Source organism: Acinonyx jubatus, chromosome X (assembly GCF_027475565.1).
Source record: "Acinonyx jubatus isolate Ajub_Pintada_27869175 chromosome X, VMU_Ajub_asm_v1.0, whole genome shotgun sequence".
Lineage (NCBI taxonomy): Eukaryota > Metazoa > Chordata > Mammalia > Carnivora > Felidae > Acinonyx > Acinonyx jubatus.
In genome coordinates this window covers 122810352-122945746 of record NC_069389.1, presented here as the reverse complement: position 1 = coordinate 122945746, position 135395 = coordinate 122810352, and the positions used below count along the sequence as shown (strand labels likewise).

The window sequence follows — 135395 nt, the reverse complement described above, 5'->3', positions numbered from 1 at the left end:
TAAGCCATATTCTGGCCCAGGGAGCTGGGGAGGGCGGGGAGCCCAGCCCGGTGGGGTCTGAGCCAGGCCTGCTCTGCTCACACTAGGCTAGACAAGGAAGGGAAGACCGTGCTACAGGATGAACGCTTCTTCCCCTACACCAACGGGACCCTGGGCATCCGGGAGCTCCAGACCAACGACACTGGCCACTACTTCTGCCAGGCTGCCAACGACCAAAACAATGTGACCATTGTGGCTAACCTGCAGGTCAAAGGTCAGATGATACCCCTTCCCCCCCCTTGCCCCCGACTGATGTGATCAACAGCTCCTCCAGGAGGGAGGGTTATGGTCTCTGGAGGACACCAGACTGACCCTCCCTTTCCATCATTGCCCCCAGATGCCACTCAGATCACACAGGGGCCGCAGAGTGCCATTGAGAAGAAAGGCTCAAAAGTGACATTCACGTGCCAGGCCTCCTTTGACCCCTCCCTGCAGCACAGCATCACCTGGCGAGGGGACGGTCGAAACCTGCAGGAGTCTGGGGACGATGACAAGTGCGGGCCCAGCCCCAACCCGGGCCTGGTGGAAGGGGGCAGAGTGGGGAGGGCAGGATGTCCAGACCTCTTGGCCTCATCCGTTGGGAAGCACCCCTGCTTTGAGCAGGAAGGTTCTGGCAAGAGGGGGAGGGGGGCAGCAGAACAAAAGGACAAGCGTGCGCCCTCTCCCCACCAGGTACTTCATAGAGGACGGGCTCCTGGTCATCCACAGCCTGGACTACAGTGACCAGGGCAACTATAGCTGCGTGGCTGGCACCGAGCTGGACATAGTGGAGAGCAGGGCCGAGCTCCTGGTGGTGGGTGAGTCCTAGGATAGTGTCGGGCTCCCGACCTACAGGCGTGGGGGGCACGGGCCTCTGGGCACAAGAGCCCGGGGTCACGTTGCAGGGCCTTCTCAAGCTGGGGAGGGGGGTGGCCAGCTGGCGTATGGGCCAGAGAACCCACCCTCCATGGCCCTCAGGGAGCCCCGGGCCGGTGCCTCAGCTGGAGCTGTCTGACCGCCACCTGCTGAAGCAGAGCCAGGTCCGCCTGTCTTGGAGACCCGCCGAGGACCACAACGCCCCCATCGAGAGTAAGAGGCCTGAGCGTGGCGCCACCCACCTCCCCACGGCCACCCCGGGTAGCCTGCCCTCCTTGCGGGACCTCCGTCCCCCCAGGCCCAAGGCTCCAGGACCGCCCACCCCACGGGGCAAGCACCTGGGTTTGGGGCTCACAGTTCCTCCTGGAACTCTGAGAATGCCTGTTGCCTTGGGTGCTCCCTCCCCTCCTCAGGGAGACCCGGACTTACAGCCCCATGTAGCCCTCCCCTCTATGCCACACGCCTAATTGCTGGCTCGCTTCTTGGCAGAGTATGACATTGAATTTGAGGACAAGGAGATGGCGCCTGAGAAATGGTATAGTCTGGGCAAGGTGCCCGGGAACCAGACCTCCACCACCCTCAAGCTGTCGCCCTATGTCCACTACACCTTTAGAGTTACTGCCATCAACAAGTATGGCTCTGGAGAGCCCAGCCCGGCCTCTGAGACTGTGGTCACGCCTGAGGCAGGTGAGCCACCTGGGAGGGGCGCCTCCAACTCCAGGGCCCCTGGGCTCCTGCAAGGAGGCCTAGAGAGGTGACTGTGCCCAAGCCCCTGTGCTTCTAGGTTTCCAGTGCGAGGTGGGAGGCAGGGTTCCCCCAGAACTGCTGGCTCCCGGCTCCCAGGGCTGGAAAGGGCCGTTCCTTCCTTGGTCCTTGGCCTTCGCAGCCTCGGCAGGAGCCCATGGCTTTGATGTGTTAACACATTACTTTCCAGCCCCAGAGAAGAACCCTGTGGACGTGAAGGGGGAAGGGAATGAGACCAGCAACATGGTCATCACTTGGAAGGTGAGGGCGCCCCTCCTCCCCGTCGGGCTGAGCGTGGCCCGGGGCATCAGGCCAGGACCAGGTGTTGGCCGTGACCCCTGGCTGTGCTGAGGACCAGAAGATGACGGGACATGAGGCTGGGCTCATGGCTGGGCTCGGGAGGGGGTCAAAGGAGGCGAGTGCTCTTGGCCCACCAGCTCCTCTGGTGCTCCTCCTCCTCCAGCCGCTTAGGTGGATGGACTGGAACGCCCCCCAGGTTCAGTACCGCGTCCAGTGGCGCCCCCAGGGGACGCGGGGTGCCTGGCAGGAGCAGATCGTGAGCGACCCCTTCCTGGTTGTGTCCAACACGTCCACCTTTGTGCCTTATGAGATCAAGGTCCAGGCTGTCAACAGCCAGGGCAAAGGCCCTGAGCCCCAGATTACCATTGGCTACTCTGGGGAAGACTGTGAGTATTGGGCTGGCCCCGCCCATGGCGGGGTGGGTATTGGGCTGGCCCCGCCCATGGGGGGGGTGGAGCCCCGAATGCACACAGATGGCCCACACTCCTCCCTCCACGCCGGGGCTCTCCATAGAGCATATCCTAGGAGTAAGGACGTTTTTTTCCATAACCAAAGTGCCATCCTGACAGCACATTTACTGTTGATTTACCACTGTATTTACCTAGTTGGCAGCCGATATTCCAATTGTATCAATTAGTGCTGTCTTTTCCCCCCGGTCCGGGGTCCAGTCCCAGATCCCCCATCAAGTCTGGTTGTCCTGCTTCTTTCTTTTCCCTGCATCTGGAACATTACGAGATGTTAGTTTTGATCACCTGGTCAAGATCCTTCCTGGTTACGCCTTTGTGTACTATTTTTGCCCTTGGAACCGACAAACAGTATGCAAGGAGAGACCCCGGCACTGTACACACACCGTGCTCATCAAACGGCCCGCCCCCCACGTAGCATCCAAATCTATCTCCCTTCTGTGGGAGGGTTCTGGGCTGGCCTCCGGAGGCCACAGGCCCTCATCCATGCCACCGGCTGTTTCCAGACCCCGAGGCAAGCCCCGAGCTGGAAGGCATCAAGATCCTTAACTCGAGTGCCGTGCTGGTCAGATGGTGGCCCGTGGACCCAGCCCAGGTCAAGGGCCACCTTCGGGGATACAATGTAAGGGTTCAAGGCGTGGGGGCAAGGGGATTCCCAGGGTGAGGTGCGAGGCCACCGGGAGTGGCAGGCTTTGGGGCGGGCCTCTGCCACCTGCTGTCCTAGCGTCATCAGGGTAGGAGGAAAGGTTCTCCATTCAGGGCAGTGGGAAGCCTGCGCCGGAGCGGGGAGGGGGTCTGCCCTGCTGGACACCTTCCGTCCCTACGGGGCCTCCTGTCCACCTGCAGGTGACGTACTGGTGGGAGGGCAGTCAGAGGAAGCACAGCAAGAGGCATGTCCACAAAGGGCACGTGGTGGTGCCCGCCAACACCACCAGCGCCGTCCTGGGAGGCCTGCGGCCCTACAGCTCCTATCATCTGGAGGTGCAGGCCTTTAACGGCCGAGGACTGGGGCCTGCCAGCGAGATGACCTTCAGCACCCCAGAAGGAGGTGAGCTTTGCAGCCCACGGCCCTGTCCCTGCCGCCCCCCCAGGGCTGGCCGGGCAAGGACCTGCCACCGTGTCTGTGCTCCGCAGTGCCCGGCCACCCTGAGGCATTGCACGTGGAGTGCCAGTCGGACACCAGCCTGCTGCTGCACTGGCAGCCCCCGCTCAGCCACAACGGCGTGCTCACTGGCTACGTGCTCTCTTACCACCCGTGTACGTGCGTCGTCCCGGCCGGGCTCGGCCGACAAGTAGAGGGCGGCTGGGGGGCGGGCGGAGCTGGAGGTCACGGCCAACTCCCCGTCTGTCCTCGCAGTGGATGATGGGGACAAGGAGCAGCTGTCCTTCGACCTTCCGGACCCTGAGCTGCGGATGCACAACCTGACCAACCTTAGCCCGCACCTGCGGTACCGTTTCCAGCTGCAAGCCACCACGAAAGAGGGCCCTGGAGAGGCCATTGTGCGGGAAGGAGGCACCATGGCCTTATCTGGTGAGCTGGAGGGGGCTGAGAAGGCCCCGCCGGACAGCCAGGCCCAGGATGGCCAACCTTGGGCTGCCTCGAGGTCCCACAACGCCCTCTTGCTCCCCAGGGACCCCGGATTTTGGCAACATCTCGGCCATGGCTGGCGAGAATTACAGCGTGGTCTCTTGGGTCCCCAAGGAGGGCCAGTGCAACTTTGGGTTCCAGATCTGGTTCAAAGCCCTGGGAGGTGAGCACAAAAGGCCCCCCGGGGGTGGTGTGGAACCAGGGCGCCGCACGGCACTCCTGCTCACCTCTGCTGCCCTGTCGCCCCAGCAGACGAGAAGACAGGCCCTCATCTGCCACCACAGTACGTCAGCTACAACCAGAGCTCCTACACGCAGTGGGACCTGCAGCCCGACACAGACTATGAGATCCACCTGCTCAAGGAGAGGGTGCTCCTAAAGATGGCCGTGAAGACCAATGGCACCGGTGACGCGTCCCTCCGCCCCGGCCCCGTGCCGCGCCCCCACTCCTCCTCCCGGAATCTCCGTGCCCCCTGTCCCCCCTCCCCCCCGAGGGCCTCCCCAACCAGCCAGCTTCAAGCATGCTTCGGTCCCCTCCCGCCCCTGTGGTGTTTGCCGGCCTGGTCCTCCCCCAGCCCTGGCCAGTTCCCAACGCAGAGGGGCTGGGAGTGGGTGTCTCACCTGGGGCCGGGTTCCGTGTCTTCCCGATCTGCCCGCAGGCCGCGTGAGACTCCCTCCCGCTGGCTTCGCTACCGAGGGCTGGTTCATCGGCTTCATCAGCGCCATCATCCTCTTGGTCCTCGTCTTGCTCATCCTCTGCTTCATCAAGCGCAGCAAGGGTGGCAAATACTCAGGTAAGCCCCGGCCTGGGGCTCAGGTGAGGGCGGTAGAGCGGGTACATGACCCCCACCCCCGGTCCCCAAGCCTCCGGCAGGACGGCATGGGCATGTCGGGGGCAGGCGGGGGGCCCAGAGGGAGCTTCTGCGCAGACCAGCAGCAAACGGCAGCCAGGCCCACGTGGGGTGAGTGGTCCACGTCGAAGACTTCCTGGCTTCTGAGCGCTGCCGAGAGAGTCCCCGGGGCCCTCGGAGCACAGGGGGCAAGCCTCGCCCGTGTCCCCAAGCCGGGGATGGGGCCTGATGTCCGGGGTCCGGCGGGGGTGGGAGGGATAGCCGGGCCTTCTCTGTGTCTCCAGTGAAGGATAAGGAGGACACCCAGGTGGACTCCGAGGCCCGGCCGATGAAGGACGAGACCTTCGGCGAGTACAGGTGAGCTGGGGGTAAGAGCAGGTGCTGGCCAGCCGCCCAGCACTGCTCTCGCCCTTATATCTGACCCTGTCTCTCTCTCTTCTCTGTGCCGCTGGGTGATGTCAGGTCCCTGGAGAGGTAAGACAGGGGCGGTGGGAAGACACTGTCAGAGCCTGATAGCCGGGGCCCTCCTGAGGACCGTGTGCCTGGGAGTGCCATCGGCCCCCGCTTGCCGGGGCTCCGCACGCCCCCAGCCCTCTGGCCCCGCAGCTCCCTGTTTTTGGGAGAAGCCAACACGCCCCAGTTCGTCCCCATGCCGACGCTCAGTTTCTGGGCCTACCTGTCACCTCCCCGGCTTCCCCCCTCTGGGCTGTGGAAGGGCTGCCAGCTGGACTGGCGCCCCCGTCCGGCTCACCTACAGGCCGAGCGCCCGCTTGTTTCCTCGCGTCCCCCAGCATCCTGAGCAGGCCTGGGCCTTGCCCCTCTGGCGCTGTGCGTGTCACCTGCCCCCCCACCCCCACCCCCACCCCCGGTATGTGTCAGGGATGAGGACCCTTGCCCCAGTGCATTCAGAGCGCATGGAAGGCAGGTGGACCCTGGGCCAGGCCTCCTCCCTCGGGCTAGCACCTGCCGGCTCCTGCCGGGCTCTGGCGGGCAGCCTCCCACTCCTGCCTGCCCTCTGCCCCCACAGTGACAATGAGGAGAAGGCCTTTGGCAGCAGCCAGCCATCCCTCAATGGAGACATCAAGCCCCTGGGCAGTGATGACAGCTTGGCCGACTACGGGGGCAGCGTGGACGTCCAGTTCAATGAGGACGGCTCCTTCATCGGCCAGTACAGCGGCAAGAAGGAGAAGGAAGCCGCGGGAGGCAATGACAGCTCGGGCGCCGCCTCCCCCATCAACCCTGCCGGGACCCTAGAGTAGCAGGTTCCAGCCAGGCAAGGCCAGGCAGGGCGGAGCCTGGGGCTGGGCCACACGGGAGTCAGAGGCCAAGGCTCCCAAGCCCGACACCTGTGCTGACCTTGGGACAGAGGCTCCTTCCACTCTCTACCAGGCCTCGGCCCCCCGCTCTGACCTCGGGCCTGTGGGAGGCTTGAAGTTGGGGGCAGAGGAGAGGAACTCACTGCCTCTGATCCCCCTCTGACTACCCGGTCCCCACTTTATTGCCAAAACCCAGCCACACCCCTTCTTGGGCACACACCGCTTTGTTCCAGCCCAGGAGCCAGTCACCCACACATCGGGAGCCTTCAGGTGCTGCCTCATCAGCCTTTGGGCAGAGAGAGGCCGTGGCTGGACAGAGAGGAAGTAGGGCTGGCCGCTCTTCACACAGCCTGGCTGGGACCGGGGACAGAACTCGGCGTCCCCACCATCTGCTCCAACCAGGATGGGAGCTGGGCAAGCTGGCCACGGGTGCAGAGGAGGCCATCTGGAGAGCCCAGAGTCCCCACTTGCCAGTGTCCTTCTCATCGGCACCTTCCTCCCACCGCCCACCCCGCCCCGCGGCCGGCTTCCAGGAGTTCTATACACACGCTGCCTTCGGTGCCCACCAGACAGCATCCAAGTGGCCTCTGTCACTGCCAGGGTGTGGGGCAGGCACACCCCCCCCACTGCCCCTGCCAGCGCCTGCAGCCCAGAACCCTTTAGCCACCCCGCCCAGCCCCTGTCTGAGTAGTTCCTGTGCTCAGCTTCCCCCGCCCCTCAACCTTGGGAATGTAAATACACCGTGACTTTGAAAGTTTGTGCCCTTGCCTTCCCCCATATGCCACTAGTGTGTAGGCAGATGTCTGAGTCTCTAGGTGGTTTCTAGGTTTTATAGCAATTAGCTTTGATGATCCCATCCTAGGAAAAATAAAAACAGACAAAAAAAAAAAAAAAAAAAGGAAAAAGGAAAGATTGGTTCTCCCAGCTCTGCTGTGCTCCTGCCTGGCAGGCAAGGTGTCCCTCTATGCCTTTGCTTGGTCTGTTGATGAGCCCTTTACAAAAAACAAAAGAAATATATATATGTACATAAATATCAGAATTATGACAGGCAAATAAAAACCTGCACATGAAGATAAACTGTTGTCCTTTTACTGAGCATGACGCCCCCCGGCCGTGTCCCACACCGACCAGTAGGTGCCAGAGCCAAGCAGGGCAGCCGGGACCACCTGCCGGCCCATTCCCGGCCTCTACCCCGCCGGGCCCTGCCCCGCACCCCTGTGAGCACCCACCCGGCTCCCTGCCGCAGCGCCAGTGCCCAGTAAAACACGCTTTATTTATGTTTTTAATGTTTATTAATTTTTGAGAGACAGAGCATGCGTGGGGAAGGGGCAGCGAGAGAGGGAGACCGAACCCGAAGCAGGTTCCGGGCTGTGAGCTGTCGGCACAGAGCGCCGATGCAGGGCTCGAACTTGCGAACGGTGAGATCATGACCTGAGCCAAAGTCGAGGCTTAACCGACTGAACCCCCCCACCCCTCCCCAGGCGCCCCTAGTAAAACACACTTTAAATGAAGGCGAGCCTTCAGTGGGACCGCGGGCGTGGCCAGCCTGCTTTGGGAATTTCTGAGTCCGTCTGCCCTTCACCGCCACCCCCCACCCCCACCCCGGGCTCTCCACGGTGAACTCTTGCCTGCCTCACATCTCAGTAGCAGCCTTTGTTTCATGTGTAACCGAGCACAGAAAGCATCAGAATTTCTCCCCCAAATTCCCGGCTTTCCACGGCCCAGTCCCCCAAGGCCTGGACCCAAACCCTTTGCTCTCCCGGCCCCATGGGCGAGGTGCAGTTCGCTGAGGTCAGTCCCTGCGCCTGGGCACCGGGTCCCACCCTCCGTGACCCGCTCGGGGATTGCTCTCTTTTCTGCATCTCTGATTTTTCTGTCTCTGTTGACCAGTCCCGGGAGCAGACCAATGGTGCCGTAATAGCTTCCGTCAGTAACAACACCCCGCGGTTCTTGCCCCGTTTCTCTGCTTCTCTTGACTCTACACTCATCGTCCCGCCTAATCTCCAAGGGTAGCAATCGGGTTCTGTTTCTCGTCCCCAGTGTCTGTGCTTATTTTTACATAACAATAGAATTGTGCTCAGCTGGGGGCGCCTGGGTGGCTCAGTCGGTTAAGCGTCCGGCTTCGGCTCAGGTCATGATCTCGCGGTCTGTGGGTTCGAGCCCCGCGTCAGGCTGTGTGCTGACAGCTCAGAGCCTGGAGCCTGTTTCGGATTCCGTGTCTCCCTCTTCCTCTGACCCTCCCCTGTTCATGCTCTCTCTCTCTCTCTCTGTCTCAAAAATAAATAAATATTTAAAAAAAATAGATAAAAAAAAAAAGAATTGTGCTCAGCTCAAGGTACATCCCCCCCCTTTTGTGAGTAGGTGGGGCAGTGGAATGTGGGTGCGTGGGTAACCTCAAGGCTGGGCCCCCTGCCCCACTCCAGCTCCTCGCTGGGACACGAACGCCACAGTGGCCTGTTGTGGGGGGGGGGCATGCTACATCGATGAAGGGAAGCTATCGGGCTCTGGGGGATAAAAGGAGCCTCAGGTCCTGACGATGCGGACCTACTGCCTCTGCCCGGGGCTGCCTTCCTGGGTGTTAAAAAAAGTTAATGGACTTGGCAGACGGCCCCTCCTCTGCTGTCCTCTCACCACCCCCCTTGCGGTGTATTCAATAACCGAATATCTCCTTTAAAAAATCAATACACTTTCGGGTTTTTTTTTAAGTTTATTTTTATTTTGAGAGACAGAGGCAGTGCAAGCAGGGGAGAGACAGAGAGAGAGGGAGAATTCCAAGCAGGCTGTGCAGTGTCCGCGTGCGGGGCTCAAACCCATAAACCTTGAGATCACAGCCTGAGCTGAAATCGAGAGTCGGACACTTAACCAACTGAGCCACCCAGGCGCCCCGGTGGACTTTGGGTTTCAAAGCAAGTTTAGGTTTGCAGAGAAACGGAGCCGAGGGCAGGGTTCCTAGAGAGAGAGTTCCTCACTCTGCTCCTCAGCTGTATCCGCTTCTACTAACATCCCGCAGGGATGTGGGCCACTTGTTACCCCTGATGGGCCAATACCGGTGTGTTATCATTAACCAGGGCCCACGGCTGGCATCAGGGTTCACTCTCCGTGGTGGGTGTCGTGTGGATTTGGACAAATGTATAAGCACAGGGATCCACCTTCACAGGATCGCACAGAATAGTTTCTCGGCCCTGAAAATTCCTGCAAAATGGTTCTATTGAGAGCTTGCACGAAATGAAGTGGACACCCGCCTTCTTTGCCACTCAGATCGAATCTGCCACTCAGATGGAACTGCAGAACATTTACATCACTGTGACAATCCCCCTCGTGCCTCCACCCATCCAATATCCCGCTCCAGAGACAATGGGGCCGGTGACATCACCCACGTGGCCGTCTGTGTCAGCTGTTCCCTCCTCGTCACTGCTGACAAATATCCATTGTATGCACACACCACAATTTATCCATGTCCCTGTTGGTATTCAGGTGGTTTCCAGTTCTGGCTATCGTGAATCAAGTGGGTACTCGCGGTCCTTCCTCAGAGATACGTGCCCGGGAGGAGAGGCGCTGAGCCAGACAGTGGGTGTGCCACTTCTTAAGCTACTGTCTTTGGGGTCCCAGCCCCACAAGGGCCCTCTTCTGAGCTCAGGGACCCCGGCACTAGGTGAGCCCTGCCCCCGTCTCTTGCTAAGTTTGAGGAGTTGCACCTCCACCCCCACCCCTGTGGTTCCAGCCATAAGGGCTTCGTGAGTCTGCAGGGGCTGCTGTGAGGAAGGACCACAAACCAGAAGCCTCACACAACCAAAATGTATCGTCTCCCACTTCGGGAGGCCAGGAGGCCAGGATCAAGGTGTCATCGGCAGAGTTGTGCTCTCTCTGAAAGGAACCAGGGAAGGATCTGCCATTGTTTTGACTTCCTCACAGGATCCAGACTGATGGAGAAAGTGGTAACAGGTGTGGTGTCAGGAATCCTATCCCCAAAAAGGGGCTTTGTGTATTGGTTTGTTTGCATCTTCAGGCTTGAAAGCACCACCACTTTGAGCCCCCCTTCCCCCACTCCTTCCCATCACCCTGCCTTTCACCTGAGAAACGCGGAGAGGCTGGGAACTCAACTGACTTGGGGATTCTGAATCTGCATAACTCAATTGAGCTGGATTTTCAGTACTGGAGCCCTATGGCTACAAAAAGTAAGAAATATTTAGGGCTTTCATACAAACGAGTACCCACTCTCCTCAAGAACCCCCACAACCATCCCCTGGTGACATTGAACCCATAACTAGGGTCTCTCAGCAAGTTCCAGGGGAACAGGCACACACCAAGACCCAAGAGATAATAGTCTATACACCAAAAGTATAACAGGATTTTCGTTAGTAAATACTGGCAGACAGCTGGGAGAATATGTGTGGGAGTGAATTCTAGAGATGTTACACCAAGGAGGATGGATAGTAACATTGAGTTGGACACAATTTATTGAGCTGGGTGCATTTACAGGAGATTCTATTTAATGTTCACCCATGCAGCTGGAAGAGACTTAAACTTGAACTCAATCCTGGCCTAAATTAGGTGATATCAAGATGTCAGAACAATAGAAAATTTGGACAGACCGATTATCAGCAAGGAGATTGAATCAATAGTCAAAAGATTCCCAACAAATGGGCCACCTGCCTGGCTCAGTCATTGGAGATTGTAACTCTTGATCTCAGGGTTGTGAGTTCGAGGCCCACAGTGGGTGTAGAGATCACTTAAAAATAAAATCTTTTAAAAAACAAATTCCCAACAAACCAAAGTCCAGGACCAGTCGTCTTCAGAGGCAAATTCTACCAAACATTTAAAGAAGAGTTAATACCGGGGCGCCTGGGTGGCTCAGTCGGGTAAGCGTCTGACTTTGGCTGTCATGATCTTGCGGTCTGTGAGTTCGAGCCCTGCGTCGGGCTCTGTGCTGACAGCTCAGAGCCTGGAGCCTGTTTCGGATTCTGTGTCTCCCTCTCTCTCTGCCCCTCCCCCATTCATGCTGTCTCTGTCTCAAAAATAAATAAATGTTAAAAAAAACATTTAAAGAAAAGTTAATACCTATTCCTCTCAAACTATTCCAAAAAATAGAAGAAGGAAAACTTCCAAATTCATTCTATGAGGCCAGCATGACTCTGATACCAAAGCCAGATAAAGAAACCACAAAAAAAGAGAACTACAGGCCAATATTTCTGATTAACATAGATGCAAGAATCCTCAACAAAATACTGGCAAACTGAATCCAACAACACATTAAATCCAACCCATTCACTAGGGGCACCTGGGTGGCTCAGTCGGTCAAGCATCCCACTCTTGATTTCGGCTCAGGTCATGATCTCACAGTTTGTGGGTTGGAGCCCTGCATCAGGCTCTATGCTGACAGCCAGAGTCTGCTTGGGATTCTCTCTCTCCCCTTCTCTCTCTGCTCCTTCCCTGCTCTCACTCTCTCTAAAAATAAACATTAAAAAAAATATCATTCACCATGATCAGGTGGAATTTATTCCTGGGATGCAAGAGTGGTTCAATATTCACAAATCAATCAACATGATGCATCACATCAATAAGAGAAAGGACAAAAACCATATGATCTTTTTGATACATGCAGAAAAAGCATCTGACAAAGTACATCCATTCATGATAAAAACCTCAAGAAAGTCGGTTTAGAGGGAACATACCTCAACATAATAAAGACCTTCTATATGAAAATCTCACAGCAAACATCCTCCTCAATGGGGAAAAACTGAGACCTTTTCCCTGAAGGCCAGGAACAAGACAAGAATGTCACTCTCACCACTTTTGTTCAACACAGCCCTGGAAGTCCTAGCCACAGAAATCAGACAAGAAAAAGAAATAAAAGGCATCCAAGTGGGTAAGGAGGAAGGAAAACTTTCACTGTTTGCATATGACATACTATATATAGAAAACCCAAAAGACTCCACCAAAAAAAAACCCTGCTAGAACTGATAAGGGAATTCAGTAAAGTTGAAGGATACAAAATTAATGTGCAGAAATTGGTTGTATTTCTAGACACCAAAAATGAAGCAGCAGAAATAAGTTAAGAAAACAATCTTGGGCTCCCAGGTGGCTCAGTCGGTTAAGTGTCTGACTTCGACTCAGGTCATGATCTCACGGCTCCTGAGTTCGAGACCTGAGTTGGGCTCTGTGCTGACAGCTCAGAGCCTGGAGACTGCTTCGAATTCTGTGTCTCCCTCTTTTTCTGCCCCTCCCCTGCTCGTGCTCTCTCAAAAATAAATAAGCATTAAAAAATTTTTTTAAAAAAGAAAACAATCTCATTTACAATTGCACTAAGAATAATAAGATACCTAGGAATAAACTTAATGAAAGAGGTGAAAGACCTGTACCCTGAAAACTATAAAACACTGATGAAAGAAAATGAAGATGACACAAAAAAATGGAAAGACAGTCCATGCTCATGGATAGGAAGTACAAATATTGTTAAAATGTCTATACTACCCAAAGCAATCTACAGATTTCATGTAATCCCTATCGAAATACCAATAGATTTTTTTCACAAGACAATAACAAACAATCCTAAAATATGGAGCCACAAAAGACCCTGATAGCCAAAGCAATTTTGAAAAAGAAAAACAAAGCTGGAGGCATCGCAATCAATTCCTGACTTCAAGTTATATTACAAAGCCATAGTGATCAAAACAGTATGGTACTGCACAAAAATAGACACATAGATCAATAGAACAGAATAGAAAACCCGGAAATAAACCTACAACTATATGGTCAATTAATCTTCGACAAAGCGGGAAAGAATGGGAATCCAATGGGAAAAAAGCAGTCTCTTCAACAAATGGTGTTGGAAAAACTGATCAGCCACATGCAAAAGAATGAAAGTGGACTGCTTTCTTACACCATACACAAAGATAAACCCCAAATGCATTTAAAGACCTAAATGTGAAACCTGAAACCATAAAAATTGTAGAAGAGACCACAGGCAATTATTTCTCTGACATCAACTGTAGCAACATTTTTCTAGATATGTCTCCTGAAGCAAGGGAAATAAAAGCAAAAATTAAAATTATTGGGACTACATCAAACTTAAAAGCTTTTGCACAGTGAAGGAAACAACCAACAAAACTAAAAGACAGCCTATTGAATAGGAGAAAATATTTGCAAATGACATATCTGATAAAGGATTAGTATCCCAAATATATAAAGAACTTATAAAACTCAACACCCAGAACACAAATAATCCGATTAAAAAATGGACAGAAGACATGAACAGACATGTCTCCAAAGAAGACATCCAGATGGCCAACAAACACATGAAAAGATGCTCAACATCACTCGTCATCAGGGAAATGCAAATCAAAACCACAATGAGATATCACCTCACACCTGTCAGAATGGCTAAAATCAACAACACAAGAAACAACAAGTGTTGGCAAAGATTGGAGAAAAAGGAACCCTCTTGCTTTGTTGGTGGGAATGCAAGTTGGTGTAGCCACAGTGGAAAACAGTATGGAGGTTCCTCAACAAGTTAAAAATGGGGGGGGGGCATGCACACCTGAGTGGCTCAGTTAGTTAAGCATCCAACTCTTGGTTTCAGCTCAGGTCATGATCTCATGTTTTCGAGAGTTCGAGCCCCACATTGGGCTCTGCGCTGACAGTGCAGAGCCTGCTTGGGATTCTCTATCTCCCTCTTTCGCTGCCCCTCCCCTGCCTGCTCTCTCTCTCTCTTGAAATAAATAAATAAACTTAAAAAAATTAAAAATAGGGGCACTTGGCAGACTCAGTCAGTAGGACATGTGACTCTTGATCTTGGTATCATGAGTTCAAGCCCCACCTTGGGTATAGAGATTACTTAAAAACAAAAAAAAATATTTTTAAAAAAGTTAAAAATAGAACTGTCCTATGATCCGGTAATCGCACCACTGGATATTTACACCCCAAATACAAAAACACTAATTCAAAGAGGTACATGAACCCCTATGTTTATAACAATATTATTTACATAGCCAAATTATGGAAGCAACCTAGTGTCTGTCAATGGATGAATGGATAAAGAAGATGTGGTGTATATACACAATGGAACATTATTCAGCCACAGAAAGAATGAAACCTCGCCATTTGCAAAGACATGGATAGAGCTAGAGAGCAAAAGTGAGAGAAAGACAAATACCATATGATTTCATCATATGTGGAATTTAAGAAACAAAACAAATAAGCAAAGGGAAAAAAAGAGCGAGAGAGAAACCAAGAAACAGATTCTTAATTATAGAGAACAAACTGATGGTTGCCAGAGGGAAGGTTGGTGGGGAGATGGGGAAACAGGTGATGGGGGTCAAGGAAAGCACCTGTGATGAGCACTGGGTGATGTATGGAAGTGTTGAATCACTATATTGCACACAGAACTAATATAATACTGTATGTTAACTATACTGGAATTAAAAAACAAACAAAAACCAAGGAGTTGATGCAAAAAACCAAACCAAACCAAAACAAAACAAATGAAGATGTCAGAACATCCCTGGCTTGATATTGAGGAAGGACCCCAAAGGTGTAACTCCTAGAAGGATTTGCAGAGATTAGTGCCTTGAACTTGAAAGTTGCAGTTGTGGGGCTCCTAGGTGACTCAGTTAATTAAGCATCTGACTTTTCATCTCAGTTCAGGTCTTGATTTCAGGGTTATGAGGTCAAGCCCCAGATTGGGCTCCATGGTGGGCATAAAGCCCACTTAAAAAAAAAAAAAAGAGGGGCACCTGGATGCCTCAGTCAATTAAGCATCCAACTCTTGATTTCAGCTCAGGTCATGGTCTCATGGTTTGTGAGTTCCACATCTGGCTCTGTCCTGACAGTGTAGAGCCTGCCTGGTATCTTCTCTCTCTCCCTGTCTCTGCCGCCGCTTGCGCACGTGTGCTCTCTCTCTCTCTCTTATTCTCAAAAATAAATAAACTAAAAAAAAAGAGAGATAAAGTTGCATTTGTGATCGCACCCCCATTTGTCTATTTGACCCTGTGCAGAAGGTGGAGGCATCTTGGAGGATGACTGTAGATGAGGGCGAACTTAATCAGGCAGTGACTCCCATCGAAAATGCTGCCCCAGAGGCAGTCTCTCTACCAAAGCAGAGCGTCACAGCCCCTGGCCCCTGCTCCGCAGCTGTCATCCTATCAGATAAGTTGCCCCATGCCAACTCACTAAGTCCACCAGAAGCACTTCGATGTCCAACAGTTCACCTTCACAGTCTTGCCTAAGGGCCACGTCAGGTCTCCTCCTCTCTGACATAGTACTTAGAGACTTGGTCTTACCATCCCTCACAGCATCCACTGGTCCAATGCGTGGATGACAACATCCTGATTGAATCTGATGAGCAAGAAGCGGAAAGTACCATGGATGCTCCAGTAGGATATAAGCAAACCAGAAGGTGGGAGTTACACCCCATGAAAATACGGGGAAGTAAAACCTCAGTGGAGCTTCCAGAAGTTCAGTGCTCCAAAGCATGTACAAATCCCCTCTTCAAGGTGAAAGACAGGAGGCTGCACCTTGCACCAGCTACCTCTAAAAGTAATGTCTAGTGGACCCTTTTAAATTGGGGAATATATGTCACATATGACGGTGACACGTTGACCTGTTTCTGTGTCACTCGAGGCGACCACTTCTGTGTGGGGAGACAAGAGATAACTCTGCAGTAAGTCCAGGCTTCAGTGCAAGCTACTCTTCTGATTGGAACTTGTGACCCAGCAGATCTAACCCTATTCGAAATGCCTGTGGAAAGTAGTGATATTGTGAGGAGCCTCTGGCCTTCTTCTGAAAACCACTGTCCTTTGGAAAAACAGATCCGGCTTGCTATTGGGCCCCGGTAGACAATGAACTCTTAGGACTATGGGTGACCATGCGACCCGAGTTTGCCATCAGGAGCTAGGTGTTGGCCTTCCCCATCAAACCTTCGCATATCATGATGATGGCAAGTGGAATTTTAGAGACAGAAACTCACGTGGCTTCAGCCCACTCCTGCAGCATGGCCTCCCCTCCCTCAGCCTTGTCTGCACTTCCGGAAGTGCTTCATGTGACCAGCTGACTAAGGAGCAGTGGGTGCGGGAGGGTGAGGACGGCCCTGCTTAATCTCCCGGAAGTAGATGGCTGCAGCGTGACAGCACCACTTCCGGGCTACCCTAAGGACCGTGGCAAAGTACAATTTTCCAAGTGGACAGGCCCTTGAGCGGTACAGCAGATTGTCCATTCGTTTTTATTTTATTTATTTATTTTAATATGAAATTTATTGTCACACTGGTTTCCATACAACACCCAGTGCTCCTCCCAACAGGTGCCCTCCTCAATGCCCGTCACCCACCCTCCCCTCCCTCCCACCCCCCATCAACCCTCAGTTTATTCTCAGTTTTTAAGAGTCTCTTATGGTTTGCTTCCCTTCCTGTCTGTAACTTTTTTCCCCTTCCCCTCCCCCATGGTCTTCTGTTAAGTTTCTTTTTTTTTAAATTGTTTTTAATGTTTATTTATTTTTGAGACAGGGAGACAGAGCACGAGTGGGGGAGGGGCAGAGAGAGAGAGAGAGAGGCACACAGAATCTGAAGCAGAATCCCGGCTTCGAGCTGTAAGCACAGAGCCCGATGTGGGGCTTGAACTCACGAGTTGTGAGATCATGACCTGAGCCGAAGTTGGACGCTTAACCGACTGAGCCACCCAGGCACCCCTATGTTAAGTTTCTCAGGATCCACATAAGAGTGAAAACATATGGCATCTGTCTTTCTCTGCCTGACTTATTTCACTTACCATAACAATCTCCAGTTCCATCCACGTTGCTCCAAAAGGCCAGATTTCATTCTTTCTCATTGCCACGTAGTATTCCATTGTGTATATAAACCACAATTTCCTTATCCATTCATCAGTTGATGGACATTTAGACTCTTTCCATAATTTGGCTATTGTTGAAAGTGCTGCTATAAACATTGGGGTACAGGTGCCCCTATGCATCAGCACTCCTGTATCCCTTGGGTAAATTCCTAGCAATGCTATTGCTGGGTCATAGGGTGGATCTATTTTTAATTTTTTGAGGAACCTCCACACTGTCTTCCAGAGCGGCTGCACCAGTTTGCATTCCCACCAACAGTGCAACAGGGTTCCCGCTTCTCCCCATCCTCGCCAGCATCTGTAGTCTCCTGATTTGTTCATTTTGTCCGTTCGTTTTTAAAAGTTGTTTTTCAGGGGGCGGAAGTGGCAAAAACAAGCAAAAACAAACAAACAAATACATAAATAAAATTCTTTTTCCGGCTTTACTGAGGTAAAATTGATATACACCATTGGTTTGGTACGTGTATACGTTGCGAAATGTTTACCGCAATAAGGTTAGTTAACGTATCCTTTACCTCATAGAATTACCATTTTGTTGTTGTGATGAAAACATTTAAATTCTACTCTCATAGCAACTTTGAGGGATACAACACCGTGTTATGTATCTTATAACTGAAGTTTGTACCCTGTGACCAACATCTCGTCATTACCCGCCCCCCAGCCCCTGACAACCACCCTTCTACTCTCTGCCTCTAGTTCAGCTTTTTGCTTTTTTCTTATTTTTTTCTTATTTTTTTTAAGTTTATTTATTTATTTTGAGAGAAAGAGAGCATGAGTGTGAGCGGGAGAGGTGCAGAGAGAGAGAGAGAGAGAGAGAGAGAATCCCAAGCAGACTCCCCACCATCAGCATGGAACCTGATGCAGGGCTTGATCTCACGAACTGTGAGATCATAACCTGAGCCGAAATCAAGAGTCAGACACTTAACTGATAGAGCCACCCAGGTGCCCCATGAATTCAACTTTCTTAGCTTCCACATGTAAATGAGGTCATATGGTATTTGTCTTTCTCTGACTTATTTCACTGAACATCATGCCCTCAAGGTCCATCCACGTTGTCCCAAATGACAGGACTCCCTTCTTTTTTACAGCTGGAAAATATATTCATATATGTATGCCACATCATCTTTTCTTTATCCACCCATTAATAAACAGGTGGTTTCCATGTCTTGGCTATTGTGAATGGTGCTGCTGAACATGAGAGGGCAGATGTCTCTTTGACATAGTGATTTCATTTCCTTTGGATATATACCCAGAGTTGGGAGAGCTGGATCATCTGGCATTTCTAGTTTTGATTTTTTTGAGGACCCTCCATCTTATTTTCCACAGTGGCTGCACCAATTTACATTCCTATCAAGTGTGCACAAGGGCTCCCTTTTCTCCACATCCTTTCCAACATTCGTTATCTCTTGTCTTTTTGATGATACCTATTCTTTTTTTTTTTTTGAGTTTATTTATTTATTCTTTCAGTAACCTCTACACCCAATATGGTATTGGAATTCACAACCCCGAGATCAAGACTCACATGCTCTTCCGATGGAGAGTACCTTCCACATGGTACCTCATTGTGATTTTGATTTGCATTTCCCTGATGATTGGTGATGTTGAGCACATTTTCATGAACCTGTTGGTCATTTGTATGTCTTCTTTTTTCTTTAAAAATTTTTTTAAAAGTTTATTTATTTTGAGAGAGAGAGAGACAGAGAGCATGAACAGGGAAGGGGCAGAGAGAGAAGGAGAGAGAGAGAGAATCCCAAGCAGACTCTGCACTGCAGAGCCTGATGTGGGGATCAGACTCACAAACTAGGAGATCACAACCTGAGCCGAAACCAAGAGTCGGCTGAGCCACCCAGGCACCCCTTCTTGTATGTCTTCTTTACAAATGTGTATTCAGGTCTTCTGCCGGTTTTTAAATTGAGCTATTTGGGGTTTTTTGCTATTGAGTTGTAGGAGTTTTTTTTTTTTTAAACACACATTTTGGATATTAGCCGTTTATCTTATTTATGATTTGCAAATATTCTCTTCCGTTTTGCAGGCTGCTTTTTCAGTTGTGTTGATTGTTTCCTTTGCTGTGCTGTAGCCACGTGGGGCTTGAACTCACAACCCTGAGACCAAGAGTTGCATTCGTTACCAACGGAGCCAGCCAGGCACCCCATGTAGTGGCTATTTAACTTGATGTAGTTGATCGGTCATTCTGACTGGCCTGGGAGATGGCTAGAAGTATGGATCAACATTGATTCATAGGAAACCGCTAATGATTTGGCTGAAAGGTCGTGACCTGGCAAGAACAGGGTTGGAAGTTGGGGGACAGGTTTGGGGAAGAGGAATGTAGATGGGCCTCTCAGAAGGGCATTCACTGTAGGGGAGACTCTCAATAGCCAGATGGATGCCACTCCAGTGTTGTCTCAACGGGCCCTTGAACTAAATGGCTATGGTGACAGGAGGGCTTATGTATGACTTCAACATTATAGACTGTCCCTTGCCAAGGCCAACCTGGCCCTCGCTGCAGCTGTGGGCCTAATCCACTCACAGCAGAGACTGCCCCATGAATTGCAGCCAATTTATGGCTCCAGAGTGGAGACAGCACTCTGAAAAGTGCTCAGGGGCACCTGGGTGGCTCGGTCGGCTGAGCGTCCGACTTCGGCTCAGGTCATGATCTCACAGTCTGTGAGTTCGAGCCCCATGTTGGGCTCTGTGCTGACGGCTCAGAACCTGGAGCTTGTTTCCAATTCTGTGTCTCCCTCTCTCTCTGCCCCTTCCCTGCTCAGGCTCTCTCTCTTTCTGTCTCTCAAAAATGAATACACATTATAGAAAAAGTTTGAAAGGTGTTCAGACCCTTCAGGAATGAAAGTTTGAGAAACTCCACCAGCTATAGATCCTCAAGCGGCCAAAGTGCTAGCTGCTGGTAAGAGAAATATGGAAAAGACAGAAGAAGAAGGAAGGTATAAAAATCAATTTGGGACAAAGATCTACTCATCTTGCAGCTGCCTAAGTTTATTTATTCTGTGTGTGCTAATTCCTCCGCATAAATCATTTCTCATCAAACTGGTCTTACAGTCCCTTTGGCCTTTGGAGATCATTTTGTGTATACCTCCCTTTCACAGAATATATATATATATATGTGTGTGTGTGAATTTTGTCTTTGTTCAAAAATTATGTTGTTTATTTTGGTAGGCAGGTAAATCACTTGCCAATCAACTTGATCCTTTTACGTTAGTTTTTTTTTTAATGTGTATTGTATTTTTGAGAGAGAGAGAGAGAGAGAGAATGTGAGTGGGGGAGGAGCAGAGAGAGAGGGAGACACAGAATCCGAAGCGGGCTCCAGGCTCCGAGCTGTGAGCCCAGAGCCTGACGTGGGGATTGAACTCATGAGCCATGAGATCATGACGTGAGCCGAAGTCGGACGCTTAACCGACTGAGCCACCCAGGCACCCCTTAAGTTAGTTTTAGTCTTTGTTAGAAAAGTTTTATTGTGGAAGGGGGGATGGGCTAAATGGGTAAGGGGCATTAAGGAATCTACTTCTGAAATCATTGCTTCACTATATGCTAATTTGGATGTAAATTTTTAAAAATAAAAGAGAAAGTTAAAAAAAAAAAGAAAAGTTTTGAATATCTTTTTATCTGGGACTAGTGTAGCATTACTATTAAGGTCTGACTCTCTGGGGTCTCTGATAAAATACCCTGAATTTTTATTGAGAATTCTACTGTCTGGCTAGTTAGAAGATGAATATCTTCTACCCCTGTGTGAGCTCAGGAATTGTGTAGTTAACCATTTTGTTTGGTTTTTGCTTGATATCATGGAACTTCACTTCATGCATATACAACTTGGTCGTCAGCAACACGCCCAAGTAGACGTCTACCTAGATTTTTGAGGTACTTCCTCCGTGTAACTCATTCCAGGTCCCTGGCCTGAAAATTCTTCCTGCCTCGACTTTCTCACAGTTAAATCTCTATCTCCTCAACACAACAAGACTACCTTGATCTGGTTCAGTCCCTCTTCCCAGAACTGTGTTCTTAGAAGAGTCTGCTGAAGTGAAGCCAGGGAAATTATAGGGCTTACCTCATTTGTGCCCCCTTTGTGAGAGTCCCTTGGCTCCTATTTTCCAATGCTTGATCACAGTTTCATGTGTTTTTGTTATTTTCCTCTTTTTCTTGTGAAAAACAATGTAATTCTTTTTGAAATTTCAAGTTAAGAAAATTATATATGGTGCCAATAGAAAAAGATACTGAAAATTGGCATATTTGGTTCATGATTAAAATTTTTATTTGGCTTTATTTATTTTTTAAATGTTTCTTTATTTTTGAGAGAGACTGAGTGTGAGCAGGGGAGGGGCAGAGAGAGAGGGAGACACGGAATCCGAAGCAGGCTCCAGGCTCCGAGCTGTCAGCACAGAGCCCGATGCGGGGCTCGAACCCACGAACTGCGAGATCATGACCTGAGCTGAAGTCGGGTGCTTAACCGACTGAGCCACCCAGGCGCCCCTTTATTTGGCTTTATGAATTTAGTAGTACAACATTTTAATATAGTAAAACAATCAGTGAAATGGTAGAAATTACAGACACAAATGAATTACAAAGTTTGTGCAATATTACTTTTAAAATCCTTTTAACTTTTAAATCTAGTGTTAGAACTGAGTCCCTAAATCATTGATGCTCAAGTTTTATAGTGTACAGGAATCAGCTGGAATCTTTGCCAAGGAGCAGATTCCTGAGTCCCAACTCTAGTATTTTAATTGACTCAATTTTGAGTGGGGCCGAGATATCACCATTTTTCAGTAATACTCCTATTGATTCTGATGTAGGAGGTCCAAGAGAAAATGCAAATGAAATGTCCTTGTGCTGTTGATATTTTCCTTAGGAGTAACTGTTTAATGACAAAGGACCATATTGGTTCTGCTGGATGAAAACATAATTTAAGCGTTACAATATCTGGAGGCTATGCGGGTCTTATGCACAATCATTCCAAATAAGAGAACGCAGAAACTAAAAATTTTCTTTTCTGATTTGAACTTTTTGCCTCTCAACTCAGGAGAGAAAAGACGAAAAGATGATATTTAATGATATTTAAATTGGGCATGGGTTAAAACATCTTCCAAGCCACCTTTGCGAGAATATTTAAGTGCCTTATGATCACAACGAAGACGTATCGTATTTGAAATGTTTGACAGAGCTCAGGTGGAAGCTGAAACCGCCTAACATCTAGAAGAATGGGGAAAAAAGAAAATGCCATTTGTGACAAGATTTCATAGCACCCGAGCCCTGGTTTTAATCGGCTCCAAAAGGCAGTTGGCATCAGGTGCTATGCCATGTGCTAGTATTACTTGACTCTGAAGTGAGTCTCTGAAGCTCATGTCTGGGGAGGTCTGGGAGACTGAGGACATTCTCCTTATACTGAGTTTTCCTCTACACTGTGTCCAAATTAGGGCTTTTGCAGGGTTTGGGAGGAGAGGTCATTGTGTCCCAGAAAACCCTAAAGAATAAAAGCTCCTGTACGATGTTCCCTTGACCCCTCCAAAGGTTCAGATTAAAATCATAACAGGCTTGGGAGATTCATTCTCTGAACTTCAACCGGAATCCACAGGCTGGGTTCTGATTTGCTGGAGGCTCTCCATCTATCCTGGAAATTGCTTTTAGCAAAATTTGCAAAGTCCACGAGTGCTGGCTCTTGGCAAAATAGAAAAGAAAATGTAAAAATGGGCTTTGTGCTCCTGGATCTGTGCTTTGAGAAATCTAAATATATTTTAACAAACACCGATGTAGGAAGTGCTAAACCCATATCCCTACCAGTTTCTTTTCCTACTTGAAGTCTTTCCTGTATTGAAAAGTTACTGGATAGCCAGACATAAAGCACTCTGCATATTTCCTTCATTAAGTTTCTTATGAGGCAATCTTATGAGGTAGGTGCTATTTTTATGCCCATTTTGTAGGAAAGCTAATTGAAGATAAACACTATATATTAAATAACTTGCTTACGAGTAAAAGCTAAATGGGGTAGAACAATGGGGGAAGAGTCAACATTTAAATCCAGGCTATCTGACTCTGAGGTTCATGATTTTAGTGATTACACTGTATTGTAATAACTCAGCCTCTCAACCTATCCTTCCTGGCTATATCCATAAAACACCTATGCCTATAAGGTCCACTCTTTCCCGACCATCTTCCCTGACTTGGGATAATATATATCAACCTCCTTGAGTTTTGAAGCTCAGACTTTCTTGTAGGCTTAGAAGTCAGTATTCCAATCATATCTGACAGGTCCCTTGTTGGACTGCCTTTGGAGCTCCAAGTCTCTTTTTCAGCAGCCAGATTGGGAATCCAGTACTGTAGACATAAAATGCTCATACTTTCTCATGATACATGAATTCCAATGACTCTTCCTCTTCCAGTGCTGACCTGCTCTGGAGTAGTGCCTGGATTTTTCCTTCTGTCTTCTTTCCCGTTTCACAAAGTTCTGCTTGGCTTTTGTGTTTCTACTTTCTAGGACTAGACTCTGTTCTCAGGTTGTCATCTTTTGAGCCAGACATCTTCCACATACAGACACAGTGTTCAATGGTGACGCCACCTGGACTCCCTATTGGTACGGTTAGATTGGGTTCCCTATTACCACCTGAGTGGATACACTTGAACAAACATTTAGGGAGCATTTTCTGAGTGCAGGCTCTGTGTTAGGGCCCCAAACACACGACAAGGCATGTTCTCTGTCATTGTCATGTTCACAGTCCAATGACTGCCCTATATTAAGGAGCCATTTCCTTTCATCAGTTAGCCTTATTCACGGAGTTTTTCCTATGCAACTGCCTTCCTCCAGTTTCACCTTAGTAGGAATATCTCTGCTTGATCTGTTACAGTTCAATCTTCGAACCCAGATTCGTTAGAGGCCCACCGTGGCATGTGCTTGATAATCTGAGCAAGGGCACCTCCTGTCTCTTCCACGCCACTACTGAGATGTGACCCGAGGCTGACCAACTGCTTGCCTTCCTCCTCTTCAGACACACGCTCTAGTGGCGTGGACTTTCTTGCTCTATAAACCATTCGAGATTCAGCAACGTTGAAGTTCTTAGCGAGTCTCAAGCACTCACTGGGAGTGAAAGTTGTAGGAGAAGAGTGGTTGAACTCTTCTGAGACAAGCACTGGCAGACAATATCCCACAAGCCCCAATCTGGCCCATCCCCTGTTGCTGCAAATAAAGCTTTATTGAAACACAGCCAAGCTTTTTCATTTCAGTGTCGCCTATGGCTACTTAAAGTATGTACAGTCTGATCGTTTACAGAACAGTCTACACATCCTTGTTCTAAGACATTATTAAACTCTTTAGGGAGCATATTAAATAATAATACATGGTTATCTTAAGCCCTCTAATGGTTAAGAGAGTAAATTTAAGATGGATATATAACAAAAAGGATACACTCTAATAGTCTTTGTATTTTTTGGCCAAGTCTCTGGCCGTATCAGTGACCCTCGGTCCCACGTTGTTCTCGCACTTCTTCCAAAGGGGACGCCACTAGTCCTTTCGTACTTTTTATGAGATGGTACAAAGTATTTGGAGTCTTAGGGTCTTGGTTGATGTCTTCTTGCCATGTTGCCAAACAGCATTTAAGTTCCATTTGTCCAACCTTCTTCAAATTCACGTTCTACCACCATTTCAGTCCCAAGCAGAAGAAACCTTCCTTCTAAGCTCAGTGCTTTTATTTTATTTTATTTTATTTTTAAATTTTTTTTAACGTTTATTTTTGAGACAGGGAGAGACAGCATGAACGGGGGGGGGGGGGGAGTCAGAGAGAGAGGGAGACACAGAATCTGAAACAGGCTCCAGGCTCTGAGCTGTCAGAACAGAGCCTGACGCGGGGCTTGAACCCACGGACCGCGAGATCATGACCTGAGCCGAAGTCGGATGCTTAACCGACTGAGCCACCCAGGCACCCCTAAGCTCAGTGCTTTTATATTTGACTTTGGTTGATTTGTTTTCTGAATATAAACAGTTTTATGGTCCTTGAAAAGGTGAATTTGCTCCTCTAACAAGTTCTCCGGAGACTAAACCAACTTTTTAATAATAATATTACTAATAATGATAAAAACAATAACTGTGAATAATTATTACATATTATAATTATAGTGATAGTGAGCATTATAATAATAACTTATACTAGCTTTGAATGCTTATTATATATGTGGGAAATGGTTCCAAGTTCTGCACATAAATTAAGTCATACAATCCCCATATTTCAGTCAGTCTCGCACCAGAGCCCATGTTTTCAATCACCATGCAAAAGACATATTACTAGGGAGTTTTTGTTGGTTCTTCAACCTGGGCAGAACATAAGTGGTATTACTAGTTGAATGTCTCTGAGGGTGTTCCCTAAAAAAATAGAATACACACATATATACACATATAGATAAACATATTTCATATACATATATGTATACATACTATGCGTTAAGTACACCATAAATGTTTGTTGAAAGATGCATAGAAAATTTGCTTATCAAAAATATTGTCAGAAAGGATATGGAAGGCATCGTTGTGGTTTAGAAGGAATGCTTTGATTACTTACCAGACGTAAGCATACTCTCCTAGCAATCGTTTTGCTGAGAGTAACACAGTTGTGTAAATTGGATTAAAACACAGAAGCAAACAAAAATCACTTTTGGACTCCTGACCAGTGATAGAAATAAGTATTACAGCTATGTACAATTTCTTCCTATATTATATTACATTATTACAATTTATTTTCTGCTTCCTCTCCTTTCCCCTTAGTACTTTATATAGCAATTGTTTTGATAGGTAATTTTACAATTTAGTCACTGTGTCACTTAATGTTCAAATGGGACTACGACTTATTTAGAGGAGAAATTAACATCATCAATACTGTGGCTGTGATTTGGAGATGATTACAAAGGCTGTTGGGGCTTTGTGTCTCTCTTCCTTGGGGACAGGGTGGGAGCATATTGTTGTTGTTGTTGTTGTTGATTTTATTATTTTTTTAGAGAGATGGGGCCAGAACGAGTGATGCGGAGGGGCAGAGAAAGAGAGAGAATCTTAAGCAGGCTCCATGCCTGACATGGGGCTCGGTCCCACAACTGTGGGATCATGACCTGAGCTGATATCAAGTGTCAGATGTTCAACCGACTGAGACACCCAGGCGCCCCCGGTAGGGTCATATTTTTATCAATAATGCTGCCATTTTGTCAGGCAGAGACAAAAAGTTGTCACCATTGCCGATTGAAGTTCAAATACATGTAGAAGTGTTTGTACTGATGCTGAGAAGCCAAGGGGGGCACGGCGGGTGGGGGGAGGGGGGTAAATACAGCTTTGTGATGCTCACGCTGGGACTCCACAACCACATTTCTTCCTTGTCTCCTGGCTCTCTGTTAGGCTCCGGCAGCAGGGACACTAGAGGAAGACTGCAAGCCTGGAGAAGGGGACAAAGATCCTGTTCCTTCCTGTTTGCTTTCTGTTCCTACTGCTGTCACCCAGCCTTGGCCCACAGCCTGGGAGCATCAGTTGATTTCCAGCTAATTTCAGCTTTCTTAGAACTCATCAGGGGTCACCCTTCCTCAGAGGTCGAAGTCCCAGACCTGTGTGGCTCTTCCTCTAGGCCTTGGTAGTACGGGCAGCAGGCACTCAGCACCCTCTCCTCAGAGTCTGATTTCCAGCTCTGCAGAGCCCCTCCTCTGAGCTTCGAGGTCCATAACCCAGCACCTTCCTTTTCTTCTCCCAGTCTTGAAGGTGGGAGTGGCTTCCCGCCCTCATTGCCTCTGTGCTCAGTTCCTCTAGTACCCAGGCCTCTGCTGCTTGGTTAATCAAGTCTCTATATTAAATCTGCTCTGTGGAAATACTTTGTGTACCTTTTGTTTTCTCAATATACCTAGCAAAAGAAGAAAAATGGGCAAAGTAGAGGAAGAAGGGGTTTACAGAAGAAAACCCCCAAAATGTTAAGAGGCATGTAGAGAAGAGGCTCAAAAAGATATTAAGATGCTCAAACCCATTGGTTATCACAAAAATCCAAATGAAAGCAACAATGAACTATCACTTTCTATTCATTAGCTGGCAAATACACATACACATCTAGAAACAAACATAATACCAAATGCTGGCAGAGGTGTAGGGATATAGGGGCACCTGTGTACTGCCACTGGGAATATAGACAGACACAGCCATTCTGGACAACAACATATGAGTATTAAGTAGATGCCTAGCCTCCACATCTAGTAATTCTGTTTTTTGGTATATGCCACAAAGTAGTTCTTACACAAGGTGTAAGGTGGCATGTGTAAAAGAAGCTCATTGCAGCTTTGTTTGTGGTGCCCGGGAAGCACAAGCAATGTGGACATCCATCACTGAGGAAGGAGTAAGTAATTTGAAGTACAGTTCTCACCGAGAACAAGCAGACAAGCTCAACCAACTATGGAAAACATTTGCTTGAAAATATCCGAGTGACAAGGATACCTTGCTGGCTTAGTTGGTGGAGCATGTGACTTTTGATCTCGGGGTTGTCAGTTCAAGCCCCATGTTGGGAGTAGAGATGACTTTAAAAATCTTTAAGGGGGCACCCGGGTGACTCAGTCGGTTAAACATCCAACACTTGGATTCAGCTCAGGTCATGATCTCACAGTTTGTGAGTTCGAGCCCCACGCTGGGCTCCGTGCTGTCAGCCAGCTTGGAGCCGGCTTGGAATCTGCTCCTCCTTCTCCTCTGCTCACTCTCTCTGTCTCTCTCTCAACAATAAACAAACAAACTTAAAACATTTTTTTTAATAAAAATCTTTAAAAAGAAAAAAAGGAAGAAAATATCCAAGAAGAGATAACAGGTAGTGAAGCATTATGGGGCCAAGATATGGGAGAAAGGGGAAACAGAAAGAAGTGATCTCAGTTGCTGATTCCAGAAGAGTCAGCTGGGAGTATGAGAAGCTGGGCACAGCTGTGGACAGACTTATGAGGCAAGGGATCCACTCTTCGGGTTCAGGGCCCACCAAAGAGGTGGCATCTTTGCGTTGAAAACCCAAAGGTCTAGGAGTAAACATAAACTGTATATAGAATAGCCCTATAAATGGACTGTAGCCCTGTCCCATAAGGGACTGTAGTCAAGACCTGAGCTGTTTCAATACCTAGAAACTGGATTAAGGAAAGCCAAGATTTCTAGTGTCTTAGCTGCCTGCCAGAAGCAGATATAAATCTTTTCTGGAGGAAGATAGCATCATCCTTTGCCTCATTTTAGTTATGCACTTTTCTATATACAATGTCCAACATTCAATTAAAAACAACCAGGTGATAGGGAGGGAAGAAAGTGTAATAAAAAATAAAGTTACAAAAGCAGCAGATAACAATAACAGAAGGGCCCTTCACTGGCTGAGTCAGTAGAGCAGGCAACTCTTGAGCTCAGGGTTGTGAATTCAAGCCCCACATTGAGTGTAGAGCTCATTAAAAAACAAGCAAACAAACAAACAAAACACAGTAACAGAGCTCCAGGGACTCCAGCAAGGGAATTAATGCCAGACTTTATTTTGTTTATTTATATATATGTATTTATTTTGAGAGAGATGGAGAGAGCGTGACTGGGGGAGGGGCTGAGAGAGAGGGAGAGATTGAGAATCCCAAGCAGGTCAGCGTGCAGAAACTGTGAGATCACGATGTGAGCCAAAATCAAGAGTTGGATGCTTAACCGACTGAGCCACCCAGCACCACCATAGACTTTAAAATAATTCTAGTTAATACATTTAAGGACATAAAAGACAAAACCGAGAAATTGTGAGACATTTTGAAACTACAAAAAGAATAAAATAAAAAGTCTAGAAATGTGAAATACAGCAACCAAAATTAAGAGTTCAGTGGGTTGGTTAAACAGGGGCTGAAGAGAAAATCAGTGAGCTGGAAGTTAGGTCAGAAGAAAATAGCCAGGGGCGCACGGGTGGCTCAATGGGTCAAGTGACTGACTCTTGATTTCAGCTGAGGTCATGATCTCACAGTTGGTGGGATCAAGCTTCTGTCTGGCTCTGTGCTGACAGCATGGAGCCTCCTTGGGATTCTCTTGCTCTGCCCCTTCCTCGCTCATGTGCACACACACACACACACACACTCTCTCTCAAAATAAATAAATAAGCTTAAAAAAAAAAGAAGAAAATAGCCAGAATAGTCTGGAGAGGTAAAAGGATAGTACAAGTGTAGAATACTTGCATCCAATGAAAGTATCTATGATAGACCACAAAAGTGGCAATAAATTCTTCCTATTGCTGTATTCACGTCCTTTTACAACTTGACTTTGCAGCTCCTCCCTTCAGGAGACGGGATCCATTTCTGCATGGTCAAATATGGCCTTGGCCATGTGATTTGCTTTGGTCAATGGGACATTACTGAGTGTGAAGCTTAAAAAGCGTTTGTACATCAGGACTTCCTCCCTTGCTGCTCTCTGGAATACTACGACCACTACCATGTGAATCCACCTGGGCTTGTCCGCTGAAGACACAGGCCCCAGTGACCCCAGCAATCCTGTCAGGTGACAGTAAACACATGAGTGAGCCCAGGCAAGACCAAAATAAGAACCATGCAGCTGAGTGTGGCCTAAATCGCTGACACACGTAATTGTGAGTGAATGAATTGTTTGGTTGAGGTTCACTGCATACCAAAGCTAACTGATAAACTTTGAGGAGGAAGTAAAATAAAAACATGTTCAGAAAGAAAAAAACCAGAGTGAATTCCTTATTAGTAGAGCTTCACCAAAGAAAGTCGCAAGCTTTTGAAACATGGACCATAATTGAACAATGCTGAGACATCTAAAGAGCATAATTAGTGGCCTTGCCTTGTTGAGTATGATATAGGTCACTTGTGCTGTCCAACTTGGTGGTGAATCATATGTGGAACAAGGTGTATGTTAGGTATGCACAGTAGGACCAAGTTACAAGGTGTGTCTTAACACCCTTTGTCAGCTGTAAACCCTAAAGTGTCTAAAATATGAGGTCCATTTCTCTCATCAAAAGATCATTTAGGGGCTCAGTTGGTTAAGCATCCAACTCTTGATTTTGGCTCAGGTCGTGATCTCGCGGTTTGTGAGATTGAGCCCCGTGTCGGGCCCTGTGCTGTCAGCACAGAGCCTGCTTGGGATTCTCTCTCTTCCTCTCTCTCTGCCCCTCCCCCACTCATGCTCACTCTCTCAAAAATAAATACATGAACATTAAAAAATAGTAGAAAAAGGTTATTCAAATTTGACTATAATTTCACAGTATACTTTGTTGGAACTGGCTCTTGGTGAAGGATTGAAGTAGAATTTTGAAAATATACTATCACTTGCTTCATTTTAGGTAAAAGTTTAAAATGAACATCCTGAGTTTATGAAAATTACTTAAAAAATTCTTTTTCCGGGGCACCGGGTGGCTCAGTCAGTTAAGCATCCGACTTTGACTCAGGTCATGATCTCACGTTTCTTGAGTGCGAGCTTCACCTTGGGCTCTGTGCTGACAGTGTGGGGCCTGCTTGGGCTTCTCTCTCTCCCTCTCTCTCTGCCCCTCCCCCCCCTCAAAAAATGAATAAACTGAAAAAAATTTTTTAAACCTCTTTTTCCATTCCTGACAATATATTATTATTCCTCTACCATGAGATTTATCAAAATAAAATATTAAATAGTTGAGATATATATTATCTTTTGCAACTAAATTCTCATCAGTCTGGCCTTAATTCAATAAGATAAGAAGCAAGAAGCTAAATAATATACCAAATTTAAAAACTTTAAATATTAGTATACATGGTATGCATTCCATCATTGATGGGGCAGTGTTTTTCTTTACTGGAACACACATTTACTCAAATCCATGGATTTGCCTTCCCTGCACACGTTTCTGTCAAAACCACCGTGTGTGGACATACAGAGTGCCTTATCCACCCTCATGGCATTCCACACACCATTGCTTCTGATAAAGGAACTCACTTCACAGCAAAAGAAGTGTGTCCAAAAAAAAAAAAAAAAAGAAGTGTGTTGATGGGCCCATGCTTATAGAATTCACTGGTCTCACCATGTTCCCCACCATCCTGAAGCAACTGGCTTGATAGAACAGTGGAATGGCCTTTGGAAGACTCAGTTACAGTGCTGGCTAGGTGGCAATACCTTGCAGGGCTAGAGCAAAGTTTTCCAGAAAGCTATATATACTCTGAATCAACATCTAGTAAATGGTGCTCTTTCTCCCATAGCCAGGATTCATAGGTCCAGGAATCAAGGGGTGGAAATGACACTAACTCCCTATAACTCCTAGTGACCTGCCAGCAAAATTTTTGCTTCCTGTTCCTGTGACGTTATGCTCTGTTGTCCTAGAGGTCTTAATTCCAAAGGGAGGTCTGAGAAGGGAAATGATTCATTTTCAGAAATACCAAATAAAAGCTGTGCTGTCTAGTTAACAGTAGGTTTACAACCTATTGGAAATATGTACACCCCCCCCCCCCTTAATGGAGTCCCAAACCCTTGGACATTTCACTTCCTGGTTTTTCTTCCCTTCTCCGATTCATTGGCTTATTTTCTCAGGCTTTGCAATGAGCATGCTCCAAAGAACAAAGGGAGGAGGGACTAAAAGTCTCTCCATCACCTCAGGGAATGTACATTTGTTCCAATCAGACTGCTTTTAGTCTTCCATGGGCATAGGGAACGTCCAGGTAAGGCTGTGACCTCTGCAGTACTCAGCCAATGAGGAACCGGGGAGGGAGGGACTTGCATGCTAGGAGATAAACTGTCTGCTGTAATTGCCCCTAGGGAAGAGACCAAAGAGGCCGGGCAGCAGTCTTAACTTCCAGTTCAATGGAATCAGTGTTGTGCTTCCGTTGGAGATAAGACTTTCCTCCCGTTAGAAATAAGCCCATCGACACAATCAAAGGAGGGACGCAGGGACTTGGAGCACAGTGAAGCGAGGCTTTAATCCACGTTCTTGCACGAGTGGGCGTGTGATGGACAGGCACACTGGGGCAGCTACAGAAGACAATTTATCATGTTCTTTATATGTTCAAGATACCTGTCCTTTCTCAGGTATGTGGCTTGTTACTATTTTCTACCAGACTGTAGCTTGCGTTTTTATCCCCTTACTTAACACAGTCTTTCAAAAAGCAAAAGCTTTTAATTCTAATGAAGTCTGATTTATCAATGTTTCCTTGTATGGATCATGTTTTTGTGTCATATGTATGAGATTTTTTGCCTGGCCCTAGGTCCTGAGAGATTTCTCTTCTATTTTTTTTTTCCTAAGAGTTTTACATTTATGCCTATGATCCATTGTGAGTTAATTTTTGTATAAGGTGTCAGACTTTGGTCAAGGTTCATTTTTTGGCCTATGGATGTCCAGTTGCTCCAGTGGTTCCTTGGAAGTCCATCCTTACTCCATGGAATTACTTCTGCGTCTTGGTCAAAAATCAACTTGGGTATATTTGTGAGGGTCTATTTCTGGGTTCTCTATTCTGTTTCATTGATTTGTGTGCCTTTCCTCTACCAATAACCACACCATCTCAGTTACTATAACCATATAATAAGTCTTAAAGTTGGGAAAAGTGATTCTTCCCACTTTACTCTTTCTTTTTTTTCAATTTAATTAATTACTTTATAAATTTACATCCAAGTTAGTTAGCATATAGTGCAACAATGATTTCAGGAGTAGATTCCTTAATGCCCTTTACCCATTTAGCCCATCCCCCCTCCCACAACCCCTCCAGCAACCCTCTGCTTGTTCTCCATATTTAAGAGTCTCTTCTGCTTTGTCCCCCTCCTTGTTTTCATATTATTTTTGCTTCCCTTCCCTTATGTTCATGTTTTATATGAGTGCAGTCCTCATATGAGTGAAGTCATATGATACTTGTCTTTCTCTGACTAATTTCACTTAGCACAATACCCTCCAGTTCCATCCACGTAGTTGCAAATGACAAGATTTCATTCTTTTTGATTGCCGAGAAATACTCCATTATATATCTATCTATCTAAATATCTATACACACACACACACACACACACACACACACACACACACACCCCATCTTCTTTCTCCATTCATCCATCGATGGACATTTGGGCTCTTTCCATACTTTGGCTATTGTCGATAGTGCTGCTATAAACATTGGGGTGCATGTCTCCTTTTGAAACAGCACACCTGTATCCCTTGAATAAATACCTAGTAGTGCAATTGCTGGGTTGTAGGGTAGTTCTACTTTTAACTTTTTGAGGAACCTCCATACTGTTTTCCAGGGTGGCTGCACCAGCTTGCATTCCCACCAACAATGCAAAAGAGATCCTCTTTCTCTGCATCCTCGCCAACATCTTTTGTTGCCTGAGTTGTTAATGTTAGCCATTCTGACAGGTGTCAGGTGGTATCTCATTGTGGTTTTGATTTGTATTTCCCTGAAGAGGAGTGATGTTGAGCATTTTTTCATGTGTTGGTTGGCCACCTGGATGTCTTCTTTGGAGAAGTGTCTATTCATGTCTTTGCCCATTTCTTCACTGGATTCTTTGTTTTTTGGGGTGTTGAGTTTGACGAGTTCTTTGTACATTTTGGATACTAACCCTTTATCTGATATGTCATTTACAAATATCATCTCCCATTCCATCGGTTGCCTTTTAAAAGTTTTGCTGATTATTTCCTTTGCTGTGCTGAAATTTCTTATTTTGATGAGGTCCCAGTAGTTCATTTTTGCTTTGGTTTCCCTTGCCTCTGGAGATGTGTTGAGTAAGAAGTTGCTGAGGCCCAGGTCAAAGAGGTTCTTGCCTGCTTTCTCCTCGAGGATTTTGATGGCTTCTTGTCTTACATTGAGGCCTTTCATTCATTTTTAGTTTATTTTTGTGTCTGGTGTAAGAAAGTGGTCCAGGTTCATTCTTCTGCATGTCGCTGTCCAGTTTTCCCAGCACCACTTGCTGAAGAGACTGTCTTTTTAATTTTTTTTTAATTTTTTTTCAACGTTTTTTATTTATTTTTGGGACAGAGAGAGACAGAGCATGAACGGGGGAGGGGCAGAGAGAGAGGGAGACACAGAATCGGAAACAGGATCCAGGCTCTGAGCCATCAGCCCAGAGCCTGACGCGGGGCTCAAACTCACGGACCGCGAGATCGTGACCTGGCTGAAGTCGGACGCTTAACCGACTGCGCCACCCAGGCGCCCCTGAAGAGACTGTCTTTATTCCATTGGATATTCGTTCCTGCTTTGTCAAAGATTAGTTGGCCATACGTTTGTGGGTCCATTTCTGGGTTTTCTATTCTGTTCCATTGATCTGTCTGTTTTTGTGCCAATACCATACTGTCTTGATTATCACAGCTTTGTAATACAGCTTGAGGTCTGGCCCACTTTATTCTTTCTTAAAGATCGCTTGTTATTCTAATTTCTTTGCCTTTCAACATAGATTTTAGGATAATATTGTCTATATCTACAAGAAATTTTTCTGGGATTTTTATAGGAATTGCATTAAATCTGCATGTTAATTTGGGGACAATTGACATCTCTTCTATGTTGAGTCTTGTTTAGATCTTTCATGAGGTTTTATAATTTTCAGCATACAAGTCTTATACATATTTTGTTAGATTTATACCTAAGTATTCTTAGGTATTTTGAGCTCTTGTAACTGATATTGTATTTTAATTTTGGTGTTCATATGTTCATTTGTAGTATACTGATTTTTGCACACTGATCTTGTAGACTGTAGCCTTGCTGAATTCCCGTATTAGTCCCAGGAGTTTTTTTGTACACTCCTTGGGATTCTCCACATAAACAATAATGTCATCTACAGATAAAGACAGTTTTATTTCTTCCTTTACTTTAAAAAATTTTGTAAAATGTTTATTCATTTTTGAGAGACAGAGAGAGACAGAGAGTGAACAGGGGAGGGGCAGAGATAGAGGGAGACAAAGAATCCGAAGCAGGCTCCAGGCTCTGAGCTGTTTGCACAGGGTCCAACACAGGGCTCGAACCCACGAGCTGTGAGATCATGACCTGAGCCAAAGTTGGGACGCTTAATCGACTGAGCCACCCAGGCATCCCTATTTATTGCTTTCTGACCTGTATGCCTTTTATTTTCTTTTCTTGCCCTAACTCTTGCAAGCCTTGCATTGCAAGCCAATGCATTGGCTAGAACTTCTAGCACTATTTGAATAAGAGTAGTGAGAGCAGACATCCTTGCCTGGTCCCCTCTAGATCTTAAGGGGAAAACAGTCTTTCACTTTTAAGTATAATATAAACTGTAGAGCGTTTGTAGCTGCTTGTAATCAAGTTAGGGAGCTTCCCCCTCTCTTCCTATTTTTCTTAGAGTTTTTAATCGTGAACAGGTGTTGCATTTTGTCAAATTTTTTTTGGTATCAATTAATACCAGGATGTATTTTTTCTTCTTTTTTTAAGCTGTTAATATGGTGGATAGCACTGATTAATTTTCAAATATTGAACCAGCCTGTATCCCTGGAATAGACCCTCCTTGGTCTTGGTGTATGATTCTCTAGCCTGCTGAATTCCATTCACTAATATTTTATTGAGAATTTCTAGGGGCACCTGTGTGGTTCAGTCAGTTAAGCATCAGGCTTTGGCTCAAGTCACGATCTCACGGTTTATGACTTCATGCTCCACATTGGTCTTTCCATTCTAAGCACTGAGCCCACTTCAGACCCTCTGTCTCCCTCTCTCTCTGCCCCTCTATGCTCATCTCTCTCTCTCTCAAAAATAAATAAACGTTAGGAAATTAAAGAAAAAGGAATTTCTATGTTTAGGGGCATCTGGGGGACTCAGTCAGTTGAGTGTCTGCCTCTTGATTTGTGCTCAGGTCATGACCTCATGGTTCAAAGGATCAAGCCCCAAGTCAGGCTCTGCACTGAGAGCTTGGAGCCTACTTGGGATTCTCTCTCTCTCTCTCTCTCTCTCTCTGCTCCTCCCTCACTCATGCTCTCTTTTTCTCCCCCAAACAAATAAAAACTTTAAAAAACTGTGTAAAAAAAGAATTCCTGTTTATATTCATTGTATTCAGGGATACTGGTTTGTAGTTTGCCTTAATTTTTATCTGTCTTTGTCTGGTTTTTGTACCAGAATAATACCAGCTTCATAAAATGAATTGATGAGTGCTCCCTCCTCTTCTACTTTCTGGAAAAGATTGTATAGAATGGACAGTTATCTTCTGTTAACGTTTGGCAGAATTCTCCAGTGAAACCATCTGGGACTGGAAGTGTTTTTTTTTTTTTTTTTTTTTGGTGGGGGAAGATTTTAAATCAATTCTATTTCCTTAATAGTTATGGGGTGATTCAAACAATCTATTTTATATTGGATGAGTTGTGGTGGTTTGTGTTTTCGAGGAATTGATCCGTTTCCATTTCTGTTTTTGTCACACGTATGTGTGTAAGTTATTGGTCGAATTCCTTATTATCCCTTTGATGCCTGGAGGGTCTGTGTTGACATCCCTTATTTCATTCTTGATATCAGGCATTTGTGTTTTCTCTCTTTTTTCTTTGTCAGTTTTCCAGAGGTTGGTCAATTTTATTGATCTTTTCAAGCAACCAGCTCTTTGTTTCATTGATTCTCTCTTGTTTTTCTGCTTTTGATGTCCTCTTTTTCATTTTTTATTTTATTTTTTAAGCTCTACACCCAGTGTGGGGCTGGAACTTGCAACCCTGAGATCAACAGTCACATGCTCTACTAACTGAGCCAGCTGGGTGACCCCGATGTCCTTTTATCTTTATTGTTTCCTTCTGCTCTAGGTTCATTCTACTCTTCTTTTTCTAATTCCTCGAGGTAGGAGCTCAGGTTGCTGATTTGAGACTTATCCTTTTTTTTCTAATGTATGCATTTAGTGTATAAATTTCCCTCTCAGTGCTGCTTTAGCTGTGTCCCACACACTTGGCGAAGCTGTATTTTCATTTTCTTTATTTTAATGTTTACTCATTTTTGAGAGAGAGAGAGCATGCAAGAGTGGGGAGTTGGGCAGAGAGAGAAGGTGACAGAGAATCCCAAGTAAGCTCTGCACTGACAGCAGCAAGCCCGATGTGGGGCTTGAACTCACAAATGGTGAGATCATGACTTGAGCTGAAGTCAGATGCTTAACCGACTGAGCCACCCAGGGGCCAATATACTTTCATTGTCATTCGGTTCAGTGTATTTTTTAAAATTTCCTTGGACACTTCTTTGACCCATGGATTGTTAGGAAGTATATCATTTCATTTCTAAGTGTTTGGAGATTTTCCTGTTGTCTTTCTGTTATTATTAAGGTGTTTGGCCGATGGGTGTCAGTATCAGAAAGGAGACCAAAAATGCCATGTAATTTTAACTTTTTTCTTGTCTCAATGCAAGGAAAGGCAGTCTTTCCTATTTGGGTGGCCAGAAAGCTGCTGCCATTGAGAAGCTACTTGGGCCTCTGAGGTCATCCACTCACCTTTTCTGTCATCTGATATTACCCGTTTAAAGCCTTCTTTGCCCTGTGCCCCAGACGTTTGCAAAAGCATTTGTCAGTGTGTTTTCCATTTCGAGCCCCGCTCGTGGAATTCTACAACCAGATTTTGCTCGTTTGGTGGAGCAAGCATGCTGGGGTCCGGACACCACCACCCTCCATGAGTCTGGAAAAACTGAAGGCATGGGAGACCCACTGGGAGGGGTTACTGACGGCCGTACACAAAGCCTTTGGGGACAGGTGACCTGAGAGAAGCTGCAGCGGCGTGCTCAGGAGAGAGTGAGTCCCTCACATGTCTCACCCTCGGTTTTACTGGGGATTTTTGTCTCTGAAAATATATGGCCATGGATCCAAGGGTATATCAAAATCACTCCCTGTCCCTGACCACCTTTGTCTTGACTCTTGAAACTCAAATGAAGAGAAGGTGGGAAACTGGCGGGGACTGACGATTACCCAAGCTCAGCAGCAGATACCCTGTTTGGGGGACTCCAGAGGAAGACGGACAAAAGAAACCAAAAAACTGCTGTGTTAGTTGCTCAGTTGGAACTTTTTTTCTAAAGAGAGTGAGCTCTACTCTGGCCAACCTGTAAGGGGGATAAAGGAAGAAAGAGACTGTATGTCCTTGTCTGAAGAAACTAGGATAGTGGAAGAGGGATTGTAGAAAAAGACTGGAGGAGGAAGAAACTCCAGGAACAGGAGAATCAGGAGCCTAGAGGGACAAGAACCTCAGCTAGGAAACACTCAACGAAAGGCTCAAAACTCCAGGTACTTGGCTAGCTCAGTTGATGGAGCGTGCGACTCTCGATCTCAGTGTTGTAAATTTGAGCGCCATGTTGGGTGTAGAGGTTACTTAAAAATAAAGTCTAAAAAAAAAAGGCTCAAAACTCAAAGGCTGAGGGAATCTCAGAGGTGGGGACTGGGGACTCTGTATGTCAACAATGTTTCCTAAGGCTAACCCATCCTTACCTTTTTGGGAAGGTACAGGTAGCTGGTATCTTGGATTACCTTTCTACTGTTCCTTCCTTCGTGGTCTCCACACAAATAGGTTCTCTGGGGATGTGTGTTCTTACTTGCTTCCAAATTGCCCAGAAAACTGCTGGGGAGAGGTTGCCCTGTTCTTCTGGAGGGGATGTCTGTAGAGCTCCTGGGGGAAGACACTTGATTTGGTTACTCTGTGCCTTCTTCTTCTTCTTTTTTTTAAAGGATTCTTTAAAAATATTTTTTTAAATGTTTATTTTTGAGAGAGAGAGACAGAGACAGAGACAGAGCACAAGCAGGGGAGGGGCAGAGAGAGGGGGAGACACGGAATCTGAAGCAGGCTCCAGGCTCCGAGCTGTCAGCACAGAGCCCAATGCGGGGCTTGAACCACGAGCTGTGAGATCATGACCTGAGCCAAAATCAAGAGTTAGATGCTTAACTGACTGAGCCACCCTGGCACCCTGGTGGTTCAATTTGAGATATAGAACCAAAAAAAAAAAATTTACTGAAAGGATAAGCCATAATCATGTGTAAAACAATATCCTTTGTGAAAAGCTGCAGTAGAAAAAATAAAACCCATTATAAAAGAATTAGAAAAACAAGAGAAAATTTTGAAAAGGCACTCACCCCCTAATACTTCCACATTTCCAATAAAAAAGAACGATGCTGGGGGTGCCTTGGTTGCTCGGTCCGTGAAGCGTCTGACTTCAGCTCAGGTCATGATCTCATGGTTTGTGAGTTCGAACCCTGCATTGGGCTCTGTGCCGATGGCTCGGAGCCTGGAGCCTGCTTCGGATTCTGTGTCTCCCTCTCTCTCTGCCCTTCCCCTGCTCATGCTCTGTCTCTCTCTTTCAAAAATTAATAAACATTAAAAAAAGTTTAAAAAAGAACGGTGCTGGGTGTCTGGGTGGCTCACTCAGTTGAGCGTCTGACTTTGGCTCAGGTCATAGTCTCACGGTCCGTGAGTTCGAGCCCCGCATCGGGCTCTGCGCTGGTAGTGTGGAGACTGCTTGGGATTCTCTCTTTCCCTCTCTCTCTGCCCCCATTCCCCTTGTGCTCTCTCTTTTTCAAAATAAATTTTAAAAAATCAAAAAATAAACTTAATTACCTCCCAACATCCCCCCACCTCCAAATATCATTCCAGTGGGGATCAGGGCTTCAACAAGTTGTTAAAGAAGAAAATTCAACTGTGTAAATTCAAAGTGATTCATGATTCAGGCAGCATCCTGTCTAGCAAGTGGAAGATTACTCTAAGGAATTGTACAAAGTGGAAGGTTTTTAAGGGAAGGAAGGTAGGCCCCGAAAGTTATTAGCAAAATACGAAAAAAAGCATTATTCCAGGCAAGGTCACATTCCTTTAGGGGGAAGGACAAGGAGTCCTTTTTTATTTTTTGAGTTTATTTATTTCGAGAGAGAGAGAGAGCACAAGCAGGGGAGGGCAGAGAGAAGGAGAGACAGAATCTCAAGCAGGTTCCACACCATCAGCACAGAGCCTCGAAGCAGGTCTCAAACTCAAACCTTGAGATCATGACCTGAGCTGAGATCAAGAGTTGGATGCTCAACCAACAGAGCCACCCAGGTGCCCCAGGACACAAGGAGTCTTATTAGGTGGATGACCTCATCTTCCTTTGGGGGATGGAGAAGGCCCATGGGACAGATTCCTTCATTGGCACTGATGAGAAAATTTCTGACTGACCATTACCACTTACATTTCTAGGGTAACTTGACAGTGCGATTAGCTTGGGTACTAAGCCCTGGTTGGGTGACTTGGCCTATGTCATGCTATTTGGGGCCTGTGGTTTTCTTTTGAACAATTCCCCCCTTTTGATTAGCCTCTCAGCGTAACAGAGAGATGTGATTGAAACCTAAGGCGTTAGCACGTCTTTGCACCACGGCTCTGCTCTGTGGTGCTCGTGGCTCTTAGCGAGCCTCAGTGTGATACTCACGGGTCACGTTGTTGCAGAATCCCTGTGATCTTCACAGGCTACAATTCCAGGTCCACAACCCTCAAGTCAGCCATTCTTTTCACTTTTCCTCTGAAGTTCCAGTCGCAGGGACATCACTTGCTTGGTAGTCAGTAGCTGTGAACAGGCATTTACAGCTTTTGAGAGGACACTATCCACCAGGGGGATTTTGGTAACTATAACCAAGACAGTTCATGACGTTTGGAGTGCGCTTCAGAGCCATGGCCCACAAGATGCAAACCAATCCAAGAAAGACCTCAGTGAAGGAGTCACCCTTTGAAGCCAAGTGGCTTGCTCCGTGATCTTATGGGAGGGAATTTCAGCATCCCCGGAAGTGTGAATCCAGATATGACAGGTGATGTCAGCCACAGTACAGACACTTCCTTGCTCAGCTAAAAAATAATCCAAGGCTATCCTATTTTCAACAACTATCTGGGCTAGAGAACCTAAGGATCTTTAGCAGAAGATTCTGTAATAATTTCAACTGAGGAAAAATTTCGGATCACAGACTTATTTACATTTATCCCTAACCAAGTCAGGACAGGCCAGAGTAATGAGTCTTGTTCATGAACACTTGCTGGTAAGGCCTTTCTAACTCAACAATTTCAATGCAGGGAGTCAACCGATGAAATCTCTTGCTTTGCTTGTGAGAAACTAGGGCATAATTACATTTCTTCCTGGGCTGAAATAAAAGGTTGGTCTAATTTCCAGAAGTGACTTCCCCACTTTGCAATGGCCTGGGAGATACAGGAAAGGAAAAGGAGAAAGGGTTTCATGTTTAACGCTCTTTTTTTAGTTTTTTTAAAAAATTTATTTATATTTGAGAGAGAGAGACAGTGGGAGCAGGAGAGGGGCAGAGAGAGAGGGAGAGGGAGAATCCCAAGGAGGCTCCATGCTGTTGCCACAGAGCACAGAGCCTGATGCGGGGCACGAACCCACAAAACCGTGAGATCACAACCTGACCCAAAACCAAGAGTTGGACAGTCAATAGCACTAGAGGCAATACCCGAGGCCAGGGAAGTCCAGCAGTTCTGACAAGTCTATAAGTTTGAAGTTTGAGGATCATCAGTTCTCTCGACCTTACCTGATGATTGAGGATGACAGGGGCAGTGATAATTCCAAGAAGTCTGCGGGTTTTTGTCAAAGCTTACATGATTTGCCCAGTGAAGGGGGTTCCTTGATCACTGGAGACTGGAGAAGGTAGAGCAAGTGAGAAACACGTTCTGACAGCTTCCTCGCCACCATGAGGACCTTGGCCTTGCAGCAGGAGAAAGCTTCAACCTATCTGGAAGACACATACACAATAACAAGAACACATTAACAACCCATGCTGAGTGGCAGTTGAATAAAGTCCAGCCACAGGCGTTTAAAGGGTCCAGAAGGAGGGGCGCCTGGGTGGTTCAGTCGGTGATCCTTTCAGCTCGGGTCCGGATCTCACAGCTCAAGAGTTCGAGCCCCACGTCGGGCTCTGCGCTGACAGTGCAGAGCCTGCTGGGACTCTCTCTCTCCCCCTCTCTCTGCCCATCCCCTGCTCAGGCTCACTCTCTCTCAAAATGAATAAATAAACATTAAAAAAATAATAAAATAAAGGGTCCAGAAGGAGATCCAAAGCCTCGGAGAACAAAACCAGTTTTTCCAGGATGATGAACCTAACAGGTCAGACATTGCCAGAAGATTGTTTTCATAACTTTATAGAAGTCTTTTCGCCAACATCTATTCATAATTTAAGTTACCTTAAATGTTTACGGTGGGTGAAAAAATGCAAAACCCAAAACACAGGGCTTACCAGCAGGCCAGGAAGAACCAAGTGGCCATCTTAATTTCTGATTCAGGAGCAGACCCTTGCCACGTTACAAGGATGGCAAAAGTCTGGCAATGAAGAACCAATTTTTCAAAAAACAAGTATATCTTTATGTAACCAAACCAACAAGGGTCCGCTCCCGGGGGAGTCACAGATACACCAGGTGGAGTGGTAGCGCAAAGTAAACTTTACTTGCAGAAAATAAGGAGATCTTGTGGGTCACTGGGGTTGGGGGTGGGGTCCGTCTGCACAGGTGTGAATAGGGGTTGAGATCAAACTGACCTGGGTGGTCGGGGCCACTGGGGCTCTTCCTTACACCAGTTTATCTACTCTTGCCTTTTTATTGCAGAGAAACTAAAAGATATCTGCCTGTGTGACTGCCTCAACTGCTCTTTAAATTACAGCCATTCCAAAGGCATATGCTTCCCGAATTTATAAAATGTCCTCATAAATCGGCAAATCGAAAGAATCTTGGTATATTTCACAATACTGTCTAGTTTTCACTAGAGATTAAGGTTTCTAAGGGTTAGGAATTCTAAGTAATAGCTACTAGACTAAGAGAAACAGCTTTGTATGCCAGGAAAGTAAGATGTGTTTTTGGTTACAGAAGGCATGAGAAATGGAGGTGGGGTTTTTTTTTAATTTTTTTAAATGTTTATTTATTCTTGAGAGAGAGAGAGAGAGAGAGAGAGAGAGCATGAGCAGGGGAGGGGCAGAGAGAGAGGGGGACACAGAATCTGAAGCAGGTTCCAGGCTCTGAGCTGTCAGCACAGAGCCCGATGCGGGGCTCGAACCCATGGACCATGAGGTCATGATCTGAGCCGAAGTCGGATGCTTAACTGACTGAGCCACCCGGGGGGCCCCTGGAGATGGTTTTTTTTTATTGAGGGAAAATAAAGTAATTTTGTCCTAAAGTGAGGTTGATTGTTTAAAGAAGAAAAACAGGGGTGTCTGGCTGGCTCATAGTAGAGCATGTGACTCTTCATCTCGGGGTTGTAAGTTTGAGTCCTACATTGGGTGTAGAGATTACTTAAAAAAAAAAAAATCTAGGGCACCCGGGTGGTTCAGTCATTAAGCATCTGACTTTGACTCAGGTCAAGATCTCACGGTTTGTGAGTTCAAGCCCTACTTGGGGTGAGCCCCGCTTCTCTCTGCCTCTGTCTCTCTTTCTCTCTCCCTCTGCCCCTTTTGGGATTCTCTCTCTCTCTGCCCCTTGCTCACTTGTGCCCTGTCTTTCTCTCTCAAAAACAATAATAAAATAAAATAAAAATAAAAAATCTTTAAAAATAAAATAAAGAAGAAAAACATAGGGTAAAATCAGAATGTGGAAAGGAATCTTTGAAAGGTACTTTTAATGTGTGGCCAAGCTGGCTAAGAGTAAAATAAGTTTATTTAAAAATGATGGGGCGCCTGGGTGGCGCAGTCGGTTAAGCGTCCGACTTCAGCCAGGTCACGATCTTGCGGTCCATGAATTCGAGCCCCGCATCGGGCTCTGGGCTGATGGCTCAGAGCCTGGATCCTGTTTCCGATTCTGTGTCTCCCTCTCTCTCTGCCCCTCCCCCGTTCATGCTCTGTCTCTCTCTGTCCCAAAAATAAATAAACGTTGAAAAAAAAATAAAAAAAAAAAATAAAAATGAGTGTTAATACCAAAAGTATGTGGGGCACGGGGGACCGAGAAATCTGTACAAACAGACCTCGTTAAACTCACCTTTATCCTCTGTCTTGCCAATTCTTCAGATTCATCACTTCTTTGTATAAAAGGTAGAAAGGTTGCCTGCTTTGGTCACTTCTTCAGGTTTTCAGGCTTTGAGAAGGTTCCCGTGTACCTGCAAAAATTCAACAAAATCTGTGCTTTTTTCTTGTTTAGCTGTGTTGTGTCAGTTTTATTCTTAGATGCAGCTAGAGACCCAAAGATAGTAGAAGACACCCCCCTTCCCCCCCACACCCGGTTTGGGTCACCACCCCTTCCCAAGGACACAGATGCATTTGCAAAAGCCCTCTCCAGGAGCCACAGAAAGATGGGTGATGGGTAGAAACCAAACAGGGAGAGTGGTTCGGAGGCCACAGGCAAGTCTGTGCAGAGATCCTGGGGTCTGAGGCAGAGAGAGGAAGGGTCCTTCTGAGAATTGACAGTGTGATCCATTCACAGTATCCCCCCCTCAGGAATTCACAGGACGGTTATGTTTCAGGAAGCAACTGTGATCTGGCCTTGAGAATTTCCAATGGCCTCCTTACAATTTAAAAGTAGCCCAGACCTGATATGGATAAGCAAATGCCTCTGCCCTCAAAGGGACTTGCATTTCAATGAACTTCAGTTTTTAAGGAGTGGAGAGTTGCAAAAAAAAAAAGAAAGAAAGAATGGACAATATCCACTCCCCAGGAACCCCTAGTTTGCATTTACTCCAGGAGGCAATTGTGATCTGACCCTAAGAATTTTCCAAGGGCTTCCCTTAAAATTTAAAAATGCCTAAGACTCCTCTGTATAAGCAAAGGCCCCCAGGCCCCCAAAGAGACTCAAATCTCAATGCAAGGTCCTTTTAAAGGAAAGGAGTACTTTGGCTGGTTTCCTGGCATTGTTAAAACAATCAAAACAACCACCCTGGACCTGCTGATAAGACCCTATAGAGCCCTCCAGAGCATCTTCAGCCTAGAAAAGTCTTTTTCTCTCCTCTCTTCTCCTCTCCTCTCTTCTCCTCTCTCCTCCCTTCCCCTCCCCTCCTCTCCTTTCCTTTCTTAGAAAAAACCTTGGCTACTACCTGACACTATACATAAAATCAATTCCAATTGTACTGAAAATCTAAAAATAAAAGAACAGCAAAGCTTGGAGAAGACAACGAGAGAACATCTTCATGATCATGGGGTTGGGGAAGATTTCTTACGACACAGAAAGCACTAACCATAGGGAAAGTGTTGGTACATTAACATTTTCTGAGCTCTGCCAGCACTAGGCCAGTGTGGTATTCACATGCTGCCAATGTACCTCCCACGCATGCCACAGTGTGGATTCTACTGGATGGATTCTATGATCTCCATTCTCTTCGCCCCAGTTCTCCAAGCTCCTGTACTATGCACATACGTATACAGAAACGAAGTACCACTCAGCCTTGCGTAATACAGGGCCTATCTCCTCCCCCTGTTCCTGAGGTCCTATAGCTCTGGCCGTTTGCAACGGATATAGGTTTACCTCTTCACAGTAAGCCCCGGACTTAGACAAAGTACACTGGTCTTATCTGGGATATGCTATCACCGGACAGGCCCGCTATTTACTCTGGCTGCCCGTCCCCTGTGGCTTCCATGCAAATTCTTAATATTTTAAAATATTCTTTTAAGTTTATTCATTTATTTTGAGAGAGAGAGAAGACAGAGGCAGAGACAGAGCGCTCTCAGAGCCCAGTGCAGGGCTTGAACTCAGGGACCATGAGATCATGACCTGAGGGGAAATCAAGAGTCCTACGGTTAAGTGACCGAGCAACCCAAGTGCCCCCATGCGAATTCTAACTACTTTGGGAAACCCTTAAACTTTGCTTAAGGCTGAGGATACGTGTCTCCCAGTTTTGCTGAAAATGGAGTTGGTAGGGGGTCTCCATGCACCTCCCTGCTTTTGTGAGATCACCGGCAGAGTTGAAGCACTGTCTCTCACCACCATGTTCGTGTTTGTACTCGGTTTTAAGAGAGTGAATGTTGGATTTTATCAAATGCCTTATTAACACCTACTGATGTGATCAGGTAGTTTCCTCTGATTTGCCGAGTAATGACTTCTGTGAAAGGACTTCCTGATGTTGAACTATCCTTGTAGTTATGGACTAGACCTTATTTGGTCATATATAATATCTTACTCTTTTGCTGTATTGCCCAAATCCAATTGCTTGTTTTTTCTTTAGAATGTTTGCACTTGTATTCAAAAGTGAGAGTTGTCCATAGGTTTTGTTCTAGACTCTTTTTAGTAGGTTTAGATATTAAGTTTGTTGTTAGCTTTGTGGGAGTGAATGTCAAGACTAAGTAATACAAGGGCACCTGGGTGGCTCAGATGGCTAAGTGTCTGACTCTTGCTTTCACTTCAGGTCATGATCTCGTGGTTTCGTGGGATCAAGCCCCGAGTCAGGCTCTGTGCTGACCACTCGGAGCCTAGAGTCTGCTTTGGATTCTGTGTCTCCGGCTCTCTCTCTGCCCCTCCCCTTCTTGTGCTCTGTCTCTGCCTCTCTCAAAAATAAACATTAAAAAAGAGAGAGAGATAGTCTGTTTCTTGGTTTGCCCCTCTCTCTCTTAAAAAAAAAAGCATCTGACTTCAGCTCAGGTCATGATCTCACCGTTTGTGAGTTTGAGTCTCCCACTGAGTGAGTTCAAGCTCACCTCGGTGAGACCCGCTTCTCTGCCCCTAGTGAGATTCTCTTTCTCTCTCTTTCTGTCTCTCGCTCACTTGTGCCCTCTCTCTCTTTAAAAAAATACAAAAAAGGAAAGAATACAGTTGAGTATCTTGCTGACTTTGAGGTGAGGAAGATTCCTGAAACCAGACATAAAAAGTATTAATTCCCCCGAACAGAAATTGGTAGATTTAACTATATTAGAAGTGAGAACTTCTGTTTACCAAAGATTTAAAGAAAGTGAAAAGGCAAGCCACAGACTGCGAGAAACATTTGTAATACATGTAACTGGCAAGGGATTAGTATTCAGAATATGTAAATGATTCCTACAAATAAATAAGCAAAAGGAAAAAAATACAACTAGCAAAAGCCAAAGCCAGGCATAACACAGAACAGAAAACGCATATGGCCAAGAAACCACTGAAGAAAAGACTGACCTCAGCAGTAACCAGGGAAATGGAAGAGTAGTGAGAGACCATTTCCACCCACCCGCCTGGAGGAAAGTTTGAAAATGCCAGGAGTTGATGAAGATATCGATTCCAAGGGATCTTTTATACCCCACTAGGAGGATAAATTGGTAGGGCCACTTTGGGAAACGATGAGCCCCCCCACCAGTCAAATTGAACACATGCATACACACTCGTGCACACGTGTGTGCTATTCCACTCGTGGGCACAGACAGGAGAAAACCTGGCTTATGTTGTCCTATGAGACATGCACACAAATGTTCACACAACCCTTCAGGAAACGGGGAAATGAATTATGGGATATTACATGCCAGTAAAAACCTGAATGGACTACAGCTACAAACAACATCTTTTTAAAAAATTTTTGTTTAATGTTTATTTATTTTTGAGACACACACACACACACACACACACACACACAGTGCGAGCGGGGAAGGAGCAGAGAGAGAGAGAGGGAGACACAGAATCCGAAGCAGGCTCCAGGCTCTGAGCTGACAGCACAGAGCCCAACATGGGGCTCAAATTCACAAGCCGTGAGATCATGACCTGAGTCAAAGTCGGACATTTAACCGACTGAGCCACCCAGACGCCCCTAAAAATTTTCTTAAGGGGATACCTGGCCGACGTAGTCAGTGGAGCAGGTGACTCTTGATCTCGGGGTTGTGAGTTCGAACCCCACGTTGGGCATGGTGCTTAGTTTAAAAGAATAAATAAATAAATAAATAAATAAATAATTGAAAAAAATTTCTTTAAAAAAATAAAAACTAAGGATGGACAAAATGGGTGAAAGGAAGTAGGTGATACAGGCTTCCCATTATGAAATAAAGAAGGTCACAGGAATAAAAGGCACAGCATAGGGAATCAGTGGTATTGTAACAGCATTGTACGGTGACAGAAGGTAGTCACAATGGTGGTGGGCACAGCGTGACACCTAGACCTGTTGTACACCTGAAACTAACGTAACATTGTGTGTCAACTATGGTCAAAAAAATTTAAAAAATACGAAAACAAGGGGGAAGCAACTCAAATGCCCATTGACAGATAAATGGAAAGGCACATGTGGTCCATTCAGCCTTAAAATGACATAAAATTCTCAGGACACCTGGGTGGCTCTGTTGGTTAAGCGTCCAACTCTTGATCTCAGGGTTGTGAGTTCAAGTGACTGATGGGACATTTGCTTCTCGAGAAATAGTCTTTACCTGAGAGTGCGGCCTGCGGACCTCCCACTGCAGAGAAGGGCATGGATTTGCAGAAATGAGAGGGAATTTTTCATTTTTTGATATGGGAGGAAATTAAAAAAAAAAGATATGAAGTTCTGATACATGTTACAACATGGGTGAGTCTTGAAAACATTATACTAATTGAAAGAAATCAGTTATAAACTGACAAGTATTATACAATTCCACCGAAATGAAATATCTAGAATGGGCAAATTCACAGAAACAGAAAATAGGTAAAAAATTACCAGGGGCTGGAGGAAGGGAATGGGGAGCCAGTGCCTAATGGAGATACAGTTTCTTTTTGGGGTGATTAAAATGTTTTGGAAATAATGGTTAGAGTTGCACATTGGGAATGTAGTTAATGTGTCTGAATTATACTTAAAAATGGTAAAAATGGCAAATTTTGTGTTATATATATTCTATTGTAATTTTCCAAAGCAAGAGAATGATGAAATCTTTTTTTCAGTAGGTTCCACACCTAGCATGGAGCCCAATGTGGGGCCTGAGACCCTGAGGTGAAGACCTGGACTGAGATCAAGAGTTGGATGCTTAACCCACTGAGCCACCAAGACGCCCTGAGAATGATAAGTCTTAACGCAGGCTATTGGCCACTATAGGGTCATGATGGTACATGTAAGTTACTGGTAGTGGTCCTGTGCCAGGGTCAGGTGGTAGCTTCGTGGGTGTTAATGAGTTTATTTTTAAAATAAAATGTGGGGTGTTTGCTGGCTCTGTCGGTGGAGTGTGTGACTCTTGATCTCAGGGTTGTAAGTTTGAGACCCACGTTGGATACAGAGATTTTTTTTTAATGTTTTATTTTATTTTTGAGAGACAGAGACAGCATGAGTGGGGGAGGAGCAGAGAGAGAGGGAGACAAAGAATCCAAAGCAGGTTCCAGGCCCCGAGCTGTCAGCACAGAGCCCGATGCGGGGCTCGAACCTACAAACTGTGAGATCATGACCTGAGCCGAAGTTGGATGCGTAACCGACTGAGCCACCCAGGTGCCCCAAGATTAGTTTTAAATGATCTCTAAAAAGGGGGGCTCCTGGGTGGCTCAGTCAATTAAGTGCCTGATTCTTGATTTTGGCTCAGGTCATGATCTCATGGTTTGTGAGATCAAGCCCTGTGTGGGGCTCTGTGCTGACTGTGCAGAGTCTGCTTGGGATTCTCTCTCTCCTTCTTTCTCTACCCTGTCCCTGCTCACACTCTCTCTCAAAATAAATAAAATACACTTTAAAAAAAGTTAAAAATCTTAGGCAAACCATAAGAGACTCTTAAATACAGAGAACAAACTGAGGGTTGATGGGGGGCAGGGGGGAGAGGGGAGAGTGGGTGATGGGCATTAAGGAGGGCACTTGTTGGGATGAGCAGTGGGTGTTGTATGGAAGCCAATTTGACAATAAATTATATACAGAATTTTGAAACCTTAAATCTTTTTTTAAGTTTATTTATTTATTTTGAGAGCGTGAGCACAAGCACGTGAGGAGCAGAGAAGAGAAACAGAATCCCAATCAAGCTCTGCACCATCAGTGTAGAGCCCGATGCAGGGCTTGAACACACGAATCATGCGATCATGATCTGTGCCAAGGTTAAGAGTCAGACGCTTAACTGACTGAGCCACCCAGGCACCCCTTAAAAAAATCTTAAAAAAAAAATAAAGAAAATGAAAGTGGGTCTTAAGTGGACAAATTTTATGGATAGTGAGTAATCAGATTCTGTGCATCTGGATAAAAAAAAAAACTAGAAAGGGGCAGTGACTGGATGGCTCAGTCGGTTGAGTCTGACTCTTGATTTCAGCTCAGGTCATGATCCCAGGATCGTGGGATCTGCATTGGGCTCCACACTGAGCCAGGAGCCTGCTTAGGATTCTCAGTCGGTTGAGCGTCTGACTTTGGCTGAGGTCGTGATCTCTCAGTTCCTGAGTTCGAGCCCTGTGTCGGGCTCTGTGCTGACAGCTCAGAGCCTGAATCCTGCTTCAGATTGTGTGTCTCCCTCTCTCTGTCCCTTCCCCACTCATGCTCTGTCTCTCTCTGTCTCTCAAGGATGAATAAATGTTAAAAAAAAAAACAAAACTGAAGAGAAGCCGGACAGAGTTTCTGGGCTGGGGTCTGGCCTCAGCTTCCCTGGGAGTTCCTTTCTGGGGAAGCCAGTGGGCAAGGTCATGAGTGACTACTGGGAAACAGGGTTCCCCAGATGGGCATCTGGCAGGGCTGGGCTGGGGACCAGGAACCATATCCAGTGAAAAAATAAAAGAGTAAGCTCCTGACCTCTTTGCAGCTACCAAGGGTGGGTTGAAGTGGAACCCTTCTACAAGGTGATATGGTGTCTTCAGGAGATCCAAGCTTCAGGGCATGGAGGGATAGCATCAGAGTCATGACAGGACCAGTCCAGATAAAAGCTTGGGTGAAGCTCGCCCTGGCATTTGGTCTTCAGGCTAAAGAATGTTACAACAGCCATGACAATCATGGTGGAGACAGCCCTCCTGCTATGCGGGGGTGTCCTTCTACTCTCCTCCTCGTTGTTGAGCTCAGATCAAAGTAGCTATCCCTGAATCAATTGACTGTGTCTGATTTTTCTTCCCCCACACTCTCAGAGGGCTTCATATTTGTTAGGATCTTTCTTTCTTTCTTTCTTTCTTTCTTTCTTTCTTTCTTTCTTTCAGGGAGAGGGTGCAAGTGAACAAGGGGCAGAAAGAGAGAGAGAGAGATTTGGGGCTTATCTGAAGCGGGGCTTGTGTTCATCCGATGCAGGGCTCAAGCTCACCCCATGCGGGACTCAAACTCACAAACCATGAGATCATGACCTGAGCCAAAGTCAGATGCTTAACTGACTGAGTCACCCAGGAGTCCTCATTGAAGTGGTTTTATTTTATTTTATGTACAACGAGTTAGCAGTAAGGTAGGCATCTTGGATCTGTGCAGTTAAGGTAGGTCTCTTGGATGACCCATTCAAGGAAGTTCACTAAATCCAACTTAATGAAGTCTGGGTCTTTCAAGCACTGATGGAAACACCAGCGGCACACATTAAGGCTGGGTTTCCGGATCAGACTGTGGTGGTTTAAGCAGATTCAGCAAGAACTGAGAACCCTGGCCAAATTTCCTCCAGTGGCTCCAGTAGAGCTGCTGGTGACCCATTTTGTTCTCTCGGACGCAACGAGGCAAAAGGCTGTTAGGATTTTCTGATGGCAAAAGGAAACCGCCACTAACTCCAACAAGGAAAGGGATGTATTTGGCATGATGCTGAGTAGATCACTGAATTGGTGGAATGTCTGCTCAAGCAGGTCTTGGGACACACAGGCATGACCTGTTTTGAGTGGGGCGCAGAGCAAACTGCTGTGCCATTACAGCCATAAGACACAGCCAACCTAAAGGCTCGAGAGGATCTGTCCATGGTAGATAATAATGATGCTGTGAAGAGTCTGGGAAACCTCAGTGGAAGGATCCGAGCATAGACCCATAAAGGTCTGGAGCAAGGCCCTGTCTTCTGTGGCAGAGGTACTTACTCTTCAAAAAGCAGCTATTGGGCGCCTGGGTGGCTCAGTCCGTTAAGCGTCAGACTTCTGCTCGGGTCATGATCTCGAGGTTCGTGAGCTCAAGCCCCCCACTGGGCTCTGCGCTGTCAGCCCAATCTGGTTTGGATCTTCTGTCTCCCTCTCTCTCTGCCCCTCTCCTACTTGTTCTGTCTCTCTCAAAAGTAAATCAACCTTAACAATAAAGCAGCTGCCATCATGTTACTGGGCCACGATACAGACTTAGAAGCTGACTGTGGGGGAGGGGGGTTGGTGCCTGGGTGGCTCAGTGGGTTAAGCGTCTGAGTCTTGATTTCAAGTCAGGTCATGATCTCACAATTGGTGAGATGGAGGCTCACGTCGGGCTCTGTGCTGACTTGGGATTCTCTCTCTCTCTCTCTCTCTCTCTCTCTCTCTGTGCGTGCTCTGTCTCAAAACAAATCAATAAGCGCTAAAAAAAAAAAAAGAAGCTGGCCATGGGCCATCAAGTACCTATGTGACTGAGGCCGTCCATCATGAGCTAAGTAAGTACTGGCAGACCCACTGCCACTGCAGAGGTTTCCAAGACCCCCTCCATGGGCCGGATTAATTTGGTGGAGCAGCTCACAGGACTCAGAGAAACTTACTAGATCACCAGTTTATTATAAACGTATATATTTCAGGGGTAGCCTGATTGAAGAGATATGTAAGGCAAGGTATGAGGGCAAGGCACAGAGCTTCTGTGTCCTCTCGAAGCATGTCACTCTCCCATACCTCCAACCCAGGTCTCCAAGCCTTGTTCCTTTTTTCTTCCTTTTGGGTTTCAAAGGAGGCTTCATTACAAAGGTGTGATTGATTAAATCATTGGCCAGTGGCCACTGATTCAATCTCCAGCCCCTCTTCCCTCTGTGGAGGTTGGGAAAGAGGAAGGAAAATTCCAACCCTCTAATTATTCAGTTGGGTCTCCTGGCAACCAGCCCCATCCTTAGGTGGCGTACAAAAGTCACCGCATTCGCAAAACAAAAGACACGTTTATGACTCTCATCACAGGAAATTCCAAGAGTTTTAAGAGCTCTGAGCCAAAAACAGGGACAAAGACCAAACATATATAATTTTCATCATAAATAACAATGTTACAGTAAGAGGCCAGAAGCTTTGGAGAAGAGGTGGAGATACCTAATGTACCTAGGGGAGTGCACGGGAAGGGTACGTGGATTCCTGTGTCTCTGCCAATGACTCCTGGCAGAGCAGGAAACTCAAACTGAGCCACCAGGCAGATAGAAGGAACCCTGTGGTGGTCAGCCAGCTTCTCTCCATGATGCAATGGATCCATGAAGGCAATGGCTGTAGTGGAAGGGCTGGAGGTTCTGCGTGGGCCTAGAAGGAAGGGTTCTCTCTCAGCAAGGTTGATCTCAATACTGCCATCATTGAGTGCCCAATCCACCAGCAAGCAGAGATCAATGTGGAGCTCTTGGTGTGATGCCATTTCTTAAGGGGACCAGCCAGCCGTTTGGTAGCAGAAAGGTTGTATCGGATTCCTCTCACCCTGGTGGGGGGGGGGGAGTAATTAGTCCAACTTTGGATTTGGATTTGCCTTCCCTATGCACAGCGTCTCTGCTAGCAATCCCTCTGAGGGCTTACACACACCTGATCTATTGACATGGTATGCCACAGAACAATACTTCAGAGCAAGGGTGTCTTTTTCCAAGAAACGAGGTGTGGCAAGAAGCACACATGCATGGGAGCCACTGCCCTGCCTCACACTGCATCACCCAGAAACACCCAGAGCCCACTGAAGGTGCAGCAAAGATGCTGGGTCAGGGCAAACATCTTGTGGTGCTGGGGAACCTTACTCCATAATGTGACAAATGCAATGAGTCAATAGTCAATACAAGGTGCTGCGAACCAAGGAATGGGAATAGGATTGCTGCTCTCCCCATCATCATTCCCAGTGACCCAGTCTATGCAGGCACTTGGGTGGCTCAGTCGTTTAAGCATCGGACTTTGGCTCAGGTCGTGATCTCATGGTTTGTTAGTTTGAGCCCTACATGGGGCTCTCTGCTGTCAGCGGAGAGCCTACTTGGGCTCTGTTTCCCTCTCTCTGCCCTTCCCCTTCCCCTGGTCGTGTCCTCAGGTGCGCGCGCTCTTTCTCTCAAAAAGAAAGAAACACATTAAAAAGAAGGAGCAGTCTATGCTGTCCTTGAATCTGGACTTCGCTATATGTGGTGGGTAGAATTCTGCCCTCCAAAAAGTTAAAGTCCCCCTCCCTGGTGCCTGTGAATATGACCTTATTTGGAATTCAGGCCCTTGTAAATGTAATCAAGCTAATAAGAGGTCATGCTGGAGTAGGGTGAGCCCTAAATCCAATGACCAGTGTCCTTATAAGAAAAGAGAAGGTTGGACACAGATACAGAGGAGACACAAGGAGAAGAAGGCCAGGAGAAGACAGATGCAAAACTCTGGAGCAGACCCACCGTTCAATTCCTATCCTCTTGCCCAGGAGTCAGGGAGGAAGAAGGGGCCTTCCCCAACCGCCGCCGTCTAATTAAACCGCCCAGTGTGGTTAATGATTCCGTCACTTGCCAACGCCTGGAAATGAAGCGTGCAGCAATTTAATCAAGTGATCTTCTGCAACGGGGGGGGGGGGGGGGGGGGGCTTGGGCTCAGCAACTCTCCCGGGCACCCCATGGGAACCCAGCCCTCAATCCGACGCTGCTTTCCAGGCAAAGGCCTTCTCTCTCCAGGCTTGTCCAAGAAGAGAGATGGCAGGTTGTGGGAGAGAGAGAAACAGATGGAGGGAACGTCGAAGCGGTGTGCCCGAGCTCGGGCTGGGGCTGAGAGACACAGGTAGGCAGGGGACTCAGGTGGGCCAGTTCCGTGCGCGCGCGCGAGGGACCCAGGGCATCCGGAGCCCTGGTGGGCTCTCCCCCCACCTCTTTTTATTTCCTTGTTTTTAGCTTATTTTAACAAAGGTGTCCATTTAAACGACAGCGGGGGAACGCCTCACTTGAAGGCTAGAAGCAGTCATTAAAGGGAAGTCGGAGGGAGAGGTGGAGACCCCGGGAACTGGGCTGAAATCGCGCCCCCCCTCCCGAGGCCCCGAGCTCTCTGGGGGATCCCGGGAGGCGCTCTTCCGAACAGGACGCCTGTCCCCCGGGCCCGCACCGCGTCGGCCGCACGTCCAGGGCGGAGAGCCCGGGGACCCGACGCCGGCGGTAGCGGGGAGCCGGGACCCCCTGACCACCCAAGCCAAGGCCCCGCCCCCGCCTTTCCGCGCCCGCTCCCGCGGCCCCCGCCGCTCGCGCTTCCACCCCGCCCAGCTCCCCTCCCCCGCGCGCGTGCGCCCCGTCCCCGCGCCCCTCCCCCCCCACCTCCGCCGCCGCCGCCGCGGGCGCGCGCGCGTGCCCGTCGTCCCGGGCGGGAGCTGGAGACTGCGGGGCCGACTGCGGGCCAGAGAGCGGGCGCCGGGAGCGCCGTGAGCGCGGCCGGGCGAGGCGGGAGCGTGGGCGCGGGCCTGGCCGCGGGCGGGGACCGCCGCCGCGCCGCCGTCCCCCAGTCGGCGGGCCGGGCCGCGGCGCCGAGCGCGAGGGCCGGGCTCCCGGGGCCGGTGGCCATGGGTGGGAGCCGGAGGCGGCAGCGGCAGCGGCAGCGGCAGCGGCAGCGGCGGGCCCCGCGGGCGGGGAGGCGCGCGGCCCACGGCCCCTGACGGCCCCCGGCGGCCCGGCGCGCCCCCGCGCCTCCTGGGGGGCCGTCGCCCAGCAACGCCCGGCGCGCCCGCCCATCCCCCGCTGCCCTTTTTCTCCTGGCCGGGTGCGAGGGAGCATGCCCGCGCCCGGCCTCAGCCAGCCCAGTTAACCCGAGGGGCGTGGAGCCGCCCCTCCCTCGGGCCGTCCTCCCCTCCCCCGCTAGGCGGCCCGCCCCCTGCGCTAGGGTATGGCCCCCGGCCCCGGCCCGGGACCCGAGGTCCCGCACTCCGGCCAGTGAAAGGCGTTTTCCCGTTCCCGCCCTCCTCCCCCCGCCGGCCAGCACCATGGGATGTAATATGTGCGTGGTTCAGAAACCGGAGGAGCAGTACAAAGTGATGCTTCAGGTAGGGCGGCGGGGCCGCTGGGGCGGGGGGGCGTGGGCGCCACCTGGGGAAGAAGCCGGCCACAGACCTGGCTGGGGCTGGAGGGCTCGGAGAGGAAGAGGTAGGGAGCCATTCCCGCCCTCAGTTTCGGGGGCTGCTGGGTGTTGGCGCTCCGTGGGAACCGGCCACAGATGGGGGGGGTGAAGCTGCGTGGGGATGGGGTGCAGGGCGCATCCTTCGGGCGCCCAGAGGGGACGTGAGCCCTGGATCCGGCTCGGCCCGGCTCGGGAAGTGGGGCTCGGCCCCGGGTCCGGCGCGCCTGCACCCCCGGGCCCGGGAGCCCGGAGGCGCGGTGCCGCCGGCGCCGGCGCGGGATGGAGGTTGCATAGCAACGGGCTCCGTTCCCGGCACACGCTGGCCCCGCTGGCCCCAGGGCGGAGGAGGGAGCCGGGCACCCGCGGCGCTGGGGGCGGCCGAATTCAGGTACCCGCGGCCCAGCGGAGCAGGAGCGCGTGGGCGGTCTGGGTGCTTAGCCCGGCGCTCACTCTCCGACCCGGCCCGGCCCAAATGGTGGGTTCCCAGGCCCGGGGTGCCGCGGGCTCAGCGCGGGGTGCGCCCTGTGCGGGCGGCGGTGCCCGGCTGGCTCTTTGCCCTGCGGGGCCTCGGGCCCCGAGTCGCGGGTGGGGGCGGGGGGCGTGGACCGGCAGGTGCTCGACGAGGAGGGAGGGGATACGCCCGGCCGCGGGCTCGGAACCCGAGCCCAGCCCGGTGGCCCGGAGCGGGGTTTCCTTGCCTGTGCGTGGCGTGACTTCGTGAGTGCGTGCCTGTGCCCCGTCTGTGTGTGCGCGGAGGCTCCTGCGGCCCCGCGCGTGTGTACTTTCTGTGTGCGCTCAGAGGGGTGTCTAGGAAAATGTCCCGGATGGAGGGGCCTGAGACGCACGCCCCCCGGGCTGAGTGGAGGGAGTTCAAGGTCGGAGGGAGTCGGGACCCAGGGGCAGACCGGGCGCAGACAGGTATGCACTTCAACTCCGGGTTTACCGGTCAGGACTCGGGAGCGGGTGCTAGTCCGCGCGGTGTTGAACGCGGGAATGGGGTCTCTTGAGAGGAATAGGGGGAGCTCCTGTAAGCATCGGTGGGGAGCGGTCGGGTGGGGGGATGGGGGCTGCCGCGGGAGCCCAGCTTTAGCGCTGTGAGCCTAGTTCTGGCCACTGCGAGCGGGAGGGGGCGGGACGGGGAACCTTGCTCGGTCCTGGCCGCGCCACTCCTCCAGTGTCTCAGGCCCTGTCTCCCGGGGCGCGCGCCGCCCTCCGCTTTTCCCGCTCGCCGCCCTTCGCCTTCTTTCTTCCTTTCTCGCCATCCGCCCCGGGCTGTTTCCTCTCGTCGTGTTCCCGCTGTTTGGAAATCTTGCTCAGCCATTGTCATTACCCGCTCGTGGAATCGGCTTCGGTAATAACTCGGGCCCGGACCGAAAGGCAGTCCCTTGGAATCCCAGTGGTGGGGCACCGGGGCTGCCGGCGAAAGGTTGGGCTGCACTGGTTGGTCGGTGACACCGTGGGATCCCACCCTCACTGCTTCCTTTCTTGCAATCATTCCACCGAAAGGCAAGCGACCCCAAGGCTGTGGGCTCTTCACTTCCTCAGAGAGGGATTGATGTAGTACTTCATTTAAGGCCGACCTCATGGGGGTGTGTGGAAAGCCGAGGGCCACCTGCGCAGCGCGACAGGCTTGAAATGAGCCGTGGTTGAGAGGCGACACGGAGGTGACCCTTCGGGCTCCCCCTGGCACTTGGGGGGAGGCTGCCACAGTTGAGGCTGGGACTGCCTTCAGGGAGGCTCCATGTGGGAGGAGCGCTTGGGGTGAACCTGTGCAGCAAAGCTGAGAGCCAAGCTTTCCTTGAGAGAGAGGCCAAACCCCGGGCAAGTAGACCCCCAGGAGGAGAGCCCATCATGCCAGGTGTCCTCTGCAATTTCCTAGTCTGAGCTGCAGCCATCACAGACCAGTCTCTGGGGACACTGATCCCTTTTAAAACTCTTGAAGAAATTTGGACCGAGTCAGAGGCTGGATGTAGTTTTGGGGCACCTGGGCGGCTCACTCAGGTTAAACGCCCAACTCTTGGTTTGGGCTCAGGTCATGATGTCACCGTTCTTGGGTTCCAGCCCCACGTCAGGCTCTGTGCTGACAGTGCAGAGCCTGCTTGGGATTCTCTCTCTGTCTCTGTCTCTCTGCTGCTCCCCTGCGCTCGCTCTTTTTCTCTCTCTGTCTCAGAATGAATAAATAAATAAATAAATAAATAAACAAACAAACAAACTTAAAATTTTTTTTTTTTAAAACTCGGGACACCTGGGTGGCTCAGTCAGGTTTAGGCTCAGGTCATGATCTCGCAGTTCGTGAGTTCAGGCCTCACATAGGGCTCTTTGGGGACAGCTCAGAGCCTAGAGCCTGCTTCACATTCTGTGTCTCCCTCTCTCTCTGCCCCTTGCCTGCTCAGTCTGTCTCTCAAAACTAAACATTAAAAGAATTTTTTTTGATTCAAAAACATAAAGAGGGGACAAAAGATTGAATACAAAGGATCTGGAAAACAGGAAAAACCATCCGTTGTCCCACAAGACCCCATTTCTCGGGGCTGGAGCCCCAGGCACAGCAGGGAGAGTGTTCCCTGGCCCAGTCTGACCTTTTTCTCAGAGCAGAAAGGAACTTTTGTCCCAAAGACCAGCCGGACCCCTTGCCTGTAGACATGGGTCCTTTAGTGTCAGTGGCACTTCTCTCTGCCACCCCATCAAGAACCCCAAGTCTCTGTCCTAGCCTTGCGTTCCAGGTCCTTTGCTCCTGATGGCTCACATGCACAGGACAGACGACAGCTTTATTGAGGTATAATTCACATACCCTGGTGATAGGTGCAGTCGGCGGTTTTTACTATGTTCAGAGAGCTGTGCAACTGTCCCCACTACCTCATTCTGGAACATTGTCCTCGCCTTAAAAAGAAACCCTGTCTTCTTCTTCTTCCTTTTTTTTTTTTTTTAAAGTTTATTGATTTTGAAAGAGGGGGGTGGGGAGAATCCTAAGGGCTAATGGCGTGGAGCCCAACACAGGGCTCGATCCCACGAGATCTGACCCGATCCCACGAGATCCTGACCTGAGCCGAAATGAAGAGTCCGACGCTCAACCACCTGAGCCAGCCAGGTGCCCCAGAAACCCCGTCTTCTTAAGCAGTCATATATGCATTTAACCCAACGCCTCCCAGCCCCTGGCAACCACGAATCTACTTTGAACCATACGAGCCATACAAATACAGTCTTTGATTGTTTATGTGTGTGGCTTCTTAGATTTATCATGTTTTCTTTTAAAAAAATATTTTTTAAGTGCTCTCTACCCCCAATATAGGGCTCAAACTCACAACCCTGAGATCAAGAGTGCCCCTACCATGTTTTCAAGGTTCATTTATATTGTAGCCCAAATAAGTACTACATTTCTGTTTTTAAGTTTATTATTATTATTATTATTATTATTTTTAGTAATATCTACACCCAATGTGGGCTTGAACGCATGACCTGAGATCGAGAGTCACACATGCTTCTGACCAAACCAGCCAGGCGCTCTCCCTAAATCTCTTTTTACTGCTGAATAACATGACAGTGTGACTGTAGCAAATAATATTTATCCGTTCATCCCTTGATGGACATTGCGGTTGCTTCCACCTTTTCACTATTGTGAGTAATGCTGCTGTGAACATGGGTGTGCAAATATCTGTTTGAGTCCCTGCTTTTATTTTAAATTTAGTTATTTTGAGAGAGAGGGGAGGGCAGGGGAAGAGAAAGAGGGAGAGAGAGAATCACAAGCAGGTTCTGCACTGTCAGCACAGAGCCCGATGCCGGACTTGAACTCAAAAACCACGAGATCATGACCTGAGCCACAATCCGGAGTCGGATGCTTAACAGACGGAGCCACTCGGTTGCCCGTTATTTCATTTTTTTAAAAATTTAATTTTTGGTCCGATTTCAGCTCGGGTTTCGGAGTTGAAGACCCACGTCGGGCTCTGCGCTAACAGCTTGGAGCCTGCTTGGGATTCTGTGTCTCCCTGTCTCTCTGCTCCTTCCCCATTCTCCCTCTCTCTCTCTCTCTCTCTCTCTCTCTCTCTTTCTCTAAAAAATCAATCAATAAACAAATGTTAAAAAAAGAGAGCACAGAGGTACTGGACCACTGCCTTCTAGCTAGCGGTGCTGCTGGCTGGAGTGGTGGTCATTAGGATGCACTCTGTGGGCGGCCTCCCTGGGGTCTACTCTTTAAAAAAAAAAAAAAAGATTTTAAGTAATCTCTATATCCAATGTAGGCCTCAAACCCACAACCCCAAGATCAAGAGTTGCACGCTCCTACCGACTGAGCCAGCCGGGCGCCCCGAGTCCCTGCTTTTAATTCTTTCAGGTATATACCCTGAAATGGAGTTGCTGGATCAGATGGTAATTCTGTTTAATTTTTTGAGGAGCTGCGGAACTCTTTGGCAGGGACAAGCCATTTTACATTCTCGCAGGAGTGGGAGAGGGTTCCAGTTTCTCCACATTCCCCCAACACGTGCGTCTGATTATCACCATCCTACTGTCTGTGCGGTGGTATCATGGTGGGTTTGATTTGCATTTCCTGATGTCTAAGTGATGTGAAGTATCTTTTCGTGCGCTCTTGGCCACTTAGAGATCTTTTCGGGAGAAATGTCTGTCTTCATGCCAGTGCCACGCTGCTTTTACTCTGGCCTTGTCAGTAAATTTTAAATTCAGCAAGTGTGAGTCCTCCATTTTTGTACCCTTCAAGACTGTTCTGATTGTTCTGGGTCCCTTCAGTTTGTATATGAATTTTAGGATCAGCTTGCCGGGTTCTGAAAAGAGGCCAGCGGAATTGAATTTGTAGATCAATTGTGGGTAGAGTATGACCCATGAACATGGGATGTCTTTCCACGTGGGTCTTCAATTTCTTTCTTTTTTTTTATTAATGTTTGTTTATTTTGAGAGAGAGGGGGGAAAACATGAGCAAGGGAGGGGTAGAGAGAGAAGGAGAGAGAGAATCCCTAGCAGGCTCTGCGCTGTCAGCACAGAGCCCGACGTGTTCCCAAACTGGGCTCAGTCTCACGAATTTCGAGATCACGACCTGAGCCGAAATCAAGAGCCCTTTGCTCAACCCCTGCAACCAACTGAGCTACCCAGCTGCCCTGGTTCTTCAGTTTCTTTAAACAGTGTCTTGCACTTTTGTTACATTTATTCCTGAGTATTTTATTCTTTGTGATGCTTTTATAAGTAGAATTGTTTTCTTTTTCTTTCTTTTTTTTTTTAAGTTTGTTTTTCTTTTTTAGTAGTCTCTCCACCCAACATGGGACTCAGACTCACAATCTCGAGACCAAGGCACGCTCTTCTGACTGAGTCAAGCCAGGCACCCCTGGAATTGTTTTATTTATTTATTTATTTATTTATTTTTATTAAAAAATTTTTTTAATGTTTATTTATTTTTGAGACAGAGTGCGAGTGGGGGAGGGGCAGAGAGAGAGAGGGAGACACAGAATCCGAAACAGTCTCCAGGCTCCTAGCTGTCAGCACAGAGCCCGATGTGGGGCTCAAACCCACCAACCGTGAGATCATGACCTGAGCTGAAGTCGGACGCTTAACCGATTGAGCCACCCGGGCGCCCCTGGAATTGTTTTCTTAACTTCTTTTTCATTGTTCTCACTGGCACTGTATCGAAATGCAGTTGATTTTTAGATATTGATCCTGTATTCTGCAACCTTACTGAATTCATTTATTAGCTCTAATTGTTTTTTAGTGGATTCTTCAGGATTTTCTATATGTAGGATTATGTCATGGGCAAATAGAGATAGTTTTACATCTGCCTTTCCAATCCAGATGCCTTTTATTTCTTTCTTGCCTCTTCGCTCTGGCTAGGATCTCGAGTACAATATTGAATAAACTGGTGAGAGCAGACATCCTTGCCTTGCTCCTGATCTAACAGGAGAAGCTTCCAGTCTTTCACCAGTGAGTATAAAATTAGCTGTAGGTCTTTCACAGATGCTCTTTATCAAGTCAAGGAGGTTCCCTTTTATTCCTAGTTTGAGTGTTTTTATCATGAAGAGTTGTTAGCTTTATCAAATGCTTTTGCAGTGGCTATTGAGATGCTCACTGCTCGGGCCCCTTATTCTACCGCTGTGGCCTGCCACGAGCACGTGCCATGAGCACCGGCCACGAGCACCAGCCACAAGCACCTGCCACAAACGCACTAAATGTGGCATGTCGGAGCCCTACTTCTATTTCTGTCATCTTCTTCTTGTCTTCCACTTAACCGAGCAGGGGTGTTGGGGTGCGGGCGGGGGTGGGGGCGGGGATGCGACATACTGACAAGCTTGAAAATGTAGAAAGATCCTGCGATCTTGCCCCTTGAGTTAGGAAGAGGAAGGATCCAGGTTGCAGACGGTGGAAGGTGGGGAGGGAGAGCATCAGCACCAAGGCACACAGTGCCTTCTGAGAGCCCTTCCTGGAGCCTTTCTTGCTGGGGGCCTGCGTCCTGCCCTCTGGCACCTGGACCCCTTTGTCAGGGATCTAATCAAGCCCCTCTTTGTCGCCCCCCCCCCCGTCACCCCAGTCTTCCATACCTTGGTTCCCCCGCCCCCTGCCACCATCACGGTCTTGCTGGCAGGTGTATAGGAGACCCTCTGTGACAGAGGAAACTGGCCTCCCGGCCTACTCCGCCCACTCCCTGCCAGGCCTGGCCACACCTCCACTCTTCTCTCAGTCTGGGGGCCCAGTGCCTCACCACCACCACCTTCCGCCCTCTGTCCACATTCGGAGACGTCAAACACCAGCCTGCCTTGTGGCAGCAAGGTCTTTCCTCCAGCACCTGCTTGCTGAGCCAGCCACCGTTCTGTGTGCTGACGGTCCACAGACCCCTCTCTCCCTCCCCCTGGGCCTTTTCACAAGGGGAGAGGCTGGCCACGAGCAAAGAGGCGACGGTTGGGGGAGAGAAGGGCCCACGGGGCTGCGGGGGGCCATGGGAAGGGCAGTGGGCTCACGCCTGTCCCCTCTTTCCATCTTCCTCCACCCTGCACGGCGGCTCTCCTCGCCCTGACGTGCTCCTTCCCCCTTGAGTGGGGGCGTCCTGTGAGCCGGACTGGGCTGTGTCCTTGCACACCGCCTGTCCTGGAGTGGGCCCTCTGGGAATAATTGTGCGGTCTGTGAACGGGGCATTGAAGTCCAACAGCCATGATCAGCATAGCGTCACCATGTTTTACCATTGTCTCAAATGTTTTATTATATATTTACACATATATTTAAATGTTTATGTATTTGTATATATATTTTAAAGCTTATTTATTTATTTAGAGAGGGACAGAGACAGTGTGAGTGGGGGAGGGGCAGAGAGAGAGGAAAAGAGAGGCTCCCAGGCAGGCTCTGTGCCGACAGCACAGAACCTGATGTGGGGTTCATACTCATGAACTGTGAGATCATGACCCGAGCCAAAGCCGATGCTTAACCAACAGCCACCCGGGCACCCCTGTCTCAAAATCTTTAAATGCCTTTCCTGCCTTCCTTCCTTCCCTCAGTTCCAAGGACTGTCTGAGCCGTTGATGGAAAATCCTAGAAAATGCAAACTAATCTGCAGTTACAGAAAGCACATCAGCATTTGCAGGGATGGGCAGGAGGGAGAGATGACAAAGGGACATGAGGACACTTCAGCATGATGGAAATGGTCGGTCTTGATTGTGATGATGGTTTCGTGAGTGTATGTTTACAAAATTTTAAACTGTATGCTCCAAATATGTGCATTTCATCATATGGCAAGGACACCTTAGTAAAGCTTTAAAAACAAGAAATGCGTGTAACATACACTCACCGAAGGAAAAAGCACTTGGCCCAGCAGGGGCACCTGGTGGGGGTGGGCGGGTCTTTCCTTCCTTCTACTTTAGGGTCCCCACCAGGGGAGAACGGGCCATGTGGGAATAAAGAGTGCCCACCTCCCAAGGTCATCGCCATGGGGACATCACCCACCTTTGCTGAGCTGCACCAGTTCCCCTGGGATCTCATTTGGCCCGGGTTGGAATTGTTGCCATCAGGCCATTCGGTTGGTGGTGAAGGCAGCTGGATGGAGACAGCCTCACTCATGGACATGACACTGTTAATGTCCAGTGACAGAAGAATGTTCACTATTATTTTCTAATTGGGGCTTCTCTAATGGGAAAGAAGGAGGGGGGGGCACACAGGAAGAGGAGCCCTGAGTTGTGAAGAAGTGTAAGGCATGAGACGAGTTAGGAGCCAAAGGAGGAAACTGAGAAGCTGGGGCTCAGGGGCTGGTTTTGGGCTGTGGCAGGCATGTCCCCTCTTTGTAGTGCAATCTGCCTCTTGCTTTCTGTGAGCAGTGGAAATGAAGGGCACCTCATAAAGAATATCCTTTCGATTACTGCTAGACTTGGATCATGCCCTTGGACCAGTCAGGTGAGCCCAGAGGTGGGTGGGTGGATATTTTCAGTTGTGGTGAGCTTACACCCAAAGCTTGATCTTGACGATGACCTCAGGAATTGCTTCGCGTTTTCACACAGGCTGCATGGGGTATCCTCCCTTCCCAGCACCCGAGGGGCCTGCTCGCAGCTAGAAGGGCACGGGAGCCAGGGCCGATGGTCAGATTACAGCAGACCCTGGGTGGCCACCACCCATCCACTCAGCAGCTTTGGGGTGGGAAGGGGTGAGAGGGAAGGAGAGACCCTTTGAACCATCTACCTGGTGTTTGAACCCCATTCAGGTGTGCGCGCGCATCCTTCCCGGTTCCTCGAGAGGGCGTCCTGGGCCAGTGCAACGCCACTGCGAGGCCCTTGTTGAAATGCAGACTCTGATTAAATGGGTCTGGGGCCTGAGATTCCGCGTTTCTCACAGGTGCTCAGGCGATGTCCATGCTGCTGGTGCTTGGACCGACCACAGCAAGTAGCAAGGACTTCCGGAAGAAATGGGGTAAATCAGTGAGGCCTTGAATCACATCAGCGCCACCTTACAATGCGATTGTTATAAACAAGAGGCAGGGCATCACCTTAGACCTACCAAACCAATTCCCAGGGGTCATTGCCCAACTGAGGTCCCCAGGGACATCGTCTACTTTTCTGTGCTGGGTGCAACTAACCAATCCTCCTCTCCCATCCACCCTTACCAACGTGCAGACAGCTGACATGGACACCCACACGTACACCGAACTACCAAACTATGAAGGCTTCTGGGAGGAAGCCCCCACCCATGCTTCCTTTTCTTTCTTTCTCCTGCCCCTGGGCAAGAAGGGGTGGGCACGATTATGGGGTTGGCTGTCCTGGTTTGTCCAGGCAGCCACGACCGGGGGGCCTGCCAGTTGCCGGGCCAGTGACATCATGATGGAGCGTAATGCCGTGTCCCCGCTGGAATACAAACTAAGGACTTTTTTTTAGCCACTGATGCAATTCGTTTAGGCAAGGATCATCCTTGGATGGTAAAACCATTACATAAAGGTGGTCAGGGAACAAGATAGTCGTAGGGTCTCAAGGTATTACCCCAGGTTTCTTGTAAATTTGGAAGGGAAAAGGAGAGACCTGGCAGCCACGACTTTGACCACGTGATTAAACTAAATCAAGCCTCCCTAACAATAGGACAGCCTGATCCAGTACCTCCTGATGCTGTTGGTGGCGAGGGGGTAGAACCCAGCACTTTGTCAAAGCAGTTAAGCTGAATGTAACGAGGGCAGATCCAGACTCTGGGGCTTTGTGCAAGGCAGCTGCCCTGCACTCTTCCAAGAGGTCAATGTCATGCAATTAAAACAACAACAACTACACAGAGTGGATAGATTGTTCTGGATTAAAAGATACTAGACACACAACAACCAAATGTAACGTGTGTGGCCTTGATTGGATCCCGGGTCCAGAAAGAAAAACAAACAAGCTTTAAAGGCATTAGTGGTACAATTGGAGAGATGTGGGAGCAGCTGATGATTGGGTCGTGCTAAATCCATGAGCATATTAAGGGTGTTGTGGTTTCTCCTGGAATGGGAGCATTGGTGTTGGCACCTCCTTTGCAAAACGTGTGTGTAGAAAGGAGAGAGCAGGTGTCGCAGTGTGCACTCTGGGGGCCAGTTGCCTGAAGGGAATGCAGGTTGTCAGATGTTGCGAGGGTCCTGTGGATTGACAAATTTCAAACTCCAGAGTTGGGAAAATAGGAACGAGGACTTGTGCCGGGCCATTGAAAAGAGAAGTGTGCAGAGAGCCTGCCCTTGGCTCAGGCCTCCTTTCTCTGGCTTCTCTTCCCGCCCCCCCCCCCTCCCCGACGCTTTGTGTGGAGCTCGGTGTGGAGGTCCCCGTGACACTTCTCTGGGCCCGGGAAGCCAGAGACACAGGTACACCCAGGGTATACCCTTGGGCATTCGGGTCAGCCAGCCTAGAACCATTGATCAGGACTCAGGGCCCCAGGGCAGGGGGCAACTTCCGGCTTCTGCTCCCCCCTGGCCCATTTCTTAATCCGCAGGTGGGGTTGGCGGAATCCTCACGTAGCAGCCTACGGCCCCACTAGAAATTTATGTAGTTAACCCCCTACTCCCCGCGTTACCAAGAGTGGGAGGGGCCTTTAGCAGGCCTCGCGGGGGTCGCAGGCCCCGCCGGACACACAGGCCAGCGCTCCTTTCTCAGCCCCCTCCGCCCTCCTGCCTCCTCCTCGCCTTGCCCAGAGATGTCGGATCCCAGCACTTGGGACATGGCGAGGAACCCCCCACCGCGAGCCCCCGCACCGCTGCGCCCGGCTCCCTAGGTCAGGGCCTGGGGACTGGCTCCGGCCGGGGGTGGGGGGGTCGGGGTGTCAGAGGACCCGCGGCCCGCGCGGGAGGCGAGCGTGCCACCCCACCCGCGCGGCCGCCACCGCCGCCCTCTTTGTCTGCGGCTCCGCGCCCGGGGGGCGGGGCGAGCGCGCCTGGGCCCCGCCCTCCGCCGCCCGGGGCGTCGCAGCCGGGGGCGGGGCGGGGCCGAGCCCTCCCCGCCGCGCGCGCGCGCGCACGCGCGCGCGCCCCCCATGCCCTGCGGCGGCGGCCGGTCGGTCGGCCCGCTTCCCGCGCAGCCTTCGCCCGCCCCCGTGGCCCCCTCGCCCACTCCCGGCGGCCCCCACCCCTTCTCGAGGTCCGGTCCCCGCAGTCCTTCCCCCCACCCCCACCCCGCCCTCCTGGGCAGGAAGTTTCCCCCGTGCGAACCTCCCGTCGGCGTTCAGACCGCTCCGGTGTCTCGCCTGGTAAAATGCAAAGGCAGCGCTCTCCCGCAGCCCCCGGCCACTCCCACCCCATTCTTTCAAAAGTTCCCAAAGGCTGAGTCTCTATGGGCCGAGCTTCACCCCCCCCCCCCCCCAGCCAGCTGGGTGTCCCCCTCTGCGGCGGTCCACCTCTTAACAAATGCAAATACCAACGGTCAGTCCTTTCCTCCTCGTCGCTCTGTCCTGCTCTGATTCCCCCCTCCTCTCTGGCTGACCCGTAAACTCTGGGTCTCTCTCTCCACCCGCTCATGGTCCTCCATGGGCCTCTTCCCTTGTCTACGTTCAATCCCTCGTGGTCTCCTCCATCTCATGGTTTTATTTTATTAAATTCTTTTTTATTTTTAAGTAATGTCTGGGCCCAATGTAGGGCTCGAACCCACAACTCTGAGATCAGGAGTCACATCCTCTACCGACTGCGCCAGCCAGGCGCCCCATCTCATTTTAAATCAAGAACATTCCCTAGTTGAATTCGTTAACAGTGGTCACATGACAACCGGTTTGGTGGCTTGGGTTTGGGACACATGTAGGTGGAATGGGGCAATGGGGATGTCTGCATGTTTCAGGGGCTTCACATCAGAGACAAAAATTTTCCATTAATAAAACATGCCCAGCTCCTGTGTTTACACCAACCCCTGCATCCTCCCCAGGGGTCCTCACTTCTGTGGCCTCTGTGGATCTAGGCGGCAGTCTTATATTTTTATTGTGGAAAAAAATATGACATAAAATTTACCGTGAGTGCCATGTATACATTCACAGTGTTGTGCAACCATCCCCACTGTTTATTTCCAGAACACGTCCACCATCCGAAAAGGGAACTTCATACCCATGAAACAGGCACTCCCATTCTCCCCTCCCCGAGCCCCCTGCAACCACTCATCTGCTTTGTGCAGATGAGTGTGCTTTCCACTCATCTGGAATCATACAGTATGTGCCCTTTTGTGCCTCTGCCTTCGTTCCCCTGACTAGACTGTTCCCATCCATGTCGTAGCAGGTATCAGGACTTCATCCCTTTATGTGGTTGAATGACCCCGCTGTGTGGGTGTTACTGCACTGTGTTTATCCATCTGTTGGTAGACATTTACAGTGCTTCCAAATTTTGGCGATTATGAATAGTGCTGCTCTGAACATTTGTGTACGAGTTTTTGTTTGGATGCCTGTTTTCCATTCTTGTGGGATTGCTGGGTCATGTGGTAACTCTAGACTTTTCCACATGCACTGCCCCATTTTACATTCCCACAAGCAATGTGTGAGAGTTTCATTTCTCCACATCCTCATCAACATTTCTTTTCCATTGTTTTTTAGATCTTATTTTTTAATTTTTTAAAAGTAATCTCCACATCCAATGTGGCGCTCGAACTCATGACCCCGAGATCGAGAGTCGCATGCTCTTCCGACTGGGCCAGCCAGGCGTCCCTCTTTTCCATTTTTTAATTCCACCTAACCCTAGTGGGGCGGGTGAGGCTGTATGCTCTAGATATGCCCTTTCCTGATGATGGGTGATGTCAGGCACTCTCTTGCGCTTGCTGGGTGTCCTTCCTCCCACCCTGTCCCTTGTCCCGAGCCCAGCAGCAGGTCCTGGCAGTCCCCATCTCCACTGCCACCTCCACGTCAGGCCAAGCTATCGTTATCTCTGGTCTGGGCCACTGTGGTTGCCTGCTGGTCTTTCCCCTGCCACCACTTGGTCCCCTGCTCCGTGCTCCTCACGGAGGCCATGACGATGGCCGGCCTCTCCTGTGTGTGCGCGTTATTCTCTGGGAGCACCAAGGGCTTAGTGATGCCTGGAATGTTCTTCAAAATCCCTCCCGTGGCCGCCTCCTTGTCATCATTCAGGTCTTGTGCCAGTATCCCCAGGGAGACCGTCCCCACTTCAGCATTTTCTCCCACATAACTCAGTGGGATGAGTTATGCAGCCAGATTGCTGGTTTCTTGCCTGGGTTCTGCCCTGGGGCACCAGCCTCCCCTGCCCCAAGGGATCACGTCTGCCTCATTCATGGCTGTTCTTCCAGTCCTCCCAGTGTTCTGATGAGTGTTAGTCTGGGGAAGGCTGTGGGCCTGCTGCGCTCGGGAACACATGCCCTCTTCCTTCCAGTGGTTCCCAGCTGACTGAGGACACAGAGGGTCATTTGTGCACCCATAACCCTGTGCTGAGCTCATCTCCTGGGCTGTCTGCCGCGGAGCTCCTGACATGCGCTTTGCCCCCTTCCCCTCCCAACGTCTTCCCACAGCCTGAAGCAGTCAGCTTCTGGACGGATGCCCTGGGGCAGAGGAGAGCCCTCCCTGCTGCCTGGGCCCCTTCTCCACTGTCCCTCTGCTTCCTGGAGAAGCCACTTGGAGACAGCGCAGGTTTGGGCCTGGAGTCCCTTGTCTTCAGCCCCCTGGGAACGAGAGAATGCAGTGGGCAGTGGCCTAGTCGCCCAGACCCACTTCCATACAGCCTCTGACGCCCCACTCCCCTTCCTTGCTCACTCCCAACACCCCTGATTGCCAGAAAGTTCTTCCCACCCCCACCAAAACTCCCTCCTGACTCTCCTTTATTTTTATTTTATTTATTTACTTTTTAATTTACAACCAAGGTAGCATATAGTGCAATAATGATTTCAGGAGTAGCATCCAGTGATGCATGCCCTACGTATAACACCCAGTGCTCATCCCAACAAGTGTCCTCCTTAATGCCCTTGCCCAATAAGCCCATCCCCACACCCATGATCCCTCCAGCAAACCCTCAGTTTGTTCTCTATTTTTAATAGTCTCTTGTGTTTTCTCTCCTCCCTGTTTTTATATTATTTTTGTTTCCCTTCCCTTATGTTCGTCTGCTTTGTCTCTTAAAGTCCTCATATGAGTAAAGTCATATGATATTTGTCTTTCTCTGACTGACTAATTTCACTTAGCATAATACCCTCCAGTTCCATCCACGTAGCTGCAAATGGCAAGATTTCATTCTTTTTGATTGCCGAGTAATACTCCCTTATCTATATAGACCACATCTTCTTTATCCATTCATCCATCGATGGACATTTAGGCTCTTTCCGTACTTTGGCTATTGTTGATAGTGTTGCTATAAACATGGGGGTGCATGTGTCCCTTCGAAACAGCACACCTGTATCCATTGGATAAATGCCTAGTAGTGCCATTGCTGGGTCATAGGGTAGTTCTATTTTTAAGTTTTTGAGGAACCTCCATACTGTTTTCCAGAGTGGCTGTACCAGCTTGCATTGCCACCAGCAATGCAAAAGAGATCCTCTTTCTCTGCATCCTCGCCAACACCTGTTGTTGCCTGATGTGTTAATGTTAGCCATTCTGACAGGTGTCAGGTGGTATCTCATTATGGTTTTGATTTGTATTTCCCTGATGATGAGTGATGTTGAGCATTTTTTCATGTGTCGGTTGGCCATCTGGATGTCTTCTTTGGAGAAGTGTCTATTCATGTCTTTTGCCCATTTCTTCATTGGATTCTTTGTTTTTTGGGTGTTGAGTTTGATAAGTTCTTTATAGATTTTGGATACTAACCCTTTATCTGATATGTCGTTTGCAAATATCATCTCCCATTATGTCAGTTGCCTTTTAGTTTTGCTGATTGTTTCCTTTGTTGTGCAGAAGCTTTTCATTTTGATGAGGTCCCAGTAGTTCATTTTTGCTTTGGTTTCCCTTGCCTCCGGAGACGTGTTGAGTAAGAAGGTGCTGCGGCCCAGGTCAAAGAGGTTCTTGCCTGCTTTCTCCTCGAGGATTTTGATGGCTTCTTGTCTTACATTGAGGCCTTTCATCCATTTTTAGTTTATTTTTGTGTCTGGTGTAAGAAAGTGGTCCAGGTTCATTCTTCTGCATGTCGCTGTCCAGTTTTCCCAGCACCACTTGCTGAAGAGACTGTCTTTATTCCATTGGATAGCCTTTCCTGCTTCGTCAAAGATGAGTTGGCCATACGTTTGTGGGTCCATTTCTGGGTTCTCTATTCTGTTCCATTGATATGAGTGTCTGTTCTTGTGCCAGTACCATACTGTCTTGATGATTACAGCTTTGTAATACAGCTTGAAGTCCAGGATTGTGATGCTCCCAGCTTTGGTTTTCTTTTTCAAGATTGCTTTGGCTATTTGGGGTCTTTTATGGTTCCATACAAAGTTTAGGAGTGTGTGTTCTAGCTCTGAAGAATGCTGGTGTTATTTTGATAGGGATTGCATTGAATATGTAGATTGCTGTGGGTAGTATTGACATTTTAAACAATATTTGTTCTTCCTATCCAGGAGCATGGAATCTTTTTCCATTTTTTTGTGTCTTCTTCAATTTCTTTCATGAGCTTTCTATAGTTTTCAGGATATAGATTTTTCACCTTTGGTTAGGTTTATTTTTAGGTATTTTATGTTTTTGGTGCAGTTGTAAATGGGATCAATTCCTTGATTTCTCTTTCTGTTGCTTCATTATTGGTGTATAGGAATGCAATTGATTTCTGTGCATTGATTTTATATCCTGCGACTTTGCTGAATTCATGGATCAGTTCTAGCAGTTTTTTGGTGGAATCTTTTGGGTTTTCCATACAGAGTATCATGTCCCCTGTGAAGAGTGAAAGTTTGAATTCCTCCTGACCGATTTGGATGCTTTTTATTCCTTTGTGTTTTCTGATTGCTGAGGCTAGGCCTTCCAGTACTATGTTGAATAACAGTGACGAGAGTGGACATCCCTGTGGTGTTCCTGACCTTAGGGGGAAAGCTCTCACTTTTTCCCTATTGAGGAGATATTAGCCATAGGTCTTTCATATATGGCTTTTATGATCTCGAGGTATGATCATTCTCTCCCTACTTTCTTGAGGGTTTTTATCAAGAAAGGATGCTGTATTTTGTCAAATGCTTTCTCTGCATCTATTGAGAGGATCAAGATCACATGATCTTGTCCTTTCTTTTATTGATGTGATGAATCACATTGATTGATTTGCAGATATTGAACCAGCCCTGCATCCCGTGTATAAATCCCACTTGGTTGTGGTGAATAATTCTTTTAATGTGTTGTTGGATCTGGTTGGCTAGTATCTTGTTGAGGATTTTTGCATACGTGTTCATCAGGGAAATTGGTCTATAGTTCTCCTTTTTAGTGGGGTCTTTGTGTGGTTTTGGAATCAAGATAATGCTGGCTTCATAGAATGAGTTTGGAAGTTTTCCCTCCATTTCTATTTTGTGTAACAGCTTCAAATTTTTTTTTCAACGTTTATTTATTTTTGGGACAGAGAGAGACAGCATGAACGGGGGAGGGGCAGAGAGAGAGGGAGACACAGAATCGGAAACAGGCTCCAGGCTCTGAGCCATCAGCCCAGAGCCTGACGCGGGGCTCTAACTCACGGACCGCGAGATCGTGACCTGGCTGAAGTCGGACGCTTAACCGACTGCGCCACCCAGGCGCCCCTTGTGTAACAGCTTCAAAAGAATAGGTGTTTACTCTTCTTTAAATGTTTGGTAGAATTCCCCTGGACAGCCATCTGGCCCTGGTCTCTGGTTTCTTGGGAGATTTTTGGTTACTGACTCAATTTCTTTACTGGTTATGCCAACCCTCCTTTAAAGCCTGGGTTGTGGTAGGTCCCTGCCCTAGTCACGTCTTGTCTCCTCACCCCACTACCTGACTGGCTACCCCAAGCCTGTCCACCCCCTGGTGGGGAGGGGTCCCACCCCTGCCACCTGGCTTGCATTGAGGGGCTGGGGTGGGCATTGTGGGTGGGATGGGCACGGGCTCCTTCTGAAGGCAGACCTGGGGGCCTGTCTGCTCTGCCTCCCTGCCTCTTGGCTGGTGCTTACGGAATCAGTGCTCTCTCCCAACCCCAGGGCCCTCCTGTCATCTTCTGCTGAGACACTGGGACCCACACCTTGGTCACCCACAGAACACCTTCCATAAATCCCACCTTAGAGGGAGCCAGTAGGGAGCAGGCAGAGGGGGCTGGGCCGGGGGAATGGGGGGGGGTGTCTGCTCAGTCCTGTCCTGTCCCCCTAGTTAGCCTCTTTTTTTTTAATTTTTAAAAATGTTTTATTTATTCTTGAGAGAAAGAGAGACAGAGCATGAATGAGGGAGGGGCACAGCGAGAGAAGGACACAGAATCTGAAGCAGGCTCCAGGCTCTGAGCTGTCAGCACAGAGCCCGACGCGGGGCTCGAACTCACAAACCATCAGATTGTGACCTAAGCCGAAGTCGGATGCTCAACCGACTGAGCCACCCAGGCACCCCCCACCCCTAGTTAGCCTCTTGAGGCTAACTGGCCAGCCCCGTGGTCAGGCCCTTCCGTCTTCCGGAGCCCATTTCCCAGTGGCCCCTGCAGTGGGCGTGGGGCCCTCTCGGCCACTTCGTCTAGGGGGTGGGTGGCTGTGATCCATCCCCCCCACCTGGGCCCACAGCCCGAGGGCCCCCCGGGGCCTCCTTCACTCCCTCTGGGACTCCAGGCACCTGGAAGCCGCCTCTTCCTTTTGTGGGACACCCAGGCAGGGCAATGAAGGCAGTAGAGGGACAAAGGAGTGTCTCCTGAGTCTCATCGGATCGGATCGGGTGTGGATGTGGAGTGTGGTGTAACTTCATTACCACCACTCTCCTTTAATCGGCACCCAAGGGGCTGGAGCCTGGAGGCTGCAGTCCCCGCTTGGGCTGCCCAGGAGCCAGGAGCACAAACCAGAGCCTGCCACCGAGTCTGGAGCCGTGGGGAAACTGAGGAAAGCTTGGAGCATATCACAGGCCACGTTGTTTCTGTGTGTTTTCTCTCTGATTATAAAGGTGATGTTCATCGGAGAAAGTACTATAAAAAACAAAAGAGAGAAGAAGAATCCCCTGTAAATCCATCTCCAAGATACAACCACTGCTAATGCTTTTCTATTTTTGTGAATTTCCTGATAGTCTTTAAAGAAAGTATTGTGTAGCGTTGAACCCATTCGCACATATGCACGTACGAGTGAAAACTCAGCCAGCCACCCGTCCCTCCCTGCCTCTGTCCGAGCTGGGCTGCCTCCTACTCACTGAGACCCTTGCTCCCAGAATTGGGGTCACACTGCCTTAAGCAGATCTTTTTGCTTAATATTTTATCGTGAGATTTTTCCAGCCACGTTCTTTTTTTTTTTTTTGAACTTTATAAGCATTTTTTTCCCCAAAAACAGTATAGGCATGTTCTATACAGTTTGGGAAAAGGGGGAAAAAACCTCAGATTTCCCTCGCACAGTGTTTTTATATATTCTTTCTCAGCCTTTGTCCATAAACAGATATTTTATAAGGTAGGCCTCAGAGTTCCCATGTCATTTTATATCTTTTTTTGAGAAACAGGCTTGCTGTTGGCAGACTGTGGTAGGGCAGCCGTATGCTTCAGTGAGGTCGACACTTCATACCGAAGATCGTTGTAAAGGTTTTGCCACTAAAACGAATTTTGGTACCTCAATAAGTTCAGTATAGAATGACCTCAGGGCCCGGCAGTTGCACTCCTAGGCATACACCCCAAAGATCTGAAAACAGGGACTCAGACGAAAAGTCGCACACAGGGGTACACGGCAGCACTGTTTGCAGTGACCCCAAAGTGGAAACAACCCAGTGTCTACTGACGGATGAACGGGCCAGCGAAATGTGGTCCCTGCATTTGGGGGACCAGTAGGGAATATTCAGCCGTAGACAGAATGGAGTGCCGATGCCTCCTGCAGCCTCGCGGGAACCTATAAACCATGCTAAGGACATTGTTCAGTTGCATTTATGTGTGGACAGAAAAGAGAGCGGTAGGGGCTGGGGTGAATGTGGAGACAAGGGGCAGGGGGTCACCTTCCGGGGGGATGAAAATGTGCCAGAACGAGATACAGGCTGTGGGTACAGAAAAATGTGAATGAGCTAAGTGCCACTGAAGTGTATACCTAAAAACTTGTTTTAGTTTATTTAGTTTTGAGTGACAGAGAGAGAGAGAGAGAGAGCGAGAGAGCAGGAGAGGGGCACAGAGAGAGAGGGAGAGAGAGAATCCCAAGCAGGCTCCACACTGTCAGCACAGAGCCTGATGTGGGGCTCACACTCAGGAACTGTGAGATCATGACTTCAGCCAAAGTCAAGAGTTGGACGCTTAACCGACTGACTGCCCCACCCCCCCCCCCCAGGCACCTCTGAAGTGCACCCTTTAAAATGGTAAAAATGGTAAATGTTGTGTTAGGTATATTTTACAGCAACACAAAAAACTATGCTGCTCTGCACAGCCTTGTAATTCACGTGCTGTTATTATCATTTAGGATCTACTACTTAGAGATGATTTATTGGATCAAAGGGGAAATGATGAACATTTTCAAGATTCTTTAGAGTTATTAACAAATTTCTCCAGAAAGTTTCCCCTTTTAACAGCAGGTGAGATTCAGACAGAGTGTGTGACTGGGCGACAGGGTCAGCCAGGATGAGGGAACCCTTAGCGCCGTGGGGTCTGCGAGGGGGCCACTGTCCTTGGGACCTGTGGAGCCGGGGCTTGCCAGGTGCTTTGGTGTCTGGGGACCCAGGGCAGCGAGTGCTCTCCCAGTGTGTAAATGGGAACCGGGCCACATGCTAGGAGAGTGTGAGGGCCGCCTGGGCCACATTAGAGCAACGGGGCGCACCTCCAAGGCTTCGATCCCCTCTCCCCACCGTGGAAGTGGAGTGACTTCCAGCTCAGCCTTGAGTTGGAGCGGCAGGTCTCTGGCCAACCCGCCTGGGCCCATGTCGGCAGCGGGGACCGGCTCCGTGTGTGCGGAGTCCTCGAGCAGAGAGCACCGAGTCGCTCTCTGGAGGGGCAGTGCTTGAAGATCCGCTGTCTTTGCGAGCGCACCGTGACACCAGCGGGATTGGCAGTTGGGTGGGGGGGCGTTGAGGTGGGCTTCGGGCTTGTGTGGGTGTCGCAAGACGAAGTGGATTTCTTCTGGATTGTTCCAAAGGCGGGAGGTTTGTACTTGATGAAGGCAGCATCTTCTAATAGAGTTTCTGACAACGAGCGTGGCCAGCAAGCACCGCTCTCCCCGGATCGGAAGTGGCATCGCCAGTGTGATCCTAATTGTGGATTCCCTCTGGATAGAAGGCTCCCTGGCCTGGTGGGAGAGAGAGACAGATGTAGAAGCAGAGCTGAGGGCCACCTCGGAGGCTCGGGTGGGGCCCCTAGGGGCCTGGCTTCCCCTCCGAGCTGTGGATGAGGACGTCTCGCCTGCCCGTGGGGAGTCGAATCGCAGGCCTGTCAGGCCATGTCCACATGCTGGGTCGCCTCTTTGTCCCGGGGTGTTCGTTGGGCCTTTCGTGGCGCCCTCAGCATGTGTCTGCTTGCCAGCGAGTGTGACTCTTCAGCCAGGGATGGATGCACCTGGCACCTGTCCTTGCGTGGGTGTGGGTGACAGGAGGGAGCCAGGCAGTGATGAGCGGCTACGGGGGGGGGGGGGGGAGGAAAGAAGGATGTGTGAGGCAGGGGACGGAGGAGACCGAATGATAGAGGCTCACCCAGCTTAAGCAGGGACATGGCGGGGGAGGGAGGGGAGGAGGAGACCCTCTGGAAGGAGAAGGGGATTCAACACAGGGTCAAAACCCGCCCCCCTACCACCGAGCCCTAGCGCCCACCCACACGCGCCACCCACTCCCACTCCCCACCCACAAAGGCCACCCTCACGCACGCTCTACCCACACCCCTATGCCCGTTCCCACCCACCCACGCTCACGTGCCCCCAGCCCTCAGCCCTGCCACTCTCGTGGGCACCTACCTCCCACGTCCCCCCCAACCGCTGCTTGTATAGAAAGGACGGGCTTTCTTCCACGGTGGCCTGAGATGCCCCGGCGCTGGGCCCCCGCTTCCTCTGCTTCCCACTCGACGCGCTTGTGCGAGCACTCTGAACACAGCCTGGCACAGTCGGCAAACCGGAGCGGCTCTCTGTTCCTGCTTTGTGGCTATTCTCAGTAACAGCCGTCAGGCCACCCAGCCAGAAAGCTCCACCCCCCCCCAGTGTCGCCCTCCAAGTAGGTGATGGCATCGTGAGCTGCCCAGCGGGCCTCCCTGCCCCCGGCTGCCCCTCCACACGCAACCGTTTTGAAATCTTTCTCAACTACAGAAAAGCATACAGCCGTCCGACCTCGCTTTTGGCCTGTTGGCCTCAGCGTCTCTCCCCTAAAAAGGCAGGTCCGAAGCCGCCTGCGCACACCCATCCCTGACCCCATTCTATTCCTTCCCTTGTGGGCGGATTTGGGTTTGTCATCCTGATGCCCGTTTTCTCCTACTGATACCCTTAATGAGCACAAGTGTTTCCATACGCCACACGCACGAGCGAGCCCAATTCTTTGATCGATTCTACCCATGGCACATCCTTGGGCTATTTCCCCGCATTGGCCATTGTGACACGATGCTGCTGACACCCCAGCGGCCAGAAGGGGCATCTTCCCAAATGCTTATGGCTTGCTTCGGGCTCCCTCTTCCGTGAGTGTTGGTTTTCCTGTTGAGTTGTTTGTATTTTCTTATTGTTTTGTTGGAAATCTTCTGTGTAACGCTCTGGATAGTCCTTTATCGGTTCTATGCTTGTAAGGATCTTCTCACAGCCGATCTTCTCTTGTCACCGTGCTTATGTCCTTTGTTCAAATTTATGTCTTTTCCATTCTTGCTTGTCTGTTTTGTAATCTTAAGAATTGCTTCTCTGTTGCAACATTATTGACATTGTTCTCTCGCCTCCAAGGTAGGCGATTTTGCTTTGTCCATTTAGGACTTTGATCCATTTTGGATTGCCTGTCGGGGGCTTGGAGTGTGGGCAGCAGGGGAGGAGCGGGAGTGGGTCCCGGGTGTCTCCGTGGGGACAGTCTCTGGCGTGTGTGCACGTTTGCGTGTGACCCGAGGAGGGGAATCTGAGGGCAAGCCGGCCTCGTTTCGGACAATGTTGAGGCTGGTGTGCACGACTTTCTCTAACTCGAGATGGCAGGATGAGGGCAGGGCTCGAGGCAGGACGAGAAGAGGTCTTAACACAACACTGGGTCCTCACTGTGTGCCTGCCCCCGAGATACTCTGCCCATCCCCCATACTTCCGTAGCCCGCCGGTGGCTCTCACCCCCTGTGGGAGGGGCTCATTTCTTACTTGTCACCGGCTGTCTCTGCCCCGCTTACCTTCATTGGCTTGGGGGGCCCACCCTGCGTGAGGAAGGGGAAAGAGAGGAGGCTGAAGGAACACGCGGGTCAAAGGGAAGGCTGCTGGGCTGCCCAGGCGTCACTCTGATGACTCATGACCCATCTCTGCGGGCGCCCATCCTCCTCGTGACATCCCAGCCCACCCCGCATTCCCCTCCCCACTGTCTGGGCCCAGTTTCCATAGCAACGCTGCGGCCGGAAAACCAACAGATTCCAGGGAGAAAGACATTCCTGCATTTCTCAGTGTCACCTGAGCATCCTGTTGCACACTTGTGGCTCTGCTCCAGGAGTTCCGGGGAGACACCTACCCCTTGGAGATCCCGAGGACAGCCCAGCCCTGTTGCATTTTAGGGAAGCACTTGACTTAAGGGCGCTGGGGCACTGGGAAGCGTCCGAAACAAAAAGCCCCACTTTGGAGCGGTTGCTAATTTCTGTGGTGCAAGTACTCCCATCACGGCCACCAGCGTGATGTCGCTGAACACGGAAAGAGATGCAGGTCCCGCGCCATTTTATAGGATGTCCTCTTTCCAGACACGCGACACATTAGGAACCCTGAGAGTGCGAACAGGAAAGGGTAGGAAGATCATTAGACAGTCGTGAGCTTGGAGTACTGGCTGCCTTTGCTTGTAATATAATTCATTCCGTTGTAAGATTAATTCATCAAAATGGCGATAACGGCTGTGTTTAACAAGGGGCTTGCAAATTTCCTGGCAGCTTCACAGTCAACTCTGCTAAGGGCTCCAGGGCCGTTCCTGCCATCCCTGTGTCTACAGGCTTTCCCAGACGGCCCTTTCCTCGCCTTTCCAATGCATACCTGCAGCGGGCCTCTCCCCTGCGCGCTCAGCCTTGACCCTGCAGCCTCTCGGGCTGTACCCGCCACTTTCGCACACTTACCATTAGTTGCAAACCAGTACCTTCTTGGCTGGTTTTTGTTTTCTTCTTTATGATTTTCTGTGTTTTTCGAATGCTCTGCAATGAACCTGTTTTTTTGATGATTAGACCCGACTGATTAAAAAAATATTTTCTGACTATGGAGAGTTTGGGGAGAGGGAGACCTACATACTGAGATTATTATTTACAAGGACATAATCAAGTAGCAGATAGGTAATTATTTGGGCTCCATGGCTCAGAGGAGCCACTGGTTGGCCAGGGGGCCCTAGGACTCCCTGTGCTTCCTAAGATGGCCTTCTCCTTGGAATGACAGCCAGGGCTCGATCTGTTACGCGGCAGCCAGAAGACACGATTTTGCAGTTGGGTTGGGCATCTGTGTGAAGAACCCCATCCCCCTGAGACACCCAGGGACAGAGGTGGCACTGTGGGAATTCGGAGACTGGGACCTGTGCCCAAGTGCGGCCCCTCCCTCCTCTTCTTGCTGAACCTCTGTCCTTGCACGGGTGCTGGGTCTGTGGGCCCTGCATTCCGTGCTGCCTTCACTTCCCCTTGCAAACCAGCCTCCCCTCTCCTTTCTCCTGATGCGGGCCAGGTGCCCCTGCTCGGGGAGCCTTCCCTACCCCCTTCCTAGATGAGGTGTGGCGGGCCCTGTGCTTCCTTGGTAGCAAAGGTCTGCTTCAGTGGCGACCCGCTGGGTGTGGCCGTTTGCAGTACCCCCACTAGTGCGTGTGCTCCCTTCCGTGAGCTGCCGCCGCCATTTCCCCTCCTTCTGGAACTGCTTCCCGATCCGCACCCTCCGCCCCTCACTGGCCTCGTGGCACGTGTCCTGAACTCTGTCCGTGTCTGTTGGGGCCTCAGCCAGGGCCCAGCGCACCCAGGCTGCTGCAGAAACGAGCAGAAACAAGTGGCCAGGCTGGGGCCGGCCCTTTGCCCCCGGTTGCCTTGAGGGCACACCTTCCTCCGCCCAGCGGGGCCCAGAGAGCACTCCGCCCTCCGCCCACCACCTACCACCCACCACTGGGGGTCTCTTCCTGGAAGGCTGCAGCAGCCCAGCCTCCTTGAACACCGCCCCCAACTCTGATCACTACAGCCCCGTCTGGCTCATGACCTTGACTCACTCCCTCCCTTCTGCTCCCTCAGTTTCCTCATCTGCAAAATGGTGGTTGGGGTCAGGATTCCGGGGGAGACGCACATCAAGGCACCGGAGAAATGGTGATGGTCTTGTAAGGATCGCTTCCTTGGCACCTCCCTTAGGTTGCCTTGCAGTGTCAGGAGGGAGGCTCTGTGTGTCACCTTCTCTCTTCAGCAAGTCTGTCATTGCCTTGACGACACAGATCCTGTCCTTCGTGTCTGCATGCTCTTTCCAGCCCTCCGGCCCGAGGCCATTTATTGACTGACTCCCGTTGGGAGAGGAATCAAGGTCTTCCTCCAGCCTTGCTGTCAGATGAGCTTCTAGACACCAGCTCTGGCCTCAGTACTGCCCGAAGGAGTGAGGAGGACGGAGGAGTGGGTGGCTTCTGCTGGAGGAGGGCCGGGGCGTGTTCCAGGGCGAGGGCAGAGCCCCCAGACCCAGTGCACGGTCGCTGGGGCTCCCCGAGCCCCGGACGGCACCGTGTAGGGCAGGGCGAAGGGGGCTCACTTGGGAATGAGGGTGGAGAGCCCACCCGCCACCGGTGGCAGGTGGCGGAGAGCGGGGCGGGGCTCGCCGCGTGCTCACAGGGGCGTGTCTCTGCCGCAGGTGAACGGGAAGGAGCTCTCCAAGCTGTCTCAGGAGCAAACCCTGGAGGCCCTGCGCTCCTCCAAGGAGCCCCTAGTGATCCAGGTGCTGAGACGCAGCCCCCGCCTCCGGGGGGACAGCTCGTGCCATGACCTGCAGCTGGTGGACAGTGGCACTCAGACCGACATCACCTTTGAGCATATCATGGCGCTGGGCAAGCTGCGCCCGCCCACCCCGCCCATGGTCATCCTGGAGCCGTACGTCCTGTCTGAGCTGTGAGTCGCCCTCAGGAGGGCCCCGGGCCCTGCCTCCAGAGAGGGCACGCCACCCAGACGCTGCCTTGCCGCAGCTCTGGGCACGGCAGGGAGACCCCGACTGGCCTGTCCTCTCAGGCGGGAAGCAGGCTCCTTGGCCTCCAGAGCTGACTGTGGCATCCACGGGCTCAGAAATTTCTAGGCTTCTAGCCTCAGGCTGGACAGCAGCCGGTGAAGGGACCAGGGGAGGCTGACATACAGGTTCCCTGTGGTAGCTACCCCAGGGCCAGGGGACTTTGCTGCCTCGGCCCTTCCTTCTTCCTCCTCTGTCCCCCTCTGCCGTCCATTGTCTTCTGCCTCTCAAGCCTCCCTCTCTGAATCTTCCACCATCCTGGTCTGTCCCATCCATCTCTTCAGCTTCTTTCTGGCCCGCTCAGAAGAAGGGCCTCTTGTCCAGGCCCGTGGCTTACTCCGCTAATCGAAACCCGGGCTGCAGGGAGGTAGTCCCGGGATCCCCTCCTCTGCCGAGAGCGAGGCCCCTGGCCGCCAGCAGCCACGCTTAGCCTTGGGGCCAGGAGGGCTGCCCCTGGAGGTAGAGCGGGCCCTCCTGCCCTCCCCAGCAGTCCTCTGGGGCCTGGATAACTCCTGGGGGCGTTGCATGAGCGGGGCCAGTGCCAGGTGGGAGGGACACCTGTAGTTTGGAGAAGTTGGTACCCTGTCGGCCGGTGGGGGCTGGGCGACGGGGTGGGGCGGGGTGGGGAGAGGTAGGCATGCCTGTGTCCTCAGTGCAGTCCCCTGCACACTTCTGTCCAAGAAGCATTCCCGGCCTTTGCATGGATGCATGTATGTAGCTCAGAAGCAGGGGCTCCGTGCTGAGCGCGCTGGGACCGGCCAGCCTGGGGGCTGAGGCTAGGGCATGAGAAGACCAGATGGTTGGCCTGACCCCCCTTCTCCTGGGCAGCCCCCCCATCAGCCATGAGTATTATGACCCAGCGGAGTTCATGGAGGGCGGCCCACAGGAGGCAGACCGTATGGACGAGCTGGAGTATGAGGTGAGCCAGGCGGCCAGGCCGGGACAGGGCCCACAGCCAGCTCCAGGGGCCAGCCCCGGGATGGCTGTCTGTAGCCCGGCTCAGGCCTGGCTCCTGTTGTCTGCAGGCGGCCGAGCCTTGTGGCCCTTGCCCACGCGCGACTGGTGACTCAGGCTCACGGGCCAGGTTGGGTCAGGTTGGACTGAGTCAGGGAGGGCACGGGAGAGGTCCCTCAGCCAGTCCGTGTCAGCAAGTGTGTGTCCCACGCATGTCCGTGTCCCGTGCGTCCCGTGTGTCTTGTGTGTGTCTGGGCATTTCCCGGTAGGGTAGGCCGTGGCACACTCGCGCCCCTGGGGATGGCAAGAGAGACCCTCTGAGTCGGAGGCTGGAAGCTTGGCTCAGGTGATGTGCTGCTGCTGGGGGTGGGGCTGGGCTGTGGGGCTGGGCTGCGGCTGCCGGCCGTGCAGCACGCCTCCGCGCTCACGCGTTCTGGGGGCTTCCTTCCTCCGCGCCCCCCATTCCCCGCGTGGCAGGAGGTGGAGCTGTATAAGACCAGCCACCGGGACAAGCTAGGCCTGATGGTTTGCTACCGCACGGACGATGAGGAGGACCTGGGCATCTATGTTGGAGAGGTACGAAGGTGGGGCGCAGGAGTAGAGTGTTCTAGGAGGCGGTGGAGCCCCACGCCTCCTCCCTGTGTGCCAGGACATCAGGGCCAGACTCTGATGGTGTCCACCTGCACGGCACCAGCAGCGGGGGGAAGGCACCGTGGTGGCGGGTGCTGACGCAGGGTCTGGCACGTGGAGAGTCCCCGCACCTACCCCTGTGGCCTGTCCTTGCCGCCCAGGGCACTGAGGCTGCGCATAAAGAGCCAACCGCTGGGGATGGGGCCTGCTTAGCATCACATAGGGCAGCTGATGGCTTCCGGTGTGTGTTCATCCCGGCAGCCCTCCCCAGGAGGGGGATGGGGACAGTGATGGGGACAGTGAGCGAGGCCGAAGTCCCAGCCAGGCTTTGTTCCCCTCCCACGCCCTACAGCCAGCCTCTCCCGGTACTCACGGGATCCTTCTTCCCCACCGGCCCGTGGCAGATGTCTGTGTGTCCGCAGGAGGGTGGATGGCTCCCCAGCTGCCCCCCACGTGCTGGTAGCGCTCTGATCAAGTCAGCCTCCGTATGACTGTCTGACTGTCCACCAAGCCCCAGGGCTGATATTTTGGTGTGGATGTATGCAAGGGAAAGTGTCCGGCTGCCGCCATTTACCCAGCCAGTGATAGGTTTCCATGCAAAAAGAGTATACGAGTGCCAGCTGGGGGCATGGGCCTGGGCCTGGGGGTGGTGGCCAGGGGCTGGGAAGCTCTCGGCTGGCAAGTTCGCGGCTCGTGCTGGGGAGCGGTGATTAGCCCAAGACCCAGTTTTGTTCCTGCCTCCTGGAGCTTGGAAGTTTCTGGTCTGAGCTGCAGACGGAGCAAGCAAGGAGGAGGCTTCAATTTGCTTTGGGGGTTTGGGGGTCCCCAAGGTGAGGCTGCCCCTTGGTACCCAAAGGGAACCTTAGCGAAGCGTGCCGGGCCACTGTGATGTATCTGCCTTGCAGGTGAATCCCAACAGCATTGCAGCCAAAGACGGCCGGATCCGCGAGGGTGACCGGATCATCCAGGTGAGCAGGGCCGGCAGGCCTGACCGAGGCCTCGCTGCCCTGGCCGCCCAGCTACTGGTCCATAGCCAGCCCCAGCTCTCTCCGGCTGTGCCTGAAACCAGGGAGAGAGCTGGGTCTCCTCCCTCTCCTGTACTGCTGCCCCTGGTGGCTCCCGTGTGCTCATGGGATCTGCTGGCATCGAGGAGGGCCTGTGCCGCTCTGGCACCTAGTCAGCCTCTCCATCCATCCTGCAGGCATGAGCACCCCCCTCCCCCCCCTGCCCCACGCCACATTGTCCTCGGGGCACAAGTGCTCTTGCACGGGCCGGGCTGTCCTGGTCCTGAGCACCTTCCAGCCAGTTTCCATCCTGTCAGAGCTCCAGAGCCTTTCCTGGCTCACGGTGCTCTGCCTGGAGCTCCCTGTGAGGGCATCCATGCAGTTCGGCCAGGGCCCGTGCCACAGCCAGCCCTGGTGTTCTTGTTGATGGTCCCTTGGCTTGTCACAGATAAATGGCATGGACGTCCAGAACCGGGAAGAGGCGGTGGCCATTCTGAGCCAGGAGGAGAACACCAACATCTCGCTGCTGGTGGCCCGGCCTGAGAGCCAGGTGTGTGTGCCCGGTGGGATACTGTGGGACCCCTGGCATCGGGCTTCTGCCTTGGAAGCTGCTGATCTGTGACAAGGGCGAAGATATGCCAGCGGCCCGGCCCTGCTGGAGGGTGGGTAGTGTCTTTGGGGCGCATCTGCCCTTCCGGCCTCAGATGGCTGAGTGTTCACCTTCACTGAGACCAGGAGGCCGGGTGTGAGGCCTAGAGGCCGCTGTGGGGGGGCGGTGTCTGGGGAGGTCCTTAAAGCAGAGGGGACAGCACGGGCCTGTCTCTGCAGCTGGCAAAGCGGTGGAAGGACAGTGACCGGGATGACTTTCTGGATGACTTTGGCTCTGAGCATGAGGGGGAGCTGCGTGCACGGAAGCTGAAACCCCCTGCTGCCCAGCAGGTGAGGGAGGAGGCCGGAGGCGGGTCGCGGGGAGGGCAGATGGGAGGCCGGGGGGGGGGGGGGGGGGGGGAGGGGGGGCTGGACCCAAAGGCCCTTCCGACCCTCCGGCCTCCACGGGCCGCACGCTGAGTGGGGCTCGTCTTTCTGCCCCAGCTTGGCAACGAAGAGGAGAAAGGGGTCCCCGATGTGGGCACGGGCCTGAGCAACAGCCAGGAGCTGGACAGTGGGGTGGGCCGCACTGACGAGAGCACCCGCACCGAGGAGAGCTCCGAGCACGACCTGCTGGGCGACGAGCCTGCCAGCGCCGCCGACACCCCCGGGGCCCTGCGCAAGAGCCGGGACCTGCACTTCAGCATGGACTCCCTGCTGGCCGAGGGGGCGGTGCCGGGCGGGGGCGACCTCCCGGGCCTCACGGAGGAGGAGTACGAGCGCTACCGCGAGCTGCTGGAGCTCAAGGGCCACCTGGAGAACGGCAACCAGCCGGGCCCCCTCTTCCCCAGGGCGTCTGGCGGCGGCAACAGCGCCCTGGATGTGAACCGCAACGAGAGCTTGGGCCACGAGCTGGCCGTGCTGGAGGAGGAGCTGCGACACCTGGAGTTCAAGTGCCGCAACATCCTGCGGGCGCAGAAGATGCAGCAGCTGCGCGAGCGCTGCATGAAGGCCTGGCTGCTGGAGGAGGAGGGTCTCTACGACCCGGGGGCTGGCGAGCCCAAGAAGCACGAGCTGTCGGACATCTCCGAGCTGCCAGAGAAGTCGGACAAGGACAGCACCAGCGCCTACAACACCGGGGAGAGCTGCCGCAGCACCCCGCTGCTCGCAGAGCCCCTGCCGGAGAGCCCCCTGCGGCGGGCCGCCGCCGGCAACTCCAACTTGAACCGGACCCCTCCCGGCCCCGCCGGCCCCACCCACCCCAAGGCAGCCCCTCCGCAGGGGAGCCCCGCCAAGTTCCGATCTCTCTCCCGGGATCCCGAGCTGGGCCGGAGACCGCACTCGGAGGAGCGAGTCCGCCGGAGCCCCAAGCCGGGCGTGACCCTGGAGCGCGTGGGCCCTGAAGGCAGCCCTTACCTCTCGCGGCGCCACCGCGGCCAGGGCCAAGAGAGCGAGCACTACCACAGCTGTGTGCAGCTGGCCCCGCCGCGCGGCCTGGAAGAGCTGGGCCACGGGCCCCTCACTCTGGCCGGCGGCCCCCGGGTGGGCGGGGCAGCGGCGGCCACCGAAGCCCCCCGCATGGAGTGGAAGGTCAAGGTGCGCAGCGATGGGACCCGCTACGTGGCCAAGCGGCCGGTGCGCGATCGCCTCCTCAAAGCCCGGGCCCTGAAGATCCGGGAGGAGCGCAGCGGCATGACCACCGACGACGATGCGGTGAGCGAGATGAAGATGGGCCGCTACTGGAGCAAGGAGGAGCGGAAGCAGCACCTGATCCGGGCCCGGGAGCAGCGGAAGCGGCGCGAGTTCATGATGCAGAGCCGGCTGGAGTGCCTGCGGGAGCAGCAGAACGGCGACAGCAAGGCCGAGCTCAACATCATTGCCTTGAGCCACCGCAAAACCATGAAGAAGCGGAACAAGAAGATCCTGGACAACTGGATCACCATCCAGGAGATGCTGGCCCACGGCACTCGCTCCGCCGACGGCAAGCGGGTCTACAACCCTCTGCTCTCCGTCACCACTGTCTGACCCCGCTGTGCTCCGGGGCAGGCCTTCTGCCCCCCTGCCCCCCCAGGTCCAGGGAGCCTCCCAAGACCCTGTCCCCTGCTCTCCCTTAGAATCTAGTGTGTGTCTGTGTGTACGCACGGCGTGTGTGCACCTGTCTTTGTGTGTGTGCACAGGACCTTGTTGCCAGAGAGAAGCCCCCGAGGAGAAGGGATGCCTCTCTCCACCGGCTACTTCCTGCTCTCCAAGCACAGCGGCCACGTCGCCAGCTGGCACGGGGGACACCCTTTCCACTGTGTGCCAGCCACGTGTGCCTAACGCGAGCGCAGGCACACGCACGCGCACACGCAGTCCCCTCTCCGGAGCTCTCGGTGTGGGTACTTGGGGACGGGAAAGGACTGAAAAGGAGAGACGAAGAGGACTGTCCTAAGCACAAGAGAATGCCTGGCTGTGAAGCTGAGCACGGCCTCGCCCCCTGCCGGGAGACTTGGTTATTTGTAGACAGAGGCACCCCTGAGTTTTGTGGTTTTTCTCCCTTTCTGTGCTTGCCGGTTGTTGTTTTTGTTTTGTGGACTTGCCCTGGGGGCTGGCGGCCTGACAAAGCGGAACCCCCAGTGATGGCTGGGAAGGAGGTGGGTGGGGGGGGAAGGAAAAGAGGGAGGGCTGGGGCAGGGGGAGGGAAGGGTCGGGGAAGAAGGGGAGAAAGGGAAGCAGCTTTCTTGGTGGTCTCCGCCGTGAGGTGTGGGGATGGGCAGCCTTCGATGCGGCCTGCGAGGCCCACTCTGGAGCCCACGTCCTTCCCCGATGACCGAGGGAGAGCCAAGATGGAAGTAGCAGTGGAAGAACTCAGTGACAAGACCCGTGCTGACCTTAGGGAGCAGCCGCACCCAAGAGGGACGGGCCGGCCAGCTGGCTTGCCTGGGGAGAAGACGCTCCCTAAGTGTGGACCCGGCCCGGACCTCGGGGCCATCCCGGCTCAGAGAGCCTCAGACTGGAGGCACACAGGCTGCCTGCCCCTGCCCCCCCATTGGCATTGGGAGAATAAAGTAAGCTGCCTTTTTGAGGTGACTCCTGGTCTCTCTGTGTTCATTCTCATTGGGCCAGGAGACGGGAAGAAGGTTTTGGGGGGCGGGCACGGGCAAGGCAGGGGCCAATTGAAAGCTATGCTCTGTGCCTTCTCGGTGTGTCACTGAGGAACGGTAAGGTCTTCTGAAGTCCGTCGTGTACTCTGGGAGCACACACGACAGTCACCTGAATTATTTCAGAAGTGTGACGTGGTCACAGGGATGGCGCCCAGATGCAGGAAGGATGGCAGAGGACTGGCTTAGCGCCGGTGGCAGGGCCTGCCTCCGGCATGTGGGTGAGGCCGGCACTAGGTGGTCTAGCGGAACCCTTGAGAAGTGGGCTCCACCCTCCCCCCCCCTGCCCCCCAGCTCAGAAAGCACTCTAGAAGAGGGAAGGAGCTGGGAAGCTCTTTTTGAAGTATATTTATTTTGAGAGAGAGCGCACGCAAGTGGGGAAAGGGCAGAGAGAGGGAATCCCAAGGCTCCACACCATCAGCACAGAACCCGATGCAGGGTTCGAACTTACAAACTGTGAGATCAAGACCTAAGCCAAAACCAAGAGTCGGATGCTTCACCAACCGAGCCCCCCAGGCGTCCCAGAGCTGGGAAGTTCTAGAAGGCACAAACTCCTCTCCTTATTTCGGGACCCCCATGGGGCCTAGTACGGAGCTTGCTGAGCAAAGGTCTTTTGGCCACATGGGTGAACATCTGAGTGGTCAGAGGCCCCTTCCATGTTGGGAACTCCCAGAGGGGCAGCCAGATGTTCGTGGTTCCGTTCAGTGCAGCAACTGGGCATGTGCTAAGTGCTGGGTGGGGGACCAGGGCCCCAAAGACCGCAACTCCGGGGGCCCCAGCTCGTCTTGTGTGCAGTGCCCCCTGGGGTGGGCAGCACAGTAGTGAAGGAGCTGTCTCCCAAGCACACGCAGGATGCTGCCAGCAGCCGAAGTGCACAAGGGGGCATTAAAATTGTATTGAAACATCAGTGTAGGCCTCTCATTAATCCCCCTGATTGACTGAGATGGGTATGAGCGGGAAATCCTAGTAAGTGTTTCCAGAAGCCACCTGCTCTGTGGGAAAGGCTGGGCCCTGAGGGCGGGCCACAGCTGGGGGTGGTGGGGGGAGAAGGCCCGGTCCATCACACGGCAGGCCTGGAACCCCAGCACATGGGGAGGGAGGAAAGGGCTTGTTGGTGAAAAGGGACAGATGGGAAAGGAAGGGGTTGGGGCTGGGGACAGGCTTTCTCAGCCCTCCTAGGCCTCTGGAGCCCAGCATTAGGCACATCTGTTCTGCAGAGGGGCCAACTGGGCCCCAAGCAGGCCCCATAGAGGATGGGGCCCCAAAAAGCCTGGCCCCGGCTGCGAGAAAACTGGCTGGAAGCCAACTGGAGACTGGGGCCAACCTCTCTGGCTGCTGAGGGACTCACTTTGACAGCTCTAAAGGCACCCCATTTTTGTCTGGGAGGAGAGAGTGCCGGAGGCCCAGTGTTCTTGGGACGTGGGCCAGGACAGGCCCATAAACTGTGTGGAGTCCCTTGCCACGTGGAAGCTGGCACCAGGGGTCCTGGGAGAGGTGGCGCCAGGAGGGCCAGCAACACTTAGCTATTGCTGCCCTGGAACGGACGTCACGTTTGGGTCCTATTGCCGTGGAGCAGAATCAAAGAGCCTCCGGGCAGCCACAAGCAGCTACTATTCGCCCTGCGTGCCTGGCACAGGGTGTTGGCAGAACCCCTCCCCCTTCACCCCTCGGCAAGGCGGGGGAGCAGCAATCCCTGCCAGCAGGCGCCCCCCAAACCCCCCACCGCTGGTTTCCCGGAAGTTCGGGAAGCCCATCAGCCAGCGGTCCTAGCCTTGCCTGACCCTCGGGGGACTCTCAAGGGTCCCCTGCTGCTCCAAGTCTCCTGCTGCACCCCTGCTTCTGGGAAGGAGTCAGCCCTTCCCCACAGCCTCCATTCCTGTCACTTTGTCCCCACCCACTTCAAGGACTGAGAGTCAAGGAGCGGGGAGAGGCTGGTGTCCCCTAGCCCGAAGGAGGTCCCCAGGCAGTCCCAGGTCACAAGCCACCCTCCACACACCCAGGCCCTCCCAGTGCCACAGAGCACTAGGTGCTCAGGGGAGACGGGGCACTAAGACGAGATGCAGGACGAACTGGAAGAGGCGAGATTGACTCCTCAGAGACGTGGGGACTCGCGTCACCTTTCCTTCCACTTTCCTGTGCCTTCTACGCGTCCCGCTGGACACCACGAAGTGAGAGCACAGGGGGAGGCAACACGGAGGTGGGGTGCGGGACCTGGAGGGACCACCCCGCCGCCCGCCGCCAGGTGCAACGGCCTTAGCCGCACCAGCGAGTAGGGGGGCCCACGACGCCCCACGGCAACAGCGCGGGAGGTATGCGCTCGGGAGCGCGGCTCGAGCCCGGGGCTCCGCACAGGTGGCGGTGCACCTACGTGTGCTGCTGACTGCTACGTTCCAGGGAAGCCGGCCACGACCCCTGACTTTCTCTGGGCAGCTGCCCTTCTGCTGGCAGGTCACCGGGCCCTCTCCCAGGCGGGCCACAGAGACCCTGCCGTGCAGCGGCCAGGTGAGGGCGGGAGAGAACGAGGCCGTCCCCTCTGCCAGAAGACAGCAGGTGCTGGGGAGAAGCACAACCCCACGGCCTGCCCAAACCTATGCGGGCAGCTGGGAGAGGCAGAAGGCAGACACCGTGGGCACCGGGCAGGGAAGGCCCAACTGGGGCCAAGGAAGGACAGCCTGTGACAGCAGAGCGAGGCCCCAGCCAGTGCCTGCGCCATCCAGGTGGCTAAGGGGACCGGTGGCCCAGCTCTGCGCATGTGCAGAAGGCACGACAACGCAAGTCAGGAGCCCACGTCCTGAATACCGGTGACAGCCAGCAACTGTTTATTGAAAGTAGCAAGGAGGGCCCCTCGGTGCCACCTTCAAGCCTGGATGTGACTCTTGGCACTGAAGGCCAGGTAGTAGATCACCAGGCCGATGGCTGCAGCCAGTACCTCGGTAGAGACCCAGGGTCCATTCCAGGTGCCCTGCAAGAAAGGAGACCAAAGCCACCTCAGGGGAGAGAAGGGCGAGGAACCAGCCAGCCCCGGCCACCTGCCCTCTAGGGCGTGAAGGCACACCGACCCTCTCCCGGCCCGTCCCCACCCCTCAAAAAGGGCAAGGCTGGTGGCGTGCTCCCTGCTTCCCCTGAGACCGGCTGGCCTCTTCAGCACGCTTACCCGATGGTCCACACTGACTGTGAACAGGGGTGGGATGATAGAAATGTCCTCGTTATTTCTCTGAGCCTGCAAGGAGATGCTGGGGTCAGGGGTGCCGCCAGGCAGGGTGGGGAGAGGTTGGACGGGCAGGAACGTTGGCCCAAGCCACGGAAGACAGAAGAGCCGGGCAAGAGAGAAACGCGGAAGGTGCGAGCACAGGCGTGGCAGGTGGTCAGGAAGGCACGCCACCCCCCCACCCCCGACCCTGGGTCAGCCTTCTCTGTGAGGGCAAGGCCCCTAGTGGCCTGGAGCTCGGGTAAGAGGCACTACAGGGCGAAGGTGGCCGTGGAAGTGAGGTGCACCCTCCCTCCTGTAGGCCTGGGCGGGGCTCCGGGTCGCTGATACTCACCTTCCTCAGCAGACTGTAGGACTCCTCGTCAAAGAATCTGACCTCATAGGTGCCTGCATGGGCACTCTTGTGGTCTAGGCTCCAGGACACCTGGGTTGGGTAGGTTGGACCGAGGTGGGCACAGTGGACACATCCAGGCCCCCCGGCAGCACTGACACAGTACCACCACCCACAGCCTGAGTCAAACAACCGCAATCCTGCTCCACTGGGCCATCCCTAGGGCTTCAAAGTCATGCCGGTGGGCAGGTGGCCTCCCCCCAAATGACAACCGCGGCATCAGCATCCCTTACCTGATAACGTCCCACGTCCTGGCCCCGGGTCACGGGAAATTGTTTTCCACTGACATCAGCATAAAGAGCCATATTCTGGGATGGGACAAAGAGAGAGTCACCTTCTCCCCCCCCCCCCCCCAAGTCAGCAGAAACCCCACTGTGCTGCTCACAGCAGCACTCGTGGCCTGTGGGCAGGGAGTCTGGGCACACTTGGGGACCACACTGTGTCTGGCAGGGGGCACCACGTAAGAGCCATGGAGGTAGGCCTGCCACAACCGGAGCGATGCCAGGAAGCCGACCCCCGTTGATGCTGTTACCGCCTCTGCACATCTACCCGCTATGGCCTGACCTCCCTAACCCACGGCAAGCCTGTTAACTGTGAACATGGGTGGGGTAACTGAAGTGTACTCATTCCTCTGAGCCTGGGAAAGGGTGTTGGGGTCAGGGGGTGCCCCCGAGCCACCCAAGGAGTGTTGCACTCAGAAAAGACCACCTAGGCAAACAGCAACCAGGAAAGGGCTCCGGGCTATGGGCGCTCAGGAGCCGAACCCCTGCTGTTTCTCATTTCCCAGCACCCTTACAAGGCACAGCAAGACGTCTACCTACGTTTCCACACTGAGGCAGACTAGGAAAATGTTCTCTTAACACCTGCTTCACGCAGTCTGGCCTGGTTGTGCCCTACCCTCTCTCCTCTACCCGTAAGTCAAAATCCTCAATCTCCCTCTGTCTACATGGGTCCCTGGGTCTGATCCCATCAACTGCCAGTGAGGACCTGATGCCCAAGGTCCCAGGCTCCCTGTGGACCTCTGGCTCTGGCTGAATCCCCCCTGGACCCTGCCTCACCTGGACCCTGTTCTTGCACGTCAGGGAGATCTCCACGATGAAAACGGTCTCAGTGGAAATGACGGCATCTGAGGTGGTGTAGTAGGAAGGGGTGATCTGGGGCTCCACGCAGGCCTCTGCTGTGGGGAGAAGGCAGACGTGCTTACGTAAGGCCCAACTTGTGGGTGCTGGGCTGGGGGGCAGAAGGGACTGCCCAAACCCACTTCCCAGACCTTGTCGGCTGACACACGGGGCCCTTTGGAACCTGTCAGGTGGGATGTGAGAGACAGATCCGAACACTCAGTCAGAAGTGCAGTGGCAGTGGAAGGGGTAGGGTGGGATGGCCTTGAAGGAAGGCCAGGGCTGCGAAGGCTTTGTACAGGCGGAACCTCAATGTAAGGGCAAAAGAAGAGCAGGTGCGCGAGCACGCACGTGGGAGGGGGTGGAGGTGGCAGCAGCAGGACGGCCTCACTGCACAACTGGGGCCTGTGGCTGGACCTATGGACACAGAAGCCACGCGAGGGCTTGGGGTTGCAGCCGGACCTCGATTCGGAGCCGTGCACAGCCCTGGCCGGTTTATTGAAGGCACCCTCCGCAGACACCAAGCATGGTGCGGCTTGCAACCCGTGAGGGCTTGAGATGCAAGGGTCTCTGCCCCCACCCACGGCTGGCAGAAGGCCAAGACTGGCCCCAGTGTCTCCGAGGGAAGGAAACGGGCACAGCTTGTACCCTTTAACAGGGCTGCCCCGAGAGAAAGGAGGCTGCCTCAGCCATCATCACGCTGCTCGAGGCTGCAGGGAAGGAAGGACACTGCCTAAATCACAGGGTGCCAAGCAGATGCTACCAGTGGGAAAGTTCTCAGCCAGCTGCTCTCTGAATGTGTCCTGGCACAGCCATGCATGAGGCAGACAGAGAAGCTTTGCAGCTGGGCAGCAGGAGGAAGATGCCTGGGAACGTTAGTGGGGGCTGGTTCTCAGGGGCCACATCTGTGCCCCGCGAAGCTTGGCTTTTTTCCTAAGGACCTTGTGGAGCACCACAGGGTTTTACAGTCAGGTTTGTCCCTTCCAGACACCACTGGCTACACCATGGGTAATTCCTGAGGGGCAGGTGAGAAGGGCGCAGGCAGGGAAGCCAGTTAGGCTGATGAAACCCTCCAGGCACCAAAGGCACTGGCCCGAGTGGCGGCGTGGTGTGGCGCATAGGTAAAGTGAATGTGTACAAAGTATCCCTGACTCAGGCCCCCCCAGACTTAGCGCTGGCTCCTGCAAGGACCTCCTCCTCAACACGCTTCTGGACTCCAGTTCTTGAGTTCAACCCTGCCACCAGGTGTTAAGAATCTCTCAAGAATGTACATGTAGATCTGACCGTGGCTCAACTCTGCTGAAAAGCCCTGTAAGAATACACCAGGGCCTCAGGGAAAAAGTCAAGGGTCTGGCCTGGCACTCAAGCCCTCCCCCACCCTTTTCCCCTTTCTTCCCTCTTTTCCAATCTAACTTGCCCACGTTCATGGTCCTTCTGCCGGGCCCCATCCCTGCTTCCTCTCTTCACTTACAGCTCCCTTCCTGGGGAGGCCTGGCCCCACTGCACCGGGTCAGGTGGCTCCTCTCCCACTAGCCTAGTCTTTCACTCGGATAGCCCTGCGCTGCCGAGTTTTGCTCTTGTCCGACCACCCCCACCCCCTCCAGGACTGGGAACTCCGGGTGGGAGCAGGGACGTATGTCACTTTCCCTGCTGGAGCTGGGAACGAGACAGACTGGTACTCTTCCTCGGAGGGGCGGACGGCGGGGGGGGGGGGGGGGAGGTTTGGGAAGTTTTGGCTGTTTCTTCCAGCAGCCTGGCCGCTGGGTAAACGTGTGTGGTGCAGGAGCGTGTGGTGGCCTCGGTCGCCGCGCCCCGGGGCCACCTGCCTCTCGGAGGAAGAAGGCCCAGAACCCCGCTTCGCCCGCACCCCTCCTCCCCCCACGCACCACCAGTCGTGGGAGAGAGGCTCGCCAGAAAGGGGCTCCGGCCAGGCCGCTACCTGAGCAGCAGGAGAGGCTGGACAGCAGGAGTAGCGCCAGGGCGCCGAGAGATGCCAGCGCCGCCATCGCCTCTTCTCTGCCGAGAGAAAAAGGGAGAGACTCCCCTGAACACGAGGGGCAGACGAGGAAGCGCGACGCGTAAGCAGCGGGGGCAGCCAATCAGCAGCCGGCGGGCCAGGCGGGCCAGTGACGCCACAGGCGGCACTGACGTGTCCCCTCCCCAGACCAGAGGCCTCGGTGGCCGCCCCATCAAGATGGCGACGGCGGCGATGGCGACGGCGGCGGCGGCGGCGGCGGCGGTGGCGCTCTCGGCGCCGGAAGGGGGCGTGAGAACCGGCGCGTCAGCGCGCGTGCGCCCTGCTGGGTCCATGCCGGCTCCCGGCACTTCGCGCCCTGCCAAGCTCTCGCGAGAGCGGTGTCTACGTGTCTGGACGTGCGGCGGTTCTCACTTTCCGTCATGGCGCTGAAGGTGGCGGCGGTCATCGGTGGCGCTGCGAAAGCGGTGCTCAGACCGGCCCTCCTCTGCCGTCCTTGGGAGGTGAGAAGGGGCAGCGGGCCGCGGGGACAGCCGCAGCGCTCGCTGGGCCGGGCCGAGGGCGGCTGGCTTGCGGAGCGTCTTGGAGCCCGATTGGCTGTGGGCCCCGTGAGGGGCGGGGTGAGGGCTACGCGCCGGAGTTGATTGGCTGCCTCCGCTGTCAGTGAGGGGATTGGATCAAGTTGGCCCTTTGTTGGGCTTTCCCAGGGGTCTGGGTCTTGGGCGGGGGGAGCCCCGGAGGGGCGGGGAGAGCGGGCAGCGGCCGGCAGAGTGTCAACTCCCTAGTATACTGTGGGAGCCCTGCCGAAGCGGTCACGTGTCCCGGCCCGCCTTCCTCTTGCGGCCTCAGGAATCCTGTTCCTAGCCCCAGTACCTCCTCGGGTTTTTCTGTTGCGGACCTTTTTGTCACTTGTCCCTGTGGAGTTGGAGAACCGAATTTTGCCAAGTGTTCCGGACATCACCCCCCCCCCCCCGACATTTTTATAGTTCCAGATGCTCTTTCATCCCGCAGGCGTCCAGAATGGGAGGGAGCTAGATTTTCTGACGCTGGTGAGGTGGGGTGGCCGTGGGGGCTTTGTTTCCGCAGTTCTCCGTTTAGGACCTTGGTTATTCACTCAAGTCTCATTCCTCTCTCTTTACACACTTAAATGAGGATAACTTAGTCCCTGGGTGGGTCAGAAGCCATCCGAAGCATCAGCGAGCCAAGGCTGACTTTAGGGGACAAGAGGTATGACCTCCCGGCCTGGCTCCCCCCAACTAACCTACAGTGTGGCCACCCTCCTGTCTCTGGGTTCCAATTTCCCCCCTGTCTCAAAGGATCTAGCCCACCCTGACCTTCCAGAATCCTGTGACTTTGCTGACACTCCTTGTGGACGCATGTGCTATGCCTCTGCCTTCTGACCCCTCGGGAAGACTACCCTTTGACAGCTTATGCTTTATGAAATTCTCATTTCTCTTAACTTGCTGATGAGGGACTTGCCAGAGGCCCTGACGGCTCTGGCAGCTGGGCTCCCTTGGTGTCTTGGTGAAGACTTTTGTATCCTCCCTGACCTCCCCTTCTATGTGTGCTTGTGTCCACGTTAGGGTGGGGGGAGGGCAATGAATGGTTGGTAGCTGGGCAGTGCCTTGCCCTGAGACTGGTTGTCCTGGGTATGGGAAGCTTTAGAGATGAACCGTAGATCTTTGGTCCGACTGATTGGGACCTTGTGGGAAAAACACGCAGCCACCATTGGCACTTGATGTAACATAAACATGCCAGGGAAAGGAGCCTCGCTAAGATGTGGAGCATGGGAATCCTTTGTCAGGAACACATACCACCCAGGACCCCTTTCTTTCTGTGGCGCCATCACAGCATGGCTGACGGTCCACCTCCCTGCTTAACGAGTGAGCAGCAGGCCTGCGCATATGTCCCATCCTGCCTTCAACTGGACGTCTCTGATGGGTAGCGTCACAGGGTGGCATAGGTGTGAGGTGGAACCTGTGTGAGCCCTCGAGGGAAGGTGCCTGTATCTGTCCTGAGCAAGGTCAGGGGAGTAAGTCTATCTTGAGAGCTCTCTGGGGCTTTGGCTAAAGCCTGAAGGGAAACATCTAGCATCGGGACCAGGTGAGGGAGAGGTTTAGCCCAGGTGGTGATGTGATCCAAGGCGGGCGGTGGGGGTGGTGGCCCAGATACAGGGCTAGGTGAGGGGGCAGCTCACCACTGTGGCCGAGTTACCTGCGTAGCACCAGCGGACTCCCAGGAGGATTTACCGCTGGGAGCTGTAGGGGTCCACCGCATGCCGCTCCCACCACTGGACATCAGCCATGAAAACTGGCCTAAGGGGCTGGTGTAGTGAAGGAGTGGGCCTGCCCTGCTGGGGACCAAATGGCTTGCTGCGTCCTCCCAGCAGCCACGTGAAGTGGGTGTCTCTGTTCCGTGGGTTTTAGACAGGAAGCTCAGCAAGGTTAAACTGTTTGCTACCAAGAGATGGTGGGTTTAGACCGAGGCCTCCCTGACCCCCAAGCCCACCATCTCTTCCTTCATTTTCTGGCGCGTTCATTAATTCAGGAAATGTTTCTTATGTCTGAGCTCTGGACCAGGCATTCTGTTCGGTCTTGGGATGACAGTAGGAAATTGGACCGATATGGCTTCCAGCCTCAAGGACTTCGGGGTTGGGGAGGGACCGAGGCCGTTGCTAGGGACAACCTAAGGATACTGTGGTTGGTGGGGGGGGGGGGGGGGACAGTGAATGGTTGGTAGCTGGGCAGTGCCTTGCCCTGAGACTGGTTGTGTCAGCCAAGGGGGACCAACAACTTGGCAGCCTTAGGGCATCAGAGAAGGCTTCCTGGAAGAAAGGCGGTGGAAGCCTCCTTCCACAAGTCATGTCGAGAGCCTACAAGTAAGGTGAATCCAGGGGTGCCTGGGTGGTTAAGCATCAGACTCTTGATTTCATCTCCAGTCGTGAATTCATGGGTTGGGCTCCACACTGAGTGTGGAGCCTGCTTAGGATTCTCTTCCTCTCCCTCTGCTCCTCCCCTGCTTGTGTGCCCCCCCCCCTCTCTCTCTCTCTCTCTCTCTCTCTCTCTCTCTCTGTCAAAAAAAAAAAAAAAAGATGAGTCCAGATACTGACAAGTGCTAGAAAGGAAAATTGGAAAGCCCTGAGTGTGCCTGTGGCTGCAGATCCAGGGGCCACAAGGATGAGCAGATACCCCGAAGCCTTTTGTCCTGGTAGTCACCTTCCTCCTGGCCCCTGGCTTGGCTGAGTGAGTGGCACACCTATGCCGCCAGAGCCTGTGCGAGTGGCCGCCTTGTGAATACCAGCGTGGGAAACCCAGAGGGGATGATCAGCCTCTGTCTGAGCTTTCTAGACTTCTAGCAGGAAGGTATGGCTCTTTGCAAGATGGCCACGGTGACCCTGCCGTTGGCTGGAATACTCCGATGCTGCCCCAGCGGGAAATTGGCAGAGCATCTCCAAGTGACAAAAAGGACCTTGGCTCTGCCCCTGCCTCTTTGGATTGAGAGACACTGGGTGTGTTCCCAGGTGGGGAGCCGCAGGAGCAGAGTGAGGATGCCTAGGCCCTCCACAGTGGCACGTGGCAGACAGGCATCTACCTCCAGGACTGTGTGGGGACCCTAGATGGATCACTGCTCAACAGCTGTCCCCTTTGACTCGGATGGCTTTTACTCTGAAGCTGTCAGACATGGCATTGGGGTGGCTAAACATGGCTGTTTCTGAGTTGGGGGGTTGGGGACATTCATCTTCCACGTAGGCCACAGAGCAGTTTTGCAGTCCTTTGTAAAAGCCCTCTGAGAGATTGGTGTCTGTTATTCTTCTAAAAATGGTTAGATTTTCCCTGGCACATTTGCTTTGGACTTGTGATTCCGGAGGGCCGTTCCCACGATGCCGACAGTGGCTGTCTCTGGGTGGACAGGGGACTGGGTGCTATCTTTTTGTTCTGATCTCCGTGTTAGGACTGTATGTTGTTTTGTCATAAGGAACAAGATTTTTTTATACATTTTTAAGTTTCGCTCATTTATTTTGAGACGGAGAGAGAGGGAGAACCCCAAGCAGGCTCCGCACTGTCAGCACAGAGCCCAACGTGGGGCTCGATTCCACGAACCGTGAGATCATGACCTGAGCCAAAATCAAGAGTCGGATGCTTAACCGACTGAGCCACCCAGGCGCCCCATAAGGAAAAAAGATTTTAAAAATGACAAAATGATTGTTGTGGCCGCTCCAGGGTTTGCCACGTGCAGTGTGCCAACTTTTCCACGTTACAGACAACAAACATCACTGGGCAGGACTAATTATTGGCTAATAAAGAATCAGACAACACAAGAGAGAAACATTTCTTAAGTTGATTAAGAGCTGATTGCAGAGCTGACGGAACCATAGAGGGTTGCCGCGACCCTCCACGATGCTTTGACTGGCTGGTCCTTGGGAAATGGAGGCTTTTGGGCCATTTGGGCGCGTACCACGTGCCGTTCACCACATGATGGTGCAGGGGTCAGGCGGAGGGATGATGCGTGGGACCTGGCTGGGCATGGTGGGGACGGTTCCTCTTCCCTGCCAAGAGTTCAGCTGGCCTTTACCGAATTGACTTTCTGGGCCGGACAACAACCACTGGCATCTGGTTCTCTTCGCCAGGTTCTAGGTGCCCACGAGGCCCCCCGGAGGAGCTTCTCCGTAAGTACCTGCCAGAGCGTGTACGCGCGTGTGTATGTGTGTGCGCCCGAGAACGCTAGTGTTTATGCACGTATGCACCTGTCTGTGCGCGCGTAGGTGTGTGCGTGCGTGCACGTATGTGTGCTGTGCCTGCCTGTTTGTTCCCTGGCGCTCCGGGTCCTTCTCTCTGAGGCACAGTCTCAGAGGTCGCCCACCCCTCCTCACCCGAAGCGCACTACACAGTATCCCCATTCCCTGGGCACAGCCTCGTTCCTCCAACCCTGGCTGATTCGTGTCTTCTTCCTTTCTGTCCCTCCTCTAGCAACAGACAATTGTGAGTATGCCTCTCATCTGCCTGTTAAGTTTTGGGGCTTTTAGTTGCTCTGGGATTGAGCCAAGTCCAGGCGGGGGTGGGGACTGCTTCTGCCGCCACCCTCCCGACCAAGGAACCCCCCCCCCCACCGTGATTAACTTGTCTGGGCTGGGGTGGCGGGGTCAGGTAACCCCAAGCTGGAACCTCATGACTGGCTGGCCCACCGGGCCCACCCTCACCTTCCCGTCTCTCCAGCCTCCGTCGGCTAAGTATGGTGGGCGGCACACGGTGACCATGATCCCGGGGGATGGCATCGGGCCAGAGCTCATGTTGCATGTCAAGTCTGTGTTCAGGTACACGGCCCCTGGGCCTACCTCCCCTTGACCCGTACCCCTAGGGGAGCTTATACCCCGGCGGGGCGGGGGGGGCTTGAGAACTGTGCCAAGAGGGACCGTCAGCCCAGAAGCCCACTGGCCAGGGCTCTGCCCCAGCGCCCCTTGAGGCAGCGGCAGGAGGGCTGAAAGCCCAGGCCTTTTGTCGCAGTGCCTGTGATCCCGGGCGCGAGGAAGGTGGCAGCAGTCCTGCTGCTAACTGTGTTGTAGAGTTCAAGTATCTCCCCGTCAGTTGGCGCAGGTCGACCCCGTCTCCCCTCAGGCAGAGCCAGGTCAGGGTGGACAGCGGCGGTGGCCAGGCCTCTGCGCCCAGCAGTCCAGGCGGGCTTCCTAGAAGAGGCGTGGGGGAGGCCTGGGGCTCGCCACCTTGACCCAATTCTGCCCCAGGCACGCTTGTGTGCCGGTGGACTTTGAAGAGGTGCACGTGAGCTCCAACGCTGATGAAGAGGACATCCGCAATGCCATCATGGCCATCCGCCGGAACCGTGTGGCCCTGAAGGGTGAGCGCGGGGGCCAGGGCAGGGAACCGTGCACGATCCCTCTCATTTCCAAGCCGACACACACTTGTCCCTGGGGCCGCACGACTCGGACTTTAGGGTTTTTCTGGCTGGGGAGGACCCTTGGGCTTGGAGAGCGGACAGAAACTTTTGGGGTCTGTGCCACGATTCTGAGAGCTTGTGGCACTAGGCTGGACAGGAGCCTGTTCAGTAAAGGGCTTCCCCCACCCCCTTCTCTCCTGGGGCGCAGCCCTCTCTGCCGGGGTCAGCTTTGACCCTCGGGGTCTTTTTCTCACAAACTGTATGTCACAGGGATGCGGTTTTAACCCTCTCCCGCCGCGTTGCCCGTAGCTGGCACGGCTGTGGGTGTTACAGGCAGGAATTCTAGCCCTTCCTCTGTTTGCCTGGATTTGGTACATGTTCTTAAAATGCTTGCACTACTCGTCCTGTAAGCTATAGTCCATCACCTGCTCTGTGCGAGCAGAGCTGAACCCGGGTGGAGCCCCAGCTCCTGGCAGTCCAGCAGGGGGGCCAGCGTGGCAACTGAAGGGCGTCTGAGGCATTGTGGGCAAAGGCGGTGTGGGCGGGGCGTGACTTGGAGGGGGCGGTAGCCCCAGTGGGCCCTGAGAAAAGCCTGCTCTTTGAGGCACCCTCTGACCGCCTTTTCTTGGAGGCTGCTGACCCCCTCTTGCGCCCGTTCTCTTTGCCCGGGTCCGCCCCGGCCCGAACTATAGTCTTTTCCAGGCAACCACCACCTGCCCCTGAACTGGGGCTCATGTGGCGCCTCGATGCAGGGCCTGACGGCGACGCCAGCCAAGGTCACATTGCTGGCGCCAGGCTGGCTAGCCAGCCGGTTGGTGAGCAGGAGTGGTCACTTTCTCTCCAGCCAGACCCCGACCTTCCATTTCCTGCCCGGGGTCTGGCAAGGTCTCCTAGCCAGCTGCCAACCCTTGTTCATTCATCTGTGCGTTCATTAACTATTTATCGAGTGCCCGCTGCGTGCCAGTCCCTCTCTAGGCCCTTGGAACCCCTCGGTGAACCGCACGCACTCTCTGCCCTCACGGGGCTTACGTGAGAGACCACCCTGGCGCTCTGCGAGGTACCTCTGCCGGTAAAGCCACCTCCTCTGCTTGATGCTGCCTTGGGCACGCGTTCCCTTGCTCAGGATGGGGAATGTGGTGGCATCGCTGAGCCCAGGGGCCCCCTCTCCAGCCTGTCTTTTTTCTGTCCCACAGGTAATATTGAAACAAACCATAACCTGCCACCGTCCCACAAATCCCGAAACAACATCCTTCGGTGAGAGCCCAGTGCACAGGGTGGGGGCTCGGCAGGGGCAGAGTGTGGCAGCAGACGGTCGTGGCACCAGCCGGCTGCTCTTCTCTCTGTGTTCCCAGTACCAGCCTGGACCTCTATGCCAATGTCATCCACTGTAAGAGCCTGCCAGGAGTGGTGACCCGGCACAGGGACATAGATATCCTCATTGTCCGGGAAAACACAGAGGGCGAGTACAGCAGCCTGGAACACGAGGTGGGTGGGACCCAGGCTGTCCCCTTATTGTCTTGGGTCGTGGGGGCTGGGGACAAGCCTGGCCAGGCCCAGGGAGAAGCTTGTGCTGGAGGGACTCTTCTCCCCGTCTGTCCCAGAGTGTGGCTGGAGTGGTGGAGAGCCTGAAAATCATCACCAAGGCCAAGTCCCTGCGCATCGCCGAATATGCCTTCAAACTGGCCCAGGAGAGCGGGCGCAAGAAAGTGACAGCCGTGCACAAGGCCAACATCATGTATGTCCCATCCCTGCCGTGTCCCTGCCCGTTCCGCAAGCAGTTGTGAAACGGCTGAATTGAACACTCTCCTCCGCCCTGCTGTTAGGGACTTGGGGCCCCGGACCCCGCTGCCCCCCAAGGGGCTGTGCCCAGGGGCATGCCCTCTTGCCCCTTTTCCAGCCGCGGCGTCACCACAGCGCATACTTTGGGCAGGTAGAGCAGGATCGTGCCCGTCGTACAGGCGGGGGACTGGTCAGGGGTCAGAACCCAGCTTCTCTGGCCATCTGTATACCCCGTGCCTCCAGCTGACTGTTACAGTGCCCAAGCTGGCGTCTTGTGCTCCCCTCCTAGGAAACTGGGCGACGGGCTCTTCCTCCAGTGCTGCAAGGAGGTGGCAGCCCGCTACCCCCAGATCACCTTTGAGAACATGATCGTGGACAACACCACCATGCAGGTAGGTGGCCTGCCGGGTTCCACGGCAACCTGCCTCCGGCGCGGTGGGCTTCCCGTGCGCTCCAGCTTTTCTGCCTGTCCCCCCTTGCCCTGCAGCTGGTGTCCCGGCCCCAGCAGTTTGATGTCATGGTGATGCCTAATCTCTACGGGAACATCGTCAACAATGTCTGCGCAGGACTGGTCGGGGGCCCCGGCCTCGTGGCTGGGGCCAACTACGGCCATGTGTACGCCGTGTTTGAGACGGTGAGTGTCGCCAGGGCCGCTGGCCTTTCTGTGCTAGAGAGCTCGCATCTCATCCACTTCGCCGAAAGTATAGGATATGGTGTGGCCATCGCCACTGTCTCGTCCCAGAATGTTGTCGTCCCCCCAGTATTGGGGGCACCTGGGGGGCTCAGTCAGTTGAGCAACTGACTCTTGATTTCTGCTCAGGTCATGATCTCACGGTTTGTGAGTTCGAGCCCTGCACTGGGCTCCGTGCTAACAGCGTGGAGCCTGCTTGGGATTCTCTCTCTCCCTCTCTCTTTGCCCCTACCCCACTTGTACTCTCTTTCTCTCTCAAAGTAAATACATAATCTTTTTTTTTTTTTTAATTTTTTTTCAACGTTTTTATTTATTTTTGGGACAGAGAGAGACAGAGCATGAACGGGGGAGGGGCAGAGAGAGAGGGAGACACAGAATCGGAAACAGGCTCCAGGCTCTGAGCCATCAGCCCAGAGCCTGACGCGGGGCTCGAACTCCCGGCCCGCGAGATCGTGACCTGGCTGAAGTCGGACGCTTAACCGACTGCGCCACTCAGGTGCCCCAATACATAATCTTTAAAAAAAAGAAGAAACCCTGTGCTTGTTGGTTGTTACTCGCACCCCCCGCCCAGTCCCTGGCCACCACTCATCTGCTTTCTTGTCCCTCTGGCTTTGCCTTTTCTGGCCATCTCCTACACGGAGTCATATACCGTGTGGCCTTCTATGATTGGCTTCTCTCCCTTAGCACAGTATTTTGTTTTCCTTAATTTTAGAGAAAGAGTGTGTGAGCAGGGGAGTGGGGCAGAGGGGGAGAGAGAATCCTAAGCAGTTATGCTCAGTGTGGAGCCCGATGTGGGGCTCAATCACACAACTCTAGGATCATGACCTGAGCTGAAATCAAGAGTGGGAGGCTCAACCGACTGAGCCAACCAGGCGCCCCATTAACGTAGTATTTTTAAGGCCTATCCACACTGTGGCATGGCTATATGCCCCAACAACATTCCTTACGGTGGCTGAATAATATCGTATTGTACAGAGAGACCACGTTTTGTTGGTCTCTTAGCTTCTATTTTTAGGTCTTTTTTTTTTATGAGGTAAAATTCACATAACAGTGTGAAACCATTAAAACAAATTTTTTTTAATGTCTATTTTTGCGAGAGAGAGAGAGACAGACAGACACACACAGCTCATGAGCAGGGGAGGGGCAGAGAGAGAGGGAGACACAGAAGCGGGCTCCAGGCTTCGAGCTGTCAGCGCAGAGCCTGACGCGAGGCTCGAACTCACGAACCGTGAGATCTGAGCCGAACTTGGGACACTCAGTCGACTGAGCCTCCTGGGTGCCCCACCCCGCTTTCTTACCATCCCCTTTCCTGTCTTGCCCTCTCGAGGCTACGAGGAACACGGGCAAGAGTATTGCCAATAAGAACATCGCCAACCCCACCGCCACGCTGCTGGCAAGTTGCATGATGCTCGACCACCTCAAGTAAGCAGCTCCGTGACCCCCAGCTGCCAGCCCCTCCGGCCAGCCCCCAGGCCCCAAGCACCAAAAGCTTCCCTCCCTCCTTAGGCTCCACTCCTATGCCGCCTCCATCCGTAAGGCCGTGTTGGCGTCCATGGACAACGAAAACGTGAGGCTCCTCTTCCCCTGCCTTCCCCCCCCACCGTGGGGGTTGAGCTGGTGTGCTACCTGAGGGGCGGAGGTGATGACCTGTCACTTCCTGCTGTCCGCAAGGGGAGGGCTCTCTTGGCCTTAGCTGGTACCACTGCCCTCCTGCTGGGAGGCCCTGCCCCTGCAAGCCACGGGAGACCGCGGGCGGCCCGGGTAGGGGTCAGGGCTCAGGTGTGTGCTCAAGTTCACGCGTCTCCCACAGATGCACACCCCGGACATCGGGGGCCAGGGCACTACGTCGGAAGCCATCCAGGACATCATCCGCCACATCCGCATCATCAACGGCCGGGCTGTGGAGGCGTAGGCTGTCCCTGGGCCTGCCTCAGCTCACTCCCCCTCCCGCTCCCAGCGCCCCAGCTTGGTGGGCGGACCCAGAGTAAATCAGCTTCTGTCCCGGGGCCGGGGTCTCGGCTGCTGTGTTTCTGTCACTCCGGGACGCTGACGTTTCAGTTCACACTTTATTAAGAAAAGAAACACGCACACTTCCCATCCGGGGCCCCTCTGTGAGGGCTGGGGACAGAACAAATGCTGAATGGCGGGCCTGGCTCCAGCATCTGTCTGCCCTGCCTCGGGGCGCGGGGCCCGAGAGAGAGCTCGTACACTGCAGGGTGGAGGAGGGCAGCTCCCAAAGGGTGGCTCGCAGGGTGGCAGGAGCCGCCCGGCTTTCCCTGAAGGCACTGGGAGGGGGTGGGGGGGCAGGCACGCCTCAAGCTGCACAGAGTGCCTGTGGGGCTTAAGGGTTGAGCCAAGGGTGCCGGAGGCAGTCGGCTGCGCTGGCCCGCTTCTCGGGGATGTACTCCATCATGGGCAGCAGGAAGGCGCTGAACTGCGTGGCCTGCTCCAGGGGCCACTCGTATTTCTCCATGAGCACCTCGTACAGGCCCCAGTGCTTGAGGTTGTGGATGTGCCGCAGCTCTCCTGGGGGCCGGCCAGCGGGCCGGAGGTTAGGCTCTGCCAGGAAGGGGGCCTCTGGACCCCGTGCCCCCCTCCCCCGGTTCTGGAGCCCATGCTCCCTGCCCTACCCCCCACATCCAGGGGGCCCGAGCCCGCTCGGCCCTACCTCTCCGGTTGAAGAACTCCCGGGAATAGCGGCCCGAGAGGGCGAAGGCTGGGGGGATGTCTCCCAGAAGCTCCACGATGTGGGCGATGTGGTCTGTGGACAGAGAGGAGGCTGGGCGGTGGCTGGGCGGCCGGGAGGCCCCCAGGCTGAGCCCAGGGCCGGCCTCCCCCTACCCTCGTCACGACTGTAGTCTTCTCCAGAGTGAGGCTCGAATAGGTAGTCTCCGGTGGCCAGCTCGAAGGCCTGGAAGGGGGAGAAGGTGAGGCTGCCGGCGGGGGCGGGGTGGGGGGGGGAACCTGCCCTAGGCCAGGGCAGCTGGGGCGTACCATGCACGCCGTGCTCCAGATATCGGCGGGGGGGCCGTACTCGGCTCCGATCAGCACTTCCACGGCCCGGTACTGGCGTGTCTGGATGTCCTCCGTGAAGTGCTTGTGCTGGAGGCAAGGGGAGCCCTGGGGAGGAGCCGGGGCCACGGCTGGCCCGCCCCCCGCGGCCCCCACCATCTCCCACCTCTGGGCCGGGCAACCAAGGAGCTCAGTGGGGCTCCCTCTGAGCCTCAGGGTCCCCAGAGGTCCCGAGAGGGACTGGCCTCTTCCCAGGGGTCCCCGCCCCTTGCAATGGGTCCAGTTCTGGTGACTGGATGGGACGGACGCTGGTCTGGGCTCGGTCCCGGGTCTGTGTCAGGAGGCAGAGCCCGGGGTCTGGACGAGTGGCGGTTCGGGGCCCGTGGGGCTCGGAGGAGGCCGGCCTGTGCCCCTGCCCTCGCAGCCGGGTGCCCACTCTGCTCTCCAGACCGGCTCATACCACCCAGCAGGCGTTGCCCAGGTCTGCGATCTTGATCTTGATCTTGTCTGCGTTTTGGGGCTCTAGGGGGTTCACCAGGAGGTTCGAGGCACCAAACGGTGCTGGAGACGGAAGAGAAGGGGGAGAGGCTGAGCCGGCTGGGCCCCCGCCTGTCCAGCCCCGCCGAGCCCACCCGCAGGCCCGGCCCAACTTACTGCTGGGCGACAGGAGGCCCCCGGTCTCCCGCTGGTTGGAGGAGCCTGAGAGGATGGAGCACGAGGCGGGAGAGAAAAGGGAGCCCGAGAAGCCTGACGTCTGGGAGCCCGGGCTGAGGCTGCGCTCGCCCCCGGTGGCGGGGGAGGAGGAGGCGGGGGAGGGGCCGGCCCCGGCCCCGCCCCCAGGGTGGCAGCCGGAAGAGGAGGTGGAGCCGCTGCCCCCCTCGAGCCTCGAGCCAGCGTCTGGGGAGAGGGGCAGAGGCGGGGTGTGAGCCGGCACCCCGGTGGCCTGCGCTTGCCGGGCGCGCGCCGCGGCCCCTCACCCTCGGCCTGGGCCGCCGCCTCCATGGCTTCCAGCCTCTGCAGGTCCCGCAGGCGCTCCTCCAGCAGCCGCTTCTGCAGTTTCCGCTTGCGCCGCATCTTCTTCCTCTTGTTCTTCGACAGCTTCCCGGGCTGCCATCAGAGCCCGGCTCACCCCAGGGTTCCCACCGCCCAGCCTCTGAGCGCCCACGCCTCTCCCTGCGGCCTGCATGCTCATGGGGGACGGGGCCTCTGGGCCCTAGGGCCACCGAGGACGTAAACGCCGGGCCACCCCGCTGTGGCCCACGCCTCGGCGCCAGTCCTTCGCTGCCCGAAGCTAGACTTTTGGGGGCAGCTGATGGGCCTTCGTCTAGCTCGGAGTCCGCCTCCCCTGGGGGGGGGGTGGGGCAGCTTGGGCCCCTCGTGGCCCTGGACGCACCGTCCGCCCACAGAGGCAGTGGCGCCCAAGCGACCGCCCATGTGTGCGACCCACCCTGTGTCTCACCCTCATCCCTGGGGAGGGCAGGGACGTGGGAAGGGGGTGGGGCCAGAGAGGCCGAGGAGGGAGCTCTGAGGAGATGGGGAGATGAGGCCCAGGCAAAGGGGCACCCCAACTTACCAAGACCTCCTGGGGGGCAGTGCTGACTGAGGGGGGGCAGTCGGAGCATCGGGGGAGAGAAAGGAACAAAGACTCAGGCGGGGGCTGAGGCCCACGGGCCCCTCCCTGGGCCCACGCGGGCTGGTGCTGGTACCTGTGGAGCGGGATGGGGGCGGGGCCCCTGACTGCTGCCACTCTGTGGCCTCCGTGGCCAGGCGCCTGATGTAGGCATCGCCCACACACAGCAGGATGTTCTCGGGCTTGATGTCTGTGTGGATGATCTTGCACTTGGTGTGGAGGTAGTCCAGGCCGTGCAGCACCTGGGGAGAGCCACTCCGGAACTTTCACAGCCCCGTCCCGGCCGCCTCGCCACACTCCCAGAGCATGCGTGATGCTCACCTGCCTCACGATGCTCTTGACGCAGGGCACGGGCAGGCCTTGGTAGTTGGACTTGATGATCCACTTGAGGAGCTGGTGGCCCAGGACTTCCAGCACCATGCACACATCTGGGGCTGGGAGTGAAGGGTGGCCGGAGGGCCCACGGCAGGGGGGCACGGGCGCCGCCCACCCGCAGCTGGGGAGCAACCGGGTCTGGTGGTGCAGAGTCACCACCTGCCCGGTGTCGTTATGGTGTCCCTGCCACTCTCGGGTGTGCCACTTGGGAGGTACCTTGGGTGCTTGTCCCGGGGGCAGGGCACCGGAGGAGCAGACACGGAGGCCTGTCAGGCCAGCCGCACTCCCGTGCCCAAGTATTTGCCAGAGAGCCTCTGGAGCAGCTCCTCAGTGGATGGCACTGCCATTTGGGGGTAACTCTGCAATGCCTGTGGATAACCGATGCCCGCCCGGTCATCTGCTGGCCCCCGCACAAATACAACCCCCGAAGCGGTGGGGCTGTTTTGCAGACTAGTGTCACTAGAAGGGATAAGCCCCCATTGTGCAGATCAGTAAACCGAGGCCCCGGCAGCTGGGATGGCGGGAGCGGGCACCGCTGCCGCCACACCGCTTTGCTCCTCCTGCAAAGGATACGGACTCCGTTAACCCCTGAGATCCTGAAGTCATCGATGAGCTGGACAATGGTCTCTCTTTTGGGGTCACTGGGGTCACTGTCCCGGACCTGGAGCAAAGCGACCACGAAAGAACGGCTCCACCCTGGCCCTCACCAGCTGCTCCCTGCTGCGCCCCCCGCGCACCTCCGGCCTCGGCTGCGGCTCCCTGGCCTGCTCCCGCAGGTCCTCCCAGGCAGAGCCAGCTGGAGCCTGCCCCTCTGGGAACTCCGCCCTGCCTGGGAGCCGGGAGCGGGGAGGGTGGCGCCTCACACATTTCAGGAGCTTGATCTCATCCACGGCGGTCTCCGTGTAATGCCCCGCGCTCTTCACCACTTTCAGGGCCACGAAGCGCTTGCGCCTGCAACACCGAGCTCCGCGTCGGCCGCCGGCCCGGCCAGACCCGTGGGGGCATCGTGGTGGCCCCAACGGAGCCCAGGGGTGGGCTCCCGGCTGGCACTGGGTCCCGGGGGGGTGGTGGACGGAGGGGGCACTTACTGGATATCCCAGCAGAGCCAGACGGTGGAGAAGTGGCCCCAGCCCAGCTTGCGCACCACGTGGTACCGCCCATTGAACAGGTCGCCGATCTTCACAGGGTAGTAGCCGCCTGGGGAAGGAGTCCATAGAGCGTGGTGGGTGGTGGCGCCTTCCTGGGGTGGGGGTGGGGGGCCAGGACGATCCAGCCCCGCCGGCCCCCTGGCCCACGTGGGCCGGCCTCGGCACCCTCCTCCTCCCCAGCTGCCCTGTGTCCCGCGGCAGCCACCTGGCCGCCTGCGCCGAGGCCAGGCCTCACCCTTGCAGTACTCCTTGGGGTCCTCCTGCTCCTCGTCATCGGAGCCCAGCAGCCCCTGCAGCATCCGCGGTGCCGGTGTGGCGGGGGCGAGTTCGGAGCCCGAAGACTCGGGCCCGCAGGAGGCCTGCGAGCTGCGGGTTGGGGGGCGGGCAGTGAGCACTCGAGGCGCCGGGCACGGCGGGGGGGACCCAGGGCGCCCTGGCCAAACCCTACCTGCTGCTGCTGCCGCCGCCGCTGTCCCCGCCGCCGCCACCGGCGCTGGCGCTCATCCCGGCCGCGCGGCCCGCAGCTCCCGCGCCCCGGGCGGCTGCTCCTGTGGGGCCCGGCGGCGGCCCGTGCATTTATAGCCTCGGCCGCTGATCTCACCCGCCTTTATAAATAGCCTCCCAGCTGCTCGGCTGTGGGCAAGGTATGCGGCGGGAGGAGGCGGTGCGGCCACGGGCCGCCCGGGAAAGCCTGGTCCCCAGGCCCAGCCGCCCCCCGCCCCCGCCCTGCCCCAGGGGTGGCCGAGGGGGCCCACTGAGCGGGACTGCAGGCAACCTGCTTCCCAGGCGGAGTCCCTGCGCTCTGGAGCTGGAGCCAGCTGAGGCGGGGCGGTGGACAGGACAGCCCAGTCCTCAGGTCGGGCGCTACTTCACACCCCACATACCCTAGGGCGCCGTGACACTTTCGGAACATTCTCTGGCTTCCTGCTGGGCCTCTGGTAGCCTTCGCGAAGGAGGCCCTCCCCATTCCCATGGGTGCCCTGTTCCCTGCCCGCTCTCAGTGGGGTTCCCACTTTTCCTGTGGCTCATTGACCCCTTAGGCAGGCGCCTCCCTCTCCCTGAATGTGGTGTCGCTGGGGATCCCGGATGATGGAGTCAGGGGCGTGAACTGAAGGCAACTGGCGGCTCCCACCAGAGGTGCTGGGACGGTGTCAAAGCCCAGGAACCCGCCCACTGAGGACCCCAGCCCTGACACAGTGTGGTCTCCCCTCCAGCTCCTCAGCGCCCGGCCATCCCTGCCTTCCTCCCTGCGTCCACCAGCATGTGCCACGTGCCCACGTGGGAGGCACAGGGACCCATCTGCCCTGGCCCTGCCCTCAGGGGTCCTCCTCCGGTGGGGCCCACACAAGCCCCCAGCTCTAACAGGCCGGTGACAGAGGGACCTCCAGGTCAGGCAGAGCCCTCTGGAGCCTGTGACTTTGGGGCTGCATCCGAGGGACCAGGAAGAGTTGGTTGCCCAGCAAGGGGTGGGTGGGCGAGCTTCCAGGGCGGTGCAGGACCCGGCTGGGGTGAGGTCTGCAGCAGGATAGGCCGGGGGCCCCTTTGGCCACAGAGGGGTCGGGGGTGGGGAGAGGCAGGGAGGCCCTGGGCGGCCAAGGGTCCTCACGGAACCCGTGGGCGTTTGTGTGAGATCCTCGCAGAGGCTGACGGGCACTTTTGCTCTTTGGAAACATCACTCTGGCTGCTCCCAGGAGGGAGCAGAGGGGGCAGGTGTGGAGCGGGGAGGCCAGCTGGGGACTGTCGGACAGTCAGAAAGAAGCAGTGGGGGCTCGGCAGTGACCGTGGTGAGGCCAAGATGGGAGACGCTTGGTCCTGCTGTCCCTGGGCCAGGAACGAATTGGTAGGGGTAGGGCAGGGTGGCCGTAGGTGGGGGCGGGTGGGCCAAGGGAGGCGGTGAGGGGACAGAAGAGAGGAAGGCCCGGCGGGGGGGGGGGTGCCGGATGGCCCTTTTTCCTCGGGCAGAAGTCACAGCTGCGGGGCCGAGGGGAGGACCAAGAAGGGAGGCACTGAGTAAACTCTCACAGGGACAGGCACAGGCTGGGGGGTTTTCTAAAAAGATGTATTTCTATTTTATTTCCAGATGTGATTCTCCAGCAAGCAAATAAATATAGTGGGGGAGGCGGGGAAGAGAGGTAAGGATTACGATAAATTAGAAAGAAGCCGGGGTAGGGGAAGGAAGGGCGGGTGGTGGGAGAGGTGGCAGGGAGCCCCCTGGTGGGCACGACCCCCTTCCGCGCCCTGCCGGCCCCTCCTCGGCTGCGGGCTCCATCCGGGCAGCGCTGCTCCTCTCCAGGCCGCTGGGCCTCAGGTGACCCGCTCACAGGTCCGTCACTTTGTTCTCCACCAGGGCTGCTACCTGCTGCAGGCGGCAGGCCAGCTGCATCTTCTGGCCCACGGGATCCTCCTCCAGGGCACCGATGATCTGCCAGGGCAGAAGAGGGTGCCCTGCCTGAGGCCTCTGTGCTCCGCCCATTACCCAGGGCCGTGCCAGCCTAGGGGGGGGGGGGGTCCAGCAGGAGCTGCCCCAGGCCTCCCCGAGGAATCTGGACAGAAGCCACGCTCCTTCCCCAACCTGGGCCCTCCCTCCCCCCCCTGCCCAGATTGGCCCAGACACCTGCTTCCACCGGCAGGGAGGATCCCCGGGGCCTGGCTCTGGGCTCTGGGGCCGTGGCCCCCCCCCCCCCCGCCTCGAGCGCCCCTCCCCCCACTGGAGCGCCGCAGGCCTCACCTGGTCGTAATACCTGTGGATGTGGTTGTAGAGCTCTTGCAAAGCTTCCAGGCAGTGGGGGGCTGATGTGTAGTTCTGGGGGCAGCACGTGGAGGGGTGAGCCCCGGCCTGGACCTTAAACCCCAAACCTCCCCCCTCCACCCCGCCCCCACCCGAACATGGAGGAGTGCGCCCCCTGGGCTGCGCCTCACCCCAGAGAGCTCGGCCAGAGCCGAGTTCATCTCCTGATAGCTGGCCGGGGAGCTCTGGCGGATGTCGGAGTAGTATCTGGCAGGGGAGACACGGTTAGGCGCGGGCAGCCCCCACCCCCCAGTCCCCCCCCCCGGGGCCCGACACCTACCTCTCCACCATCTGCTTGTAGCGAGGGATCTCCCGGGCATACAGCAGTTTGTTCACTGGGGAGTCCTGCTCCGGGTAGGGGTGGGCCTGAGCGGGGAGGCAGGGGAGCTCCGGCCCTGTCACCCTGAATGCATCACCGGTGCCCTCCCCCACCCCCGGGCCTCCCGGCCCGTTAGGCACCACCACCCCAACCCCACCCCCAGGCCCGCTCAGGGCTGGGTACTGAGCCTCCGTGGCGTGTGCCCTGAGCCTTTCCTTGTCACCCCTCTGGAAGCTACCAGGGCCGGCTCTGCCTTTACCCGGCCCACTTTATGCTCCGAGATAGTGCAGGAGTCGATGAAGGTTTGGGCGATGACCGCCAGGATGGCGTCCACGTTGTCTGACACGCGCACGTCAAAGATGAGCTGTGGGTTCTTCAGGGCGTTCACCCAGAATCGCAACAGCAGGCTGGGGACACGGGTCGGCCACAGGCATCGTCAGCCCAGGCCTCGGACCTGAGTTCCGCAGGGAGCTGTCTTACGAGTCCGTGTTGGGGGCGGCCAGAAATCCAGGGTGCGTGACACCACACGTAGGTTCGCGTCCTGGCCCTGTGGCCCCCACCCCGGGCAATGTCCTTATCCCTCTGGGACTCCATGTCTCGACCGCATGGGGGCGGGGACAGTAGGCGAGGCACCTGTTAGTCTTCCAGATGTGCAAGGTCTCCGGGTCCTCAATGCCATGCTTCTCTGCCAGCTCGTCCAGGAAGTCGAACAGGTACTTGACGGCTATGGGCACGGGCCTGTTCACGCTGAGGATGGCCTGGAACGTGTCGTCCACAAACTTCTGCAGCGTGCCCTAGAAGGCATGGGAGGGGCCGTGCGGGAGGCCGGGGCGGGCTCCGTCAGTGTGTGGGGCCCCTCTACCTCTCAGGACCACGCCCTCTCCGCTGCCCAGTCAGGGCCCCCCTCCGGGAACCTTCCCAGCCTTGTGGCTCCTCCCTCCAGCTCCGCAGCTACACCGACCTTCATGGAGAGCAGGCGGGTGAGGTAGATTTCTGGAATTGCCTTCGCGCGCGCCCGCTCCCGTTCTCGCTCCCTCAGGCTGCTGCGCCGGGCCTTAGCCCCTTCCGGCTCTTCGGTGGCTTTCACCAGGTGCCAGAGGTGGACCCCGCCCTCCTCGCCATCCTCCAGCATGGGGGTGTCTGAGGGCGCAGAAGCCCGGCCTCAGTCCTGTGCCCCTGCCTGCTCTCCCACACCACCGGCCGGGGATGCCCAGCCTGGGAAAAGAGAGGCAGAGAGGGTGGCAGCCGAGGGGCTCGCTCAGCCCAACACCCCGTGGTCCCAGAGCTCCCCAACCAGGACGAGCTTGCGCCTTCGTCTGCCCCAGGCCCTCGGCCCAGCCTAGAGCGTTCGCTTGCCCACTGGCGCGGTGTGGGGGACACCCAGGCAAGGCAGACGGCAAGCCCAGGGCTCCTGCCTGCCCACTTCAGCTCTGGGGCGCAGATGGGCGCATGGGGGCCGCAGGACTCACTCTCCCCCAAGGGGCAGCTCTGGGCCAGGCTCTGGGAGACGGCGCCTCCCTTGTGCAGCTGGGGGATGAGCCTCACTGTGGCTCCGTCTGGGACCTGGTGGGGCGATGAGCAGAGGCTGGGCTCCCTCCCTGGCTGATCCAGAGATGGGGGCCTGCCTCCCCCCAGCACCTGCCCGCCGGTTACCTTGTAGTGCTGTAGGGTGTTGAGTCTCTTCCAGTGGTTCTGGGTCACCGAGGTCAGGTCTTCATCTGACAGGGTCAGATGACCAGCGAGACCCGAGCGCCACTCTGGGGGCACGTGGGGAGGCCGATTAGCCTGCAGCCTGTCCCCCAAGCCTGCCATTTGAAGCAAGGCCCGGCTGAGCATCTACAGGTGGGAACAGGCCCATGTGGGGACGGGTGGGGGGGTGGGCTCTCTCACCGAGGTCTAGGGCGTGCACTGAGGGCCTTTGGGAGAAGGGGGTGCCCTTGTAGACTTGGTCCAACACCTTCTCTTTGACCTGGGTGATGGTGTCTGTGTCGAGCACCCGGGCAGGCACGCGCTGTGCCGCACCGCTCCCCGCGGCCCCGCCGGCCCTGGGGCCCACCAACACCATCAGCGTCAGGGGCCGGAAGTCCACATCCTCCCGAAGCAGGCGGCTGTCATTCAGGGTCCGTTTTGCCTTGCCGGTCACGGCGTCCACGGGGCCCTTGTCCACCTGGTACTGGATGGCCCGGAGGAGCATGTACAGCGGCTCACCGGCCACCTCCTGCAAGCATCGGGACGGGCCCGTGTCAGCTCCGAGGGGAGACGCCTCCGCCCCACGCCTTCCCCCTTTCCAAGCCCTCGTAGCCCGAGGCCCCGGGGAGAATTGGGGCCAGGTCCGCGAGGCCACACGCAGCAGCCCGCGCGTGAAGCGAGGGGACGAGGTGTCACCTGGGGCGCCCCTCACCTTCAGGAAGGCGTAGAGACAGATGGACAGCCAGTTGGTAAGCAGTTTCTCTACCATGGTCTCTGTCCTGGGGGGAGCAGGCCCCAGGTCAGAGGGGGTGGTGCTGCGGGGCCACCCCGTCCCGGGGCCGAGGTGGGCAAAGGGGGGAAGCCAGGGCTCTGTCGCCTGTTGGTCCCCTTTGCCCGGGCCCCCGGGAAGGATGCCCATCTACCTCCCTACCGGTGCCTTCTGTCCTGGCCTGCCTGCCTCCTGGGGGTTCGCGGCCCTGCCCAGCCCCAGGATGGGGCAGGGCAGGCGGGCAGCTCAGCGGGGAGTCCCCCACCCCTGCTCCCGGGCCCCGTGGTCGGGCCAGAGCCAACCTGCGCAGCATGAGCTTGGGGTTCTTGTGCACGTAATGGGCGGCCAGGTCACTTAGCAGAGTCCTCATGATGTCAGTCAGGTACTCAAGCTTGCCGTGCAGCGCCAGAGACAGCAGAGAAGCCACGTGGCAGCGGTCCCGCTGGGAGAAGCCGGGCTGCTCCTCCAGGGTGTGGATGAGCTGTGGGGGGGGGGGGGGCGGCGCGGGGCGGCACTTAGGGGAGCCCCGCGTATTCTCCCACCTTTGTGCCCCCACCCGCTGCCCGGCCCCGCCGCACCCCCACCCCCGGGCACCCTGCCCAGCCGCATAGTCCTCACCGTGAGGAGGAAGAGCTTGCTGTTGAGCAGGTTGGAGAGCTGCGTCAGGCCCTGGCGCACGGGGGCACGGCGGCCCTCTTCGCCAGGCCCCTCGGGTGCGGGCTGCAATGGGCAGCCGCCGCGCCCTGGGAAGAAGACTCGCTCGGCATACGTGTGGTAGTCTAGGAAGGGGATCCCGCTGGCCTCCAGGTCACTGCTGAGGTCGGTCATCTCGGTCATCAGGTCTGCGGGCCGGGAGTCACCCAGGTGTGGGCTCGGGCCCAGCTGGGCCCTCTGCCCACCACCCCCTCCCCACGGCTCCCACCCCACCTGTGAACTCCTTGCGGCACTGGTCACCCACGCCAATCTCCAGGTTCTCCAGCTGCACCAGAACCTTCTGATAGTCCCGCAGGGCCTGCTTGCTCTTGTGCCTGCAGCCCGGGGACCAGGTGTTAGCCGCGGGCCCGAGCCTGGGGGGGCCGAGTTCACCGAGCCAGGGTGGCCAGCTGCCTGGAGGCCTGCCGCGGGGGGGGGGGGGGCGCCTCTGCACCAGCGAAGGGGCAAGCTCGCGCAGGGGTCGCAGGGCGCTCTCACCTGTACATGAGAGTGAGGAGGAGTACAGCGGCAATGAGAACCGCCGCGCCCATGCCCAGGCCCACCTGGGCCTCCACAGGGAAGGCGGACAGAGGGGGCTCAGTCTCGTACTGGACGGGGCCCAGGGCCAGGCGCACGTTGCCCATCTGAACCTGGGGGGACGGGGCTCCTGAGTGCGGGCCTTCAGGGCTCCGCCCGCCCAGCCGCCAAGGCACCCAGAGCCCTGCCTCACCACGAACTGCGGCAGGCTACTGGAGCCGTTGGCTGGCTGGGGGGCCCGCGACGGTGGCTCGCAGTAGAGGTGGGTGAGCGTGAGGGTCTTCACCAGGCACTCGCCGTCACCGATGTGCACGCGCACCTCCTCCTTGCTGATCCCCAGGTTGAGGCCCTGGCCCTGGGAGACACACGGGGGGAGGGGGGGGGGGGGAGGCTCGAGCCAGGACAGCCAGCCTAGGCGCACGCTTCCCGCAAAGAGCCGGCCGGTGGAAGCCCTCACCTCCACGTCCAGGACGTTGCCCGGCTTGAGGCGGTAGGGGCGGGCGGGCTCCTCGCGGCTGAGGGGGGCCAGGCGGGGGTTGGGCTGGTACAGGAAGTCCTGGCCCCCGCTGGCGCTGGCGAAGTCTACGTGCACGTTGTCTAGGGTGAAAAAGACCCGCTGCGGGTGCGCCCCGTCTGGCACGGCAGGGCTCTGGCACAGGAGGAGGCTGGACGAGTTGACGGAACAGACGGTGGAGCACTAGGAGGCAGCCGGGGGCAGGACCAGGTGGGGTGAGCTGGGGCTCCCTCGCTCGCTCCCTGGGGGCCAGGTGGACCCCGGGCCCCCGTCCTCCCTCCGCGGGCACGACCGGCCCCGCCGCCGGCCCGTGGGGCGCTCACCTGCAGCAGGCCTCCCTCGAGCTGGATACAAGCCTGGGGGGCTGCAGCGGGGGCCCCGCAGCTCCTCGTCGGGGTTGAGGCCGGGGGCCGGGCCCCTGCGACCTGCATCTCCGCCGGGGCCTCCAGCCACACGGACAGCAGGGGCTGCCGCACCACGTCCAGGCCCGTGCCCCTGGCTCGGATCAGCCGCCCGCCCCTGTGCCGGGGCGGCAGTCAGCAGGGGCGGGGCGCGGGCGGGAGGCCCCGCCCCCGCCCCGCCTCCCCGGCCAGGTGCGGCGGCGACCCCGAGCGGACTGGGTCCTCACCCCCGGAAGCTGACGCTGGGCTCTGCCGCCACAAGCTGGGGGTTGGCGGTGTAGTGGAACGGGCTGGTGGGCAGCGTGCGCTGGGCGTGGCCAAACACCACTCGAACCACAGCTTCTCCTGGGCTGGCCTGGGACATGGTGTGGCACACAATGGCCTCGGGACACACCGGCTCCCGGCTGCAGGGTGGGGAGGGGTCTGGCATCTTGCGCTCTAGCCTGGGCCTGGCCACCCCACCAGACACCCAACGTCGCCTCCCTCAGTGAGGGCACAGGGTACTAGGGATGGGCACAGTGGCCATTTCTGTTGCACTTTGATGGGGGCTTTTAGGGAGCCCTGAGTCCACTGCCCCCAGTACATGAGGGGACAGTGAGGCCTGCAGGGAATGCCCCGAGCTGACAGCAGCCAGCTTGGGGCCAGGAGGAGAGACACTCACATAGGACAGGGTTGTCCACCCACAAAGACGCTGACGTTGCCTCCTGTCTGCAGGTGCTGCCCGTGGATGGTGAGCTGGGTACCCCCTGCCTGGGGGCCCCACTGGGGGCTCAGGCTCAGCAGGACGGGGTCCTGGGGGACAGAGCAGCCTGGGGCAGCCATGGCAGCCTGGCCTGGCACTCACTCACCTCGGATCTGGTCCCCAAGGCACTTGTGCTTCGTCACCCGGGCCACCGCCCACCACACCCTCCTTCGGAACCCCTGTGTCAGGGCTTCTGCAGCCCCGTGGCTCTCCTTCTAGCTGCCCTGCCCTCGGAGGGGGCTCTTCTCTCCTCACTGCGTCTCTGCCCCTCGGGACGGCCTCCTCTGCCACGGCTTACACCTCCCAGCCCCCCACCCCCACCCAGCCCTAAACCCTGAGATCCAATCACCACCTTCGGGCGCCGCAGAACTCCCGATACTAACCGGGCCCTGCCTCCCTCCGCTCCCGCCCTGGGCTTCCTGGCTTCAGAATTAGCCCCAGTGGATGGCGGGGGCTCAAGCTAGTGTCTGGAGGCGTCCCCGCTCTCCCTCACTCCCGAGCTGTGCCGGCAGGAAGCTCCAGTCCCTCACTGCCCTCCTCCCCGCACCGGGACAGATGCCACCACTGTCCTCGGCTCAGGGGCCTGAACGAACAGTCAGATCCGCGGCTTCGCTCCTGGATGAGTGGCGGCCCTTCGTGCGACCTCCCAGGCCAACTTTGAAAGCCTCACCTAGATGTCCATGCCCTCCTGCCCCTCCCTCCTACTGTCGCTCTGTGCGGGGACCACCCAGGCGTGGGCACTGACCTGGTAGGTGAAATGCTGGGTTGAGACGCCTGGTGGCCGATTCTTAATGGCCACTTGGACTGGCCCTGTGGTGCCGTTGGGGGCAGGGGATGTCACGCACACAATCCTGGGGAATGGAGACCCGGTGGCTGGTCAGGCCCTCCCTCAGCAGGAGCCGTGGGCCACTCACCGGCCACTGCCTAGGACCTGCGCCCTCTCGCTGCCAGCTCCCCTCTCCTTCCCTCCCCTGGCTCATCTTCCTTTGGCGCATCTGGCCCGGGCCCACATTCCTTGGCTCCAGGCCTCCCTTCTCTGGGCAGCCGCTCTCTGAGGGCCTCCCCGGGAGGGCATCCCTCCCCCGCCCCCCGGGCAGCTAGAATGCCTCACCGGGCAGAGGTGCGGTAGAGGGAGGGCTCAGGGCTGCAGGGCCGGCCAGCCACATTCACGGCGTCTCGCACCTCAGCAAAGTCCCTGCCCAGGTTGGAGCCCCAGATGGTGAGGGCCAAGCCGCCCTCGGGGGGCCCGGTCAGGGGCTCGATCTGCAGCAGGGAAGGGTGACGATGGAGTGTTCGGATCCCACATCTGACCTGCAGTAGGGGTGCCCAGCCAGCTGACCAGCCTGAGGCAGGACAGAGCCTCTAGGGCTCGGGGGCCTGAGCGCAGGCTGGTCTGACCTGGGTGAGGTCAGGAGAGTGGAGAGCATGGCAGGGCGGATGGGGAGGGGGTGGAAGGGTGGGCCGTGGGATGGGGGGCGGCAGAGGGGCTGGGGGCTCACTGCGTCGATGCTGGGCGTGGGACACAGCAGCTCCACGGCCCCGGGGGGGCATAGAGGACCGTAGCGACAGGCGGGCTGCCCGTGGCTGCACCACAGACAGCCCAGGCTTCCGTTGGCCGCCTGGCAGCGGCTGCAGTCGGGGTGGCCCACAGCACAGTCATACAGGGTCACTAGGGAAGGCCAGGCGGTGCACTGAGGCGCATCCCGTCTGCCACACGCCTTGTGCCACCCGCCCTGCCGTCCTCAAGCTCACCATGAAGAGCGTGGGCATTGTCCAGCCGTTGCCCCTTGCCCCGGGTGATATAGATGGGCACCGGGAGCTCCTGCTGGGCCATGGAGGGGTAGAACTGTGGGTGGAGGGTGGGGTCAGGCTGGGCCCGACTCAGGATGCCCCTGGCCCCTGTCTCCTCCAGGACCCTCCTCCCAGAATGGGTGCCTCGCTTCTGTGCCCACGTCTCCCGGCAGACTGCGAGCCTGGGGCAGAGGCTGTGAGTGCCATGTTCCCGCTGCACGCCCCGGGCCTACGCAGAGCAGGCCTCAGGATGGTGACAGGACACCGATGGCCCGGAAGGGTCTGCGAGGCAAGGGCCGTGCGGGGCCCCCGAGGGCTACAGAAAGTGTGTGGTGGCAGGTGAGGCTGTGGGGCGGCCACACACCTGCTGGGCCTGGCAGTAGATGAGGCCCACGTCCCCGGCCGTCTCTTCCAGAGAGGCCGGCAGCCTTCGAAGTTCTCCGGGCAGCTCCAGCCAGCAGTGGTACGAGGCGGGCAGGCTCTGGGAGTGGACGTCATCAGGACCCTGGACACGGTCAGCATCCCCCCCCACCATCCCCATCCCCCACTCACTCCAAAATGCTGAAGGTTCCGCACGCGCAGGGCCAAACGGCTCTCCCAACCGACAGGCACCAGGAGGGGACCCGCTGGGCCCTCCACCCGGGGACAGGCCCCTGGGCCACGCACCTGGACATCCGTCTGCGGAAAGGAGACCCTTTAGCCCTTCGGAACTTGAGGGGCCCGGGCAGGGCATAGCGTGGGTCGGGGGCTGGGCCCACCCACCTCCTGGGCACTGTAGACGGTCACCTCCCCCTCTGGGCAGTGCTCCCCGTACACACAGCGGCTGCTCCGTGGGCACCAGTGGCACCGCCAGAGGCTGCCCACACAAGCGCGGCACCTGGAGGGGCGGGGGGGGGGGGGCGGTGGCTGCTCAGGCTGGGCTCCGTCGGGGGCTGCCACCCCTGCCCAGCAGCCAGGCCCAGCACTCACGGGGCGGCCGCCTCCAAGGCCTGGACAGCGCTGCAGTCGTAGAAGGAGAAGTTGGTGGCGGCCACGGCCACGTCCTCAAACATCAAAGCCAGGGGCAAGGTGACGTGGTCTGGGAGGGGATGGTGGTAGGTCATGCGGCTCCTGCCCCTGCAGCTCCCGCCCCGGTCCCCAACCTCCCCGCCCCAGGGGCCCCTCACCTGTGCCTGGAGGGTTAAGAGGCAGCTGATCTTGGGGAGGAGTGATGCAGGCTACGTGGGGCCCTTCCACGTGAGCCAAACTGTCGTAGTCCCCAAAGGCGCAATGGAAGTATTCATCCATGGCCAGGGTGGGCAGCCGAGGGACAGACAAGGTGACCTGGGACACACGCAAGGAAAACAGAGCAGGCAGGGGCTTCTCGGTGTGTGTGTGTGGGGGGGGTGTCTCAGCAAAGGAGATGCTGCTAGGGCAGAGCAGGGGTGAGGGCGGAGCAGGGTGGGAGCAGAGACAGCAGGACAGGAGGCCGGGGAGGCCTGGGGGTAGCCCCCCACCCCCACCACCGCAGGCGGGCATCTTACCACGCCCTGCTCCTGGCGCGGGCGGTGGGCCGGCAGCAAGATCTGCACATGCGGGCATTGGCTGTCCTCGTAGCTCCACAGCCACTGGTTGGCCTGGGCTGCTCGGTCGCATTGGCCCTTGCGGGTACACCTGTGGGACAGGGGCCCGTTGGCCCGCCACGTGGGTCTCAGGGGGAGTGAAAGGGACTACGCTCAAGAGGAAGGGGCCAAGGGGGCGCCTGGGTGTCTCAGTCACTTGAGTATCTGACTTCGGCTCAGGTCATGATCTCACGTTTCATGGGTTCGAGCCCCGCGTCGGGCCCTGTGCCGACAGCTCGGAGCCTGGAGCCTGCTTCAGGTTCTGGGTCTCCCTCGCTCTCTGCCCCTGCCCTGCTCGTTCTCCGTCTGTCTCCCTCCCTCCCTCCCTCTCTCTCTCTCTCAAAAATAAATGAAACATTAAAAAATATATATATAAACATTAAAAAAAAAGAGGAAGGGGCCAAGCAGACAGGGCTTCCCGGTCAGTGTGCAGGCTTTGGGGGCCACTGCCGCACGGGGAAGGCTTGCCACCGGAGGAAGCCTGGCTGGGGGCGGGGCTGGCAAATTAGGAGGAAGCAGGCTGGGCCTCCAGGGGCAGGGTGGAGGCAGTGCCCTTGGGGCGCCCTCGGGCACACACCGCCTGTCGGCCGCGCTCACCTGCCCTGGAGGACGCACCAGCCGCACAGCGGGTCCCGGGCCTGGAGGCAGCTGGCACAGTCAGGGAACTGGGGGCACGCTGCCACGGGCACCCGGTCCACCTGCGGGGGCGGCAAAGGCCAGGGGCGGTGGGTGCGGGGACCCGGGGTGCGTGTGCCCTCCCTGCCCCGGGACAAGCCTCACCCGCTGGGCAGTCAGGACGTAGAGGTGGCTGCCCCTGCCGTCCACCAGCAGGTCTGGGCTGATAGCTGAGCCCAGAAGCCCCACTTGCTGGGAGTGGTACACCTGGCCTCGGGAGCCGTTGACAAAGACCTGGAGGGACGACAAGGCCTGCTCCCGAGATGGCCATGGGCCAGCCACTCAGGACACGTGCTCTCCTCTCGGTTGGGGCTCCCGGGAGGCACCCTTTCCCGTAGAGCCGGCTCTCCTTCCTGCCAGACCGGGGAGGCCGGGCCATGGGCCGTGCGTGGGAGTGGGGCGGGACGCCCTGTTCTGCCGGCGTCACCTCCCGCTTTGGGCATCACCCGGCCACCCCGGCTAAGGGCCTTGGGAGCCAGGGGCAGGAGGGCAGCTGTAGGGATGTGAGCAGGTCACAAGGAGGCCAGAGTCTGCCTCGCAGAGACCTCCGGGGCCAGGCCGGCTCTGGGGACCGGGCACTGCCCACCCTATCCCCGTGGCAATCCTGCCCGCCTTGACCGCTGGCTCCCGCTACGATCTGGAGCAACGGGGGCTGCCCAGGAGGTTCCTGGGAAGTCATCCTAAGTCACACACCTAGGCGTCCCAGGAGGCGGCACCCAGCCAGCCATCAGTGTGTGGCGTGGCCTTCCGACCTGCCAGTGGGATGCGGCCCGAGAGGCGCAAGGGACCTGGGGCTTCCCCGAGCAGGGCAGGGGCACCCCCAGTCAAGCCAGTGAGGCCAGGCCTCGCCGGGCAGTGTGGAGGCCTTTGGCGCTCGGGGCCCAGGGCTCGGGCAGCCCCTCCTCCGTCAGGGCCTCACCTTATGCAGCTGCCCCTGGGTGTCCCCCAGGACAGCTATCGTGTGCCCATCTGCCTGGAGGCCTGTCACGGCACTGATGGGCTGCCGGAGCTGCAGCAGCGGCCTGGCCTCCAGGGGCTGTCGGCCAGCAATGGGGCTGGGCGTGTGCTCGTCACCGCAGGGGTATGACTCGGGGGAGTCCTGGGTGGACAGGGAGGGGATCAGATTCCTGGAAGAGGCAGGAAGTGCCTTCCCCCGGGCCCAGAGCTAGTCAAGGCTGGAGGGCGAGGCCAGGGAACCCTGGGGGACCCGGGACAGAGTGGTCAGGCCCCCAGCCCCGTGTCAGGACAAGCTCACACAGCAGAGGGACACAGGCCAAGGGCAGCTAGGAGCCTGCCCCTCCCGGACATCCTCTAAGCAGCCGGTTGTCACCTGACAGCATCCAGCCACCCACAGCCCGGGACTACGTGTGGCGGTCCCTGCCTTGGGCCAAGAGACACCGCGGAGTGACAGGGACGGAGAGGCAGGCCAGGCAAGACGGGGCCGCCTCACGAAGGCGGCACACAAAGCCCGCGGTGACAGGGGCACTCACGGGGGGCAGGGCGACACAGCGAGACGTGACTCCATACTCCACGGAGGCCTCCTCCGTGCCGCTGGGGCCCCGGCCACCCGCCGTGTAGCAAAGGCGCCGGGCCCGGTCCATGCTCCCGTCCAGCTCAGCCAAGGGAAAGGCGCACAGGGCCGCCTGCGCCCCGCTGGGGCCTGCGGCAAATGCCCCCAGCAAGGTGGTCGGGGCGAGGAAGGCAGCCTGGATGAGGCCCTGGCCCTGGCAGGTGAGGGGCACCTCCACGTAGGAGTAAAGGTTGGCATCCCCGAGACAGAGCCGGGCCACGTAGGAGCGGTACTCGGCCTGCGCCCGTGCGCCCCGGCGGCGGAAGACGAAGTAGGCGGAGCGGGCGTTGGCAAAGGCCCCCACGTAGCTGTTGTTGTAGTCCGAGAAGTCGCCCACCACCAGGCGGCCCAGGCCCTCGCTGGAGAAAGGCTGCGGCCCGGCCAGCTGGCGCACGGTCAGGGGCGGCACCCCTCCCGACAGCTTGCCCGCCAGGCCTCTGGCCACCAGCAGGAGGTCCCGGCCTGGCGTAGGCACCACCAGGCCCACCGTGGCCACCCCCGGGGCATTGGCGGCCACGAACTGCCCGTCGCCAGGGTCCTCGGCCTGGTACAGCACCTGGGCCACATCGTCAAGGCGCCGCTTCTCACACACGCCCTGCCGCACCTGCCCGCAGGCCACGAGCTCCCCGGCCCGGCTGCTCACCAGCAGCAGCTGGTTGGCGTTGTCGGTGAGCCGGGCCTGCGGGCAGTCCGCCGGGTCACGGAAGGGCACGCAGTCGGGACTGTCGAACACAGGGCCGGTGACAGCCACGGCCTCCAGCTGCAGCTCGGGGCTGAGCTGGAAGAGGCGGTTCACGGCGCCCACGTAGATGGTGCCGCGGCCAGGGGCCAGGGCCAAGTGGTTGAAGGTGGTGTTGGGGGCGGAGAAGTGACGGGCCACGGCCAGGGGCGGCGGCGGGCACAGCAGCAGCACGAGCAGGAGGTGGGGCCCGAGGGGAGGCCGGGGAGCCATCACAGGTACCTGGGGGGAGAGCGCAGCCAAGCGAGGCCTGGTCGGGGGTGGGGGACGGGGGGGGGGGGGGAGAGCACCAGCCTCCACACCCTATGCCCGCACATGTCAGGGCAGTGAAAGACACCGACGAAGAGGGGTGGAGAGAGCACCAGAGGAAGAGGAGGATCCAGAAGGGAGACAGATAGGAAGGGAGGCAGAGGACAGAGAGAGAGACAGAGGGAGACAGGGAGAAAAGGGGCAGAGAGAGAGAGACAGAGAGAGGCACAGAGAGAGTATCCACGAGATGGGGAGAGGGTGGGCTGGGGCGCACACACACGTGTGCCCGAGGAAAGAATTTCTCTCATCTCCTACGTCTTAAGCATCTACATTGTTGAAGGACGGGGCGGGTCCTGAAAAGGCACAAGAACAAAACAGAAGGACTCTGAGCCACGGAGGGGCAGTGAGAGAGGGGAAAGGGCAGGAGAGGAGGGAGGGGCTGATGGGGAGACACCAGGGGAGGCAGAGAGGCTGCGGCAGCCAGGCAAGCGGGAAGGGGAGGGAAAGACAAGGAAGAGGACAGGGACGTAGAACAAAGGCTGGTGGCAGTTGTCAGCCTGGGGGCAAGGGGAGCAGGGCCACCATGCAAGGTGGGGGACAGCCACAGCACGAGAGAGATGGTGAGGGCATGAGAGAAACCTCGCCCTGGGCAGGCAGGGCCAGCTAGCTGTAAAGAGGGACCCTCTCCAGGGCGCCTGGGTGGCTCAGCCAGCTGAGCGTCCGACTTCGGCTCAGGTCGCGATCTCGAGGTTTGCGGGTTCGAGCCCCGCGTCGGGCTCTGTGCTGACAGGTCGGAGCCTGGAGCCTGCCTCGGATTCTGAGTCTCCCTCTCTGTCTCTCTGCCCCTTCCCCGCTCACGTGGCAATGGAGGCAGGGCAGAGGAGAGGGCTGGGAGGGGGTCAGAGCGGGGACTGGGGGACACCTGGGAGCCAGCCAGAGTGGGCACTTGGGGAGGCTGTGGGGAAGCACCGAGAGATGACACCGGGTGCAGGGGTAGAGCGGGGGCCCCAGCCCCGGGGTGCTAACGTGCAGGCGTGAGAGAGAGAGAGAGAGAGAGAGAGAGAGAAGGGTGAGCCTGCCTGAGGAGAGGGCACTCGGGGGCGAAGCCAGGCCTGGGCACCCCCACCCCCACCCATGTGGAGCCATTCGGAGCTCACGCTAAAGCTATCTCCCTTGGGCCTGTGGGGGCCCCGAGCCTCCAGAGGAGGCCGCCCCGCGTCCCGGCCCCTGCTCCACAACCTCGGGTCCCCACGGCTGCCAGGTGACGAGGCGACAGGAAGCGCCGGCTCACCACGCAGAGCTCCCGGGCGCAGAGCCGCAGAGAAGGGGACAGAGTCCAGGTCCTAAGTTGGGCTGGGGTCCTGCGCAGCTGGGCATGGCCCGCTGTCCCTGGGTGCCCTGCGGCTTGGCGGCGGAGACGCCAGCCCGGGCCCCGGGTGTGCCGGCTGGAGGCAGAGCCCCGAGGAAGGCCCTGGAGCCCCTTATCTCAGGGACACAGACAGGAAGGTCAGGCCCGGCCTGGGGACAGGGGCGTTTCCTGTGGACCCGGGATCTCGGCGGCCAGGCCCGGGCTGTGTGGGTGAGGGGAACAGACGCGGTGCACGGGAGCCCCGCGCCCGGGCTCCCCTGGACCACTGTGCCTGCCCTGCCTCGTACCCCCGCCCCCCGCCCCTGGCACCACGTCTGTGGACGGGGGACCCAGGCGCTTACCGCCTCAAAGAGGAGCGACAGAGGGGTCTCCTGGGCAGCGTGGCGCCGAGGGAGGCCCATCTCCTCAGTTTGGCCGGCCCAGGGCGGCGGCGACGGGCACAAGGCGGCTGTGGGGGGCATTGTCCTGAGTGGGAGGGAGACACTGGAGCCTTGGCCCCGGGGGAGGAGGGAGGCCAGGGGGGCCAAGGGCCCGGGCGGCTGGGCTCCACCGCAGCTGGCAGCTTTGTGAATAGTGGCCGGGCCAAGGCAGCCCTGCCTCCACCCCAACAATGTCCCCTCTGTCCGCGGGCCTGGGCCAGGGACTCACTGTCTGGTGCTCTCACCCCCACCCGGGCTGTTCGGGCCAGGGGGCTCCCCGCCACGCCCCACCCCCAGAGAGACACCCCCCGGGACCTGGGGACAAAGGACAGGGTTTCTTCGAGCCAGCAAAATGAGACCCACACGGCCGACCCCGGCCCACTCCCGCCCCGTGCCAGCCCGCGTGCGCCTCTGTGTCCCGCCCCCCGGGTCCCTGTGAAGGGCACAGGGTAGGCCACTGGGCCCCCACAGGAAGGTCAGGGCGCTGAGCCCCTGCGATGCCAGCCTCAGCCTTGGTAGCCTTGGTGCCCAGTCAAAGTGCCAGTCCTGGCCCTCAATGCCTGCCTTTGTCCGGGCTGGGGGCCGGGAGATGCTGACAAAGGCAGCCCGTCCAGGAGACCTTGCACCCCCCCCCACCCCCTTGGCCCGGAATAAGACTGTCCAGAGAGCAAGCGACCTGTGTCCATCCAGCCCCGCCCCGGGGGACTGGGAAAGTCGTGCCAGGTGCAGCATGATGGTAGGGGGCGGTGCCCGTGGCGGGGGATGCTGTGGGGGGGGGGCTGAGGCAGAGAGGATGCGCACGAGGGGGCGGGGGCATGGCCCCCAGGAACCCAGTACTTAGCCTCAGTCTTGGCAACTGGTTTCCCTCGCCCGGGGAAACACGGGCCCGAGATGGGCCTAGAAGTCCCCTCTGCGTGTGGGGCGCAGGAGGGGGTGGGAAGGCAGTGGCGACCGGCAGCTGGCTCTCTGGCCAACCTCACAGGGCACCGTCTGCACCCCAGGCTGGCAGAGCAGGGGCCCTGGGCTGTGATGGGGGGGCAGGTGCACACGGGGTGGGGTGCCCACTTTCTCCACGGTGCACCGCAGCAGCAGCTTCGGGGCAAGGTGGTGGCAACGGGGCTCACTGCCACCCGGTCGGGCCGGTTGGGTGGCTGTGGGGGTGGGGAGCCAGGCGGGCCTCCTCCCTACCCTGCCCCCTGCCCCCAGCCCCGCCAGCTTTCCCATTTGGGGGTTAGAAGCCTGGGGTCCCACCTCCCAGCTCCAGGGCGCCCCCCTCAGGGGGTGCCGTGCCCCTAAGGCCTCAGGAGGTGTTGGATCGGGGCGCCTGATGGCCTTTGCCCTCTCCAGCGAGTGGGCCCTGCAGACCCCCGGCTTCTCCCAGACCCAGCACGCCCCAAGGCAGCACCCCACGACCCAGCATCCCTTGCACCCCGCGTCCTCACCAGCCCCAGTTCCTGCCTACCTGGGTGGGCCGCTGGCAGGGGTTGAAGAGCAGCTGGCAGTGCCCGAAGTGCGTCCCCAGCACAGCCCTGGCCTCCCTCCCACAACGCAATCGCGCCCAACCCCACTTCTCCTGGCGGGGCCTGCCTGGGTTGCCCGGCCCCTCCCCGCCCACCCCTGTGACTGCCGGTGCAGGGCAGGGCGTTGCTGCCCTCTGCTGGCCTCAGTGGGCACCTGGCTGGAGCAGGTGAGAGCGGGCAGTGCCCTCCCGTTGGGTGGGCAGGCAGGCATTCCGTAGCGCCTACCGGGTGCCGGTCTTGGGCCTCGCAGTGGCGCCGTTCAGAGACAAAGCCCACTGCCACCTGATCCAAGGGTGTCTGTCCCGGGCCTGGGGGGCGGGGGGGGCGCAGAACTACGTGCCCACCGATGAGGCTCCACTGCTGGAACAGCTCATCTCTGGAGGACACCTCGCGTGGGAGGGAGAGGAGGCAAGTCTACGGGGGCTCAGGGCATCAGGGAGAGCTTCACAGAGGAAGTGAGATTTAAGCTGACCTTGAACCACACATTTCTGCTACTTCTGATGTCCTCCTGACCATCAGGGCTGCTCTAAGTGTTCTGCGTGTGTGAACTCATTCACCCCTTACCATGACCCCAGAAGGGGTACCCTGATTTTCTACAGTTCACAGGTGGGGAAACTGAGGCATGAGAGATTAGGAAACTTGCACAAAGTTGCAGGGCTAGTTAATGGCAAGGCTAAGAGTCAACTGTAGGGCCCCTGCACTTAACCAGCAGGCCACGTGGCCCTGAACTATGAACCAAGGCAGGCATTGGGCAGCAGGGGAGATGGGGACTGCCCGATGCCAGGACTGCAGGTGACATAGGCGCACGTGCCTCCCTGTGCCTGGAGCACAGTTTTCGTCGAACGGGATGCAGAGGTCAGCCAATCAGGGAGAACTTAGACTTACGGCAAAAGTCACCATGACCTTGTAAATAGCTCGGAATTTGGACAAGTGTAAGCTGGTGGCCCTGGGTGGAGAGCGTGGGAGAATGTGGACCAGTGGTGGCTATTGGCACGTGGAGAGGTGGGTATGCTCCAGATGTGCCGGAGGGGGCAGAATCCTGGAGACCTGGTGTTCCATGGGGTGTAGGCAGTGTGGGCAGGAGAATCCGGGGGACCCCTGGGCCCTTTCTGCGGGAAAGTGGCTCCCTGCAGGGCAGAGGTACGGGTGGAGGGGTGGGCGGTGCAGGGTAGGACGAGAGGACTGAAGGGCCTATGAGGTGAGAGATGGCCGATGGAGTTGTTGGGGTGTTAGTGTGAGAAGCTCGGCTCAAGGGGACTGGGGCACTGGGATGGATGTGTGTCGCTAGAGGGGACTTGGAAGCAAGACCAGGAGTGTCCAGGCAGGTGAGTGACCCTGAGCCCGAGGGCCCGCGGATGTGGAGCACAGGTGCTCAATATGTTACTGCCTCCCTCTCCGCGCCCTCCCAGGGGGAAGACGAGGTGCCCACAGGGGGCCGGGGAGGGATCTAGGAGCCCAGGAGGGCCAGGCTGTTGGGGAGGGACAGTGTGTGTGGGGGGGACACAAGGGCAGGGCTCTGAACAGTAAGACTGGAAAGACCATCCCCCAGCAGCCCGCGGAGCCAGCCGGCCCCCCAACCTCCCAACCCTACCCACCCCTCCGCCTCTGCACCTCACACACACGTATGTCCTGACTGACCTCGGGAAAGACATCTTCCATCTCGGCAATGGCAACATTTTTCCTACCTTTCCACAGAAGAAAATAAACCTGTAGTCGCACGGCACCGCTTTTTGTAAGTTTATTTATTTTTGAGAGAGACAGAGACCACAACCAGGGGAGGGGCAGAGACAGAGGGGCACAGAGGATCTGAAGCTAGCTCCCTGCCCACAGCAGAGAGCCCGACCCGGGGCCCCGAACCCGCCAACCGTGAGATCATGACCTGAGCCGAAGTCGGACGCTCAACCGACTGAGCCATGTCGGCGCCCTGCGCAACACGATTTTGAATAGCTTTGCGCGCATATGGCCTGCAAGGCCATCCGGAGCAGGTGGCGGCCCCGAGCCTGAATTTGGTGGCAACCATGGAGGATGTTTCCAGGTTTTGTGCGCTTGAAATCTCCTAGAAAGGGAGCCGTGTGGTGGGCTTCCTTCTGCCCACGACCCCTTCCCCTCACCATGGTCCTGGGGAGATGTATTTGTGCTGATCCTTGCCGATGGCACATTTATCAGCGTCCACTCGAGGGGTGGGGAGGTGGCCGTCGCTGGTCCGAGCACCCGGTGGTGCCGTGCCCGGTGTCCTGGCGCTGACTGCTTTCCCAGTGCCAGGCTCTCCAGACGCTGGCAGGAGGCTCGCCGGGTCACAGGCCATGTGCCACCGCCGTAATTTCCTACTCAGGTATCCTTCCGTCCCTCCGGAATGGGTTTGTTTGCATGTACCTTCTCCTTTTCCACATGGGGGCCTGTCCTCCTTGCCCCTGTGTTCAGCCCACCCCGCTCCACTGACTGTCCCAAGCCTATGTGGCCGTGGCTCTCTCTTCTGTCCTTTTGGTTGATTTCTCTACCTCTGTTCAACTTACTAAAGCTTGAAAGCTTCTTTTTCTTCTCTTCCTCCTTTTTCTTCTCCTTCGCTCTCCCCCTCAGTTGGCTGCTCCTTCTTCTCATCATCTTTCAAAATTATCTTGCCTATACTAGACCCTTTAGTTTTCCTTAAAAGTTTAAGAAACAGGGGCGTCTGGGTGGCTCAGTCGGTTGAGTGTCCAACTTCGGCTCAGGTCATGGCCTCACAGTTTGTGGGTTCGAGCCCCACATCGGGCTCTGGGCTGACGGCTCGGAGCCTGGAGCCCGCTTCGGATTCTGTGTCTCCCTCTCTCTCTGCCCCTGCCCCGCTTGCACTCTGTCTCTCTCAAAAATAAACATTAAAAAAAAAATTTTTTTTTAAGTTTAAGAAACAGTTTGTCAAGTTCCAGGAAAAACTCTGTTGGGATTTTTTTGAAGGGATAAATAGAGATTTTGTTCCATTTTGAAACCCTTTGGAGACTAGCTACCTCTAAAATTTTGTTTCCCCGTCTATGAACATAGCGTATCTCTATTTAATAAGGTCCTTTAAATACACATTTCCCCAAAGGACATGCGCATCATTTGTTACATGTCTCATACCATGATAAATGCTGTCTTCTTTTTAATTTACCTTCTGATAGCGCTGCTGGTATTACGTCTAGTAATGCTTTTTGGAGTCCTTTTGTGGATTCTGTTTGTTTTCTATTTATACAATCATGTCATCTGCCTAGTGACTACTTTGTTTTTTCTTCTGCAGTCCTTTTTTTTTTTTTCCTCAAAATGTTAATTTGAACTCTAGTTAGTTAACCTATAGTGTCATGTTGGTTTCAGGAGTAGAACTCAATGATTCATCACTTACATACAATACCCAGTGCTCATCCCAACAAGTGCCCTCGTCAATCCCATCACCCATTTTCCCCTCCCCCACACCCCCTCCCTGCAATCAACCCTCAGTTTGTTCCCTATCGTTGAGTCTCTTATGGTTTGTTTCCCTCTCTCTTTTTTTCCTCCCTTCCCATATGTTCACCTGTTTTGTTTCTTAAATTGCACATATGAGTGAAATCATATGGTATTTGTCTTTCTCTGACTGACTTATTTAGCTTAACATTATACTCTCTAGCTCCATCCATGTCATTGCAAATGGCCAGATTTCATTCTTTCTGGTGGCTGAGTAACATTTCATTTCATTGTCTATATGAACCACATCTTCTTTATCCATTCATCCGTCGATGGACATCTGGGCTCTTTCCATACTTTGGCTATTGTTGATAGTGCTGCTATAAACATGGGGGTGCGTGTGTCCCTTCGAAACAGCACCCCTGCATCCCGTGGATAAATGCCTAGTGGTGCAATTGTTGGGTCGTAGGGTAGTTCTATTTGTAACTTTTTGAGGAGCCTCCGTACTGTTTTCCAGAGTGGCTGTACCAGTTTTCATTCCCACCAACGGTGCACGACGGTTCCCCTTTCTCTACATCCTTGCCAACATCTCTTGTTTCCTGAGTTGTTAACTTTAGCCACTCTGACCTGCATGAGGTGGTATCTCAGTGTGGCTTTGATTCGTATTTCCCTGATGATGAGTGAAGTCGAGCATCTTTCCATGTGTCTGTTGGCCATCCGGATGTCTTCTTTGGAAAAGTGCCTATTCATGTCTTCTGCCCATTTCTTCACTGGATTATTTGTTTTTTTGCGGGGGGATGTTGAGTTGGATAAGTTCGTTATAGATTTTGGAGACTAACCCTTTATCTAATGTCATTTGCAAATATCTTCTCCCATTTTCCAGTCCTTTTAACTGTAGTTTCTTTTCTTTCGCTTTCTTCCCTGGATAGCACAACATGGAATCAAAGCAGAATGTTCTCAGTTTAACCGTTAAGTAGGATGTTTGCAGGCGGTTTTGCTAGACGCCTTTATGAGAGTAAGGAGACTCCCTTTCAGTCCTAGTTTGCTATGTGTTCAATTCTTATTGAATGCTTTTTCTCAGTGCATTGAGATGGTAACAGGAGTTTCTTCCTCTCACCTGTTAATATGGTGAGTTACAGTAATTGATTCTCTAATGTTAAACCACTTTTACATTTTCTGGGCTAAACTCAACCTTGTCATGGTGTATTCTTTTCATATATAGTTCGGGATTGGCCTTTCTTCCTTCCTCCCTTTATCTCTCTCTCCCTTCCTGCCTGTGTTCCTTCTTTCCTTTCTTCCTCTTCTTTCTTTCTTTCTTTCTTTCTTTCTTTCTTTCTTTCTTTCTTTCTTTCTTCTTTCTTTTGTCTTGTATTATCCTTGCTGAGTTTTGATATAGAGGCATCATAAAATGTGTTGGGAGAGCATTTTGCCTTTTCTGTTCCTTGGGACTATTGATCTGAGAGAGAGTTATTAGTTTCTTGAAGATTTGATAGAATTCATCTATAAACCTTGTTTTTGCAGTCTTTTGCCCCTCTTTCCATACATTTTAACCTTAAGAAATGTTTATTTTATTTTTGAGAGAGAGAGAGAGAATGAGCAGGGGAGGGGCAGAGAGAGGGAGACAGAGAATCCTAAGCAGGCTCTGGACTGTTAGTGCAGAGCCTGTCTGGGGCTCGATCTCACAAACCAGTGAGATCATGAACTGAGCTGCCATTAAGAGTCAGATGCCTAACCAACTGAGTCACCCGGACGCCCCTATCCCTACATTTTAAACTACCTATCCAATTTCTTTAATAATTATGGGACTGTTCAGGTTTTCTTGAGTCAATTTTTTTTATTGTGATAGAAAATTCATAAAGTTTACCATTCGAACCATTCTAGGTATACAGTTCAGTATGTTAAGTACACTTACATTGTTATGAAACAGATCTCCAGAACTTTCATCTTGCAAAGCTGAAACTCTATACCCATTAAACAACTCTCCTTTTGCCCCCCTCTCTAGCCCTTGGCACCTATCATTTTATTTTCCATTTTTATGAATTTGATCCCTTTAGATTCCTTGTAGAGGTGGAATCATACAGTATTTGTCATTTGTGCCTGGCTTATTTCACTTGGCATAATGTCCTCAAGGTTCATGCGTGCAGTAGCCTATGACAGGATTTCCTTCCTGTTTTAGGAAAGTAGTGTTGCATGGATAGACCACATTTTGTTCATCCATTCATCAGCTGGTGGCTGCTGAGGTTGGCCATTGTGAATAATGCCGCCATGATCATGGATGTACAAAAATCTCTGCTTTCAACTCCTTTGGATATATATCCAGAAGTAGGATTGCGGGATCATGTAGTGGTTCTAGTTTAAATTTTTTCAGGAACCTCCATACTGTTTTCCATGGCGCTTGCACCATTTTATAACTCCCAACAGTGCACACGTTTCCAATTTCTTCACATCCCTGCCAACACCTGATATTTTCCATTCTTTTTCAAGTTTATTCATTATATTTTGAGAGAGAGAGGCAAAGAGAAAGAGAGAGAGAGAGCAGGGAGGGGGCAGAGAGAGAGAGGGAGAGAGAGAATCCCAAGCAGGCACCATGCTGTCAGCACCAAGCCCGACACTGGGCTCGAACCCGTGGACCGTGAGATCGTGAGTCCAAGAGCCAAGTCAAGAGTGGGTCACTTAGCAGACAGAGCCACCCAGGCTCCCTGAGATCATGAACTGAGCCAAAATCAGGAGTCGGATGCTAAACCGATTGAGCCACCCAGGTGCCTCGGGAGTTTTATAGTCTTAGGTCTTACATTTAGGCCTTTAAGCCATGTTGGATGGGTGTATGTGCACGATGTAAGGTAAGGGTCCAATTTCATTCTTCTGCATGTGGATGTCCGGTTTCCCAGCTCTGTCTGTTGAAGAGATCATCCTTTCCCCCACTGAGTGGTCTCGGCACCCTTTCGAAGATCGTCTGACCTTCTCTGTCAGGATTTATTCTGGGGTCTGTGTTCTGTCCTGTCGGTTTGTCTGTCTGTCTTCATGCCACACCACACGATTTCGGTTCCTGTAGCATGTTTTGAAATCAGGAAGTGTGACTCCTCCAACTTTGTGCTTCTTTTTCAGCATTGTTTTGGCTGTTTGGGGTCCCTTGAGAGTCCATGTGAACTTTTGCATGAGTTTTTCTACTTCGACTTAGTTTTTGATAAACAGTATTTTATTAGGAGCATGCCCCTTTCGTCACAATTTTGCATTTGTTAGGATAAAGTCTTTTGGTTTTATTATTATGAAATTTGGTAGGTCAAAAGCAGATGGAATTGCTTAATATCCAGCTATCTTTGGCTTGTAAAAATGGCAGCTTCATCTTATCCGACGTAATACATACACAAGAGAACACACCAGTTCTGTGCACTGTGTAGAGAATGACGATAAAGCGCTATGCCTACATCCCCGCCATCCCCTGGAGGACTGCACTCCCAAAGCCTCTGAAGACCCCAAGTACCCTCCTCCTCCCTCAATGGAGGTAACCATGATCCCTCCATGTTTTTCTTTTTTTTATGTTTATTTGTTTTTGAGAGAGAGAGAGAGAGAGAGAGAGAGAGAGAGAGAGAGAGAGACAGAGCATGAGCAGGGAAGGGGCAGAGAGAGAGCGAGACACAGAATCCGAAGCAGGCTCCAGGCTCCGAGCTGTCAGCACAGAGCCCGACGCGGGGCTCGAACTCATGATCCGTGAGATTATGACCTGAGCCAAAGTCAGACACCTAACCGACTGAGCCACCCAGGCACCCTTCCTTGTTCTTCTTTATACTTATCCCAAATATGAATTATCCCGAAACAGTATGATTTAGTTTTGTATATTCTGCACTTTATATAAATGGAATCGTACCAGATGCAATTTTCTGTAACTTGTCGCTTTAATCCCATGTCACACTTGTGACAGAGTCCAGACTGCTGCACGGGGCTGCGGTTTCCTCACTCTTATTGCCGAGGGCTCACTGCGGCAGCACATACGCTGAAATTGGCGCGATACAGAGATTAGCATGGTCCCTGAGCAAGGATGGCACTCTTATTGCCGAATAGTTTCCTGTCCTATGACTCTAACATACCGTGTTTATTCTCCTGCTACTGGACACTTGGCTCGTTTCTGGCTTTGGCTTGTTATAAGATGGTTTATTTGTAAACCATCTGGTTTATTTGTAAAAGAGCTTTTCCAGGATGTGCCCAGGGGTGACATCCTTAGGTCATACATATGTACATCTTTAAGTCTACTGGATAAGGACAGATAGTTTTCCAGAGTGGCTATACCAGCTCACATAGCACCCCCCGCTCCGCGCCGCAGTGTAAGAGTTCCTGCTGCCCCATAGCATCGCCAGTGTCCAGGGCGGTCACACTTTCTAATTTCTGCCAATTGGTGGGAATACAGGGATATTTCACCGTGACTTTAGTTTGCATTTGCATGGGCCTTCTGTCCTAACTACATCAAGGGTGAAGTCTGGTCTTCTGCAAGAGGTGGGGCAAGGATGTGAGCATCTAGCAGTTTCTTTATTTTTTTAAATATTTTATTTTATTTTATGTGTATTCCGTCTTGAGAGAGACAGAGGGAGAGCATGAGCAGGGGAGGGGCAGAGAGAGTGGGAGACAAAAGATACGAAGCGGGGTCTGCATTGACAGCAGAGATCCCGAGGTGGGGCTGGAACCCTGGAACAGTGAGATCATGACCTGAGCCGAAGTCAGATGGTTAACTGACTGCGCCACCCAGGTGCCCCTTTATTTTATTTTATTTTTTAAAAATATTTATTTATCGAGAGAGAGAGAGAGAGAGAGAGAGAGAGAGAGAGAGAATCTGAGGCAAGCCCCGCGCTGTCAGTGCAGAGCCCAACTTGGGGCTCGATCTCACCATCCACAAGATCAAGGACTGAGCCGAAAAATCAAGAGGCTGACGCTTAACCGACTGAGACACCCAGGCCCCTGCAGGTTCTTTATATGTGTGTGTGTGTGTGTGTGTGTGTGTGTGTGTGTGTGTGAGTGTGTTTAAGATCAAGCAGCTTCCTATACAGATTTTCCATCAA

The 135395-nt window shown here is 54.5% G+C and overlaps 7 protein-coding genes and 1 non-coding gene across 27 annotated transcripts in view; 4 read left to right on the top strand and 4 right to left on the bottom strand.

Annotated features, from left to right (window-relative positions):
- L1CAM (L1 cell adhesion molecule) overlaps nucleotides 1-7233 on the top strand; it is a 24364-nt gene extending 17131 nt beyond the window's left edge. For all 3 annotated transcript variants that reach the window (XM_053201879.1, XM_053201880.1, XM_027053244.2), the window contains 16 exons: nucleotides 87-253; nucleotides 377-533; nucleotides 712-836; nucleotides 997-1107; nucleotides 1384-1581; nucleotides 1829-1899; nucleotides 2102-2324; nucleotides 2909-3024; nucleotides 3249-3450; nucleotides 3537-3659; nucleotides 3760-3933; nucleotides 4034-4153; nucleotides 4243-4395; nucleotides 4649-4783; nucleotides 5125-5197; nucleotides 5868-7233. In XM_053201879.1, the coding sequence (XP_053057854.1) occupies nucleotides 87-253; nucleotides 377-533; nucleotides 712-836; nucleotides 997-1107; nucleotides 1384-1581; nucleotides 1829-1899; nucleotides 2102-2324; nucleotides 2909-3024; nucleotides 3249-3450; nucleotides 3537-3659; nucleotides 3760-3933; nucleotides 4034-4153; nucleotides 4243-4395; nucleotides 4649-4783; nucleotides 5125-5197; nucleotides 5868-6099 (2380 nt within the window). In that variant the 3' untranslated portion in view covers nucleotides 6100-7233. The remainder of the gene's footprint in view (nucleotides 1-86; nucleotides 254-376; nucleotides 534-711; nucleotides 837-996; nucleotides 1108-1383; nucleotides 1582-1828; nucleotides 1900-2101; nucleotides 2325-2908; nucleotides 3025-3248; nucleotides 3451-3536; nucleotides 3660-3759; nucleotides 3934-4033; nucleotides 4154-4242; nucleotides 4396-4648; nucleotides 4784-5124; nucleotides 5198-5867) is intronic.
- Nucleotides 7234-51026: 43793 nt separating this feature from the next.
- Nucleotides 51027-51273, bottom strand: LOC113597393 (40S ribosomal protein S29-like). Its single transcript, XM_053201669.1, is given in 2 exon segments — nucleotides 51027-51215; nucleotides 51217-51273. Coding segments are annotated over 2 exon segments (246 nt in total).
- Nucleotides 51274-55321: 4048 nt separating this feature from the next.
- Nucleotides 55322-87285, top strand: PDZD4 (PDZ domain containing 4). 3 transcript variants are annotated; one of them, XM_027053318.2, is made up of 8 exons: nucleotides 55322-55716; nucleotides 80675-80910; nucleotides 81869-81959; nucleotides 82472-82570; nucleotides 83530-83592; nucleotides 84077-84178; nucleotides 84457-84567; nucleotides 84721-87285. In XM_027053318.2, exons 1-8 carry the CDS (start codon nucleotides 55657-55659, stop codon nucleotides 86239-86241), a joined length of 2283 nt encoding a protein of 760 aa, XP_026909119.1. In that variant the 5' UTR covers nucleotides 55322-55656; the 3' UTR covers nucleotides 86242-87285. The 3 variants fall into 3 exon arrangements, with proteins under 3 accessions (XP_026909119.1, XP_026909118.1, XP_026909121.1); XM_027053317.2 differs by having other exon boundaries at nucleotides 80675-80928; XM_027053320.2 differs by lacking the exons at nucleotides 80675-80910; nucleotides 81869-81959 and having other exon boundaries at nucleotides 55324-55716.
- A 2867-nt stretch (nucleotides 87286-90152) lies between these two features.
- Nucleotides 90153-94281, bottom strand: SSR4 (signal sequence receptor subunit 4). 2 transcript variants are annotated; one of them, XM_027053327.2, is made up of 6 exons: nucleotides 94013-94281; nucleotides 92014-92129; nucleotides 91189-91263; nucleotides 90899-90988; nucleotides 90511-90576; nucleotides 90153-90318 (listed from the first exon to the last, which is right to left on the bottom strand). In XM_027053327.2, exons 1-6 carry the CDS (start codon nucleotides 94077-94079, stop codon nucleotides 90214-90216), a joined length of 519 nt encoding a protein of 172 aa, XP_026909128.1. In that variant the 5' UTR covers nucleotides 94080-94281; the 3' UTR covers nucleotides 90153-90213. The 2 variants fall into 2 exon arrangements, with proteins under 2 accessions (XP_026909128.1, XP_026909127.1); XM_027053326.2 differs by having other exon boundaries at nucleotides 92014-92132; nucleotides 94013-94275.
- Nucleotides 94282-94376: 95 nt separating this feature from the next.
- On the top strand, nucleotides 94377-104412 carry IDH3G (isocitrate dehydrogenase (NAD(+)) 3 non-catalytic subunit gamma). Of its 3 annotated transcripts, XM_027053325.2 has the most exons (13): nucleotides 94377-94551; nucleotides 98676-98714; nucleotides 99016-99027; nucleotides 99262-99359; nucleotides 99786-99898; nucleotides 101131-101191; nucleotides 101290-101422; nucleotides 101539-101672; nucleotides 102006-102108; nucleotides 102204-102350; nucleotides 103735-103829; nucleotides 103914-103974; nucleotides 104218-104412. In XM_027053325.2, exons 1-13 carry the CDS (start codon nucleotides 94471-94473, stop codon nucleotides 104317-104319), a joined length of 1179 nt encoding a protein of 392 aa, XP_026909126.1. In that variant the 5' UTR covers nucleotides 94377-94470; the 3' UTR covers nucleotides 104320-104412. The 3 variants fall into 3 exon arrangements, with proteins under 3 accessions (XP_026909126.1, XP_053057852.1, XP_053057853.1); XM_053201877.1 differs by lacking the exon at nucleotides 99016-99027 and having other exon boundaries at nucleotides 94378-94551; nucleotides 98676-98710; nucleotides 99246-99359; XM_053201878.1 differs by lacking the exon at nucleotides 99016-99027 and having other exon boundaries at nucleotides 94378-94551.
- Nucleotides 104413-104454: 42 nt separating this feature from the next.
- On the bottom strand, nucleotides 104455-109180 carry SRPK3 (SRSF protein kinase 3). 3 transcript variants are annotated; one of them, XM_027053323.2, is made up of 15 exons: nucleotides 109021-109180; nucleotides 108808-108938; nucleotides 108513-108621; nucleotides 108288-108375; nucleotides 107998-108085; nucleotides 107371-107477; nucleotides 107126-107291; nucleotides 106993-107018; nucleotides 106397-106526; nucleotides 106074-106316; nucleotides 105880-105980; nucleotides 105402-105509; nucleotides 105249-105318; nucleotides 105076-105168; nucleotides 104455-104933 (listed from the first exon to the last, which is right to left on the bottom strand). In XM_027053323.2, exons 1-15 carry the CDS (start codon nucleotides 109146-109148, stop codon nucleotides 104749-104751), a joined length of 1773 nt encoding a protein of 590 aa, XP_026909124.2. In that variant the 5' UTR covers nucleotides 109149-109180; the 3' UTR covers nucleotides 104455-104748. The 3 variants fall into 3 exon arrangements, with proteins under 3 accessions (XP_026909124.2, XP_026909123.2, XP_026909125.2); XM_027053322.2 differs by having other exon boundaries at nucleotides 105076-105318; XM_027053324.2 differs by lacking the exon at nucleotides 105249-105318.
- Nucleotides 109181-110617: 1437 nt separating this feature from the next.
- PLXNB3 (plexin B3) lies at nucleotides 110618-127040 on the bottom strand. 11 transcript variants are annotated; one of them, XM_053201861.1, is made up of 36 exons: nucleotides 126900-127040; nucleotides 125360-125483; nucleotides 122582-123622; nucleotides 122011-122190; nucleotides 121197-121325; nucleotides 121014-121114; nucleotides 120339-120468; nucleotides 119982-120138; nucleotides 119785-119893; nucleotides 119578-119692; nucleotides 119368-119493; nucleotides 119180-119296; nucleotides 118777-118870; nucleotides 118524-118693; nucleotides 118136-118287; nucleotides 117770-117875; nucleotides 116944-117074; nucleotides 116510-116686; nucleotides 116205-116400; nucleotides 115825-116064; nucleotides 115561-115722; nucleotides 115329-115480; nucleotides 115065-115165; nucleotides 114756-114979; nucleotides 114440-114618; nucleotides 114081-114147; nucleotides 113570-113897; nucleotides 113333-113436; nucleotides 113149-113242; nucleotides 112641-112819; nucleotides 112313-112473; nucleotides 111939-112086; nucleotides 111641-111726; nucleotides 111492-111567; nucleotides 111301-111375; nucleotides 110618-110994 (listed from the first exon to the last, which is right to left on the bottom strand). In XM_053201861.1, the coding sequence occupies exons 2-36, from the start codon at nucleotides 125477-125479 to the stop codon at nucleotides 110890-110892; spliced, it is 5832 nt and encodes a 1943-aa protein (XP_053057836.1). In that variant the 5' UTR covers nucleotides 125480-125483; nucleotides 126900-127040; the 3' UTR covers nucleotides 110618-110889. The 11 variants fall into 11 exon arrangements, 9 of the variants coding, with proteins under 9 accessions (XP_053057836.1, XP_053057837.1, XP_053057838.1 ...); XM_053201862.1 differs by having other exon boundaries at nucleotides 111641-111705; XM_053201863.1 differs by having other exon boundaries at nucleotides 118777-118846.
- A 7274-nt stretch (nucleotides 127041-134314) lies between these two features.
- LOC113597406 (U6 spliceosomal RNA) lies at nucleotides 134315-134418 on the top strand. The gene has a single exon (XR_003418171.1). It is a non-coding gene; the product is annotated as a U6 spliceosomal RNA (small nuclear RNA).
- The last annotated feature ends 977 nt before the right edge of the window (nucleotides 134419-135395 follow it).

What these genes read in the sequence shown, in the direction of transcription:
- SSR4 (XM_027053326.2), bottom strand. Translation starts at nt 94,079, where the DNA reads ATGGCGGCGCTGGCATCTCTCGGCGCCCTGGCGCTACTCCTGCTGTCC. An exon ending in CAGCCTCTCCTGCTGCTCAG is followed by an intron (nt 92,133 to 94,012) that starts GTAGCGGCCTGG and finishes TTCTCCCCACAG; the next exon opens with CAGAGGCCTGCGTGGAGCCC. An exon ending in CGTGCAAGAACAGGGTCCAG is followed by an intron (nt 91,264 to 92,013) that starts GTGAGGCAGGGT and finishes GTCCCATCCCAG; the next exon opens with AATATGGCTCTTTATGCTGA.
- IDH3G (XM_027053325.2), top strand. Translation starts at nt 94,471, where the DNA reads ATGGCGCTGAAGGTGGCGGCGGTCATCGGTGGCGCTGCGAAAGCGGTG. An exon ending in TGGACAACACCACCATGCAG is followed by an intron (nt 102,109 to 102,203) that starts GTAGGTGGCCTG and finishes CTTGCCCTGCAG; the next exon opens with CTGGTGTCCCGGCCCCAGCA. An exon ending in ATGATGCTCGACCACCTCAA is followed by an intron (nt 103,830 to 103,913) that starts GTAAGCAGCTCC and finishes CTCCCTCCTTAG; the next exon opens with GCTCCACTCCTATGCCGCCT.
- SRPK3 (XM_027053322.2), bottom strand. Translation starts at nt 109,148, where the DNA reads ATGCACGGGCCGCCGCCGGGCCCCACAGGAGCAGCCGCCCGGGGCGCG. An exon ending in GCCCCCATCCCGCTCCACAG is followed by an intron (nt 107,019 to 107,125) that starts GTACCAGCACCA and finishes GCCCCCCCTCAG; the next exon opens with TCAGCACTGCCCCCCAGGAG. An exon ending in GGCGGCGGCCCAGGCCGAGG is followed by an intron (nt 106,317 to 106,396) that starts GTGAGGGGCCGC and finishes CCCTCTCCCCAG; the next exon opens with ACGCTGGCTCGAGGCTCGAG.
- PDZD4 (XM_027053317.2), top strand. Translation starts at nt 55,657, where the DNA reads ATGGGATGTAATATGTGCGTGGTTCAGAAACCGGAGGAGCAGTACAAA. An exon ending in TGGACGAGCTGGAGTATGAG is followed by an intron (nt 81,960 to 82,471) that starts GTGAGCCAGGCG and finishes CCCGCGTGGCAG; the next exon opens with GAGGTGGAGCTGTATAAGAC. An exon ending in AGGGTGACCGGATCATCCAG is followed by an intron (nt 83,593 to 84,076) that starts GTGAGCAGGGCC and finishes GGCTTGTCACAG; the next exon opens with ATAAATGGCATGGACGTCCA.
- PLXNB3 (XM_053201861.1), bottom strand. Translation starts at nt 125,479, where the DNA reads ATGCCCCCCACAGCCGCCTTGTGCCCGTCGCCGCCGCCCTGGGCCGGC. An exon ending in CGCGCCAGGAGCAGGGCGTG is followed by an intron (nt 120,139 to 120,338) that starts GTAAGATGCCCG and finishes CGTGTGTCCCAG; the next exon opens with GTCACCTTGTCTGTCCCTCG. An exon ending in CAATGCCCACGCTCTTCATG is followed by an intron (nt 118,694 to 118,776) that starts GTGAGCTTGAGG and finishes GGCCTTCCCTAG; the next exon opens with TGACCCTGTATGACTGTGCT.